The 124,893-nt window shown below is 40.1% G+C and overlaps 5 protein-coding genes across 11 annotated transcripts; 3 read left to right on the top strand and 2 right to left on the bottom strand.

Moving 5' to 3' along the window:
* Positions 1–4,350: 4,350 nt before the first annotated feature.
* smad5 (SMAD family member 5) lies at positions 4,351–74,855 on the top strand. Of its 3 annotated transcripts, none has more exons than XM_061901489.1 (8): positions 4,351–4,590; positions 34,291–35,080; positions 54,515–54,811; positions 57,058–57,165; positions 65,723–65,944; positions 66,025–66,281; positions 71,326–71,429; positions 73,981–74,012. In XM_061901489.1, exons 2-7 carry the CDS (start codon positions 34,678–34,680, stop codon positions 71,380–71,382), a joined length of 1,344 nt encoding a protein of 447 aa, XP_061757473.1. In that variant the 5' UTR covers positions 4,351–4,590; positions 34,291–34,677; the 3' UTR covers positions 71,383–71,429; positions 73,981–74,012. The 3 variants fall into 3 exon arrangements, with proteins under 3 accessions (XP_061757473.1, XP_061757472.1, XP_061757471.1); XM_061901488.1 differs by lacking the exon at positions 71,326–71,429 and adding an exon at positions 30,890–31,007 and having other exon boundaries at positions 4,370–4,590; positions 73,981–74,855; XM_061901487.1 differs by lacking the exon at positions 71,326–71,429 and having other exon boundaries at positions 4,370–4,590; positions 73,981–74,855.
* Positions 74,856–75,527: 672 nt separating this feature from the next.
* On the top strand, positions 75,528–91,492 carry syvn1 (synovial apoptosis inhibitor 1, synoviolin). 2 transcript variants are annotated; one of them, XM_061901477.1, is made up of 16 exons: positions 75,528–75,766; positions 76,317–76,468; positions 76,533–76,625; positions 76,714–76,866; positions 79,469–79,517; positions 80,747–80,850; positions 80,922–81,048; positions 81,119–81,218; positions 82,807–82,872; positions 85,611–85,727; positions 85,825–85,979; positions 86,434–86,568; positions 86,642–86,791; positions 90,412–90,595; positions 90,735–90,811; positions 90,885–91,492. In XM_061901477.1, exons 2-16 carry the CDS (start codon positions 76,337–76,339, stop codon positions 91,058–91,060), a joined length of 1,818 nt encoding a protein of 605 aa, XP_061757461.1. In that variant the 5' UTR covers positions 75,528–75,766; positions 76,317–76,336; the 3' UTR covers positions 91,061–91,492. The 2 variants fall into 2 exon arrangements, with proteins under 2 accessions (XP_061757461.1, XP_061757462.1); XM_061901478.1 differs by having other exon boundaries at positions 75,528–75,867.
* An 820-nt stretch (positions 91,493–92,312) lies between these two features.
* Positions 92,313–99,502, bottom strand: gpr137 (G protein-coupled receptor 137). 2 transcript variants are annotated; one of them, XM_061901480.1, is made up of 8 exons: positions 99,356–99,502; positions 96,905–97,353; positions 96,779–96,828; positions 95,709–95,949; positions 95,498–95,647; positions 95,311–95,436; positions 93,849–93,964; positions 92,313–93,780 (listed from the first exon to the last, which is right to left on the bottom strand). In XM_061901480.1, exons 2-8 carry the CDS (start codon positions 97,292–97,294, stop codon positions 93,684–93,686), a joined length of 1,170 nt encoding a protein of 389 aa, XP_061757464.1. In that variant the 5' UTR covers positions 97,295–97,353; positions 99,356–99,502; the 3' UTR covers positions 92,313–93,683. The 2 variants fall into 2 exon arrangements, with proteins under 2 accessions (XP_061757464.1, XP_061757465.1); XM_061901481.1 differs by having other exon boundaries at positions 99,281–99,378.
* On the top strand, positions 99,414–117,696 carry pld7 (phospholipase D family, member 7). Of its 2 annotated transcripts, XM_061901474.1 has the most exons (13): positions 99,414–99,534; positions 99,655–99,821; positions 100,199–100,303; positions 104,995–105,885; positions 105,963–106,165; positions 111,639–111,819; positions 111,894–112,008; positions 112,081–112,208; positions 116,117–116,308; positions 116,512–116,651; positions 116,759–116,924; positions 116,996–117,095; positions 117,173–117,696. In XM_061901474.1, exons 2-13 carry the CDS (start codon positions 99,678–99,680, stop codon positions 117,373–117,375), a joined length of 2,568 nt encoding a protein of 855 aa, XP_061757458.1. In that variant the 5' UTR covers positions 99,414–99,534; positions 99,655–99,677; the 3' UTR covers positions 117,376–117,696. The 2 variants fall into 2 exon arrangements, with proteins under 2 accessions (XP_061757458.1, XP_061757460.1); XM_061901476.1 differs by lacking the exons at positions 99,414–99,534; positions 99,655–99,821 and adding an exon at positions 99,878–100,079.
* Positions 117,697–119,192: 1,496 nt separating this feature from the next.
* On the bottom strand, positions 119,193–122,336 carry smim19 (small integral membrane protein 19). 2 transcript variants are annotated; one of them, XM_061901486.1, is made up of 3 exons: positions 122,069–122,336; positions 120,354–120,478; positions 119,193–120,286 (listed from the first exon to the last, which is right to left on the bottom strand). In XM_061901486.1, exons 1-3 carry the CDS (start codon positions 122,188–122,190, stop codon positions 120,231–120,233), a joined length of 303 nt encoding a protein of 100 aa, XP_061757470.1. In that variant the 5' UTR covers positions 122,191–122,336; the 3' UTR covers positions 119,193–120,230. The 2 variants fall into 2 exon arrangements, with proteins under 2 accessions (XP_061757470.1, XP_061757469.1); XM_061901485.1 differs by having other exon boundaries at positions 122,057–122,329.
* Between the last annotated feature and the right edge of the window lie 2,557 nt (positions 122,337–124,893).

Below are 124,893 nucleotides of genomic sequence, written 5' to 3'. Positions count from 1 at the left end.
TATTATGATTTGTCTATGGGTAAAAATAAAAATCAGTCTCTTCAAATTTCCTCAATTGACTGTCTTTTTACACGTGACTTTTTGCTACGTTTCTGCCGTTAAAGACTTGACTATGTATGTGTAAAGCAATCCGTGTCAAGAGTTGAGTGTGCGTAGGAAATTTGTCTGTAATCAGATTCGTGTGAAGCAGGAACCTTTATTGGCTTTTTATTTTATACATAACTTTTGCTACACTTCTGAGAGTTGTGGGTTCGTGCAATGATTCGAAATTTCCCTATGCTCACCATAAGTCTGCATCTTGCACCCACACTAGTGTTGGTATTGAAGCCAAGAACAATTATCATTGACTTTCCATCACTTTATGTAAATATAAGTTCACGTTGTAGCAGTAACTTAGTTGTCAGAAGTATTTTGTACTCAAATACGTTATCAGTAATGTTATGACTTTCAGGAACCAAAATTATTGAGTTTCCTCCGTCGGACGTGCTCTAACTACCTTTCCAGGAAGGCGTCTGGAGGCATCCGGACAAGATGCCCGAACCTTCTCATCTGGCTCCTCTCATTGTGGAGGAGCAGCTGCTTTACTCTCAACTCCTTCCGAATGACAGCAGACATCATGTAATCACCGGCCTATCTTTATCGAAGCCCCACCCCTCGACGGAGGAAACGCGATAACTTTGGTTACTATTAACTTATTTGAGTACAACATAATTATATCAGCAACTGCTAAAACATAAACTTTTAATCACATAAAGTGATGGAAAGTCCGTTACAATCGTTCTCACACAAGTGTGAGTGACGCTGACGAGTGGGGATCGTAGGGAAAGGCAAGGTGACGTTCAGACAACTATTTACCACAGCATTGTCAAACTCATTTTCATTGAGGGCCACATTGTAGTTATTGCTGCCCTCAGAGGGCCGCTTGTAACAACGAAGTATATATGAATTTTCCTATGCATTTGATTATTATATATATTTTTTAGGTACGCTAAAACAAATCTGTATTTTTTACAGTAAAAAAAATAGCAACTCAATCACCAGAATTTTACTATAAAATATAGTGTGGCAACATATTTTTTGCAACATTGTTTTTATTTTATTCTGACAACTTCGCTGCCAATTTTTTTGCTGTTAAAAAAACAGTGATACTGTTTTACCATTAACAATAAAAATAACAACTATAGATCTTACAGTAATAACACTGGCAGCCCAGTCGACAGAATTTCCCATATAAAGACAGTGGTAGAGTTTTTTCAATTTACAGTAATATGGAATAGGCTCCAGCAACCCTGTAAGGGACAATCGGTAGAAAATGGATGGATGGATACTGTAAAAAAAAAAATTTTTTTAATCGCAAATTTTCCAGAACAAATGTATCGTTGTTTTTACAGTGCACAATTTGATGGATACATTTCTCTAAAACCATAAGTCAAGCAAAAAATTAAGTATTTTAACTAAATAAAATGTTTGGAAGGTATGATAATATATGTTTTTCTATATTGGATGATATTAAACTTTAAAAGGTGTTAATGTATTCTACCAAAAATGCACTGGCAAAAATGCACAAATACGTGTGTGGCGCAGTTGGGAAAGTGGCAGTGTGTAACCCGAGGGTCCCTGGTTCAATCCCCACCTAGTACCAACCTCGTCACGTCCGTTGTGTCCTGACCAAGACACTTCACCCTTGCTCCTGATGGGTGCTGGTTAGCGCCTTGCATGGCAGCTCCCTCCATCAGTAGGTGAATGTATGTGTGAATGGGTGAATGTGGAAGTAGTGTCAAAGCGCTTTGAGTACCTTGAAGGTAGAAAAGCGCTATACAAGTACAACTCATTTACTATTTTACATTTAGTAAGAAAAGATAATACTAATAATGATAATGGATTAGATTTATATCGCGCTTTTCTATTGTTAGATACTCAAAGCGCTTACAGAGAAGTGGGAACCCATCATTCATTCACACCTGGTGGTGGTAAGCTACATCTGTAGCCACAGCTGCCCTGGGGTAGACTGACGGAAGCGTGGCTGCCAGTTTGCGCCTACGGCCCCTCCGACCACCACCAATCATTCATTCATCATTCATTCACCAGTGTGAGCGGCACCGGGGGCAAAGGGTGAAGTGTCCTGCCAAAGGACACAACGGCAGCAATTTGGATGTTAATAGGTGGGAAGCGAACCTGCAACCCTCAGGTTTCTGGCAGAGTCCCTCTACCCACTACGCCAAGCCGCCCCCAGATAAAGTACTTCTTTGGATGCATATTATTTCCGGGCGTTTGTGGGCCACGTAGAAAGATGTGGCGGGCCAGATCTGCCTTGAGTTTAACATCCCTCCTTTACAACATGGAATCCATCCATCCATCCATTTTCTACCGCTTATTCCCTTTTTCGGGGTCGCGGGGGGCGCTGGCGCCTATCTCAGCTACAATCGGGCGGAAGGCGGAGTACACCCTGGACAAGTCGCCACCTCACTCGCAAAAGTCAAATATAATCAGACAACCAAACCGGGTTCTTGCATTACACCAATCTAATTACAAAGTGACACATTTTCTTACGCACACACAACTCTTAGACACGGTTTGTGCTACACGTACACACATCTGCATACGGACGTCAGACACAACTCGTTTAGATTAGATTAGATTAGATAGTACTTTATTTATTCCCTCAGGAAAATTACAATTTTCAGCACAATCCCATTCAAGATCAGACAAACATTACAGGGAGACAGAACAAGATCGCTGACGGGTCTGCCGGCTTCCAGCGCCCCTTACAAAAAAGGTGAGATACAGGTAAATAAGGGGGTAGGGGGGAGAAAAAAATAGAAGATTAAAATAAAATTAAAATATCGGTTTAAAAATGGGCCCCTGGAGAGGGGGTGCAGACTGAGGCCAAGGGAAAAAAACAACTCAACTCATAGCCATAGTACACATCCCTCTCACGTGTGTAAGAGGGAAACATCAAAGAACACAGAGGACATTAAAGACATTAAAGCAGCAGATACAACCAGACACGTCTACATACAGCTATCAATAAAAAGTAAAAGAAACATATCCACTGTGGTGGCCTCTGCGGTGTTCCACGCCATCATCCGCTGGGGTGGAGGGAGCATGGGCAGAGACAGGAGCAGACCCAACAAAGCAACCAAGAGAGCCGACTCCACTCTCGGCCATTGTCCAGTCCGAATGGATGGGCGGGTATACGTCCAAAGAGACTGAGGTGTCCGACACCTGCTCACCCAGCCAAGACACCACAATCCTTTTTTTTACGGCAGAAAAGTAGCAAAAATGTAAAAAGACAGCCAATAAAGGAAATTCGGACAGACTGTTTTTTTTTACCCACTGACAAACCATAATATGGACGGACAATATAAAACACGCACACTCTGCTCTGATCACACACACAAACACATTGAGAAACAGACGCACAGATTGAGATACGCATTTGCCAATAGATTTGCTACAATAAGACTTTTACACAATATAGTTTGGTTGCAGAACGAGACAGAAGGAAGTCAACCATGAATTGACTAACGTTGACCCCGACTTAAACGAGTTGAAAAACGTATTCAGGTGTTACCATTTAGTGGTCAATTGTACAGAATATATACTGTACTGTGGAATCTACTAACAAAAATCTCAATCAACACTGCCATCAAGTGGCCAAAATGGCAAATAGGTTTGAACACTTCAATGTTCTCTTTTTTTTAAATACATTTTAACTTACACATGTATTTGCCTTTAGGTTCTGAGACTGCTTAATTTAGCAGGTTAGATATTTTAACAAAAAAAAAAAAAAAATCCATATTTGGATTTTAGACCTGTCATGTTGCCCTCTAGTGTCTCAATGTGAACACTGCTGAGCACATCCAGGAGCATCCAAAACTTGAAACAGTCGTGTCCGCAACTCACACTTGCTTCATCGGCGTGCAAGTGGAAGAGGGTGAGTGGACTGACGAATTAAGGTTCAACTAACAGCACGGACGCCATGGCGCTCGGAACAAAGGAGAACAATAAGCAACAAAGCAGAGAGGGCCAGACTCACTGGAGCCAGCAACTTATGAGGCGTCCCACAGCCGCAGCACCACCCGCGGAACAATTCACTCGTCATGCACGGAAACCCCTATAGTCGCCACTGTTACCGCCGTTTTATTATTACTTTGTTAAATGTATAAAATTTGCGTGTGACCCAAAAGTGTCAAATGTCGCTTATGACCTACATCTGTGTTAATATCGTCTAAAAAAATGCACAAGTAAAGCAACGCACCTCTAAGTGAAGAAGGTGTATTCATTGGGAAATATCCAATACATTTATTGGTAATTATGTGTCAGGGATAGGCTCCAAACCCCCGCAATCCCAAAAGGGACAAGCGGTAGAAAATGGATGAATGATGCAGCGCCACTGCAGGGACTAGTTCGTCAGCACAGCGGAGTGATTCGTACCCCACCTCTCTTCATGCGACTTGTCTTCGGGGTCTGGAAGGACATGGCATGGACGATCTGAGGGCGGAAAACTGCTGGAAATCTCTCAAGAAAGTTGGAAGTAACGCATGGACAAGTTCAGAAAACTAGCTGGCGGACACTTCGCTTTTAAAGGTAGGGGATTGGAGGATGTTTTGCTTGCTGAAGAAAGCAAAGTGATGTTAAATGATTTCATCTGAGATCACCACTTTTCCCTGCGGAGGGCTAGCGGCTAGCTAAGCTATCAGCTAGCGTAGCCCAACTTAAGTCGTGAAGTCCAACAAGTTTACGGAAGGCAATATCACTCGCTTGGGACATCTGTTTTTATATCAGGATTCGACGTGGGTGTTTTTTGTCTTAAATAATTAAAATACGATTCTGGGGGGTTATGAAAAGTTTGGGTAGGTTTGGCGTTTTTCTTGGCGAGTTTAGTTGAGGTTAGCAGCGCCATCAGCGTTAGCACGATCTCATGGTTAGCTTCGCCGTTGTAAATAAAGTTCATATTGTAACACGACGGGCGTGTTGTCCAACCTATCTCTATCTTTCGCCACTAATGAGATGTTTCACGGCTGCGTGGATTGTGTACGGCGAACTGCGTTTCTCAGAATCCGTTTTCTTGGGTGGGGGTGCTCACCAGTCACCTTATTTCATGAAAATAGTGCTAAACCTTACCCTTATGCTTACATCTTGTAGAGATAAACATTTTAAACATTATTTATAAGCGAGGCGAAAGTCTGAGGTTAACTAGTATATTTTTATTATTGAATCAAATCATGCTTGTTATTCATAGTTTTGTTAGAGTTGGTTTATCAAATGTTTTACACTAAAACAATAGACCCTTTCCCAATATGTGAGTTTTATGTACGCACAATGTTAAACGGGAACATTATCACAATTTCTCTGAGAGAAGCCGAAGAGCCCAGAACACAGCTGCCTTTTTGAGCTGCATGATGAGGTTGCGTAATCCACTCAAGTCTCCGGTAAGAGCCGGCTTAATATCACAATTTCCCCATCCAAAAACTTGCTGGTTGACGTAGAGAAACATGTCCGTTTGACCGCTGTGTGTTAAAGCTTCACAACAAACAGATGTTTCGGTGCTAAAGGCAGCTGCAATCCACCACTTTCCACCAACAGCATTCTTATTTCTCGTCTACATTATTAATTGAACAAATTGCAAAAGATTCAGCAACACAGACGTCCAAAATACTGTGTAATTGCGCGATGAAAAGAAACGACTTTTAGCTGTAAGTGGTACTGGACTAATATGTCCCCTCCAACCAATAACGTCACAAACACGCGTCATCATTTCGCGACGTTTTCAACAGGAAACTCTGCGGGAAAATTGGTTGAGTTGAGTTGCTTGAGTTATTTTTTTTATATGCTGAAGTTGGTTTGATTTTTCCATAAATGACTGAAGAAGGTAACAGGTTTGTTTTGTCACAGATGTTCAGACGCAAGTTTATTCCGATGTTTACAATATTCTGTAAGACATGTTTGTTTCTGCTTGCTTAATGTGACTGTTATTTATTTGCATATATTGTTACCAATATGGCTTTAAAGCCTGAGTTGTATACTAATTTCTTAATTACAATACTTTGCACATTTTGTTGGATTAAGCATTTATTTAATGTCAATATTTGCACATTGACCAGTATTTTCATAATGCTGACCTCGTTCTAAAGGTTAAAAGTTATATTTAAAATAAAAGTATTTAAATTCAGCCTTTTTTCTCCTGGTCTTTATTTGAAATAGTTTTTTTATATATTTTTTTTAAATCAATAATTATCGATATCAACTGATATGAAACACTTATATCGTGATACATTTTTTTGTCATATTGCCCAGCCTTACGGGAAATTTAAAATTGTAATTTAGTAAACTAAACCGGCAGTATTGGCATGTGTTGCAATGTTAAGATTTCATCATTGATATACAAACTATCAGACTGCGTGGTCGGTAGTAGTGGGTTTCAGTAGGCCTTTAAACGAATAATTATTCAGCCTAAGCCCCGTTTCACCCACACTAAACCAGCGTTTAAGGTCCCTCTCCTTGGACAAATTTTTACGCGGCTCAGTGCTCCGTGTATTTCTTGAATCACCGGCACTTACCTTTGTGTGGACTCATTGATCGTGTTCAAACTTTGAGTTTGGAGAGGAAGTTACGTCAGAAAGACCGCGCCCAAACAGGAAGTGATGCCAAAAAGACAGTGCCCCACACAGGAAGAGACATCAGAAAGAACTCCCCACAGCCAGCTTCTTAAGAAAGATGGTGGCGGATCATCTCCTTGTACATGTACAGGCGCTTTTGGAAATCACAAATCGATACCTTAAGAGAAGGCAATGGGCGACTGCAGCTATTTTTTGGTCCAGTCCATGCAAAGCTAAGAGCCGAAGATTCAAGAAATAAACGGTGCACTTACCCGTGTAAAAAAATATCCATGGAGGTTTAGCTTAATAGATGGTTTAGTGTGGCAGAAACGGGGCTTGGGCTAAATAACTATTCGTTTAAGGGGTTATCCGGCTTGGTGTAGACATAGCCTCAGACTTGGAGGTGTCTCAATGACTACGTTTACACTGCAGGCCAAAGCGGCCAAAATCAGATAATTTTTTTTTTTCATCTGATTTTCTCCAGTTGACTGTTAACTCTGCAGGTAAAATGTGATTTTTATCAGACTCCAGTGTAAACGCACACAGGCCATAGTGAGGCCTCGTTACATGCGAAATTCAAAAAAGTGAAAACAAAGGAAGTTGATTGTGAGGAAGTCGCTACCGATCCTTTAACGATCGCTATTTCTTCGGGACCAAAATATATAGTCAGAAATTACATATAGCGTATTATTTGCGCACTATTGACTTGTGATCCACCGAAAAGTTGGTTGTCTTAATTAAAAAACAAAACCGGATGTTGAGATGAAATATCTATTTCCGTTGGCGACTGCGTCTTTTCTGGTGCACACAAATGACATAGCTTGCCCAATGATGACGAAAAAAATCACAGTCAGGTCGCATTGCATTTAGACTGCAGTCACATTTTAAAGATCAGAAGTAAAATACAGCACTATGTCATCAGTTTCTGATTTATTAAATTGTATAACAGTGCAAGATATTGCTCATTTGTAGTGGTCTTTCTTGAACTATTTGGAAAAAAAAGATATAAAAATAACTAAAAAACTTGTTGAAAAATAAACTACTGATTCAATCATAAATAAAGATTTCTACACATAGAAGTGATCATCAACTTAAAGTACCCATTTTGGGGATTGTAATAGAGATCCATCTGGATTCATGAACTTAATTCTAAACATTTCTTCACAAAAAAAAAATATTTAACATCAATATTTATGGAACTTGTCCACAAAAAGTCTAGCTGTCAACACTGAATGTTGTATTGTTGTATTATTTTTCCACAGTTTATGAACTTACATTCATACTTGATGGAAGTATTATTCAATAAACATATGTATAAAGGAGTTATTAATTGCTGCTGTTTTTTATAATGTTTTTGATAAATCTCACTTGTCCCTTGGCATACCTTCAAGTAGGGCTGGGCGATATATCGATGTATACGATATATCGCAGGTTTGTCTCTGTGCGATATAAAAAATGACTCTATCGTAATATTCGATTACATGTTTTCACACCGTTGCTTTAAGCTGCGTGCATTACATTACTAGCGTGTCTCACTCCTTCTCGTCTGTCCTTCTCACAGAGACGTAAAATAAGCCCGCCTTCTTACATACGTCACATACTGTCGCGCATGTAGCGCCACACGCTCTTGCCGAAAGCTAACGTTAGCATGGCTAACGTTTTAGCTGCGTGCATCACACAACAGGCGTTTCTCAGTCCTCCTCGTCTCTCATTCTGACAGATACGGACAACAAGCCCGCCTTCTTACATACGTCACATACTCTCGCAAGTCTAGCTGCATAGCTCTCGCCGATCAGAGAGAGAGAGATGGTGCGAAACTTATCACAAATGGAGGAAGAACAATAAATGCCCAACATAAAGAGCAAGGGGTCCATCTTCTGGCGGTGGTTTGGCTTCAAGTGGGAAGATATTCAGCAGACAACAGCGATATGTATATACTATAATGATTAACCTGTGTGATGACTGTATTATGCTGATAATATATATTTGTACCATGAATTGATTAACGTGGACCACGACTTAAACAAGTTGAAAAACTTATTCGGGTGTTACCATTTAGTGGTCAATTGTACGGAATATGTACTGTACTGTGCAATCTACCAATAAAAGTTTCAATCAATCAATGCAAGGTATGCAGCAGAAGTGTTACTACAAAAAGGTAGCAACACTATTAATTTGTTCTTTCATTTAAAAAGTCACCCGTGAGAGAATTAAGAGTATTTAATTAATACAGGGGCTTCACGGTGGCAGAGGGGTTAGTGCGTCTGCCTCACAATACGAAGTTCCTGCAGTCCTGGGTTCAAATCCAGGCTTGGGATCTTTCTGTGTGGAGTTTGCATGTTCTCCCCGTGAATGCGTGGGTTCCCTCCGGGTACTCCGGCTTCCTCCCACTTCCAAAGACGTGCACCTGGGGATAGGTTGATTGGACACACTAAATTGGCCCTAGTGTGTGAATGTGAGTGTGAATGTTGTCTGTCTATCTGTGTTAGCCCTGCGATGAGGTGGCGACTTGTCCAGGGTGTACCCTGCCTTCCGCCCGATTGTAGCTGAGATAGGCGCCAGCGCCCCCCGCGACCCCGAAAGGGAATAAGCGGTAGAAAATGGATGGGATGGATGGATAATTAATACAGTTTTGGTCAATTGACTTAGTTGTGATTTCCCTCTCTGCATGAAAGTTTAAAAGTAGCATATATGAATGCAGTATGAAGAAGAATGTTTTAATGTAGACACATAGAATCATCATAATGCTGTGATTATATGCATCAAGTGTTCATTCAAGGCCAAGGAAAAATATCGTAATATATATCGTATATCGCAATATGGCATAAAAATATCGCGATATTAATAAAAGCCAATATCGCCCAGCCCTACCTTCAAGTACCTCCAGGGGTCGGTGCACCCCCAAGAGAAGATTACTGCTCCACTAGTATGTCATCGCGCACGCTTTTACATCACACAACCAATGTGCCGGCTCTGTATCATGTTGTGTGAGACTTGTGCAGAACAACGTCAGTGGCTGCAAGACATACTTGTTCAACAGCCATACAAGTCACACTGAGGGTGGCCGTATAAACAACTTTAACACTGTTACAAATTTGCGCCACACTGTGAACCCACACCAAACAAGAATGACAAACCCTTTTTGGGAGAATTTCCGCACTTTAACACAACTCAAACACAAGAGAACAAATACCCAGAATACCTCGCAGGGCTACAATATACAACACCTCAACCGACGCAAGTAGGGAGGGTAGAGGGTTGGTGGTAGAAGGAGAGTGTATATTGTAGCCCGGAAAAGTTAGGACTGCATGGGATTCTGGGTAATTGTTCTGGTGTGTTTATGTTGTATTATGGTGCGGATGTTCTCCCGAAATGTGTTTGTCATTCTTGTTTGGTGTGGGTTCACAGTCTGGCACATATTTGTAACAGTGTTAAAAGTTTTTTTTACGGCCACCCTTAGTGTGACGTGTGTAGATGTTGATCAAATATATCTTGCAATGACACACGTGCGTCTCACACGGCCAGATGCAACATACAACTGGGCTTGCACGCTTCCAGTTCAGGATGTAGAGGGCGCTAAAGGCAGTGCCCTAATGGCACTCCCTGAATATTGTTGATCTGGTAAAAATTGACAGGGGGTTTGAGAGAATTGGTGCCCTGAAGTTCAGGGGTCTCCCGGGAAAATTGGGGGTGTTGGCAAGCATGACCTATCAAGCGCCGTTCATATTAAACTCGCGTGCCGCACCAACATTGAATTATCATATCAAAGCACGGGCCGCATAATAACGTCTCGTGGGCCGCATGTTTGAGACCCCTGCACCAAATAGTCTGGTCTATCAAATAGTTTAGTTTTTTTGTATTTTAACCCCTATATGTGAAGTCCAAGTGTCCATGCACATTCTCTCATGTGACTATTGGTCGTACGCTGTGTGGCTGCCCTACACTAGGGGGACGCTAATTAATTGATGCATTGCTTTTCCGGTTGACCTATGGCATCACACCAAAACAAGGCATCTTTGGCTCCTTACAAGTCAACAGCCCAGTCCTTGTTGTAACTGATTTTCGCTTTAATATCGGCACATATTATAAATCATCTGTAATGGCTATGCTGATGTTACAGTAAATAGCAGATAGCATCAAAAAATATCTTTGATTCCCAGAGTCCCAGAGTTTATTCAAAAGGCTCTGGGGATTACACAAATGCACCGTGAAGATGTGTGTGTACGCTTTCTTCCCTGCCTAATATACCTGCTTCTCTTCCATCTCATTCATATTTCGTTTGAGACTCCAAATGGAGCCGGCATTCTCCATTCCCTCTGGTCCCTTCTTGAATAGATATGTTTCTCCCATCGGTGCACTTCAAAATTTTCAGTTCTTTTAATTTGTGAAGCAAATAAACATTCTCATATTTATTCCAGTTGTGGCCTCTGTTTTGAATAAATGCTACATGCTCCTGGGTTATATCCTGCTTGTTTAGACTGTCGCATGCGTGACATAAAGAATCCCTCACAGCAGCACACACCCACTTGACACATCTGTTTTTCAATTGCATGATCTAAATGTGTTCTTCCAACTTTTTGTAAGATGCTTATTTTGAGCCGAAGTAATTGAGAAATCCAACTAATTTAGTGCATGGAAACAGAGTCAATGTCCAAATCTTTGATGTTGTCGCTGGTATGTCTCATCTTTTGATGTTATTCATGCCAAAGTGTCACTAATGTGGAGATGAGGCTGGAGTTGATGATGAAATGCATCAAAAAGTTGTCCTGCCAAAAGTTGGTCAACTTGATTGTTGTAGTGAAAACAGTGCCAAGATTTTTGTTAGCATTGTCACGTTTAACCTGAAAACGGAAGACCTGCTTGGTGAATATCTTTTTCTAATTTTTCACAAAAAAATTGATTTACGATTCATTCCCCCCCACACTCCCGCAAAAAAACAAGAAAAAAGATTATATTGATAATTAAAAACAAGTGTTGCTTTTATTTTATCAAAACAATGGTTTGAAACAACACTGCATACATTTAGGCATTAGCAATATTCAAATGTGTATAATGTTATTTTTATATTAGACAAATTGGACCCGCCTTCCGCCCGAAAGCAGCTGAGATAGGCTCCAGCACCCCCCGCGACCCCTAACGGGACCAGCGGTGGTAAATGAATGGATGGATGGACTTTTTATGGAATAATTCCCAATAACTAAATGTAGAGCTTCCTCTAGAAGGCAACACTTATGTCTTGAATAAAATAGTTCTGTAAAAAATGGAGCATTGTAAATTGCATACAAATAAATTATAATCTAAAACATTGAGATGAATAAAGTGACAATTTAATACTTCTGTTTTGAGTAATATACTATATATTGCATATCGCTTGCAAATAAATAAAATCCAATTAATTAAGATACCAATAAATATAAATACAAATCAATCAGATCAATAAGTGCAAACTTAAAACTTCTGTCTTGAATAAAATGATTTAAATATACATTTAACATAATATTGAGATGACTATATAGTTTTAGTAAGACAATAAAGGTAGGCTTTTCCATGAAGTATCCTGGGCTCCTTGTTAGTGTTACTGATGTTAAAGATGATGTACACTTTGTTGCACATGCAATGTATCACTATATTGATGATTAAATGCGTCTTAATTCCACAAGTTTTGCAGCAGCCTACACGTACAAGAGCTGTTCGGTTTGGATGTGCAAAGCGACTGTTATAGTGATTGCTCTGCGCATTGTTTTTTCTCATTGTGTAAATTATGCCACCATAGTAAGCTGCTTTTAAAGGGGAACTGCACTTTTTCTGGAATTTTGTCTAGTGTTCAAAATCATTTTAAAAGACATGGCGATGGATGTATTTTTTGAAGCATTTTAAATAGTAAATGAATGTGATTAAAAGTCAGCTTACAATGGAACCTATAGTAGCCGCTCTATTCTGCCTCTAAAGCCCTCAAAACATCCAAACACCTCCATTAAAGTTTTGTACATTTGATGTAAGTACAGTATATATGTAATGTATTAATGGGCACATTTATGACATTTAATGTGTACGTATTTTGCTCATTTTAAGAATATCCATCCATTTTCTACCGCTTATTCCCTTTTGGGGTCACGGGTGGCGCTGGCGCCTATCTCAGCTACAATCGGGCGGAAGGCGGGGTACACCCTGGACAAGTCGCCACCTCATCGCAGGGCCAACACAGATAGACAGACAACATTCACACTAAAGGGCCAATTTAGTGTTGCCAATCAACCTATCCCCAGGTGCATGTCTTTGGAAGTGGGAGGAAGCCGGAGTACCCGGAGGGAACCCACGCATTCACGGGGAGGACATGCAAACTCCACACAGAAAGATCCCGAGCCTGGATTTGAACCCAGGACTGCAGGACCTTCGTATTGTGAGGCAGACGCACTAACCCCTCTGCCACCGTGAAGCTATTTGAAGAATATGTGAATTAAATTAAAAAACACATCACATTTGCTTCATTTTTTACTAAATCACTGATTACTATTCACTGCAGACTTCATGAGAACCAATAAACATAATAAAACATCACTTACTGTACAACGTCTGGTGTCATTAAGATGCACACTGCTAAGGCGGATCATACAAACCCTGTTTCCATATGAGTTGGAAAATCGTGTTAGATGTACATACAAACGGAATACAATGATTTGCAAATCCTTTTCAACTCATATTCAGTTGAATGCACTACAAAGACAAGATAGTTGATGTTCAATCTCATAAACTTTATTTTTTTTTTGCAAATAATAATTAACTTCGGATTTCATGGCTGCAACACGTGCTAAAGTAGTTGGGAAAGGGCATGATCACCACTGTGTTACATCACTTTCTCTTTTAACAGCACTCAATAAACGTTTGGGAACTTAGGAAACTAAATTGTTGAAGCTTTGAAAGTGGAATTCTTTCTCATTCTTGTTTTATGTAGAGCTTTAGTCGTTCAACAGTCCGGGGTCTCCGCTGTCGTATTTTACGCTTCATAATGCGCTACACATTTTCGATGTGAGACAGGTCTGGACTGCAGGCGGGCCAGGAAAGTACCCACACTCTTTTACTACGAAACCACGATGTTGTAACACTTATCTTGCTGAAATAAGCAGGGGCGTCCATGATAACATTGCTTGGATGACAACATATGTTGCTCCAAAACCTGTATGGACCATTCAGCATTAATGGTGCCTTCACAGATGTGTAAGTTACCCATGCCTTGGGCACTAACACACCACCATACCATCACGGATGCTGGCTTTTGAACTTTGCACCTATAACAATCCGGATGGTTATTTTCCTCTTTGTTCCGGAGGACACCACGTCCACGATATCCGAATATAATTATAAATGTGGACTCGTCAGACCACAGAACACTTTTCCACTTTGCATCAGTCCATCTTAGATGAGCTCGGGCTCAGCGAAGCCAGCGGCGTTCTTTGGTGTTGTTGATAAATGGGTTTTGCTTTGCATAGCAGAGTTTTAACTTGCACTTACAGATGTAGCAACCAACTATAGTTACTAGCAGTGGTTTTATGAAGTGTTCCTGAGCTATGTAGTGATATCCTTTACACACTGATGTCGTTTTTTTTATGCAGTAGCGCCTGAGGGATCAAAGGTCCGTAATATCATCGCTTCTGTGCTGTGATTTATCCAGATTCTTTGAACCTTTTGATGATTTTACGGACCGTATGGTAAAATCCCTAAATTCTTTGCAATGGCTTGTTTAGAAATGTTCTAAAACTGTTCAACAATTTGCTTACAAAGTGGGGAACCTGGCCCCATCCTTGTTTTGTGAATTACTTAGCATTTCATGGAAGTTGCTTTTATACCCAATCATGGCACCCACCTGTTCCCAATTAGCCTGCACACCGGTGGCATGTTCCAAATAAGTGTTTCCTGAGCATTCCTCAACTTTATCAGTATTTATTGCCACCTTTCCCAACTTTTTTGTCACATGTTGCTGGCATCGAATTCGAAAGTTAATGATTATTTGCAAACAAAAAATGTTTATCAGTTTGAACACCAAATATGTTGTCTGTGTAGCATATTCGACTGAATATGGGTTGAGAATGAATCGCAAATCGTTGTATTCCGTTTAAATTTACATCTAACACAATTTCCCAACTCATATGGAAACAGGGTTTGTATATATCCATTTAGATGGAAATTACTCATAATTCTCAAGAACAAACCGATGGTGGCACCAATCTTCTTTTTGTGTCGTTCTCGCCATTCCAGGGTCTAAATTGGCTGTTAAAGCATACCAACTTGTCGAAATATATTCTCATCCTTCTATTATCCAGGTGATAGGCATTAATTATGATCTCTAATAAAGTTTGACAATCAAGGAAACGAGGAAGCAGCTGGTCAGTCGAACATGTCAACATTGGCACACAAGCTTTTGATCACGGCGCCGCTATAAATAGTTTGTCTGCATTAGCGCTTACAGTATCAATATCACTAATACTTGGTTAATATTCAAGTCATAAAATGCAAATTGAGTATTGTTTGCACCTTTGGATGTTTTTTTATTGTATTTTATGGCCGTAATAGAGGACATCCCATAAGCTCCGTTGTAAACGGGCTTTTATTTACAAGTTGAATGCATCAAATAAATATACCTTTTCGTCATGTCTTTCATAATGATTGCGAACGATATGCAAAATTAAAAAAAAAGTGATATTCCCCTTTAAGCAGTAGTTGTTGTTTTTTGCGTAAATAGTTGTATTTGATTTCCCCCACTCGGCTCGATGTTACAGATGTGGGAATAAATTTGTTGGGTGCTACCTGTTTTAAAGAAACTTTTCAGCTTGCTGTCATTTGTTCCACAATGCAATTCTAAAGCACTGACAACACTTTTCTTTGGAACAAACATCTTGCTCTCGTGAGCATTAGCCATGTTTTGTCAGGAAGTAAGGGGGTGTCAAGGGCTACAGAAAGTCATGGGGGCAAAAACTACGCAAGAGGAAGAGGAGAAAAACCAAAAAATGTTATCGTCTGAAGCAAAAATGTCAAATGTATTGATAAAATTGATCTGGCATATGATTTTTCCATCCGTATTAGGAAATCCGTCTTATTTTTTTTTTTACTCTGTAAAAATATAAAATATTGTTTTTTCCTACCTACCATGTGTAAAAATCTTGATCCGTCTCTTTGCCCTACCTGCCAACATCTACAATTTTCCGTAATGAGTACTGTTTTTGATAATCCATTTTAAAAGTTTGGCTGCAATAGTAAAAAACTATGGTTTTCCATTAAAAAGTATTAACATAAAATCGAAGTTATTCAGTAGCTTCGCTATTTTTAAACAAGTAGCAATTTCCGTAACTTAGCTATTTTTAGACCCATGTTGCGGTTAGCTAAGCTACATGCTACAAAAGAAGAACGAGGACTAGTGCAACTCCAAGGGCAGGGGAGAAAATCAATGATGATTGGTTGGTTTACGTATAAGAACATCCATGATTAGTTGGTTGGTTTACTATGATGAGTCACGATTGGTTAAGATTAGGGCCAAACATTCTGGACAGGCCAATCAGAGGCAAGATCGGACGGGTCATCAAACCATGAAAGGAAATCACAACAGACGTGCACATCCCAAATGACGATGAGAGAGTCTGAGAAAAGAAGAGGGAATATTTGAGCGTGCGATTTATGTTTTAAAAAAAAAAAAAATTGTGGAACATGGCAGAGGGATTCTCCTCCTTAGATTTTTCTTTTAGCGATGTAGATGACATCCAGGAAACCCACAATTGCTACTTGGCCACATTTGGACAAATGTATGCGTTTGGATAAAAAAATGCGCAAAACATTAGTTTTAGTTGTTTACCATGTATGCCCAAATCAAAACTGCTCACAACATGGAAGATGTGGAATACACATTTAAAAACACACCTGATTGTGGCAGACGTGATGACTTTTGCTACAGTGTAGTCTAAATGCTACATTTCCTTTTTATTTGTGTTTTAAGAACAAGACAGTAGCTGACATGTTGTTCATTATTTCTACTGTTTATATTTTGACATTGAATTGGTAAATCATTTTTGAAACAAACATGACTGCAAGATATGTTATTTCATGATATAAATCACAAATGGCTGTTCAGATAAAGGAAAAATAATCATTGTGTGTACTCCTTTATGATTTTTGCACCTGGAGCAGATAGAAGTGGAGAAGGAGTTGAGGAGACAGAAATTGTCTATAAAATCCAAGGCAGAATCTACTAAAGCAGAAACTAAAATGAAAATGCAAGCTGCTCTGAAATTTGCCAGAAAGGCTCATGTCAGAGCCATCAAAACAAAAATGCCAAAGTATTGTGTGAATGAACCAAAGTGATGTGTAATTAACTTGATGAACCTTCTGTGGCTGTGAAGTGAACACTAATAAGGTTGTAAATACTATATAGAGTAGGCTAACCCATGTGGTTCCTGCTCGAACGTTAATGTCACAGCGCACAAAATAAACATTTAAAGCTCACTTTCAGAAGTTATTCTTCATTTATAAATCCCTCAAATTCTTCTTCTTCGGTGTCTGAATTAAAAAATTGGGCGAATACGGCATCCAAAATGGCGGGCTCCGTCAGTGTCGCTGTTGTTGTCCGGCAGTTCCATGAATCCTGCCTTCCTGGCGGGATCTTTTTTTCAGCTATCTTGTTTTTACAATATGCGCGGAAAGTAGCCAGCTTTTCTTGAAAGTCTTTTCGCAGTTGCTGTGAAATAATAGTCCGTGTGCGGATGGAGAGATTGCGTCTTTTCATGAACCGGAAACACCAAGAAGCACCACCTTTTAAAGTCATCCAGATGAAGTTCGCTTGCTAGCGCTGTTGCCTTCATTGGAATAGTGATGGTACTGACACTTCTGCTTACTGCTCTCTGCTCAACAACCCACTGTTTGAGTTTGTCCTCCAACTGTTGCCATCTTGCTTTGTTTCCTCGGAAACTCTGTGTTCTCTTCTTTACTTGGCGCAGGTCATCTTGTTGCTTCTTCCACCTACGCACCATTGATTCATTTATGTTCAATTTTCTTGCTGCTGCTCTATTTCAGTGTTCTTCTGCGTGACTTGTTGCCTTGAGTTTGAATTCTGCGTTGTACGCGTGTCTCTTAGTAGGAGCCAGTTTGTGGTCGTCTTTACAGAAACACACAAATGAAATTAATCGGATTAGCCACACGCTTCTTCTACGGGGGCGGGTGCTTACCTTGGCGGTTGCGTACCGTAGAAGAAGAAGCGCTTCCTCTTTCCAGGTGAGCGGGTGCTTACCTTGGCTGTTGCTTACCGTAGAAAAAGCGCTTCCTCTCCTACGGGGAAAAAAGATGGCGGCTGTTTACCGTAGTTGCGAGACCTAAACTCTATGAAAATAAATATTTATATTAATCCATATATAAGGCGCACCGGGCTATAAGCCGCACTGTCAGCTTTTGAGAAAATTTGCGTTTTTTAGGTGCGGTTTATAGCGCGGAAAATACGGTATTTATGCAAACTCTGTTGATAATTTTTTAATTCTTTAAACACTAAAACATCTTCAAATGGTGCTTATTTTAGCAAATTTTCGCATGTTCAATTGCTGAAGAACCAGGAGCTTCGGTGGGTGTCCCCCACTAGGACACCGCTGGGGACCTGCGGCCCCCCGGATACCCAGCTTATCGGTCTTTTTCATTAAGTTCAAATCACATGCCTGATTGATATATCGCCCAGGCCTACAATGTAGTAGTAAATTAGCATAATACTGGAGTTTGCATGTTTTCCCGTGACTGCGTGGGTTCCCTCCGGGTACTCAGACTTCCTCCCACCTCCAAAGACATGCACCTGGGGATAGGTTTTTTGGCCCTAGTGTATGAACGTGTCTGTGTTGGCCCTGTGATGAGGTGGCGACTTCTCCAGGGTGTACCTGTGCAACTGGAATAGGCTCCAGCACGACCCCAAAAAGGACAAGCAGTAGAAAATGGATGGATGGATACTGCACTATGAGTAGGGATGGGCGTTATAGCCTAAAATCTGAAGTCTCCTGTGGTTACAAAGGGTTCCAAATGCTCCTAATTTGGCTGCTGATGTATACGGTAGGGCTGCATAATCTTGAGGAAAAACTTAATTGTGATTTTTCTTCCCATAATTGCGATTCGGTTTGAAATTTTTGTTTTATACATAAAATGCATAAAACGAGTGATGGAAGATGTGTTACTTTAAGACGGTCCATCCATACATTCTTGTTTCAAGGTCCCACACAGAAAAATATGCAATAATTAAAGGCCTACTGAAATGAGATTTTCTTATTTAAACGGGAATAGCAGATCCATTCTATGTGTCATACTTGATCATTTCGCGATATTGCCATATTTTTGCTGAAAGGATTTAGTAGAGAAAATCGACGATAAAGTTCGCCACTTTTGGTACTTCCTGAAAAAGTTTCGCCTTTCCCGGAAGTCGCAGACGATGACGTTGCAAGTGTGGGGGCTCCTCACATATTCCCATTGATTTTAATGGGAGCCTCCAATAAAAACAGTTATTCGGACAGAGAAAACGACAATTTCCCCATTAATTTGAGCGAGGATGAAAGTTTCGTGTTTGAGGATATTGATAGCGATGGACTAGAAAGAAAAAAAAATGAGTTAAAAAAAAACGCGATAACATTGGGACGTATTCCAATGTTTTTAAACTAGGATAATTCTGGGAAATCCCTTATCTTTCTATTGTGTTGCTAGTGTTTTAGTGCGTTTAATATTACCTGATAGTCGGAGGGGTTTGTCCACGGGGGTCTTGACGCGCAGTGTTTCACGGGTGTCGACGGCAGCTGTACGGACCACACAAGCTCAGCTGAGTGGCGACTTTTTAACCACAATTTTCTCACCGAAACCTGCTGGTTGACATTCGGTCGGGATTCATGCTCGCTTGACTGCGCTCTGATCATCCATAGTAAAGTTTCAGCTTCGGGAATTTTAAACAAGGAATCCCCGTGTGTTTGTGTGGCTAAAGGCTAAAGCTTCCCAACTCCATCTTTCTACTTTGACTTCTCCAATATTAATTGAACAAATTGCAAAAGATTCAGCAACACGGATTTCCAAAATACTGTGTAATTATGCCGTTAAAGCAGGCGACATTTACCTGTGTGTGTGCATAGCGCTCATACTTCCTAAAAACTTGTGACGTCCTGCGTACACGTCATCATTACACGACGTTTCGAAGATGAAACTCCCGGGAAATTTAAAATTGTAATTTAATAAACTAAAAAAGCCGTATTGGCATGTGTTGCAATGTTAATATTTCATCATTTATGTCTAAACTATCAGACTGCGCGGTGGGTAGTAGTGGGTTTCAGTCGGCCTTTACCTTTAACAAATGTTTAGTTTTATTAGTGATTTAGGGCAGGAAAACTCACACCCAGTGGGACGTCGGTGACAATGATGACCCAGTGGGACGTCTGTGACAATGATGACTATGAGAACCTTGGAGAGGACGAAAGCAATGGATGTCGAGCGGGTCTAACATGATACTGTGAAAGTTCAATCCATAATGGATCCAACACAGCCGCGAGAGTCCAGTCCAAAGCGGATCCAACACAGCAGCGAGAGTCCCGTTCACAGCGGAGCCAGCAGGAAACCATCACAAGCGGAGGCGGATCAGCAGCGCAGGGATGTTCCATGCCGATACACAGGCAAGCGGTCCATCCTGGGTCCCGACTCTGGACGAGCGGTCCATCCTGGGTCCCGACTCTGGACAGCCAGTACGTCATCCATGGCCACCGGATCGGACCGGACCCCCTCCACAAGGGAGAGTGGGACATAGGAAAAAAAGAAAAGAAACTGCAGATCAACTGGTTTAAAAGGCTAGAGTATACAACTGAGTTCTAAGGTGACACTGAAATGCTTCTACTGACGTGGCATCTCGAACTGTTACCGGTAGGGCATTCCAGAGTACTGGAGCCCGAAATGAAAACACTCTATAGCCCGCAGACTTTTTTTGGGCTTTGGGAATCACTAATAAGCCGGAGTCCTTTGAACACAGATTTCTTGCCGGGACATATGGTACAATACAATCGGCAAGATAGGCTGGAGCTAGACCGTGTAGTATTTTATACGTAAGAAGTAAAACCTTAAAGTCCCATCTTAAGTGCACAGGAAGCCAGTGCAGGTGAGCCAGTATAGGCGTAATATGATCAACCTTTCTTGTTCTTGTCAAAAGTCTAGCAGCCGCATTTTGTACCAACTGTAATCTTTTAATGCTAGACATGGGGAGACCCGAAAATAATACGTTACAGTAATCGAGGCGAGACGTAACAAACGCATGGATAATGATCTCAGCGTCTTTAGTGGACAGAATGGAGCGAATTTTTGCGATATTACGGAGATGAAAGAAGGCCGTTTTAGTAACGCTTTTAATGTGTGGCTCAAAGGAGAGAGTTGGGTCGTAGATAATACCCAGATTCTTTACCGAGTCGCCTTGTTTAATTGTTTGGTTGTCAAATGTTAAAGTTGTATTATTAAATAGAGGTCGGTGTCTAGCAGGACCGATAATCAGCATTTCCGTTTTTTTGGCGTTGAGTTGCAAAAAGTAAGCGGACATCCATTGTTTAATTTCATTAAGACACGCCTCCAGCTGACTACAATCCGGCGTGTTGGTCAGCTTTAGGGGCATGTAGAGTTGGGCGTCATCAGCATAACAGTGAAAGCTAACACCGTATTTGCGTATGACGTCACCTAGCGGCAGAATGTATATGCTGAAGAGTGCAGGGCCAAGGACCGAACCCTGGGGAACTCCACGCGTTACCTTAACGTAGTCCGAGTTCACATTGTTATGCGAGACGCACTGCATCCTATCAGTAAGATACAAGTTAAACCAAGACGGGGCTAAGTCTGACATACCAATTCGTGTTTTGATACGTTCTAATAAAATATTATGATATGGGTTTATATCTGTGTTCAAAATGTATTGGAAATTATGGGTTTATGTTTGTGTTCAAAATGTATTGGAATTTAAACAAATAAAATTCCAAATCTACAAAGAAGATGGATGGATGGATGGAACAGTCACATTGGCATGAGCAGAGTCAAGGGGGAATGCATAGGGAGTGGGAGCAGAAATTACAGCTCCAATAAATAATCTGCTGACCTGCATTAAGTTTTATCTTTTTCTTGGGTGGCATTTTTGCGTTCTCCTTTTCCTGCTTATTTGAGAAAAAAGATGTCTCATTGTAAGTGAGATTATGTGAGGACGCTGTTTGGACATAACACAATGGCAGCTACCATTCAATGTAGTTTTAATAAACACCACCATATTATGTTTGGGGATAGGTTGATTGGCAACACTTAATTGGCCCTTGTGTGTGCATGTGAGTGTGAATGTTGTCCTGTCTATTTGTGTTGGCCATGCGATGTCTAGGGTGTACGCGGCCTTCCGCCCGTATGAAACTGAGAGAGGCTTCAGCAACCCCAAACGGGACAAGCGGTAGAAAATGGGTAGATGGATAGTTCAGTACAGCCCCCCTAAACTTAAAAACATAATCGCCATGAATGAGCATGGCATCAAGCAGTAAAAAAATTGGGTTTATTTACTATGAAGTTTGTATTTTTAATTGTTGAAGTGAAATCAGCGGTAACCAGCTAGTTATTTTTGTAGAGGCTAAATTAGCATGTTGCAAAACTTTGTACTGGGGATACCATCTGAAACAGGGCTTGGCAGAATAATGTTTATTCTGCCAGTTAGTGTGATTAAACAAGTTGTTTAATGTTCACAATTTATATTGTTTTTCATGGGAAAAATGAGGTGTATTTTTCATTAAGTTCAAGACCAAACTGGCGTGGGAGGAAGGAAAACTGTCAGCTTAACTAGTAACTTAAAAAACGTGTAATGTGCTTATGGTTGCCTAAGTGTTTTACGGCTAGATAACGAGTGTTGGGAATACTCAGATTATTTTTCTTGTAAGTAGTTTCGGAAAATGTTGTTTATTCTTATAATGTAATTAGTTAACTGTTACTATGTCAAAAGCAATTGTCGTTCATGTTGTTCATTATTGTTAGGTTTATATATTTATGCTTGTGCACGGGGATATATGGAGTTTCTACTAGCTCCCAGCAGTGAAAGCCGCTGGCTGTAAGGTTTATAACTACTTTTCAATCACCCAGCCGCTATACGACAGTAGTATAGTCAGCACAAGCTATGAGAAGAGGCACTTTTAAACAAAGTTGTAGCTAAACATTTGATACACGGCACGTACAGCAGAGAGGAGCTATCGTTAGTTTCTGTGCTAGGTCGCCAACCGAAGTGAACAACAAACAGATGAGCTTAGTGATATAGTCGCTACAAGGAACTAAATATGTTCTCAAGCAAATCGGTGTATGTTTAAAGGGGAACATTATCACAATTTCAAAAGGGTTAAAAACAATAAAAATCAGTTCCCAGTGTCTTGTTTTATTTTTCGAAGTTTTTTCCAAAATTTTACACCTCCCGGAATATCCCGAAAAACTGCTTCAAAGTGCCTGATTTTCACCACCGCTATATCCACCCGTCCATTTCCCTGTGACGTCATACAGGGCTACCAATACAAACAACATGGCGGTTACCACAGCAAGATAAAGCGACATTAGCTCGGATTCAGACTCGGATTTCAGCGGCTTAAGCGATTCAACAGATTACGCATGTATTGAAACAGATGGTCGGAGAATGGAGGCAGATAACGAAAACGAAATTGAAGCTATTGAGCGAATAGCTATTGACGCTATTCGGCCATAGTATGGGTGTACCTAATGAAGTGGCCCATAGCATGGCTGCCTTATTAGCATCGCCGGTAAAATGTGCGGACCAAACGATCAGGACTTTCGCATCTTGAGACACTGGAGCAACTTAAATCCGTCGATTGGTAAGTGTTTGTTTCGCATTAAATGTGGGTATCTAGTTTCAAATGTACATACATCTAGCGTAAATAGCATGTTAGCAACGATTAGCTGGCAGTCATGCCGTGACCAAATATGTCTGATTAGCACATAAGTCAACAACATCAACAAAACTCACCTTTGTGATTTCGTTGACTTAATCGTTGCAAATGCATCTGCAGGTTATCCATACATCTCCGTGCCATGTCTGTCTTAGCATCGCCGGCAGACACTCTGGCAAATTCAAAGGGGGTCTGGCGGCAGATTTCTTGCCAGTGGCGCAACTTGAATCCCTCCCTGTTGGTGTTGTTACACCCTCCGACAACACACCTACGAGGCATGATGTCTCCAAGGTTCCAAAAAATTGTCAAAAAAACGGAAAATAACAGAGCTGAGACCCGGTGTTTGTAATGTGAAAATGAAAATGGCGGCTGTATTACCTCGGTGACGTCACGTTCTGACGTCATCGCTAAAAGACCGATAAACAGAAAGGCGTTTAATTTGCCAAAATTCACCCATTTAGAGTTCGGAAATCGGTTAAAAAAATACATGTTCTTTTTTCTGCAACATCAAGGTATATATTGACGCTTGCATAGGTTTGGGGATAATGTCCCCTTTAAATAAAGCTATAGTCACTCACTAATAGCCAAATGCAGTTGCTGAAAAAAGCATTGCATCACTTGGGAGTCAAGAAGTTGCGCACCATTTTTTCTTTACAAAGTTTAATGTGCATCATGCTCTGCGTCAGAGAAGTGTCCGTAAACACGCAAGGGGTGGGGGTGAGCCAAAGGGAATGTCCTGTGCTTCGTCCCTCAGGCGCAAAGAAGAGCAAACAGCCGTAATAAAAGCACATCAAAAGATCCCGGTATGGCAGCATTGTTTAAATATACTGTGTACCACTTTCTAAATAATACCGAGATTAACTATAATATCAAGTAGAGGTGGGGGAAATAATAGATTTTTAGATGCATCACAATTCAAACATGAACGATTATAAAATTGATTAGTAATCGCGATAATCTATGTATTTATTGTAAATAATGTAATGCAAACAGTTTTAAAATTTGCCACCTCACCGAGAGATCCGACCAGCTCCTTTACTATCGGGCACATATGGTCCAGTTTGGCACACATTTTCATTAATTTAATACATTTGTAAATTAATTTAAGTGTTTCTTATTCTGAATGAATTTTTTTTTAAGTTCTAAGTGATGAACGTGTGTTTAGTAAAAGTAAAAGAAATGTAAAACTGCATCAATACTAGGGGTGTAACGGTACACAAAAATGTTGGTTCGGTACGTACCTCGGTTTAGAGGTCACGGTTCGGTTCATTTTCGGTACAGTAAGAAAACAACAAAATATAAATTTTTGGGTTATTTATTTACCAAATTTGTAAACAAGGGCTTTATCCTTTTAACATTGGGAACACTATAATAATTTTGCCCACGTTAATTCACATTAAGCTGCCTCAAGTTGTTAATTAGATTAAAGAAAATGACACAACTTTTCTTCTACATATAAAAAGTGCAACATTCAACAGTTTCAAGTCAACTCATCATGCTTAATTTATTACAGCATTTGGGAAGCCTGTAGTTGACTTTTATTATGTAAATGTTATATTTTTGTCAACATGTGATAGCAGGGACCCTGCCATTCAAAACTAGGCTGCTAAATTACTAATGATTAATGTAACTATTGCTGAAAAAATAGTACAATAGCAATAGGAGAGACTGTTCATCCCTGAACACCATGGAATTCAAGTGAAATAACAGACAGACAGGGCTTTGCTGCCCCTAACACACACAAACACAGCAAAATGAGCTAACGTTACGCTAAAAGCTAATCAGCCTTCACCTCAAGCCAGAACTGCGAGCGAGCTGAGCTGTAGTTTAAGTTTGTAGGAGGTCAACAGGCTCATCGTGACGTTAGTAGTAGTTGTGACTGGGAGGTGTTTTTTATAACTTAGGGAGAGTGCGCTGTCTTATGCTCACCTGCTAAACACTATTCTGCTCGACGCTGACGCATTGACTCCATGCGCTCTGAATACGCACTGCTGATTGGCTGTTACTGCTCTGAATACGCACTGCTGATTGGCTTTGTATGTAACCAATCAGATGGTTGTGTGGGTGGGACAATGCCGGGTGCTGAGACAGAAGCAGAAGAAGCAAAGCAACTTGTTAAGACTTTAGCTTAGAAACTCGTTTGCTACTCCCCTGTACCGAAACGGTTCAATACAAATACACGTACCGTTACACCCCTAATCAATACACATAAATTAAAGATGCATTAATAATCTATTTTTAATCGAATAGCAGCTTCTGAACCATAATCGAATCGCAAGGTGCCCAAAGATTCCCTCTTCTACAACCTAGTCCTAGCAATGATGCATATATTCTTTAAAAAGGCTAAAAAAAACGTTTCATGTATATTTAAAACCACATGTGTATTATTGGTTTATGATAACATTCTGTTTTTTATATTGTCAGAATCAGCTTGTTGGCAAAGTATGTTTATCACAGAGTGTGATTTGGTACACTGCTGTGCTCTCTTTGTTCAATGCAACTTAAGTTGTTGCTGCTTATTGTAAAAGGTAACACAGGCCACAATATATTCTGACCTACATTAATGTTGAGGAATTGATAAATTGATTGGTTATTTTTTTCAATTCAAACTCTAGGGATATTGTTATTGTAAGAGCAAACAATGATTAACTTTTTTTCTAGCGTACTAACACATCGGCGTGATACGGTATTAGCTGTAAGCTAGCTATGACAAAAGGTAAGGTAGCTTCTATGTCAGCAGCTGAATGGCTTTTGAGTTTTGTAATGCACAACATAATGTGATAGGACACCAATCTTTATTGACTGAAAAAATGAACAATATTACAAGTATGATTGTTAAGTATTGGCACACATTTCATGTTTTTTTATACACAGCTAGCTTGACAGTGTAGGTTCTGTGGTTGTACTAGCTCACATGATGTGCTCTACATATGATCAATATTAAAGTGACTTAAAAGATGGACAGTTGTTCGTTTAGTCCAGCTGGCCGGGGGACGTTTCCTGTTGATTTTGGGTAAGCACTCCATTAATGTCAAAATAGCTTGGCTCCAAGTTTCATATTTACAGCATCAAAATCACACCAACCTCACTTTCAACAGCTTTTGTCTGCTAAAACGGTTCACCCTTTTCTCGCTGCTCTCTTCTATGAGCCGCAGTTCAGCCTCCAAAAAGATAGATTTTTTTGTTCATACGGACAGTTATGCAAAGTACACAATGACGTCCCTACCTAAAGACCTTGGACCTGCGGCTGGAGACTCTGTGATAGGGTTACATCTGACTGACTGATTAGACATTGTGGAAACTGCAGTAACCGTTTGGTCCATGTCTGGACAAGTCATCTTCTTGGGCCAGTAATGTCTTGTGTACATGTCCATGTCCCTCTTTTTGGAGGTCGCCCAACATTTTTTGTGTGTGAATTTAGAACAATGAAGCGGGGAAGTGAGTGTAGTGCTGCTGGACAGCTGTTACAGAGGGATTGTAAGCATGGTTAGTCTGAGGCAGGAAGCAGCTTTCTGTAGTTGCATCCTTTTCTAACAGGCTTTCACAAGCCCCCAGACAGCTGCTGAAGGCTACAGATGTTGCATTGTCTCTCTCATGATTGTTTGCTCGGACCACATCACTTTTCAGCACTTCATGTATTGCCAATGCTTCGTAAGCAGGGTTTCCCCGAGATTGCAAGGATACCTGTGACAGTGGGGGCGTAGTCAATGTGATGTCATCATCCATCCATCCATTTTCTACCGCTTATTCCCTTTTGGGATCGCGGGGGGTGCTGGCGCCTATCTCAGCTACAATCGTCATCGCTTTTGCTATACTGCATATATTTTCTTTAAAAAAGCAAAAACAATGTATACATACATTTAAAACAAATATGTTAGTTATATAGTTAAAACTTTTCTTCTTACATAATATCCTTTTGATATATTTTTCAATTGTTGCTGCTGATTGTGTATTTTTTTCTAGAGATTTCTCCAATCCTTCCGGTCACATTTTCTGTATTAAAAATGACTGGCAACAAATCTGGCATCTATTGTTTGTGTGTACACACGGAGGAAATACTTGTTGGAATTGGGCTTGTTGTTGGCAATAAAAGAAAAAAAAGCGTCAGATGTTGTCTTCTTCTGAACACTAAAATACTTTATATTAAGTTGTTTTTTTATGTGAAAACAAAATTAACCGCACTTATATTGGAATTTTGCCTATTATTCACAATAATTATGAAACACAAGAAGAGAAGTTTTTTGGTTTTTTTTTGCATTCTAACATGTAAAAAATGGCTTGTTCTAAGTGGCTAGCAATGCAGCTAATGGTAGCAATCAATTCTCCCTCTAAATCACTAAAAATGTACTCAGAAACTGTCAACAATACTTCATTTATATTCCGTAACCTGTATAATAATCAAGCTGTAGCGACATTGTTATTATAAAAGCAGGTACTGCTATAAAAACAATGTTCGCTTTGCAAAATGAGCAAGGTAATCATGTTTTAGCAAGAATATGAGGAAATATCCTCAAAATTTACATGTTATCACTGGCATTGTTTTTCACATCCGCCGGGAAAAACACGAGTGATGACATCACGACTATTGTCGACAAATATAATTGTCAGCGGCAAATTTTATTTTCGACTTTTGCCGAAAACGACTAATCGTTGCAGCCCTCCTTCAAAAATAATTTACTTTTGTATAGTAAATTCCGCGATCGTGTGTGCATATTTTATATCTGCTGATGTACTTCTATCACAGTTGTTAAAAAAAACTAATATCGGTGTCTATAATTGGTCAATCTCTAAGCAAGAGATAAATGAAATCACTATTTTTGTCTCGTTTTAAATGTTAAAGGGGAACATTATCACAATTTCAAAAGGGTTAAAAACAATAAAAATCAGTTCCCAGTGGCTTGTTGTATTTTTTGAAATTTTTTTCAAAATTTTACCGGTCTTGGAATATCCCTAAATAAAGCTTTAAAGTGCCTTATTTTCGCTATCTTCGAAACCACTATCCATTTCCCTGTGACGTCACACAGTGCTGCCAATGTAAAAAAAACAATGGGAATACCACAGCAAGATGTAGTGACATTAGCTCGGATTCAGACTCGGATTTCAGCGACTTAAGCGATTCAACAGATTACGCATGTATTGAAACAGATGGTTGGAGTATGAAAGTATTGAAGAAGAAACTGAAACTATTGAGCGAATAGCTATTGACGCTATTCATGGACACAGCATGGCCGAATAGCTGCGTTAGCATCGCCGGTAAAATGTGCGGACCAAACAATCAGGACTTTTGCATCTCTTGACACAGGAGCAACTTAAATCCGTCGATTGGTAAGTGTTTTTTTTTCGCATTAAATGTGGGTGGAAGGACACGTAATATAGTTGCAAATGCATCTACAGGTTATCCATACATCTCTGTGCCATGTCTGCTTTAGCACCGCCGGTAAATAGCATGTTAGCATCGATTAGCGTAGCATGTTAGCATCGATTAGCTGGCAGTCAACATCAACAAAACTCACCTTTGTGATTTCGTTGACTATCGTCGCAAATGCATCTGCAGGTTATCCATACATCTCTGTGCCATGTCTGCCTTAGCATCGCCGGTAAAATGTGGAGACACTCTGGCCCATTCAATGGGGGTCTGGCGGCAGACACTTTCGCATCTTCGGGCCAGTGGTGCAACTTTAATCCCTCCCTGTTAGTGTTGTTACACCCTCCGACAACACACCGTCGAGGCATGATGTCTCCAAGGTTCCAAAAAATAGTCGAAAAAACGGAAAATAACAGAGCTGAGACCCAATGTTTACAATGTGTTGAAAATGAAAATGGCGGCTGTGTTACCTCGGCGACGTCACATTCTGACGTCATCGCCTCCAGCCCTATAAACAGAAAGGCGTTTAATTCGCCAAAATTCACCCATTTAGAGTTCGGAAATCGGTTGAAAATATATGGTCTTTTTTCTGCACCATCAAGGTATATATTGACGCTTACATAGGTCTGGTGATAATGTTCCCCTTTAATGTTTATACATTGCTAACAGGTGAGATGTGAACACCTCAGGTTATTTTTTTGGAAAAGTGTTAAGTTTTTGTCTGGGGTTGAACGTGACAGATATACTAAATAACATGATACACAGTTTCAGAAGACAGGCTCCATGTACAGTATTTTACTGTATAATATTTACACACACTGCCAATAATTTTTTACAAATATAACTTTGCTCACAGCTCTGTCTATATGTACGTTGTTGATGTTGTTATTATTATTATCATTAAAGCTATTGTGTGAGTTACATAACCACGAGGGGAAGACTCTAGCCTTAATGTTGGCTGCCTGTAGTGAGGGAAAATTAATCATATTTCGATTTTGGCTTCTCGCGCTCATGAAAATATTGAAAAAAGATTAAAGCACAACGCAACGTGCACACAAATTCCTGAGCTTGAAACTGGTCCGTGAGCGTGTGATTGAAAAAAAGAACACGTCTATTAGAATTACTCGATATATCAGAACAAACGAGGGTTTTCAAAAGTAACAATACTACAACACCAACACTTAAAATTACATTGATAGTATAATTTTTCAGTAGCTACAGTACCAAATACTGCACAACACTTTTTCAGGACCGGAGTCTGGGTCGAAGAAGAAACCAGCTGTCTTAAAATAAAAAAAATTGCCAATGTGTCCATACATTTTTTTATTCGTGTAAGCCTGTCATGAATGCAGATTTTGCGCTTCTGGTTCGCCCTCGCTCATAAGTGAATTACAGTGAAACACGCCTGCATTGCCAGAAAAAGACATAGCATTAGAGTTCTGTGTTGCCACTTTATCCAGCTGAACATTAAAAGTGAAACAAGAGAAAGTATTGACAAAGTGGAGTGTGTCTTGTGGCATGCCTTAATTTGCTAATCAAATTCAAGCGGTCAGGAATGTATTGTAATAAATAAAATGAACAGGAAATATGGAACAAAAAGGCGTAATGTAATGGGGATAAAGCTGAAATGTTGATACTAATAGATACAAACACAAAGAATGTTCTTTAAATACATGCTTTGGCTATTTGATTAGCCTATTTAAATACAAACTATATGATGCCACGCTACCACCATATTGAAAAAATATAATGTATGAATATATTTTTGAGCATATTCATAATCTCAGTATTGTTTGTTTTGATATACAGGGAGGTTACAGGCCACTGATGTTCTTTTAGAATTTACAGTTGCCTCTTGGCAGCTGACACTGCAATTTAAATTCCTTGCAAAACATGTTGAAGCACAGTGATGTTAAATACTTGATACTCTAAAACATTTTTATATAAAGTGGTGGATTTAATAGTACAGTTTTTTATTTTTATCTTAGTATCCTCCTGATTGTTGCTGAGATAAGCATCAGCGACCCCAAAAGGGACAAGCGGTAGAAAAGGGATGGATGGATGGATATCTGCTACTGAAAATCTGGTATCGTGACACGTCGACAGGTATTTTGGCCCACTCTTCAAAAGCATATTGTTAAAGCATCTTTTTTTGGGTTTATTTTGGGTCATTGTCCAGTTAGAGGACTAATGACCTGCAACTGAGACCAAGTTTCTGTCACAGAGGAACACCTTTCACTCCAGAATACCTTGATGATCTGGAGATTTCATTTTACCACACTCAGATTAAATAGATGCCGCCTTACAACATAACGTCCAGGGTTTCCCACACATTCATTTATTTGTGGCGGCCCGCCACAAAAGAATTACGGCCACCACAAAAAAAAAATAAAAAAAATATATATATATTTATATATATATATATATATATATATATATATATATATATATGTAATTTTATTTTTTTCCGCTTTTGACTCGCTCGACCGCTTATAAAAGCAATGGGACTCTGTCTGTGAATGGACAGAGTTACATATTATATAAATATGTAAATATTATATAAATACATACATAAAGTGTTGTAATTATATTCCAACTCCGCATTCTTCTTGGTCATCGCCGCCGCCGCTAAAACTAAGCATGCGGCTAATGTTGGTCGGCGTTTTCTTTTCTTCAACCAGGCATGTGAAAGTTTCCCCAAAATGCAAAAGTCTGTGTTTTCAAACATTTTCCCCTGTAAGTATTACTTCCGCATTTTTGTAATGAACTGTCAATAAAAATATGATCTAAATCAAATGTTGTGAACGCTCGCTTAGCTGCAGGTTCCTCTTGCTGTTTCTCTAGCCTAAATGCCACACTGAGTTGCAGGAAGGGGAAACGATCAGGAGTTCCGAAACAAGCTTTCAAGTTAGCTAGCCATTTAGCTTGCTTATTTGCTTACTTGACTTCTTGAAGCCACAACGTTGACGGTTGTCCACTTTGCTGCTAAACATATTTGGATGATTACAGTCCGAATACTTTTAGTTCCGAACTTGTTGTAGTTTGAGTATTTATTTGTAGCCAGCGAGAAGATGTATTTTTGACGTGACAGATTGTAAACAGAGGTCCAACATAAGTAGTAGTATATTACCCAAGGCGTAGGAGCTACAATATAGAGTTGCCAAATTGGAAACATTGTCTGAGGTCTCTGCATGCATTTTATAGAATTTTACATTACATTTTCAATGATAATGTTGTGTCAATGATTAAAAAAACAAAAAAATGTTTTTAAAATCACGATTATTAATCACAATTTGTTACTGTTAGTTGAAATGTGTTTATTTGCACTTTCTATTTTAAACAAACTTGTCTTTCATTTAAAAAATAAACTACAAAAATAATTAATAATAAAAACAAATGTACAAAAGACATGGCTAAATAATATAAATATGCCATTGCAGAGTGCGATCATAAAGTGAAAAGTGATCAAATTAAAATTATGCACATACCAAGGAACACATTCATTGTACTGCTCACAGGATACTGTATATAGGACATGTCTTTGGCCAAATAAAACATTACATCTGTTATTGTGGCGTGTCTTTGAAAGGTGGATGGATACGGGCTCCCTCTGTGCATGACTGATGTTATGGGCATCTGTGTTTTGGGCACCCTTGCTTTTGTAGCTATTTGTAGAGGCTTTGCGCCAGTTGCAGGCGGCCCGCTCCGTTAGCAACCAACTTTATAGCAGGGGAAAATTACTGGCTGATCTACCTTCAACCATTACCTGAAGGAATCAATAAAGTACTATCTATCTATTGTTAACACTCCCTCTTCCTTGCTATTACATGAGTCCACTGTCTGACTGTTGGTTGTGAACATACTTGGTTTGAAATGCAGCTGAACCAGTTTTTTTAAAAGTTAATATTGCCGAAGATCACTCTCATTTAATCGACGCTGCCAAAATTGTGATCACGATTATAATTCGATTAATTGTGCAGCCCTAGTGCATCGGTACCACGGGAAGTCAAAAGTCGAGGCTTTTTTGTATTGTTACAATGAAACTCCTCAGGTGGGAAAACACCAACTATATATGCAGAGTCTATTTGTCTAGTATGGAATAGTAAATAGAAAAAATAGAATGGATTTTGGTCCTGTGTGTAAATAGAATGTAAACACAATGAGAAGAAACCAAACCAAATAGGCCAATTCAGCACAGTTGTTAAAATGTTTAACTTGTACATAGATTTCAAGATGCATCTTAACTCATAATATTAAACATTTCTTGCATTGAACAAATAGAGCACAGTTTACCAAGTCAATTCCTTTTGCGTTTAATCTACTTAGCCTATAAATCTGATTCTGATTTCCGTTGTTTCTCATTACTTTCTGCATTTTTTGTTCAATGTTGAAATGTTTTGCTCTTTCTATGTTTATTTAATTTATTTATAATGTGCCACGGGCCCTTAAGAAAAAAAAGGTGCCACGTTCCACAAATGGCCTTTGGGCTGCACCTTCAACACTACTGATTTATGTAGTTTACCAAGAAAGCAAAGTTGTGGGTAAGTGTCTCTCTAAGCTTGCTCCAAGCAAATTTCACGTTGTTGAACATTTTGTGCATCATGGTGGTAATGCACATTACATATTCCCTGGACTTGTGAACGCTTGTAATTAATTACTGATTAAATGCACAACGCAAAATAAAACGCTGAATCCACTTTCTCTCTCCTCTGCGTAGGTGACAGAAGCGCATTGGACAACATTAAATGTTGTAGTGCTGTTATCTTTACCATTTAAATAAACGATTTCTCGAGGCAGAGAAAATGATTTAATTATTTTTAATCAAGTTACTGAAATTACTCGGTGTCGTTTTAATGAATTCTGCATTCTGAAAAATTAAAAGACTGTGGGAGGTTACTTTCATACATTGTGTACATTAAAAATTGTGAAACCAATGCAATGAATATACTCAACTATTTAGAAAAACATTTTATATTATATATTATAAATAGTTGTTAGTGTTGCATCTAAAATACCTCATTAATAATGAATTTGTTTAATTTTTAGAACATGTCAAGGGATTTAAAAAAAAAAAATTAACTCTGCGATGAAAATGGCCTAAGGGCTTCACTTTGGAGACATTTAATTTGCAGTTATTTTTACCAACATATTTTGTGACTAAAATGTCTGGTGATCAAATGCAAAAATGTTAACATTTTATTGTTACAATACATCATTGTATAATTTAGCAGTATTTCAGCGTATTTCAAGTCAAAGCATATGTTGTAACATAACGTACCAAATAATGTTTACAACATGTTGATGCTAAAAAGTACAGAAAAGGATGAATCAGTTATTTGTTGTTAGTAAACAATATGTTGCTAACTTGAGTTCATTGTGTGTTTTTCAGACATCTGATGGATTAAAAGTGAGTTCCCTTTTGTTGAGGATCAATCCCTTTTGGACAGCAGTGCTGATCATCACGCTTGCTCACCACACCCAGTCCCTCCATCGGTATTTGTGAACCCACTCCGGACAGCTTGCCGCAGGGTCTTTCCTGAGCAGCAGCAGCTGCGTCCTGATTGCTGACTCTTCTCCCTGCCCCACTTCCTGTGCTTGGTCAGAACAGGGTAGAGCCTCCCTTATTCTTCCCCACCTCATTTCAAACGCAGAATTATTTGTCCACATTAATTGCACACTCTGGACTACTGAAAGTAATCAAGGAGGGCCTCTTGATCCCTCAGCAGTGGGCAGTCTCCACTGACGTCCTCCCTGTCAACCTTCACTAGTCTCAAGCATGACTTCCATGTCCAGTCTATTTTCCTTCACAAGTCCAGCAGTCAAGCGCCTGCTTGGCTGGAAGCAGGGAGATGAAGAAGAAAAATGGGCAGAAAAGGCAGTGGACGCGCTTGTAAAAAAGCTAAAGAAGAAGAAAGGGGCAATGGAGGACCTGGAAAAAGCCCTGAGCTGCCCTGGACAGCCCAGCAAATGTGTTACCATTCCGAGATCACTGGACGGCCGGCTACAAGTTTCTCACCGCAAAGGTCTGCCACATGTCATCTATTGCCGGGTGTGGCGGTGGCCAGACCTCCAGTCTCACCATGAGCTCAAGCCCCTGGAGGTGTGCGAGTATCCATTTGGCTCCAAACAGAAAGAGGTCTGCATCAACCCGTATCACTACAAGCGAGTGGAGAGTCCTGGTAGGTACTTTCTTTCTCTTGTTTTTATACATCTGCTTTTTGCATTCAGAATATGGTTTCCCTTTTCACAGAACAATTTTAATAATTTATAGCGGGAATAAGAATTGTAACACACACTAGAGATCAACCAATTTAGTTTTTTCATGTCTGATAACGATTATTTGTAGTCAAGCAGGTGGATAACCGATATTTGGAGACAATATTAATTTTCACTAAATGTTAGCTAACATGACTAGTATATGTCAGTAAACAGCTGGACAAGGCAAGGCTTTAAGTTTTTTATTGACATTTTTTCAAAGAAACGTCTGACAAATAGCGACATGTTTTATGCGGCGCTAATGTGTTTCATTTATCACCAAACACTTTTATTACGTGTGTTTAATACAGCGGGTCAGAGGAGCATCAACATTTGCATTTCAAAATATGGAAAATCTATTGGGGACACCGCTCACAGCTCGAAGGTCTTTGGAACATTTCCCAAGCTTGGGATCTTTCTGCGTGGAGACTACTTGTTGAAATTGTCATTTGTTTGTGCTGGTTCGTCCCGTTGAAATGGTTGCTTGTGCTGTTTTCGTTTCTGAGTTATTAAATAATTATTTGTAGGCAGCCCTGCCCCAATATTCTAAATTAAGCCAAAATAGTTTTGTTTGTGATGCAAACATTTTTTGTCCAACAATTATAGTGGTGTCCCAATTACTCTTTGCATATAGGGGTAGTAGGCATTATAGGGGGTATGGGGTAAGAATTGAGCCCTTTAGAGCGAGGGATTTCAGGTGTTGACCTGCACAGGGAGGACCAGAGAGAATTACCTCATTTCTGCATAAGTTATGTAATATTATTACACTTTAGTTTTTAACGCTGGGCAGCTAACCACGCTAGCTAACAATAATTAAAATACTGACAAAAAGCTTGCAAATGTGAAAACTTTAACGTAACATAACTTAAAAAAACTCCTAAGCAAAAACAGTCGTAGATAGCGGCTTCTTTGTGTAATTATTTGTTTATTAATCAACCGAAGAATGATGAGTGATTAAAAAAACAATCTCAACCATTAATTTTGTTATAGTGGGACTATGGTTGTACGGTACACCGCTATTTATAAAGTACTGCAGTACTAATGAATTAAAAAAAGGTACTACTGCCTTTAAAAAAATACAGGTATTTTTTTTGTCTTACACAATTGCTGCCGTGCGGCGGCGACGTTGAGCGGTTGCATGTTGAGTGAGTCAGCACATACACACAGATGGTATACAAGCAGAAACAGTGTGGTGAGTAACACTGGCAATAAAGGGTACAAAAATATTGGTATCGGGACAACCCTTGTTTGGATGTATGTGGCAACGTAACGTAGTCGCTTACGTGCCCGAGCGTACACTATGCAGTAATGTAGGAAGTGGGGTCCCAACTCCTATGGCAGTTTACTAAGCTGTACCTCTTATTTCATTTCAATGGTGTAGTGGTTGTGAGTGAGGGTGAACATTGCAATTGGGCCTAAATTGTCCCTAATGTGTGAATGGTAGAGTGTCTATCCGTGTTGGCCTTGCGATGAAGTGCAAATTGTGCAGGGTTTACCTTGTCTTTCGCCCGAGTACTGCTGGGATTGGCTCCATAATTGACAATGACAATATTTTTTATTCTTTTTTTTTTAAAGGGCTCAAGCAAAAAGAGCTGGTGCTTAAGATTAGATAGTACTTTATTTATTCCGTCAGGAGAGTTCCTTCAGGAAAATTACAATTTTCAGCACAATCCCATTCAAGATCAGACAAACATTACAGGGAGACAGAACAGGATCGCTGACAGGTCTGCCGGCTTCCAGCGCCCCTTACAAAAAAGATGACATACAGGTAAACGGGGGGGGGGGGGGGGGGGGGGGGGGGGGGAATAGAAGATTAAAATAAAATTTAAAAAATCGGTCTTAGCCTGGGCCCTGGAGTGGGGGTGCAGACTGAGGCCAAGGGAACAAAACAACAACTCATAGCCATAGTACACATCCCTCTTACATGTGTGTAAGAGGGAAACATCAAACATCAAAGAACACAGAGGACATTAAAGACATTAAAGCAGCAGATACAACCAGACACTTCTACATACAGCTATGAATAAAAAGTAAAATAAACATATACACTGTGGTGGCCTCTGCCGTGTTCCACGCCATCGTCCGCTGGGGTGGAGGGAGCATGGCCAGAGACAGGAGCAGACCCAACAAAGCAACCAAGACAGCCGACTCCACTCTCGGCCAGTGTCCAGTCCGCATGGATGAGCGAGGATACGTCCAAGGTGACTGAGGTGTCCGACACCTGCTCACCCAGTCAAGACACCGCGAAGCCTCTCCGTCTCAGCGCTCAGTGCTAGCTCCGCGGCCCTGTCCCCCTCATCCACATCTCCTCCAGTCCCTCCAAACAGACTCTGGTGTGGCAGACACCCAGCAGCTGGTCTCCATGGCCAAAAGGCTCCCGGGAGGCAGATCCAGAAGTCCACAAAAAAAGCACAACAGAGGTCACGAAAGTGCCACCCCTTGTCACACAGTCCCAAAGGGTCCTGGACCAAAATGCAAAAAAATATAATAACACATGAAAACAAGAGGGAAACACAAAAGGATGACACAAGAGCACAGAGCTCCTGCCTACAGCAGCCACTACAGCAGCGCCATGTTGGAAAAAATTTGAAAAAAAAAAAAAATTGAAAAAAAGCAGTGGTTATTACTATCTACTTCACTAGTCAATTTCTAAAATACTAATAAATACTGGTATAATGTATGTTTATTATATCTGTAAAAAAGCCGATATGATATACGCCAATATACTAAATATCGGCCCCGATAATCAGTCGATCTCTAACACGCACCCACTATTTTTTTCCATTACTGCATAACAGTGAATCCTAACTTGATTAGAGCTATGCACATCCTGCAGCTGGCATCTAAATGCACACAAGCCACAAATCTGACTTGCATGGAAAATCAATATCACTTGCTCCTTTAGAGTCTGATTAGATTACGTGCCTGAGAGACTCCAAAAGGGTGTGGCATCAGAGAAGGACTTTATAAATGTATCAACCTCTCCGACTAAGTGCACAGCCCTTTCTCTCAATCTTCATCATTACTCATCATCTTTACTTGGATGATATCAATAATCAAATGTATGATCTGAATGCTCTTTCTTGCTGTCAGCCCTTGTGCTCAGTCAATGCCCTTACAGTGATGTTGCCAGTTATGCGCCCTTTGTTCCCGACTCATTCAAATCTGAATGGACACAGTAAATTCACTATACGCACAAAATTTTCCCATGAAAATCGATACATTTTGTACTACAACTTGTTTGTTCAAGAAAAATTGTAAATTAAAAAAAAATCATCAAATTTGTTGTTGCCAAATTAATTTGTCAATAATAGTCAGTGACTTTATCGCTTGTGTTTTTCTAGACTGAAACAAGTACGCGTGTGATAGCACAACCAGTAAGCAGAAAAAGAAAAATGTGAAAACAAAACACGTTAAAGACAGAAATACTGTGTCCAATTAGCGAAGCCGACCTTGCTTTTCATGGCAGTACGTTTTTTATGCGGCAGAATTTAAAGCAGAGACATGTCTGGAGGATGCGGTCGCGGACTCTCCTCTGTAAGAAATAGCTTGTTAGGTAACATAAGCGAGAAATACGTTTGTGTGGACTAGCTTAAACTATCCTTTAAGCCAAAGTCCACCAGCTAAACTTTTCCTACATGCTTGTTTGTGCAGTTTTCTAAACATCATCACGAAACGTTTTTTTTGGAGGAAGCTATTTTATTTTGACTGTCCTTATCTACTTTAAAAAAAAAAAGTTTTTGTTTTTATGGCTAAATTAGAGCCACTAAATATGTGTATTTTAAAATATCAGTTGACTAAAAATGTATATTGTCGATGACTAGTCAAATATCAAAATAGTTGTGTGTGTGTGTGTGTGTGTGTGTGTATGTATCCATCTATCCATTTTCTACCGCTTATTTCCCTTTGGGGTTGCGGGGGGCGCGAGCCTGCTCGTGTGTAGAAAACGACCAAGCAACTAAAAAAACAATGTAGCATCCTCCTTGTAGTGTGTACTGATGTTAAAGACAATATATACTTCATTACACATGTGTTATATCACTATATCGATAATTAAATTATTTATAATTCCATGTGCACTTTATATAGGCACTTAAACATGCAAAATGGTTTTCTTTGCTCGTTAATACGCGCTGATTTTAGAAATGTAGACTTCCCTGCACATGTACATCACCATGTTGCTGAACATGTAATTCTATGAGGGTTGGCTCTCCGCAGCAAAGGAGTGAATTCGCTCTTTAATAATGGTCCCAGGGCTCAGTGTACAAGCTGGCTAGTTTTAAAGGTAATGAACGTGTCATTGTACGTCTAAAGTATATCAAAACAAAAACAATAGGAAGTGTAATGCTGCACCAAGTCAGATATTGCTGCTTTTTTCCAGGCTTCTGATTGGACAAAATGTGCATGACAACATGTGTTTGTGTGTAGACGGACAAATTTGAAACTACACTTGTGTGGATGGAGATTTTTTTTAACCCCAAATATGTGTTTTTGAAATGCTCCGTGTTTGTGGGGACATGGCCTTAAAGGCATTACCTGTTCTATGTTTTATGTTTGATATAATGAAAACTCTTCTCATTGTTTTGTTTTTGATACTAGAATGTAGTTTTATTGTACCTTTCTCACGGAATATTAATTTTGAACTTAATTTTATATACCGTATATGTGATTTCATCTCAAACATGTTATGATGGCAAAATCAACATTGATTACTATTTTGCATGCAAAGAATGCAATGCATTCTTAAAATTTTAAACGGTTATCGTCATAAAGTGTTTTTTCTTTTTATATTGTTTTTGTATTGTTGGCAGGTTAAAAATAGCTCAGCGGATTTTCGCGGAGAAACAACCGTTTAAACAGCAACGTATAATAATCATCAAAAACGCATTAAAGACAAGAACTTTGTTTATGCGGTCATACCACACAGCACATAGGGCTTTGAGCACACCTGTCTTTATTAGTACACACAAATTAACACAATCAGCCACGGACGCATTTCAGCTGTGCGTGTCAACCTTCAATAATGAAAACAGGTGTTTGAGAAATAAAAGACAAATAGGCCAAACGCAATAATTGAGGGCACATCTTAACATGTATAATTAAACCTTAATCAAGCAAATATATTGCTTTGTCCGGCTGCACCAAATAATAATATAAATCCCACACTTCTCTTTTCTAAAGTAAATTCGTACAGCCAAAATGGGCATCTACATTAACAATATGATTTGCCTGAGAAGCTGGACAGGACAAAAAAATATATATATTTTTTTATTAAAGTAAAAATATGATTTATTCAATTAATCAATTGGGATATTCGATAGAATACTCAATTGCTAAAATATTTGATAGCTGCAACTCTAATAAATATATACATATAAAGAATTGTCAAGTGAGTATTCGTCGGTTCAGTCCACAAACGTATCAAACTATCGTGTGCTCCAGACATCATTCTACACGACAAAACAGATGGAAACTTGGAAAGCATGAAGGTCTACAACTTCTTTGTGTGTGGCTGGATAAAGGAATTTGGTATCAAAACTCTCCCAGATAAATATGCATCGTTTTTGCTTGAGTAAGGTTGCATTTCATAATTTAACTTCATTTTTTTTTGTAAATAATCATTAACTTAGAATGTAATGGCAGATACACATTGCAAAAAAGTTGGCAGAGGGGCATTTTCACCACTGTGTTACATGGCCTTTCCTTTTAACAACACTCAGTAAATGTTTGGGAACTGAGGATATCCATATTTGAAGCTTTCAGGTGGAATTATTTCCCATTCTTGCTTGTTGTACAGCTTAAGTTGTTCAACAGTCTGGGGTCTCTGTTGTCCTAAGTTAGGCTTCGTATTGCAACACACATTTTCAATTGGAGACAGGTCTGGACTACAGGCAGGCCACACAATCACCCGCACTCTTTTACTATGAAGCCACGCTGTTATAACACGTGTCTTGGCATTGTTTTGCTGAAATAAGCAGGGGTGTCCATGATAACGCTGCTTGGATGGCAACATATGTTGTTCCAAAACCTGTATGTACCTTTCAGCAGTAATGGTGCCTTAACAGATGTGTAAGTTACCCATGCCTTAGGCACTAATACACCCCTATACCATCACAGATGCTGGCTTTTGAACTTTGTCCCTATAACAATTAGGGATGTCCCGATCCGATATTGATATCGGAAATCAGTCCGATATTAGCCAAAAAAGTGAATATCGGATTTTATCGGACTGAATCTAAAAACTCCGATATACGCGCTCCGATATAAGCTGTCCATTTTCCGCTGCAGCACTTCTATAATAGGTGACTGGGTTGATCACACTCCAACACAGTAGGTGGCGGAAATGCCCCTTAATTAACGTTGGTGGCGGCCGCGGAAGAAGAGCGTCTCTGATCCAGCATGCACAGCCCACGTGATCACAACAACGACAACGCGTGTGCTCAGCAAAGTGTAGTGATGTCGGCTGTGTGGAAGTATTTTAACTCACAGCATGCCGAAATGCTTATCTTCTTAAAAAAAAATCTCCACATTATGCTCGGACTGCAGAAAGTGGAGAAGGAGGAGGAGGAGTAGTAAGGGTAGTCAGCACTGACTGATTATTTGTTTTATGCTCTTGTTATTAGAGTGATATGTTTATTGTGTTTACACTATTCTTCAGTGAAGACTAAGAGTAATTATTACATTGTTTTGGGCATAGTCGGCGTGGCGCAGTGGGAGAGTGGCCGTGCGCAACCCGAGGGTCCCTGGTTCAAATCCCACCTAGTACCAACATCGTCACGTCCGTTGTGTCCTGAGCAAGACACTTCACCCTTGCTCCTGATGGGTGCTGGTTGGCGCCTTGCATGGCAGCTCCCCCCATCGGTGTGTGAATGTGTGTGTGAATGGGTAAATGTGGAAGTAGTGTTAAAGCGCTTTGAGTACCTTGAAGGTAGAAAAGCGCTGTACAAGTACAACCCATTTACCCATTTATAGTCAGTCAGTGAAACTGGAGCTGTGAACTCTTAATTTAGAGCAGTTGGACAGTGGACAATATTGTGTTGTTTTTGTGTTTTTTGTCCCTGCCCACAGTTGTTTCCAACATATGCTGACAGTAAAAAATTAACTGAAGTGAACTTGAATTGTTTGCACTTTAAAACGTTTTTTGTTTTTTTTATTGGATTTATTTAGGTTATTTTTCAGGGTCTTCTAATTTATTTTTAATTTATTCTTTTCAATTGTATAATTATGTTGGTATTAGTGGTTATTTTGCACTTTAAATATAACATTTAGTTTTTATTGGATTTGTTGAGGTAATACTCTTATGTTGAAGGTTAAAATTTATGTAACCAATTGGTTAATAATAAATGGGTCAGTTTTTCCTATACCTACTCTTGCCTTTTCTAACATTCTACAAAACAAAATAAGGAATAAATATATGTATGATTCGTGCCTATATCGTATCGTATTGATATCGGTATCGGCAAATACTCAAGGCTACAATATCGGTATCGTATCGGAAGTGAAAAAGTTGTATCGGGACATCCCTAATAACAATCCGGATGGTTATTTTCCTCTTTGTTCCGGAGGACACAACGTCCACAGTTTCCATAAACAATTTGAAATGTGGACTCATCAGACCACAGAACACTTTTCCACTTTGCATCAGTCCATCTTAGATGAGCTCGGGCCCAAGGAAGCCGGCAGCTTTTCTGGGTGTTGTTGATAAATGGCTTTCGCTTTGCATAGTAGAGTTTTAATTTGCACTTACTGATGTGGCGACAAACTGTAGTTACTGACAGTAATTTTCTGAAGTGTTCCTGAGCCCTTGTGGTGATATCCTTTACACACTGATGATGCTTTTGGGTGCAGTATAGCCTGAGGGATCGAAGGTCCATAATATCATCGCTTACGTGCAGTGATATCTCCACATTATCTAAAACTTTTGATGATATTACGGTGAAATCCCTAAATTCCTTGCAATAGCTCGTTGAGAAATGTTTTTTTAAACTGTTCGACAATTTGCTCACGCGTTTGTTCACAAAGTTGTGACATTCGTCCCATCCTTGTTTGTGAATGATAGGACGAATGGAAGCTGCTTTTATACCCAATCATAACAACACTTGTTCCCAATTCGCCTGTTCACTTGTGGGACGTTCCAAATGTTTGATGAGCATTCCTCAACTTTCTCAGTCTTTTTTGCCACTTATGCCAACTTTTTTGAAACATGTTGCAGGCATCAAATTCCAAATGAGCTAATTTTTGCCAAAAAAAATAAGTTTTCTAGTCCGAACGTTAAGTATTTTCTCTTTGCAGTCTATTCAATGGAATATAGGTTGAAAAGGATTTGCAAATCACTGCATTCTGTTTTTATTTACAATTTACATAATGTGCCAACTTCACTGGTTTTTGGTTTTGTATTTTATTTCAATATACAAAATTTGAGTTTTAAATAGTCTGCAAAGTGGTTCACCGCTTGCTGTTTGCCAAACCACTGCTGAGAAGCACTGATGTAAACAATTCATTAAGAATAATTCATCATCTGAAAGTGTTGTTTAGCAAATGCCCATCCATCCATCCATTTCCTACCGCTTATTCCCTTTGGGGTCGCGGGGGGCGCTGGTGCCTATCTCAGCTACAATCAGACGGGAGGCGGGGTACCCCCTGGCCACCTAATCACAGGTTGTTTAGTAAATGTTTACTTCAAATAAAAACACTGTTAAGAAGCACTGATCTATATAAGTAATCAACTGATTACAAATCACCTACTCAGTGGCCTAGTGGTTAGAGTGTCCGCCCTGAGATCGGTTGGTTTTGAGTTCAAACCCCGGCTGAGTCATACCAAAGACTATAAAAAATGGGACCCATTGCCTCCCTGCTTGGCACTCAGCATCATGGGTTGGAATTGGGGGTTAAATCACCATATATGATTCCTGGGCGCAGCACGGCTGCTGCCCACTGCTCCCCTCACTTCCCAGGGGGTGAACAAGGGGATGGGTCAAATGCAGAGGACAAATATCACCACACCTAGTGTGTGTGTGACAATCATTGGTATTTTAACTTTAACTTTAAATAATTAAACATTTGAAAGTGATAGCAAGTAAATGTTAACCTGAAATACAAGTCTTATAAGAGTCACTACTCCAATTATACTTTATTTACTGCAGAATGTTTGTGATGACAAGCAAAAAAATGAAATAATTTTCGGAGGTTAAAAAAGTTGTTCTCTTTACCCCACAAAACGTACCTAAAAAGAAGCAAAACCATGTCCCTAAAACCAGGAATGGATCATAGCATGGGTTACCTGTACTCTTGCACCTTTAGTAAACACAATTATAGATCTGAACAAAATGACAGTTGTCAGCTGTTAGCATATATGACGTCACTCAAACATGGTGAAAATGTTTGTTACAAGATACTGCAGTAGTAAACGGTAGGGATGCGGTATGCTGTATACTGCACAGCACAATCAGCTTTAAAAAAAAAAAAGAAAAGGGGATATTTGTTATATATAATCGAGATCGGATGATATGAAAACATTTATCACTAAAAAAATTACTGTCATAAATGTAAATAATTACTAGGAATTGTAATTGAGTTACTTAGTAAAAATATACATATAATATATCTGGCCAATGCAATTGAGGGAAGTTTCATATTGGGGCAGAGTGTGCATGTGTGCCTTTTAAAAAGGGTGCCTGTTGCCATGTGACGTCAGCGCCCAGACAGAGCAGCAGCTCACTTGTCTGTGTTAGCTTAGCAGGGGCACTTTGCTGACTGCGCCCGCAGTGCAGCTCTTTTGAACCTTTTTACTGGAGTGTGTTACTTCTGGTTAATAAAGAGATTGAATGTGCTTCTATAGCTGTTATATCTTCTGGTCCACAAAGGTGGTATTGTTTGGATTGCGAGCTGAAGTTTCACTTCAATCATTGATTTGTTCCCTTATAGTTGTTAGTTGTGTGTGTGTGTGTGTGTGTGTGCGTGTGCGTGTGCGTGTGCGTGTGCGTGTGCGTGTGCGTGTGCGTGTGCGTGTGCGTGTGCGTGTGTGTGTGTGTGTGTGTGTGTGTGTGTGTGTGTGTGTGTGTGTGTGTGTGTGAGATGTTGCCTCATTGTATTTGATATCAAGTTAATGTTGGTGTTTAGTGCTCGTTGTTGCATTTATTAATAAAATAACTTGCTTTGCTTCTAACTAGGTCTGGGCGATATATCGAATATATTCTATATCAAGGGTTTGTGCGATATAGAAAATGACTATATCGTGAGTATTCGAGTATACGTTCTCACACAGTTGTTTTTAGCTGCGGGCATTACACTACAGACTTTCTTTCACTCTTTTTTTTGTCTCCTCACTGAAACATAAAACAAGGGCACCTACTTACATACGTAACATACTGTCAACCGTGCAATGTCATACGCCCTCGCGGAGCAGAGAGGTAGTAGAGAGAAATGTACCATAGATAACGTTTGCTGTGGCAACTAACTTCTGTGGCAGGTGCAAGCGGAGTGGTGCGAGTGGTAATACGAGAGAGAAGGTGCGAATCTGGTAAAAATTGGAGGGAAAATAATTCATTCCCAAGAAAAACAGCACAGGGTCCATCGTCCGGCGGTGGTTTGGCTTCATGCGGTAAGATGTTGAACAGACAACCATAATATGTCAAGTATGCGGCAAAAGCGTTGTTACAAAAAGTAGCAGCACTACTAATATGTAGCGTCATTTGAAAAGTCACCCGCTAGAGAGCAACCTGCACTGACCCAATTGAGTCCGGCGTCTTCCATTTCCAGATCCACACCGTATGAAGTTAAAAAAAAGTCAACAACAGGAGGCGATAACGCCCGCGGTAACCTACCACATAGCGAAGGACATACACTATTTGATTTCCTATTATGCAGCTCATTTTTATTTGACAGTTGTTGAAATATCTTGTGTGACATCATACACAAAAGTGCACTTTTTTTTGTTTTAAACTTTGGTAGTGGCGTTCTGTACACAACATTCACTTTGATTTAGTGTTGTTTTGGTATGTTAGTGACATCGTGCACAAAAGTGCACTAAAAGCAAGTTGTTGTTTTTTAAATGTCTGACAATCTTGCATTTTCTGTTTTGAAATTACATGGATTTTTGTGCCACTGCTTAATAACTGTTTAATAAATACAGTTTTGGTAAATTGACTTAGTTGTGATTTCCCTCTCTGCATGAACGTTTAAAATTAGCATGTATTAAAGGGTGTACCCTGCCTTCCGCCCGATTGTAGCTGAGATAGGCACCAGCGCCCCCTGCGGCCCCAAAGGGAATAAGCGGTAGGAAATGGATGGATGCAGTGTGAACAAGAATGTTTTAATGTAGACACATACTGGTGTAATTATATGCATCAAGTGTTCATTCAAGGCTAAGGCAAAATATCAAGATATACATTGTGTATCGTGACAAGGCCTGAAAATATTGATATATTAATAAAAGGCTATATCGCCCGGCCCTACTTCTAATGTTGTTTTATTGACATAAAACCACATCAAAAGTAGCATGCCACGTTGTCCTTCATACATACCTTGTGTAAATTATTTCTCCACGGACTTGTTCGCCTCGTTAATAGTTGTATTTCCCGCACTCGACTGGAAGCTTAGCTTTCAGATGCAGGAATAAGTATATTGTGCTGCTGTGTTTTTTAACCACTTTCCTGTGTGCAGTCATTTGTTCCACGCCTGTCGCTGCAAAACCATAGTACTGACAACTTTTTGGAACAAACGTCTCGCTCTCGTTAGCATTAGCCATGTTTTGCTAAGGTTGCGGCTAATAAAGGCAGAGGGACTACGAAAGATCCTTGGGGCAAAATAGGCCATAAGGTGAACCAGGAAAAAGTGGCTGGAAAGTGATTTTCGTTCCCACGTCTGGGCACTACTCTTTTTTTGCATTTTTGCATTGACAATGTCATTGTGGACCTTTTGGTTAAAAGTTATCCGCAAAATATCCTGGCAGTTTTTTTTAGAGCAATAAATGTTTAAATATAGGAATTACAAAAAAACGAAAATCTTATGCAGTTGTTTTTTCTTGTAAATGTATTTACATTCATTCTGAAAACAAAATCTCTCTAACAAAATGACATTAATACATATACCTAACATTTGAGACAAGTATTTTAGCATTGGTATACTTTAAATTGAATTTAAACCATGAAACATACAAAACAAATTTAAAAAAACGCTTCGAAGTAAGTGAATAGCAACCTGTACAATTGAACATAAACATGGTACATTTTGCTTAACAATAATGTCTTATACATTAAAAATTTCAGTAAATACCGTGTTATAAGAGGAAGTAAAAAATAAAATGAAATAAAGAACACTTTGGCCCAAAATGGCTGACAACAATCAAAATATTGAATAATGCCGAAAAATGGAATCTGTACACAATATGGTATAAAACAATATTTACATGAACAAAACAATGTGTTGATGTCACAGCAAGTCTTGGGTATTTTTTTTTTTGTTATTTTGTCTTAACTTAGCACGTTGTTAAAGCCATATCTCAATAATTCTTTGATAGATTTTCCTCAAATTTGGCAGAAACTCAAACCAGGAAAAAAAAGAAATCGTAAAATACTCTGAGGGATTTTTCTCAAATGTGGCAAAAACTCAAATTTTTATTAGAGAACTAACTGATTAAGTGTGACTTTGCGTATTCTGAACAAGGTATTGTTCATCTCTTAGCTATCACAATCATCTGAGCCATCTTCCCATGTGCTTTTATCCTCTGTTTCCATGGAAATATTGGCACAATTTTGGCACTGACACAAATCAGTACAGGACAGTCTTGCAGACATACAGGAACATCTTCCAGTCTCCCATTTGTTGTGCTTGCAGCTGGAGTGGACTACCTTAAACACACTATCAGGGGCAGGATTTGTAGTCATTCATGTAACTATTAACCATCCATCCTCAATTGCCATTGGGTGAAGGAGCAGACATTATACCTTTGAGATAATGTCATTATTGCAGCCTGGTAGTTTGCCCTTTTGCAGTGTTGGTGCAGGGTGTCACTTGTAGGGGACATTGAGAGTTCTGGCAAAGCTGATGATGCCGTGCAGAATGCTCTGTACCTTGCAGCCTTGACATTTTCTGCAGATGATTGGCCATACGGGTTTTACACATATTTCCTCAGCACATCAAATGTTGACTGGTCCAATTCAAAGCTGCTTCCCAGATGTGTAAATGCAGACAGGTATGCCATTGGTATGGTGAGTAGTTCCACGACCTGACAGTGTCTCCTCCCCAAAGTCAATATTGTCCCACACCAGTATTGTAGGAGTCTTCTTCGAGAATCCAACCGGGATTTTGGCTCTGCCCTCTAGTAGTTGTAGTTGGGCAAGGCTAGTGTCTAGACTGACAACTGTGTCCCTTGAAGAAAAACACCAGTTGGGGAAAGTCCAGAGTCAGTCTTCTCTTTAATTTATCCTGCCTGCAACATAAGAACACAGGGAAAGAGGAGCACAAGGGTGTAAATAAAGATATATTCATATTGAAAAGTATCAGTACTTTAAATATATTATCGAAGCCTTTTTTCAAATTATTTATTACTATTCTTTTGATATTTTCCACCATAAAAGTGTTTTACATCGCTGCCAAAAAAAGCTTCTGTTGTTACCTGTAGTTTGAAGCATCACAATCTTCATGTTTTTGCACTGTATTTAAAAACATTCGTCATAGCTGGTTCATTCTCAGCACCTCCTGATTAACAATTATCCTTTGACAGACGGTCCTCTCGCAGAAATGTGTTGTAGCTGGCATCAAAGGTTGGTTAACTTCTGAAAAGAAAAAGAAACACACGCACACATTTCATATGTGCCAAAAGGTATGCAGTCAAAATTGTAGCTACATACAAACAGCCTTTTCAAGTGCATCTAAAACAAATGTAATATCATGGAAAAGTCAATTCAAAAAGTGAAACTTTTATTTATTCTATATTCATTTCATAATTATTGACACTCTATCTGTCATGCATCTATAATCCATCCATCCATTTTCTACCGCTTGTCCCGTTCGGGGTCTCGGGGGGTGCTGGAGCCCATCTCAGCTGCATTACGAATTGTAATTTATAGAGTGTACTGTATATAATTGATAATGCATTTTAATAACTCACACTTCTTCATCTGCAATTCCAGTAACTGCTACATCAGACTTTGTCATGAACCTGGTGTACTGTCTGGAACAGGACTTGTGGTACCGCACTTCCATGGCCACGCAGTCTCTGTCTTTAATATGCAAGAGAATGCTACTGTCTTGCTTTATCCTTGCAGCGTCAATCAACTGGCCCAAAATTAGGATGATTAAATGGGCAGCAGGGAGGGGTTAGTACGTCTGCCTCACAATACGAAGATCCTGAGTAGATTAGATTAGATTAGATAGTACTTTATTTATTCCGTCAGGAGTTCCTTCAGGAAAATTAAAATTTTCAGCACAATCCCATTCAAGATCAGACAAACATTACAGGGAGACAGAACAGGATCGCTGACGGGTCTGCCGGCTTCCAGCGCCCCTTACAAAAAAGATGAGATACAGGTAAACAAGGGGGGGAATGGGAGAAAAAAATGGAAGATTAAAATAAAGTTTAAAAAAAAAAAAAAAAATTGGTCTTAGCCTGGGCCCCGGAGAGGGGGTGCAGACTGAGGCTAAGGGAAAAAAACATCTCATAGTCATAGTACACATCCCTCTTACATGTGTGTAAGAGCGAAACATCAAACATCAAAGAACACAGAGGACATTAAAGCAGCAGATAAAACCAGGCACTTCGACATACAGCTATGAATAAAAAGTAAAAGAAACATATCCACTGTGGTGGCCTCTGCGGTGTTCCACGTCATCGTCCACTGGGGTGGAGGGAGCATGGCCAGAGACAGGAGCAGACCCAACAAAGCAACCAAGGCAGCCGACTCCACTCTCGGCCAGTGTCCAGTCCGCATGGACGAGCGAGGATACGTCCAAGGTGACTGAGGTGTCCGACACCTGCTCACCCAGCCAAGACACCGCGAAGCCTCTCCGTCCCAGCGCTCAGTGCTAGCTCCGCAGCCCTGTCCCCTCATCCGCATCTCCTCCAGTCCGTCCAAACCGACTCCGGTGTGGCAGACATCCAGCAGCTGGTCTCCATGGCCAAAAGGCTCCCGGGAGGCAGATCCAGAAGTGCACAAAAAAAGCACAACAGAGGTCACGAAAGTGCCACCCCTTGTCACACAGTCCCAAAGGGTCCTGAACCAAAAGGCAAAAAAATATAATAACACATGAAAACAAGAGGGAAACACAAAAGGATGACACTAAAGCACAGAGCTCCTGCCAACAGCAGCCACTACAGTAGCGCCATCTTGGAAAAAAAAAATGTTCAATCCCGGGCTTGGGATCATTCTGTGTTGAGTTTGCATGTTCTCCCCGTGACTGTGTGAGTTCCCTCCGGGTACTCCGGCTTCCTCCCACCTCCAAAGACATGCACCTGGGGATAGGTTGATTGGCAGCACTAAATTGGCCGTGGTTTGTGAATGTGAGTGTGAATGTTGTCTGTCTATTTTTGTTGGCCCTGCGATGAGAAGGCGACTTGTCCAGGGTGTACACCGCCTTCCGCCCGATTGTAGCTGAGAGGCTCCAGCGACCCCGAAAGGAATAAGCGGTAGTAAATGGATAGATAAATTGTTTGTATGTGTGTAAGTGCTATGTGTAGAGCATGGGTCTCAAAATCAATTTACCTGAGGGCCACTGGATGCAGAAACTGCGAGATGCTGGGCCGCAAGAAAAGATTTCTTTAAAAATCTAACATGCACATTTTAATGAATTCACCTTCTATGAATGGCTTTCCCGCCCTAGCAAAAAACTTGCCAACCCTCACGATTTTTCCGGGAGACTCCTAAATTTCAATGCACCTCCCGACAATCTACCGGTGCAACCATTTTCCAGAATTTGTCCACATTTTCACCCGGCCGACATTATTAAGGGCTGCCGTGACTGCACTGCCTTAAACGTCCTCTACAACGGTGGTTCTCAACCTTTTTTCAGTGATGTACCCCCTGTGAAAATGTTTTTAATTCAAGTACCCCCTAATCAGAGCAAAGCATTTTGGTTGGAAAAAAAGAGATAAAGAAGTAAAATACAGCATTATATCATCAGTTTCTGATGTATTAAATTGTATAACAGTGCAAAATATTGTTCATTTGTAGTGGTCTTTCTTGAACTATTTGGAAAAAAAGATATAAAATAACTAAAACTTGTTGAAAAATAAACAAGTGATTCAATTATAAATTAAGATTTCTACACATAGAAGTAATCAACTTAAAGTGCTCTCCTTGGGGATTGTAATAGAGATCCATCTGAATTCATCAAGTTAATTCCAAACATTTCTTCACAAAAAAATAAATCTTTAACATCATTATTTATGGAACATGTCCATAAAAAGTCTAGCTGTCAACACTGAATGTTGGAGTGTTGTATTATTTTTTCACAGTTTATGAACTTACATTTTTTATTTCATTGAAGTATTATTCAATAATTTATTTATAAAGGATTTATGAATTGCTGCTATTTTTTCTAATAATTTTATAATAAATCCCACTTGCCCCTTAGCATACCTCCAAGTACCCCCAGGGGTTTGAGCATCCCCTAGAAGAGGACTACTGCTCTACTGCATGTCATCGCGCATGCTTCTACATCACACAACCAATGTGCCGGCTCTGTAACATGTTGTATGAGACTTTTGCAGAACTACGTCAGGGGCTGCAAGACGTAGTTGTTCAACAGCCATACGGGTCACACTGAGGGTGGCCGTATAAATAACTTTAAGAGTGTTATAAATATGCGCCACACTGTGAACCGACACCAAACAAGAATGACAAACCCTTTCCGCACCCTAACACAACTTAAACACAAGGGAACAAATACCCAGAACACTTTGCAGCCCTGACTCTCCCTGGCTACAATATACAACACCTCAACCGACGCAGGTAAGGAGGGTCTGGGGATGGAAGGTTGGTGGTAGCGGGGTTGTGTATATTGTAGCCCGGAAGAATCAGGGCTGCATGGGATTCTGGGTAATTGTTCTGTTGTGTTTATGTTGTGTTACGATGCGGATGTTCTCCCAAAATGTGTTTGTCATTCTTGTTTGATGTGGGTTCACAGTCTGGCACATAGTTGTAACAGTGTTAAAGTTTTTTTTATGGCCACCCTCAGTGTGACCTGTCTAGCAGTTGATCAATTATATCTTGCAATAACACAAGTGTGTCTTACATGGCCAGATGCAACATATAACTCGGCTTACACGCTGCCCGTTCAGAATGTAGGGGGCGCTGAAGTGCCATTATGGCTTTCCCTGAATATTGTTGATATGGTATAAATCGACAGGGGCTTCGAGTGAATTGGTGCCCTGAAATTTAGGGGTCTCTTGGGAAAATTGGGGACGTGGGCAAGTATGACACAGTTAAGCGCCGTTCATATTAAACCTCCGGGCCGCACCAACATTGAATTGTCATATCAAAGTGCGGGCTGCATAATTATGTCTCGCGGGCCGCAATTGGCCCGCGGGCCGCATGGTAGAGACCCCTGGTGTAGAGTGTCTGTTTACCTGCTGAAAGCGTTTCAGCCTGTGAAAGATGGTCCCGCTGGTTGCCTCACATGGTAATTTTCTTGTATGTTTTCTTGCAAATGATACAGATGGCAGGGAGCACAGGGCCAGCAGAACCGATAGGCAGGCCCGTCTTCGATCTTACTTTTTTCTCTTTGGAATGCCACTTGTCGAGCCTGAAGCGTTGTCCCATGTCACAAACTCATCCTGACCCACATCCAGCCGCTTGGCCAGTTTTTTGGCAGAATCCAAACGCTTCTTATCAATGAACCGCCGGTCTTTCCTTTTTTCGAAATTTTTTAAGGTGTTTTAGCTGTTTTAGAGTATTTTCCTCTTCATCGCTAGACGTTGCTGACATCGCCATCTTGAATCTGCGCGGCTACCCGATTGGTCGAATGTGAAGCACGTGACAAAAACGTCACCTCTTGATATGAAAATATTGTTACGCCAACCAAGAAATAGTCCCGACTTTAAACACTAATTTAAAAAAAATTGCCTACATGTCCAGTGAAGAACTTTTTTTTTCTCATTGAAAACAAAAATATCTTTTTTAAGAACCAATAATTATTCAGTGCCCAGACATGGGAACGAAATGAAACGAAAAACGGGTTCCCCTTACGGCCTATAAAGTATGGCAAACCAAAGGAGAAAAAAATAGATTTTTTATTTTTTAAATTGTCTGCAACCAAAAACTCTCATATATGGATGAAATCGATATATCGCCCCGGCCTGGTGTTAATAATAAACTGTGATAAAAACTCAAAGCAGTTAGTATGCCCATATTAAATTAAAATAATTGTGAAAACATGATTAATAACAGCAATTCAATAAATTCCCGGATCATTGATGTTCATTTCCTTAAGAAGCAAGCAAGCTCGCTAATTGCTAGCATGAATACAAAAGACATTGTCCAATCGAAACGACATACTCCAATCTAAACTTGTATAAAAACATTGCTATCTGAGCAACTAAGCTATTTCATTTTGTACATTGAGCCTACAAGCTGTGCTTTCTTTGGACACTTCACTCCAGAGAGATGTGAAGATCCATACATGGACATGTCTGCAAAAGGAAGAGGAGGTACCCAAAAAGTGGAAACACCTGCATTTATCCACTTACTAAACTATATAGAGTCTATAATGTTGGACTTTATTTATTTGTATGCAATGTGCAATGCAAATTTTGTATTAACAGAAGTGGGTTTTTTTCAAGATGGAGGTTATGCCTTCCAGAGGTCTTTATATTTTCGTTTTCAATACAAGGTGCTATTTATCTGTTTGAGAAAGAACAGCTTTAAAATTGTGTTCAGTATATTCATGTTGTGGTATTGTTTCCTTTCAAACTACTATTCTTTGATCAAATAAAAGCATTTGTGTTATCATATCTGTTCGGTTTCTTTAAGAAGTGAGGATTAATAATATTTTTTGGTGAGATTTTTAGATGCATTGTTTAATTTTGACACTCAATAGTTTTTTAGACTACATCAAGTGATACTACAATGAACTGGATGGACCATCACTGAGAACTTCACTAATGCTTTGTTCCTTTTAACAAACTTTCAAATTAACACTGAACTTGAACCATATACTTTCTCACTTTAAAAGATACTCTTATCTTTGATTCAACCATCTTTTATTGCAATTTAGCATTATATAATGAGTGGGTTTTGGAAATGTGCATGTGAATAAATCTTGTATTTGACATGTTGTTAACGGTAGCCTACAATCTGGTATTTTTTATCTTTATTGAATAATCCTTTTAAATGTTTCTTCCCATTTTTTGTTTGATCTAGTGCTCCCCCCCGTCTTGGTACCGCGACACAGCGAGTTCAATCCGCAGCACAGCTTGCTGGTACAGTTTCGCAACCTGACCCACAATGAGCCACACATGCCCCTGAACGCCACCTTTCCCGAGTCCTTCCAGCAGCCACACAGCGGGGGCAGCAGCACGGGTGGAAGTGGTGGTGGCGGTGGAGGAGGGTCTTTCCCAATTTCTCCCAACTCTCCTTATCCTCCTTCTCCAGCCAGCAGTGGTACTTACCCCAACTCTCCTGCCAGCTCGGGGCCCTCCAGTCCATTCCAGCTCCCAGGTAAATAAGCAATAAAATTGTTGACAAAAGTATTGTCAAATGTGACACGTTTTGTGGTTGCGTACGTGCATCAATTAACATTGTACAGAAGTATAAAGATAACTACAGTAGTTTACGTGGAATACATAGTTTTGTGTCGCTACACTGATTTTTATCGTTGATATTTTTTTTCTCTTTATGATGTCTCTTAATTGAGAGGCAGACTCTTCTGATGGCAATGGGTCAAAGGAAATTAAAGCAAAAAGAGAATTAAGGATGCACAATATTTTTAGCCCATACTCATACAGAGAACTTCCTGCTTCTCAAGACCGATAGCAGTAACTTATTTATATCCATTATTCTTTTCTTTTATTTAAAAATGCTCAGAAAGTGCAAAAATGCCAACCAACATTGGCTGCATGCTTGGTCTAAGCTGCCATCATGAGGGCTAAAGATGGAATGTTTGAACTCAGGTTGTTCCTATACCAATATTTTGGTAACGGTACTAAAATGTATGTTGATACTTTTTAAACAAGGGGACCACAAAAAAATTGCATTATTGGCTTCAGTTTAACAAAAAGTCTTAAGGTACATTGAGCAAGTTTCTTTTTGCAATCCAAGAACAATTTTGTCCTTAGATAAAGATAGTGAACATACTAGACAACATCTTCTAGTGGTAAGCAAACAAAAGCTCCTAAATTGTGTGCTGAAGTATTGTCATTTCCCATTCTGTTATTTTGTCAAAATGAAGGACAAGCGGTAAAAAAAAATGTTAGCAATTCCATGGATGCTTTTCATTCGTTTTGGATGATATTACAAATTTGATACCAAATAGTTACAAGATTATACATTGGTCATAATTTAAGTCTTTTTGTGTCCAGGGACATATTCCCTGAGTTTATAAACATAATGTAAATTACAAAAAAAAATACAAAAAATTGTGATGATAAATATTGATGTAATCATAGTAGTATTGACTAAATATGGTCTAGTACTTGGTATCATTACAGTGAATGTCAGGTGTAGATCCACCCAAGCCGTTTGTTTAGATAGTGAAGCGCCAGCTTGTTAGTGGTGATGCCGGTGAGCATAGCTATTCATCGTCCAGCACAGATGCTACTTGTGAGAAACTTACTTTAATTGTCGCCAAGGAAGCGAGGATTAGTGATTTAGAAGTAGCTAAAACACTGCCGACTGTGGGTGTATGTTAGCCGCTAGCTAGTTAGCCATGCTTCAAAGCACCTCTTACAGAGCGGCGTTGTAGTGTTATTATAGCTTTACCTTTAACGTTAGTTTTTAAGCCAAAATGCGTCCATTCTCCCTTTTCTGTCTACGCACTGGGTCTGTCTGTAAGTACTGTGTGATTGTGCATTGCCAAACATGCTCCAATGCTCGTAAAACCAGCAATGTCATGGGGTGACTACGGCGCCCGGTCAGGCCCGTTAAAATAAAAAAAGGACGCAGTATTCTTTAGAGGCAGTATAGTACTGTTTATGATTCATTAGTATTGTGGTACTTTAGTGAAGTGAATTACATTTATGTGGCGCTTTTATCAAGTGACTCATAAAGCGCTTTACATTGTGAAACCCAATATCTAAGTTACATCTTTAAACCAATGTGGGTGGTACTGGGAGCAGGTGGGTAAAGTGTCTTGTCCAAGGACACAACGGCAGTGACTAGGATGGCGGAAGCGGGGATCGAAACTGCTACCCAGAGGTTGCTGGCACGGCTGCTCTACCAACCAAGCTATGCCGCCCACTATTACCAGTATACCCTAGTTTGAACATGTGAAATAATCTCGTCCTCTGAAATGAGCATGTAAAATGTCCCCCCAAGCAGGTAATATGATTCTATTAACCTGATCCAACTGCTTTAATTACTAAGGCGTGACAGCCCCTGAGAATGTTAGTCTTTTTAAAATAATTTTTCTCTAACATGTTGGCAACTGTTTTATACATTGCTAATCTTTATGATGTAAGTTTTGCACTCTTATTACATTTTCTTGGGTAGCCTTAAAAGTGGAGATTAGCGTGAGTCAATATGGAGTCAAACAGCTCATATTGCATCTCTGTCGGGAATATTTGGCATGTGGCTGCTCGGCAAACCTCGGACTTGTGAAATCTGACACCATTCTGTTGGATTGATAGGGATGATTGTTCAGATCCGGTGTGCGTGAGTGCTTGTGCGTGCGTGCAACACACACTTTAAAAGATTTACCAGCAGCAACAACTGTCTCATCCTCACTAACCGCTCCCTTCTTGTCGCAGCTGACACCCCGCCGCCAGCATACATGCCTCCTGATGAGCAGCTGGGCCAGGAGAGCCAGTCCATGGAGACAAGCAGTAGCCAAGTGCCACAGAACCTGGTCAGGGGAGGTGAGCAAAACAGTAGTCTGGACCTGTAAATTACACAGACCAAGCATTGTACTCTAATATTAATAATGGAATTGATTTACCGTATTTTCCGCACTATAAGGCGCACCTAAAAACCTCAGATTTTCTCAAACGCTGACCGTCCGCTTTATAATCCAGTGCGCCTTATATATGAACCAATATTGAGCCACAACAGGTCTCCCAACTACGGTAAGCAGCCGCCGACTTCCTTTTCCCTCATGGAAGAAGTGCGCGGTGCATGCTGGGATATATAACTGCGGGAGGCGTGCCGTTTCTGTGTGTTTATGTAAAGACCCTAAAATGGCTCCTAATAAGAGACACGCTTACCACGCAGAGTTTAAACTCAAGTCGATCAGTCACACAGTAGAACACGGGAATAGAGCAGCAGCGAGAGAATTTACATTAACAGCAGCGTCACTGACTCGTTTAATGACGACTTCGACGAGACAGAGCCGGGCATGTTGGATGCCGTATTTGCCCAACTGTTTGATTCGAACACTGAAGAAGAAGAATTTGAGGGATTCGTGGATGAGGAATAACTTAATAAAGTGAGCTTTACATGTTTATTTTGTGTGTTGTGTTGTGTGACATTATCGTTTCAGCAACGTTGAGTTATTGATATAACTCAACATTGCTTTGCACTATTTCGAGTGTTACTATATTGTGATTGCACTAACGTTTGATTTACCGTAACAGTATCAGACTGTTTTTTACGTGTAAATTGAATCGGGGAATATAATAAAACAGCTGTTTATTCCTTTTGGGAGTGAACGGTGTTGTCAGAACGAACGCTGTTTTGTAATCTATTAATAAAGTTTGACTGACCTATCTGACTGTTTTGTTGACATTTCCTATAGCGCAGCTCCATCTAAAGCAGAGGTCCCCAACCACTGCTTTATCAACCCGGTACCAGGCCGCAGCTCGATTGGTACCGGGCCGCAGAAGAATATATATTTTTTTAATTGTATTAAATCAACATAAAAACACAAGACACACTTACAATTAGTGCACCAACACAAAAAACCTCCCTTTTTCATGACAAAAAAAAAAAATTCCCCTGCCGGGCCGCGGGACAAATTATCAAGCGTTGAACGTTCCGCAGCTAAAAAAGGTTGGGGACCACTGATCTACAGGATGCATAACGTAACCTCAGCCTCTAGTGTAGCATCTATTTTATGCGCCTTATAATGCGGTGCTCCTTATATATGAACAAAGTTTTAAAACAGGCCATTCATTGAAGGTGCGCCTTATAATCCGGTGCACCTTATAGTGCGGAAAATACGGTATATACCGTTTTTCAAGACATTCAAAGCACTTTGCAGCGAGAACATCATCATTCATTCACTCCACAGTCACATATTTTGGTGGTGGTAAGTTACTTCTGCAGCCACAGCTGCCCTAAGGTAGACTCATTAATGGTGGTGGTAAGCTACTTCTGTAGCACAGCTGCCCTGAGGTAGACTGACGGAAACGTGATGCCATTTTGCACCTACAGCCTCTCTGACCACCACCAAATATTGATTCACATTCATACACCAGTAGGGGTGTAACGGTACGTGTATTTGTATTGAACCGTTTCGGTACGGGGGTTTCGGTTCGGTTTGGAGGTGTACCGAACGACACGGGCATATTAAGTAGCGCACCGCACGTTGTGTGAACAATGCACACTGAGGCACCACGAATTGATTTACGTGGACTCCGACTTAAACAAGTTGAAAAACTTATTGGGGTGTTACCATTTAGTGGTCAACTGTACGGAATATGTACTGTACTGTGCAATCTACTAATAAAAGTTTCAATCAATCAAAAAAATAACAACACACGGCATGCTAGCAACGACTGGGCTATGATAGACTGACCACACCTCTTTTCACGGGATATTTCCTCTTTGCGGAGCTGTCTAGATGGAGTTTCTTAAATGCCTCGAATGTCCGGCATTTTAAGTTAGGGTTGCGTGTATTTTCAAAGTACGTTCAGGATTAAGAAGGGGTTAAAAACAAAAACAAAAAGTGATGCACGCAGCAACATTCGTGAGGGAGGGGCAGAGACAGAGAGAGCGAGAGAGTTATGATAAATGCGCATGCGTCGCCAGGCTCTGCTTTTTACCCATAGATTTATCAGATTAAATGTTTTATTATCTATAGCAGGGGTGTTAAAAGTGTACCCCGGAGGCCATTTGCGGCCCACAGCTAATTTAAAGGCCCGCGGCACATTCTAAAAATAAATACTATTAAAATTAAGGGTGGGCAAATTAGTGCGTTAATTATGCGTTAACTCATCAATCTATTAACGCCGACAATTATTTTATCGCACATTTGCGTATGTTGTTTACATGCTTTTATTTTGTTAACGCCTTTTCTTAACAAGATGGCATTTCCCGGATGTACTTCGGCGTCGAGGGGCTCTTGGTAAAGATGGAACATTTGGCAAAAATACCGGACAATTCTGCAAATTTCATGGCTGGTCACTTACGACCGCTAGACAATTCTGAATGTGGATAGATCGGGCCGTTTTGGACTGAATGACGCGTGCTTGCTAGACCGGCTAGCTAGCATGGGAATACTTTGCCGGCTACATCCAGCGGCCTGTGAAGCAGCGGAGTATATGTGTTGTCTGTCTATTTATCAATAATGCAGACGAGGAGTGTTGGCTGAGTTCTTAACGTTTGCTTTCAGAGCGTGCATATCACAACATACAAGATGCCGTCATGGCGACACAACCTATGGTGGGGCGGCATAGCTCGGTTGGTAGAGCGGCCGTGCCAGCAACTTGAGGGTTGCAGGTTCGATTCCCGCTTCCGCCATCCTAGTCACTGCCGTTGTGTCCTTGGGCAAGACACTTTACCCACCTGCTCCCAGTGCCACCCACACTGGTTTAAATGTAACTTAGATATTGGGTTTCACTATCTAAAGCGCTTTGAGTCACTAGAGAAAAGTGCTATATAAATATAATTCACAAATTCACTTCACAACCTATACCGTGCTACCGCGCATGCTCGTCACTCCTGTTGCATGCTGGGTAGGGTAGTTCTTTTTTTTCCCCGGCTCATAACGTCACAATATAGTACCATGTATATGATGCGTTCAGTTTATCAAAGCACCAAGCAAACAATCGGATATGGTCATAATTATTTTGAGTGCACTACGTAGAATAAACACAACATTATTAATATTGCTACTACGGATAATTTGATCAAAAATTCCCTAAAACAGCCCACTACCTATAATATAGGTTTTTTAAACATAAGATGCCTGATAAAAAAAATGTTTCTGCTGTTACCTCAGAAATTGCCTGTTCAGATGTTATGATTGTGGCTCAGAGATTTGTATGTAGATTATATTTATTTTCCATAACAAACAGGATAACTTTAAATACCCTGGCAGTGGCAATAAGCTTAAATGTTTGTATTTACATTTTTTGAGTTGATTTTCATAAAATATGCTATTTAACTGCTACTGTTTAACAAGGACTGATTTAAATTGTGTTTGCACAACAAATGTTTTGGCGCTTTTGTTCATGTGGGGGAATATTCCAATAAAGATGCACTACACACTACTTTTGAATTCATTATTGGGCTTTGCGTATACAATGCAGTTAATCGCGATTAATCAGAGAAATAGTGTGATTAACTTCGATTAAAATTTTTAATCGTTGCCCAGCCCTAATTAAAATAAACAAAAACATAAACAAAAGTGAAATAGAAAAAGCTTTAAGGCTAAATGTAGTTTAGAAAAACTTGCAACGTTGACTAATAAAACAAAGCTGTTTTTTTTTCTTTCAAACTGTCATTGCTCAAAACATAATATTGAATCAAAATCAATGTTATTATGAATTATTGACCTATCCAAGTTTCCGATTACTTCACATCAAATATTCCACTAAGAAAAAATTTTTGGGTGGAAGATTTAGCAAATAAATAAATAGCAAATAATCCAAAAATTTATATTTTGTTGTTTTCTTTCTGTACCGAAAATGAACCGAACCGTGACCTCTGAACCGAGGTACGTACAGAACCGAAATTTTTGTGTACCGTTACACCCCTCTATACACCAGTGTGTATGAGTAACACTGGGGGGAAAGGGCGGGTAGTGTCTTGCCCAAAGACACAACGGCAGTGACTTGGATGGCGGAGAATAGATTTATACTAGGAAACGCAAGTTTCTGGACAGATGCTCTACCATCTGAGCCACACTGTATTTTAAGATATGTATTGTTTTAAACATGACTTGCATGTACACACTTCATTTGGAGCATCTGGTCATTGTGAGTAGAAATGTCTCGATCCGGTATTAAAATCGGTCCAATGTCAGCAAAAAAGTAAGTATGGGATTATATGGACTTGCATGTAGAATTTCTGATGTAAATGCTGGAGTACAAGCTGTCCTTCAGCGCGTTTACTTGTTTACATCTAAATGTCCTCCAATAAGCACACATAGTTGGCCTTTTTTTGTACAAACCCCGTTACCATATGAGTTGGGAAATTGTGTTAGATGTAAATATAAACGGAATACAACGATTTGCAAATCATTTTCAACCCATCTTCAGATGAATATGCCACAAAGACAACATATTTGATGTTCAAACTGATAAACATTTTTTTTTTTGCAAATAATCATTAACTTTAGAATTTGATGCCAGCAACACGTGACAAAGAAGTTGGGAAAGGTGGCAAAAAATACTGATAAAGTTGAGGAATGCTCATCAAACACTTATATGGAACATCCCACAGGTGTGCAGGGTAATAGGGAACAGTTGAGTGCCATGATTGGGTATAAAAGCAGCTTCCATGAATTGCTAAATAATTAACAAACAAGGATGGGGTGAGGGTCACCACTTTGTCGAACAGTTTTAGAACAACGTTTCTCAATGAGTCATAGCAAGAAATTTAGGGATTTTACCATTTACGGTCCGTAAAATTATCAAAAAGTTCAGAGAATCTGGAGAAATCACTGCACGTAAGCGATGATATTACGTACTTTTGATCCCTCAGGCAGTACTGCATCAAAAACCGTCATCCGTGTGTAAAGGATATCACCACATGGGCTCAGGAACAATTTATAAAACCACTGTCAGTAACTATAGTTGGTCGCTACATCTGTAAGTGCAAGTTAAAACTCTATTTTGTAAAGCCAAACCCATTTATCAACAATATCCTGAAACGCCGCCGGCCTGGCTGGGCCCGAGCTCACCTAAGATTGACTGATGCAAAGTGGAAAGGTGTTCTGTGGTCTGACGAGTCCACATTTCAAAGTATATTTGGAAACAGAGGACGTGGTGTCCTCCAGAACAAAGAGGAAAATAACCATTCGGATTGTTATAGGCGCAAAGTTCAAAAGCCAGCATCTGTGATGGTATGGGGTTGTATTAGTGCCCAAGGCATCGGTAACTTACACATCTGTGAAGGCACCATTAATGCTGAAAGGTCCATACAGGTTTTGGGGTAACATATGTTTTCATCCAAGCAATGTTATCATGGACGCTCCTGCTTATTTCAGCAAGACAAGTGTTACAACAGCTTGGCTTTGTAAAAAAAGAGTGCGGGTACTTTCCTGGCCCGCCTGCAGTCCATACCTGTCCCCAATCGAAAATGTGTGGCGCATTATGAAGCGTAAAATACGACAGCAGAGACCCCCGGACTGTTGAACGACTAAAGCTCTACATAAAACAAGAACGGGAAGGAATTCCACTTTCAAAGCTTCAACAATTAGTTTCCTTAGTTCCCAAACGTTTATTGAGTGTTGTTAAAAGAAAAAGTGATGTAACACAGTGGTGAACATGCCCTTTCCCAACTACTTTGGCATGTGTTGCAGCCAGGAAATTCTAAGTTAATTTTTATTTGCAAAAAAAATCAAGTTTATGAGTTTGAACATCAAATATTTTGTCTTTGTAGTGCATTCACTTGAATATGGGTTGAAAAGGATTTGCAAATCATTGTATTCCGTTTATATTTACATCTAACACAATTTGCCAACTCGTGGAAGGGGGGTTTGTATTTTATTCAAATCATTCAGAATAGGTAAACATGGTATGGTAGGCTGTAAGCTACCACTAAGAGTTAGAAGCTAAACAACAGCTAAGCACACAAGGTAAACATAAGTGTTCTTAGTTAAAAAATTATGCAATATGGACAGGATACATAATCATACTTGCTTATTATCAGTCTCTCTGCAGGGCATTAAAGAGCATTGAGTCATTAAATGGATTTTGCAAAAATTAAGGCCTTAAATGGAATTAAAAAGCATTATTTACGATGCCCAGGCATTTTAAAATGTTTCAGTAAGTCAATCAATCAAACGGTAAATGAAAATGAACTCAATAACTTTGCTGTCAGTCAAACATTGTACTTCTGTGTATGTTTTCTTTTCTTCTGCTGCGGCTTTCAAATTGGACACAAGAGGTCTGGAAAGCTGTGGTTCGAAAGCGTGAAAAGCGCTGTCTTAATACGACAAAATTAAACTGCCGTGAGGCCCCAAATTTTGCCATTCTTTGGTGACTGTGGTCGTGTAGTTTTTAGCTCTTGTCATGTTAATGATGAAGCTTGTTTCATACACCACTCCTTTATTCACTCGTCTCCAGTTCAACACACAAGCTAACTTTGCTAACATTAGCAGCTCTCAGGACGCAGGCACCTCGTGTGACCTACGGAGGCCTACAAGACTATTCACACAGGACCACAACTCTTATTGTCTGCCTTTCCACAGTAAATAAGTTAGAGTTCCTTCAGCTGCCTGACATTTTGTGCGTAACTTGCTATCTCCTGTGCCCATTTTAAACAACTGAGAGGGGATAATTAAAGATGTTAAATTGAGTTGGATTTTTAACGCATCTACAGGATGCAAATATCGTTGTTTTTTCTAAAATGTTTAAAGTACTCATCCATTTCCCAACACATGTATCATTCTCATTCCTAATATGTTTATTTATTATTCCATTAAGCCTTAAAACAAATTTTAAAAATGTATCCTCCTGTTTGTTGCTATTATAAAGCATACTTTCAGAAGATGTGCATTTTACAGCATGTTTTTAAGAGAACATTTAAAAAATAACTTCTGTGTATATTATATTGATCAACTAATTATTGAGCTGGATTTGTAGGCATAAAAAATAAAAACATATGTTCTTGTTGTACCTAAGGATTGTGAATGATTTTCAAATAATTTTTTCTACATCATGTAACCGTACATACATGAATACGTGTCAGGAAAATGCGAATTTCAGCAAAAGTTAACTTTTCAAAACTTTGTTAAAGCATGTTGAGTGCAGAAAGACTCCAAACGTTCCTCGACAGGCATCAATGCAGTGGATTCACAGATGCTAATAGCTAATCACAAGTCAGCCATTAAAGTCAAATTTCTTTTGGCGTGACCAACAAAGCAACTTACGCTGTCACCGCCACAACTGTCACCTGCTGCTACTGCAAAAAAGTACATAAATACAAATACATTTTCAGATGAAACAGTCTTGTGAGCCAATTCTAATTGACTAGATAGTAAGAGGTTATGTAAACTGTTCACCTATTCAATATTATCATTGTCAAATGCTTATAATTTTGTCTCTATAGACAGTTGTAACCCTTTGACTGTATATCATAACTATCTACAGTGGGACATGGTAATATAATTTTTTACGTGACATTAAAAACGGTAATTTAAAGCATTAAATCCGATTTGCTGATACTTGAAGAAACCCTGTTTGAACATACAAAGTATCTAAGACAGAAGCATAATCGAAAGTATCCAGTAACAAGCGTGTCAGCATTATTCAACTTACTGTGTCATGAGTATAACTTAGTGAATTAATTTGGCCACTATGTGTTGCCAAAAAAAATGTCAGCTTAAAGACAGCATAAGTCCATTCCATACAGTAAATAATAAAAGGTTAGTGTTTTTCATGCCTGCCACCGTTCTGTTTGAATAATTTCACCTGATAAAACCCTAACATTCCACACTACAAAATAATAAGTATGTATGAGTAGTGGGGATGTTATATCGACCAATACTAAAGGCTCCAATACTGGTATAGTCAAAAAGTTGTGTTGGGACACTCCTAATTGTGAGATGCAATGACAAAGCTGGCGCAAAACTATTAAATTAATACTCATTCTTTATTGAAGATGCAAATTAGTCAGGTTATTTTAACAAGCTGCTGATAAGAAACAATGTCACTGTCAGAAGCTTAAAAAAGCTTGCTACATATCTCAACAGTAACATTAGCACAGGAGAAATGCCTGTGTTCACCACAGAGCTCTAAAGAAGATAACCCACTGTAATTTTTGCCATCAAAACAATGTAATTATTGTTAACAATTTAATGCTTTAAAGATGCTGCATTTGCACATTTGACTCCAAAGCACGAGGGATTGTTTTCCTGTATTTATTAATTTAAACAAATAAGTTAAATTACAATAAAGAGCAACCAAACTTTTTAAATGAGGAATAGAAAATAAACTATATATAGAAACTGCAGTGGAAACTCTAAAATCACTTTTTGACTGTTCATTCATTCTATTCCATCCTGTTCAACCTCCTGTATATTGCTAGATGTGCAGCCTGTGGAGTATGAGGAGCCTAGCCACTGGTGCTCCATCGTCTACTATGAACTCAACAATCGTGTAGGCGAGGCTTACCATGCTTCGTCAACCAGTGTGCTTGTCGATGGCTTCACTGATCCTTCAAACAACAAGAACCGATTCTGCCTTGGACTCTTGTCCAACGTCAACCGCAACTCCACAATTGAGAACACCCGTCGGCACATCGGCAAAGGTGCTGCTACAAATTGTCAACACGTTACCAGTCAAGAGCTCAAGTCTACGTTCTGTCTGTCATATCTGTCTGTCCACCAGGTGTTCACCTGTACTACGTAGGAGGCGAGGTGTATGCCGAGTGCCTCAGTGACACCAGCATTTTTGTCCAGAGCCGTAACTGCAACTACCACCATGGCTTCCATCCTACAACAGTCTGCAAGATCCCCAGTGGCTGCAGCCTGAAGATTTTCAACAACCAGGAGTTTGCACAACTCCTGGCACAGTCCGTCAACCATGGCTTTGAGGCCGTTTATGAGCTCACCAAAATGTGTACCATCCGTATGAGCTTTGTTAAGGTAAGATTGTTAGGACTAAAAGACAAACTTCTGTTTTCCCTGTTGAGAAGAAACCCTTAAAGGAGTCTTTATGTTTTTTTAATGCGTTTGAAACACTTCCTTGGGGTCTACATAACATGTAATGGTGGTTCTTTGGTTTCAAATGTTTTTTAGATGTTTACAGACCATCTTCAAGCCGTTTTCTGAGTCTCTTCAGGATGTGCTGATTTGTGTGTGGTTTTAAGTATATGCTTCAACTTCAACTGCATCTTCTCCTCGTCAGCCGTGTTGTAGTTTTTCGTGCATCCATGTGGAGTCTGACAGTTCATATAAGTTGGAACTATATGCTACTTTGTATTAGAAATGGCAATAACGGAAGATGCAAGTGCACGTATGAGCCAGTCTGTTACACAACAAGAGAATAGCGAAAAAGGTGGAGGTTATTGACTACAACTTTATACTACAATGACAGATTAGCGCAAAGCTAGGAAACAAGGAGAGAAGTTGTCATTTTACAATTTTCGTCTAGAAAGAGGTCACCAGATCATTGTGACAAGTGGTTTCATGCTGTCAAAAAACTGATAAGCACAGGATAATGTTGGAGCCCTGGGAAACATGCTGTGCAGTGCAGCAAGCATGTTGCTGTACAATATTGTAAATTGTAATGACTTACCGTTCGGGTTGGGTATCGAGTATCGAGTATCAATTGGAACCGGGACTAACTTTCCGATTCTCCCGGAATCGTTCAAAAGTTCAAATTTCGATTCCTAGTTTCGATACCCAGTCCGCCAACCGGAAAAAAATAATAAGTCCGCCGACCGGAAGAAGAAGCCGCTGAACACCAACGAGCATAGCCAAGTCTGTGTGCCGAGCGAGTCAGTCAAGCATGGATAGCGGGCATCGGCGGTCGAAAGTGTGGCTTTATTTTACTAAAAAAAAATGAAATATCGGCAAAATGTAACACGTGCGACAGGACTGTTTCGTGCTTAGGAGGGTGCACGTCGAACATTATGAAGCACCTCCGAGTTCATGGAGTACAAATAAATGCGTGTCCCGTCTTCGACGCGCTGTGCCGACCGTCCTCCGCTGCCTCATCCTCTGGCTCCGGCTCAGACGCCCAGCCTGACACCTCGGTGACTGCACTGCAGTCCGAATCCGGTAAGTAAAACAATATATATGCAATAAATAATGTGTTTTGCGCCAACGTTGAGGCAGCTAACAAATTAGCCCGCGTATTTTTTCATAGACAATTTACAACCTGCTAGCCAGGCTCCGCGATGTACTCAGCATACTCCGTTCACCGTAGCGGCAATGGGGAAGATGTCGATGCCACAGACGTAAGAGTCCCACAGAAAGGTCACTGCACACATAGTCAAAAGACTGCATCCCTTTTCAGAGGTGGAATCTCCAACATTTAGGTTAGTTAAGCAATAACGTTAGAGCTAAGCTAATTGATACTGGGCTAAACAGTAACAGCAACATTACATGTTTGATTATGTTTGCAGGGATATAGTGAAAACTCTCAACCCAAAATACATACAACCTTCCAGGGACTACCTGTCAAACACATTGATCCCGGCATGGTACAAGAAGAATCGGAATCGAGAATCGTCAGCAATCGGAATCGAAACAAAGAATCGGAATCGTTCGAATTCAAACGATACCCAACCCTACTTACCGTATTTCCTTGAATTACCGTCGGGGCGCTAATTAATTTAAAACCTCTTCTCACTCCAGCGTTTACCAAAGGCTTGCGGTAAAGGCAAGCATGTGCTAATTATTTTAAAACCTCTTCTCACTCCAGAGCTTACCAAAGGCATGCGGTAAATTTAGGCCGGCGCTTATAAATTTGAGTGTGATGTAAGGATACCATTATGAAAAGCACATTTAATTAAAAAAACATTATTATGGTATTACCTTTACTTATAAATTAAGTCCATGCGCCGCTCCTTCTGATCAAAAGCATCGATAACTTATTTATAGAAGTCTTCCTTATCTTTCTTCAGTTTTAAAAGTCTCTCAGTTTCAATGGAGATCTTCCTTTATTACCTCCTGCTTTGATTTAAAGTCCAGTTTAGAAAACTGTTTTATTTTAAGTATGTAATCCTCCATGTTAAAAGTGCAAACAAGAGGAAAAATTAAACGATCGCTGCTCACTCTTGCTGCTTGTTGTCACTTCTTCTGCAGCCGAGTAGTCTCAAGAAGGAACACTAGCGCCCTCTACCACCAGGAGGCGGGAGTCATTTAATGACTCATATTTGACACGCGCAGCTACGGTGTATTATAAAACATAGCTGCTTACTGTTCTTTTTAGCATATTCAATAGCTTGGACTTTAAAGCCTACTGAATAGCTCTTAATCTTCTTCCCTTTATGCGATTCAAAGTTATTGAAATCATCTTCTTCCTTTTTGAAAATGATGACAGGTGAAGTGTCACTCGTGACATGACGAGTTTGACCCGGCGGAAATTCTGGGTATATGCTAATTATTTTGCGAAATGAGTTTGACACGGCGGAAATTCTAGACATGCGTTGATAAAAATAATATTTTGCGAAAAGAGTTTGACCCGGCGTTAATCCTGAGCCGGCGGTAATGCCAAGCATGCGCTAATTATTTTGCGAAACGAGTTTGACCCGGCAGTAATTCTAGGCAGGCGCATACGATATACCCGGCAGCAATTCAAGGAAATACGTTAACTTCATGTAATATTTCTATTTCTAACTTTGATAACTTGGTTTAGGAAAAATTTTGATTGCTGAATTTCTTTATTTTTGTTGGATTAATTATTTATTTTATACAAGTTAATAATTAATCTGTGATCATTAAGCCCAAAGTCCTTACGGAGCAATTTTTTAAGTTTTTGAAATTAAAAGACCCAGTCTACATTTTTACAGCTCAATGTTACTTGTTAATCGGTAAAACTAATGCAGGTATCATATGACATTGATGTGGATATGTAAATGTAATTTTTAGATTAGATGAGAGGGACAAGCGGTAGAAAATGGATGGATATTATTTGATAATGGCTATAATTATGATACAGGAACGTGTGTGTGTGTGTGTGTGTGTGTGTGTGTGTGTGTGTGTGTGTGTGTGTGTGTGTGTGTGTGTGTGTGTGTGTGTGTGTGTGTGTGTGTGTGTGTGTGTGTGTGTGTGTGTGTGTGTGTGTGTGTGTGTGTGAGAGAGAGAAGGCCGACTGAACTATGCTTCATGACGCTGCATGGGGGCCCCCGGTCTGTACTTACCGTGCCTAATAGGACTGAGGTTGCGTGCCATTCCCCTTGATAAATTATAAATGTACATCAAACTATATTGTGTAGAATTGTTTTCCATAATGCAATGTCCTTGTTGAATAGTTCTGGTTTGACTGATAATCAAATTCATCAATCAAGCCACACATCAGCAGGATGCTTGTAAGGGCAATTTTCCAGCCCAACAGAGGCTAGTTTTGCTTCATATCGATGTTTGACATTAGCATCCAATTGGTCAAAAGACATGGTGACATAAAAATCAGGCAGACACTGCAGAAAATGTCACATTTTAAAGACAGTATCTCTGTTTACGTACGAAGCATTTGTTTTTACCGCGCCACGATGGCAGCAACCGTGGGAAATCGGAAGTAGCTCGAAACTGCTTGCGCCCATTGTTTAGGTTCTCGTTTGTATTCATAATTTATTTATACATAATTCCCTCACAAGTAATAACAGGAATTTAGGAAACCTAACTTGCAGTATCCAGTATGTATTTTCCATTCACCCGGATTTTTTTTTTTTTGCTATAAAGTTACTGATTCGATTTCAAATCACTGAATCGATTTCAAATCACTCAATTGTTTCGGACTAAGTCATTCTAAAACATGTAATTGTACCTGAAACGTAACAGCAACCACAATTGTCAAAACATTGTTAAAACCTATTGTTACTCTCTTAGCTACAATAAATAGAAAGGTGGAGGATGTGGAAGAGAGTCAAGAGTCTGGTAGTAACCATGAAGTATTTACAATGTTTAATCATATTGAAACAAGGTTGAACAAAGTGTTTTCTAGGCTTGATCAACAGTACAGGGACATCAGTGGCGACTGCTAGTCTTTCAAGTAGGGGAGGCTCATTTTCAGCTATTCCGTAAACACAAATACAGTCTCCAATAAAAGATTTAAAGGTGCTAGATTGTACAAAGAAAACGTCACATAGAGAATTTTAAAATGTTCGTATATAAACTCAGGACAACAAAATGAAACTTAAAAAATGTTTTGGCAGTGGTTTAAAATTCAAGAATGTTGATTTGCTCATATTGCTGTCAATTATAATGGGATTCAGCCGTAGACACATTCAATTATCATGCGAAAATCCAGCATCCAGGCGAGCTGAGACCAATGACACTTTCCATATGCTTCCAGAGACGATCGGCATCCAGTGGGAGGCACAGAGCAAAGTGTTTATCCAATAATTGTCCGGTTTGGCTGCAGTGGAACAACCCGCTTAATGCTCACCCATTGAAGTCCATGGACACTTAGCTTCAACACTGTTTAATGCATTGTGATGCTACCACAATAAATGAGAAAAAATTATAAGTAGCTGATTGTCAACAAAAGTTGAACACATTCTAGCGCATATGTAGTCAATGAAATGTAGACCCAAAAGTACAATTTGCACACTTATTTTATGTACTTATTTATTTTTGACATTACAGGGGAAGCTAGTCCTGCCTTCCAGTCTTAGAGCAATTGCTACTGGAGGAAATGTAACACAGGTCAAAACACATTAAAGAAGTGAGGAAAGGGTGATATTTCTGCAATAGTTTGTAAATTAATGGATAGACTGATAGAAAAAGTGATTGGACTAGAAGAGAAAGTGAAGGGTATAAAAAAGCAATTTGATGAGACGAATTATACCACAAATGACGTGTCAGATTCAGGAAGTACAAACCCTGTTTCCATATGAGTTGGGAAGTTGTGTTAGATGTAAATATAAACTTAATGCAATGATTTGCAAATCCTTTTCAACCCATATTCAGTTGAATATGCTACATATTTGATGTTCAAATTGATTAACTTTTTTTTTTTTAGAATTTGATGCCAGCAACACGTGACAAAGAAGTTGGGAAAGGTGGCAATCAATTCTGATAAAGTTCAGGAATGCTCATCAAACACTTATTTGGAACATCCCACAGGTATGCAGGCTAATTGGGAACAGGTGGGTGCCATGATTGGGTATAAAAACAGCTTTACAAAAAATGCTCAGTCTTTCACAAGAAAGGATGGGGCGAGGTACACCCTTTTGTCCACAACTGCGTAAGCAAATAGTCAGTTTAAGAACAACGTTTCTCAAAGTGCAATTGCAAGAAATTTAGGGATTTCAACATCTACGGTCCATAATATCATCAAAAGGTTCAGAGAATCTGGAGAAATCATACCACGTAAGCGGCAGGGCCGGAAACCAACATTGAATGACCGTGACCTCCGATCCCTCGGACGGCACTGTATCAAAAACCGACATCAATCTCTAAATGATATCACCACATGGGCTCAGGAACACTTCAGAAAACCACTGACACTAAATACAGTTTGTCGCTACATCTGTAAGTGCAAATTAAAGCTCTACTATGCAAAGCGAAAGCCATTTATCAACAATATCCAGAAACGCCGCCGGCTTCTCTGGGCCCGAGATCATCTAAGATGGACTGATGCCAAGTTGTAAAGTGTTCTGTGGGTCTGACGAGTCCACATTTCAAATTGTTTTTGGAAATATTCAACATCGTGTCATCCGGACCAAAGGGGAAGCGAACCATCCAGACAGTTATCGACGCAAAGTTAAAAAGCCAGCATCTGTGATGGTATGGGGGTGCATTAGTGCCCAAGGCATGGGTAACTTACACATCCGTGAAGCCACCATTAATCCTGAAAGGTACATACAGGCTTTGGAACAACATATGCTGCCATCTTATCGCCGTCTTTTTCATGGACGCCCCTGCTTATTCCAGCAAGACAATGCCAGGCCACATTCAGCACGTGTTACAACAGCGTGGCTTTGTAAAAAAAAAAAAGAGTGCGGGTACTTTCCTGACCCGCCTGCAGTCCATACCTGTCTCCCATCGAAAATGTGTGGCGCATTATAAAGCGTAAAATACGACAGTGGATGTTGTTGAACGACTGAAGCTCTACATGAAAGAAGAATGGGGGAAAATTCCACTTTCAAAGCTTCAACAATTAGTTTCCTCAGTTCCCAAACGTTTGAGTGTTGTTAAAAGAAATGGTGATGTAAGACAGTGGTGAACATGCCCTTTCCCAACTACTTTGGCACGTGTTGCAGCTATGAAATTCTAAGTTAATTATTATTTGCAAAAAAATAAAGTTTATGAGTTTGAACATCAAATATCTTGTTTTTGTAATAAATAAATGAAGTGCATTTAATTGAATATGGGTTGAAAAGGATTTGCAAATCATTGTATTCCGTTTATATTTACATCTAACACAATTTCCCAACTCATGGAAACGGGGTTTGTACAAGAGTCTGTCAGCATGAACAATGAATATTATGACAGGCCTTCAGATAACAAGCATGCCTTATGACAGAGCATTTGATAACCGAGTAGTGTTAAGTGGAGGTGAATAAACACAATGTTTATCCTCGTTCACAACGTTTAATCAACTTCTGCACAGAGAAAAAAACGTAAACACTCAATCTCCACTTCCCGCCCACAAACTGCGCATGCGTTAACCCAGTATATGGAGACTAATGTTAACAATCTCCCTATATTTTATTTAAAAAACTTAAATAGCACATGTTCCTTGAGAACAAACACGTGTCTTTTTGAACAACAGAAACAATAAAATCAGCTTAGGTAAGAACCCATTTTCCTTCACTCAATGCTTTCAAAAGCATGAAGGGTGATGCCCCCTTTTTCGTAAGACAGTCAGCCAGTTGAGCTTTTGTTGGTGATCAGAGCACTTTCTATATTTTTCTGTTGTAAATTAATTATTTGATGCCACTTGTATCTAACCGAAGCCTTTTCTTTTGAGGTCCTCTCCAAGGTTCTCATAGTCATCATTGTTACTGGCGTCCCACTGGGTGTGAATTCTCCTTGCCCACTGGGTGTGAGTTTTCCTTGCCCTTATGTGGGTTCTTCCGAGGATGTCGTAGTCGTAGTGGTTTGTACAGTCCTTTGAGACATTTGTGATTTAGGGCTATATAAATAAACATTGATTGATTGATTTTCTCTGTGACCTGTTTTGTTAATCAAAGAGCATCATAGAGGGAATGATTATTAGTCACACAAATTAACACCTGAGCATTTAGACCAGTAGTGAGCTCAGAATAAAAGGTGGTGAGAAACAGATTACAATATCTGATGGGAATTATTAAATTTGTCTGATTACACTAAAAACATGAAACATTTTCTGTTAATTGTATTGTACTGCATGGCGCAGCTCCTTTGCTCAAATCGTGACAAAGGTGGGGTGGTTTCCCAAACTTTATCACGGGTTAGTTTTTCATATAATGGCAGGGGACACACTACTTTAGATGTAAACGGGGCCCAAGCGTGGTACAATTGGCCTAAGTGTGACTACACTCAGTCAATCAAACTACATGTGTCAAGTACATCAACAAGCTGAATCAACACTCACTCTTAAAAAGAGAAGAACAGAAACCCATAATCATGACTCATCAAACACTGAAGTAAATGTATTCATTGTTTAATTTGTTCTCCTTGCCTGTTCAAGGGCTGGGGAGCGGAGTACCACAGACAGGACGTCACCAGCACCCCCTGTTGGATCGAAGTGCACCTGCATGGGCCGCTTCAGTGGTTGGACAAGGTCCTGACTCAGATGGGTTCCCCCCTCAACCCAATCTCCTCTGTGTCATAATATTTAGATTTTTTTTATTTTTTTGTCACTTTTTTCCCTCCATCAGTGATTTAATTTAATGTGGTCTTAAATGGCTAAACTGTTTACATCTACTGTGGGAGGGGCTTGTTGGACTAGAATGGCAGCAGCAGCCAGAATTTAGAATCATGTTTAATATCAGCGGGAGAAAGAAGAAAAGTAGTTGTGATGGCATGGACTGACTACTTTTCCACAACGACATTGCTGAAGCGTTGTTGAGCTTCCATAAATTGCATCAAATTGTATAGGTTACTCCAATTGTATTTCATTACTACGTATGTTTAGTTTTTGCCTTATTTTTTGACAATTCTGAATTCATGGAACATTTTTTTTATTTTGTTGTCTGTCTGATATTTTACATCTTAGGTTCAGATATCACAAATGCTTGCTCTTCTCATCTAATTGTTAAAATAAACACTGAGAAAGTAATGTTTGCTAAAGCTGTGGGAGACGGATCACTGAATCAAGTTCTTCGTGCCATAAGCCAACACTATTGTGAATGTTTTAACTAGTCACGAAAGATCCACTCTGACCATAAGACTTTTCTTGTTCCATCAGTAAGTGAGACATGCATTGTCTACACTCGATTAACAATTTTGTGCACTCAAGGATTATGTGGAGGCGTATATGAAATGTTGCCATGCGTTACAACTCGAAGTTGATGAATGACTTCATAAGCGCCATTTAATAAACTGGTTATTTGGTTAACATGACTGCTGTACTTGTATTTTTTCATCTCACAATTCAAATTTGGACTTGAAGATGTAGATCATAGAATGAAAGCTGTTTTTATATGTATACTAAAACAATGAACTTTTTTTTATTATTATTAATCACACACCTGGGCTTTTCTTATCAATTCATGTTTTTTGGTGGAAGGGTCCACACCCACAGTTGGGAGTGACACCTTGTGGACCAGTGATACATCTCTGTGCTCCACAACCCAGACGTATTACTTGCATTTGCAACTGTGCACTTCCTGTTGTTGTTAAGATTCTATTTTTCCTCTAGAATCACAATGTTGTTTTATTTTTAGATAGTTTTACTCAAGGCAGGGTAAAGAGTAAAAGTAAAAGTATATATATATATTTGGTTATTTCAAGCGCACTGCTTAAGGCATGTCTCATAATTTGATGTTTTAATATGCTACAAACTCAGTAATATTCAAAATGTAAATTTCCCCTCGGGGATTAATAAAGTATGTCTGATTCTGAATAACCAGTGGTACATTAATTCACTTACGTTACATAATGAAAGGCAATATTTTCCAAGTCACTTGCATTTTAACAGCTATTTCGTTACTCTTACGTCACACACTAACGCAGTCTGACAACTTCCGATTGGTCCACGTACCGTATTTCTCATGAAACGTCACTGACGTGTTGCAAACTTAATACGAGAGTCGGACACATGATCGGTATTGCCACAAACGTTTATAAAGAACTATTAGTCTATACGTACAGCGTAGATGCAGATATTAAATTGCCAGTCTGTAAAATTTTGAATATTTTAAATGTGGGTGCGTCAAATTACCGTAAGAGCCGGATGTGATGTGGCTGCCAGACAGCAAGCCAAAGATAAACACGTATACTGAAGAACAGGGGCGACAATTCTAAATATCACAGTAAGGCAACTTCAAATTCTCCAAATGAAGTGACTAACAGGGATATAGACGTCTTAAAAACTGAGGAAATATTTCTTTAACAAGCCTTCCTTATCGCCTTGGTGAGTCCAGAGAAGTTACAGCTGGTTAGCTACCGGCTAAGCTAGCTACCGTTAGCCAACATGAGCTTAACGTCTAATTAGCTATCTGTCCTTTTCATTTATGGGCTCAGCTCATCAAAATAAGTATTTAAACATGTCGCTTTTAGTTAGTGGTTAGTGTGCTCCGCAGCAAGGTTTCCAGGGCATTGTGCTCAACGTGACCAATATATTTTATTTGATGGTGGCTAAATCAACAGCGATTAAAGAGGATAAATTGTAACGATTAATAGTGTGAGCATGAATTGACTTGTAAGATATGGCCGATCATTGGGCAAAAAAACTATACAATCAAGCAATTAGTATGTTTTAAAAAAATGTATGTACTTATGTGCAAGCAAATGTAAGAGCTGTACGCTTCATTGCATGCTGCTTGCTTGCCAAGTGACGCCCTCCTGTTTCTCTTCTGACAGAAGCCACGCTGGAGTCCAACATGGTGCGGGCAGCATTGGTGACCGTCACCAGCCTGGCGTTGACCGCCGGTGTGGTGGCTCACGCCTACTTTCTCAAACACCAGTTTTACCCTACAGTAGTCTACCTTACCAAGAGTAGCCCCAGCATGGCGGTGAGACATATTTTATATGTGCTTCAGTGTGTCGTTATTTCACTGACATTTTGTATGCTTCCAGGTGCTGTACATTCAAGCCTTTGTATTGGTGTTTCTTTTGGGAAAGTTCATGAGGAAGGTGTTTTTTGGACAGCTGAGGGCTGCAGAAATGGAGGTACTTTGGAGTTACATTTAATCAACAAATACACTTGTCCATTGTGGACGTCGACTATACATCTAATGATGTCGCTCTTTTCTTTCAGCATGTCATTGAGCGTTCTTGGTACGCAGTGACTGAGACGTGTTTGGCTTTTACCGTATTCAGGGATGATTTTTCCCCTCGCTTTGTTGCCCTCTTCACACTCCTGCTCTTCCTTAAGTGCTTCCACTGGTTGGCCGAGGACCGGGTGGACTTCGTAAGTGACTTGTTTCTTCATCTGCAGAAAGTGTGACGGGTTTTTCCAATACCACAGCTGGCTTGGTCGCGCATTTTGATGTCTTTTTTTATGTCTCAATACTTTTGCGTTTTGTACACATAAAAGGCCATATTTTCCAATTTGTTTAAGTGGAAAAAAATGTGCCCAACTGCACGTATTCTGGTTGCACAGCATTCTCCCCCTCAACTGAAGTCTGTCATTGTGCACTTTCATCCAAGATGCACAATCTGGGCATTCCCTGTCAAATCTGGCCTTCGGTGTATTCTCCCAAAGATGAATTGCTTTTGCTTTTACCACCTCAGAGGCTGGAATAAGTCCAGCCCCCCTGGAAGGTAAAACATTTTATTGCACTTGAAGTTTAGATGCAGTGTACACCACTCGCAATAATGTAACAAAAGAAACGTAAAATCTTTTCAAATCTATTCCGATCACTTCAATTAAGACTCCTGGAAAAATTAATACAAACGCCCAAAAATTAGCAAATCTATTCTGATCACTTCAATTAAGATACATGGAAACATCCATTGAGAATGAGATGAGGATAAAAGAACCATAATGCCACTCTGTATTAAGGATCAAAAATTACTGTCTCGTGAGTGCAACCACAGCAGAAAGGGACCACACGTATATCTGCCAAGTTTAAACATCCTGGTACTGAACGATTTCATCTGGACAGTGATTGTTGAACTATGTGACTATTTCATAAAAAACATTACTACAAACATACGTAATGTAGCGGCTGTCAGCTGGTTAAACCGATTGACAAAGTTATTACAAAACTCATTCTCCCCCACAAAAGCACACACACACAGAGCCATCAAGCCCTTCTGACGTCTCATGGCTCCACAAACATTTTTACTTGACAGAACTCTTAACATCATTGTGGTTATGATAAAGTTAAAGTACCAAAGATTGTCACACACACACACTAGGTGTGGCAAAATTATTCTCTACATTTGAGCCGTCACCCATCAAGCCATTCTGACGTCTCATGGCTTCACAAATATTTTTACTTGACAGAACTCTTAACATCATTTTGGTTATAATAAAGTTAAAGTACCAATGATTGTCACGCACACACACTAGGAGTGGCGAAATTATTCTCTACATTTGACCCGTCACCCTTGATCACCCCCTGGGAGGTGAGGGTAGTAAAGGGCAGCAGTGGTGGCCGCGCCCGGGAATAATTTTTGGTGTTTTAACCCCCAATTCCAACCCTTGAAGCTGAGTGTCAAGCAGGGAGGTAATGGGTCCCATTTTTATAGTCTTTGGTATGACTCAGCCGGGGTTTGAACTCACAACCTACTGATATTAGGGCGGACACTCTAACCACTCGGCCACTGAGTACAGTAAGTGAAACAAAGGTTAATCTACAAAATATTATTTATATCCAGCTTGGAAGAAGCTATTGTAGTGTGCATACACACACTACATCAAAGGTTCTCAACCTTTTTTCAGTGATGTACCCCCTGTGAACATGTTTTTAATTCAAGTACCCCCTAATCAGAGCAAAATAATTTTGGTTGAAAAAAAGAGAAGTAAAATACAGCACTATGTCATCAGTTTCTGATTCATTAAATTGTATAACAGTGCAAAATATTGCTCATTTGTAGTGGTCTTTCTTGAACTATTTGGAAAAAAAGATATAAAAATAACTAAAAACTTGTTGAAAAATAAACAAGTGATTCAATCACAAATAAAGATTTCTACACAAAGTAATCATCAACTTAAAGTGCCCTCTTTAATGCTCAGATACAAGCAGTCCTGTAGTGTGTCTACTTACACAAAGCTGTTCGCCTGTTAACCTCTAAATCATTCATCGATCCATTTTTGACCGCTTGTCCTTGTCCTCCGAAAAAACACAATGTTGGTATTTTCTTGCATTTACAAAAGGTAAACGCGGCTATTTATAGGCTCCTAGAAGCTATCAGCTACACAACAGTTTAGCACACAATTATGCAATAAGTGTCCTTAACTGAACAATGTTGCAGTCTGAAACGGCACATTTGTCAATATAAACAAGTATCAAATAATAAGTCGCACATGACTTACGTAGTAGAAAGTATCCAGTGATAAACGTGTCCAAATCATTCATCTTACTGCATCATGAGTTTAACTAAATTAAATATTGTGGCCAATAGTGGTTACCAGAAAACCAATTATAACTCCACTTCAACTTAAAGCATAAATCCGATCTAGATGGTTAATGATAAATAGGTTAGTGTTTTTCATATCAACCATTGTTCTCTGTTTGACAAATTTTGCTTGAATAAACATTTTTTACATTTCACACGATGAAATAATAAAAGTATGTATGTTTAAACCAAGGGACACAACTAAAGTAAATAGTTTAGATACATTTTTTTAGGGCTTTCATAATTGACATTTAAATCTGGATATCATAATCATTATTAATATGATTTAAAATGTTATTGTTAGTAAATGAGATATTCATCAGATCTGCTTATTTTTTTTAGGAATAAGGAAAAATCACCCGGTTACTGCACATGAAATACTAAGTGTTTTAGTCACTGTTTCTTAAGTTGTGTCCGTATTTTTAATTCGTCTTTGTCTTTGTCAGATGGAACGCAGTCCAAACATATCTTGGGTTTTCCACTTCAGAGTCTTATGTAAGTACACACAATAATTGATCATATTTCAATGCTGCTCTGAAATGAAACTTCATGCACATCACTTAGTGTGTTTATGTGCTCCTCCAGTGAATCCACTCAGCATCATGCAGTATAAGCATTAATCCTGTTGCCATACATTTAATCACTCGGAATATTATGCAAAATGTATTTGATTTCAGGAGTGCAGTACAGACTTCGAGGCCAAATAAATAGTTGGGAAGTTTTTGCAGTTAATACAACAATTTGTATTATTTATTTTATTACATCTATGATAATTAGGAAATGTATTCTGACAATAATTAATTTATTCATTCTGTTAAACTGACATGAATTGACTTAACGGGGGGACGGCGTGGCGAAGTTGGTAGAGTGGCTGTGCCAGCAATTTGAGGGTTACTGGTTCGATCTCCACCTTCTACCATCCTAGTCACGTCCGTTGTGTCCTTGGGCAAGACACTTCATCCTTGCTCCTGATTGGTCCTGGTGAGTGCCTTGCATGGCAGCTCCCACCGTTGGTGTGTGAATGGGCGAATGTGGAAATACTGTCAAAGCTCGGGCTCCTTAAAAAGGGGTAGAAAAGCGCTATACAAGTGCAACCCGTTTAACAAAATCTTTTGCACTTTTAATTCATTACAAAAATTACTAGTTAAGTGCGCGCTGCAGTAAAATACGTTGGCCAAATAATGCAGAGCCGCACGTTGTTACACAAGTGTCACACATGACTTGTTTTTTGTTTGGATTTTTTTCCCTTAGGTCTCATAAGTGTGAGGCACATTTGTCTGGTAGCAGGGCATCAAAGAAAATGAAATTAGATGTAATAAAATGTGTAGAAATCAAAATGTTTTGCTTCATACATCCAATTGATCTAACGCCACCACCATAATGAAGATGTCAAAATATGCAGTCACACCTAAGTAGCCGAGAGATTATCACCTAAAACGTGATCAAGGCTGTGATACAGGATCACAGGAAACGTACTGCTCCCAGAAAGCCTCTTTCCATCCTTTACAACAACCACAGGAAGAAAAGAAAAACAGTTTTTTAATGAATCTTTTTATTACTGTATTTGACATGTATGTAAAACTCAACTGTTAATTTAGCAGAAGTTCCAACTTTCACTAAAACTTGACGTCGTAGGAACGCAAACTCAGTTTGAAGCCTCAGGCTCGCCCCCGCTCTGTATGCTTTATAAACTGTAATTTCAGTTTGATTCTTGTGTCCTGCAGCTCTGATAGGGCTGCTGGGAGTCTTGGACTTCCTCTTTGTTAACCACGCCTGTCAAAGCATCATCACCCGTGGAGCCTCAGTCCAGCTGGTTTTTGGCTTTGAGGTTTGTCTCTTTGGAATCCATCTGAATTACATTGAATATAATGTGGCATTTCAATATTTTCTGCACTTCAGTACGCCATCTTGTTGACCATGGTGTTGACAACGTTTATTAAGTACGGCCTGCACACTGCTGATCTGCAGAGTGAAAATCCCTGGGACAACAAAGCTGTGTATATGCTCTATACAGAGCTCTTTACAGGTATTGTTTGTGTATTTCATAGTTGTAATACTAGTAGAACTACTAGTAATCATGTCTATTGATTTTTCAGGTTTCATCAAAGTGCTCCTGTACATTGCATTTTTGACAATTATGATAAAAGTGCACACCTTCCCCCTTTTTGCCATACGGCCCATGTATCTGGCTATGAGGTGAGGCATCACACTAGAGTACACAATACTACTACTTTTATTTGACACTCTACACGTGATTGCCCTCTGTGTGTGCATGCCTTTTGGTTTGTGTCATAAAAAATGTGCGACGTCATGTTTTTAAAACCTTAATTCAAAACAGATCATGCTAGATAGACACGTGTGTGTTTTATTTTACACTTTTGCGTTTAAAAAAATAATGAATAGTGACAATGTGCATGTCATTATTCATCTAATATGTAGTAGTGCCTCAACTTACAGACTTAATTGGAAAAAAAATAATGGATAGTGACGACAATGTGCATGTCATTCATCTAATATGCAGTAGTGCCTCAACTTACAGACTTAATTGGTCCTGTAAAAGAGCTTGTAACTAAAAACATTATCTAAAACCAATGTCGCCCGTTGAAAAGAATTGAAATCAGTTTAATCGATGCATGGTCCCACTCCCAAAACAGCACAACTTTAACATGTAACATACATTTTAAAAAGAAAAAACAACTTTTAGATAGGAAATATTGCATAAAAAACAATACAATAATTAAATGTAGTACAAACACCTGGAGTAGTTTTAAAACATGATATAATGATAATGATGTACAGCATTTTCCTACAGTATCTCTTTGGAGCTGCTTCGCCGTCAGTCAAGCTGTCGGCAGTTTCTCCATATTTTCATAGATACATTTCAACCAACTAGATATTATTTTAACATCTGTGGCTGGTTTTAGACTCATTCTGCTTCAGTATGGTGAAGACTAGCAATGCTATGCTCCAACTGCCTTGGCAAGTCTACTACAAGGCCAGTCATGTTGTTGATGATTTTTTTCTTCAATTCAATTAATATCATTCACTTTTCCTTATCAGTACTATCCTTCACACTCACTTTCTTCTTTACAGTAGTTGAAAAACAGTGTATTGATGTCGAGCTTTAGGCTAATGCTAGCAAGTAGCAAGTAAGACTATGTCTTGGTAGGATCTGACATTCGCTACGCCAACTAACAGTGGGGAGGCTCGTAACTTAATTTTTGCTGACCTTCCGCCCGATTGTAGCTGAGATAGGCTCCAGCGACCCCAAAGTGGATGAATGGTTGGACGGAACCTAAAAACACAGCAATCAGTCAAGATATCTCGTTTCTAAAAACATGCAATTTAGGGCACTCGTACTAGATTGATAATAGGCGTTATAATGCCGCGAGTCTTGCTTTCATTTTGTGCATGTCTTATAACTCGCACAGCAAATTAAAAACAATAAGCTTCCTGCGCACCATGCGAGTGCACTGATTTTTGAGATAATGTACATGTCATTGTACTTGCACTCTAGTGTACCACAACACTAATAGAAGCCAGCAAGTCAGATGTGGTTGCTTCTCCCAGGGTTCTAATTGAACAAAGTGTGCATAACAACAGGAGATGTATGTAATTTTTCTTATAGAAAGAAACTGTTTTAAAACTAAATTTGTGTGAATGTAGATTGTTTTTACTCTAATGAAAATACTCTGTGTAGATGTGGCCTCACTAACATGTACCGACATATAGTAAGGTATAATGGACATGTTTTAAATTGTGTGTATTTTCTCCATCATTTCAGACAGTTTAAGAAAGCTGTAACAGACGCCATCATGTCTCGGAGAGCCATCCGTAACATGAACACCCTGTAAGTAATGCAATGATATTTAAAGGCCTACTGAAATGAGATGTTCTTATTTAAACGGGGATAGCAGGTCCATTCTATGTGTCATACTTGATCATTTCGCGATATTGCCATATTTTTTCTGAAAGGATTTAGTAGAGAACATCCACGATAAAGTTCGCAACTTTTGGTCGCTGATAAAAAAGCCTTGCCTGTACTGGAAGTCGCAGATGTTGTGCACGTGACATCACGGGTTGTGGAGCTCCTCAGAGCCTCGAATTGTTTACAATCATAGCCACCAGCAGTGAGAGTGATTCGGACCGAGAAAGCGACGATTTCCCCATTAATTTGAGCGAGGATGAAAGGTTCGTGGATGAGGATAGTGAGAGTGAAGGACTACAACAAAAAAAACAAAAAAAAAAGGGAGGGCTGTGAGAGCAATTCAGATGTTATTAGACACATTTACTAGGATAATTCTGGAAAATCCATTATCTGCTTATTGTGTTACTAGTGTTTTAGTGAGATTATATGGTACCCTAAAGTCGGAGGGATGTGGCCACGGGTGTGGTGACCGCCAGTGTCTCCGGTGGGAGGAGGTAATAGTTCGCAGCTGGAGGAGGACGCAAGCTCCGCTCATGTCTACGGTAAGAGCCGACTTATTAGCACAATTTTCTCACCGAAACCTGCCGGTTGACATTGTGGTCGGGAACCATGTTAGCTTGACCGCTCTGTTCCATAGTAAAGCTTCACCTTCAGGAATGTAAACAAGGAAACACCGGCTGTGTTTGTGTTGCGAAACACAGCTGCAATACACCGCTTCCCACCTACATCTTTCTTCTTTGACTTCTCCATTATTAATTGAAGAAATTGCAAAAGATTCAGCAACACAATTGTCCAGAATACTGTGTAATTATGCGATTAAAGCAGACTACTTATAGCTTGGATCTGGCTGGAAGAACATGTCCGCTACAACCGGTGACGTCACGCGCACGCGTCATCATTCCGCGACGTTTTCAACAGGATACTTAGCGGGAAATTTATAATTGCAATTTAGTTAACTAAACCGGCCGTATTGGCAATTGTTGCAATGTTAAGATTTCATCATTGATATATAAACTATCAGACTGCGTGGTCGGTAGTAGTGGGTTTCAGTAGGCCTTTAATAATATGATAATTTGTTTAACAGCCCATGGCATATATGCATGTAATTAAAGAAAGAAATCACATATATTTTAAGACAAATATTTAAATTTAGTGATTAGTATCAACTTTTCAGCTTTTATGTGTTAATAGTAGGTCTTTTTGCTCTATTTTTCCATTTCTACTGTTTTTTTTAGCTTAAGATTTAATTTCATGTATCACAAGACCATTAAAAATAAGTCTCGGTCCACAAATGACCCCAGGCCCCGCATTGGACATGCGTGGTTTATCTATTTAATTTTTTTTATTGTCTTATTACTACTACCGCTAGTCATTAATCCTGGTCAAACACCTCCTAACCTTTTACTGTGGTGGCAACGCACTCTTCTCTGGCTTGTAGAGGTGCCCTGTATGTCTTAATCGCAGCCTTTTGTGACCGCTTGTATTATATTACACTCCGTCTTTCACTCTGTACTGAAAAATCGGAAGCCGAATACAATTGCTATTACACCCTACACCCCTAGTATCTAGAGGTGTCTTGAGTACTCGCTAAATATTCTGAGGAAAACATCGATCCCTGCTACTATGTTTTCTTATTTTCAAAGTTAATGAGCAAGACGGCAACAAAGAAGAATTATACTTCCAATGAGTTGGAGGTTCTTCTTGCTGTATTGTGAAAATGTACTCTATTCTACTATTGCTTCAAATTTGTGTAGTAGTGCAAGCGCCGGAGAAAAGGTGTGGTTTAGTGTTTTGCACTTCACGCACAGGATTTTAACATGAGTTGAACCCGGCCACATCGCTACAATGTTGCGTCACTGCCTTTGCGCATCACATATGATCGGATCTGTACATTGATCAAATGAAAATGTTTCCTGTTGACATATTCATATTTGTCATATGATGACAAGCACCGTATGTGCAGTCAGTTGCTTTGATTACCGGGTACGTTAAGAAAACCGGGTGTTGCTTCAAATTGCGCTTTCATTGCGGCCTGTTCAAGCTGCTTTGTACGGTAATTTAATATACCTGGCTAACATGCTGATAATTTCATGGGTTTTTTGCACCACTTTCTCTAAACTATTTATATTCTTGTGTTGTTGCACACACTGGGGGTGTTAATTGTTCATAAATATTTGATGGTAATTTTTGGCCATTTAAAAAATTTAAACAGTTACCCACCATCTCCTCGGATTGTCGCCAAAATATCCACAGCATGTAATGTGTGAACGCCAACCATTAAGTTGGCGTGTAGCACCACACTCTTAATACATATTTAACTTTACCTTGAAAAGGGGCGTACGCCAGGTTTTTGTGCGTACAAACGCTTAATACATGATGTCGTGGGTGTGTACTCCCACCTAAAAGTACTGCCAAATGTATTTGAGGCATGCAGCCAAATTTTTAGGTTATGCTGATTACAAAAATGAATACTAATCAAATATAGTGCTAAAGAGAAGGGTATTTTAATGAAAAATGGACCAGTGCTGAGAAACTGATGTTTTTTGGTGGCCTTATGATTAGGAAAGACAGTCCTACAGTCCCCAAACCCCAGCTACACAATTGACAACTTTTGGCCTTTGACCTTCAAGCAAGATAATTAATTTGTGTTTGGTCATCAGCTACCCTGATGCTACTCCCGAAGACCTCCAGTCCTCTGACAACGTTTGCATCATTTGTCGGGAGGATATGGTCACAGGAGCTAAGAAGCTACCATGTAATCACATTTTCCACTCCAGGTAGGTTCTTGTCAGAAAGAACCTGACTTGGGTTTTGGAACAACATATGCGTAGATGATCAAGATAAGTTAAGCTTCTCTTTTTCTCTTTCACACAGCTGCTTGCGTTCCTGGTTCCAGAGACAGCAGACCTGTCCAACCTGTCGCATGGACGTTCTACGGGCCTCTATTAATAACCAGAATGCTGCCCCTGCCCAGGCTCCACCCCCTGCTCCGGTACCCAACGCTGCTGCCGCTGTCCCACCAGCTAATGGTGAGTGCAGCCAGTCTTTTTGGCCTTCTGGAATATGTGCCTTGCAATCTAAAATGCTCCCATAAAATAAAAATTAAATGACAAAAAAAATAAGATGTTCCGTAATTTGTTCATCCTGTCACCAAGAATTAAAATCTACCTGAAAGTGATGTTTCCACAGAGCATTCCAGTTGATTGCAGGATGTGTCAGCTGTGTAAATAGTGTGATATCACCTGTGCAACACAGTGTAACCTGCTGATGCATGTGCCACAGTCAACCAAGCAATATAGTATAGGAAATCTCATTGTGTCTTCCTTCCTCTTGGCTTGCGGCTGCTTGGACACAAATTTGGACAAGGCACATTGTTGCAATAAAGCGACAAATGACGTGTACTATTATTTTTGAAGTGACAGTCAACTAACATACTTGGAGGACTTGTTACATCAATACTTTTGTGTCTTGTTCCCTTTCCAGTTGCTCCCGGCATGTTGCCTGGCTTCCCTCCTGGCCTCTTCCCCTTCTGGGGTCCGTTCCCTCCAGTGCCTCCACCCGCAGCTCATGGTGCTGCAGACGCTCCACATAGCAGCGGCGAGAGGACACAGGGGGCTGGTACGTTGACTTAAAGAAGCGCAAGGAAATAAGACATGAGCATGTCCTGAGCTTGTATGCTTGCTTCCATTAGGTACCAGCCAGTCCACGTCATCTGGTGTGGACGCAGCTTCAACAGCTGCTGCTCCTCCGGGCTCCGCAATGCCAGGATTCCCCTTCTCCATTCCTCCGCCCTTCCCCAGTGCACCGTGGCTGCCCATGCCGCCACCCCCGCCTCCTTTTAGTAAGCTAAGCCGAGGTTTTGCTTTTTACTTCACAATTCCTTTTCAACTGAAATATGAAAACCATTTTGTTGTACACAAAACTTTTATTGTTGCTTTCCCATTGAAACCTTTTTTTTTACTTATGTCTTGCTTGTATTTTAGTATGTAGTCTGTTTTAACGAAGCACTGTAAGAAAATGTGTTATATGTGACCTTTTAAAACCATACTGAATCAATCCAAGACTTTAAAATGGTTACATAACTTACACAACTGAATTTGAGGATGTTTTTACTCAAAAATGTGTTTTTTAAAAGTGTTAACACTGAAAAGCAAAACTTCTACATCAGTCGTGCACCGATTTCAGTGTACGCTACACCGGCTTGCTCCTCCCACTGCAAACCCAAGAAAATCCTCAACACTCATTTACGTGACTGTAAAATCTGTGATTGTTCGGCTTGTAATTTTGCACCAACAATTGCTATCAAAATAAGTGTTGCAGCATACTGGTTAGTTCCAGCTGCAATAAAACATCCCGTTTTTCTTTCATTACTATCGTTCGTGTGTGACCAAGTAAGCTAACAAGCGAAATAGTTTACCAGTTGTGGTTGCCCACTGAGTTGACATCGCAAGCTCAACCCATTAGAAAAATGATAAAAGCCCTGCAGTCTAAACTGTGGCACGAGTGTCATTTGTAGCTTCTCTTTATTGGCCTGTGTAGCATTGTAAAAATAAAATTAAACAAAAAATAGAATAATACAAGAACTATAATGTAATGACAAAAGGCTTAAATGTTATTAAATAACTAAAACAAAACTTAGTCTTTAAATGATATTTAAATGGAATTATATTTTTTGCCTTATCACACCTTTGTCTTTTTGTGATGATTACAAAAATTAAATTTTCAATATCCGAGGGGAGTTCTAAAATATCTCAAAGATTGATGGGTCTGAAAGTGTCCCCAGGAGTTGATCAAACAGAGGGAATGAGGATACTTTTTAAAATGTTGTCGTATCTATAAGCATATTTCAAAAATCCAAGAACTGATAGCGTTATTTTTGCTAAACATAAACAACTTGGAGACCCGTGTTTCTTAACCATAGTGCCCCCGAGAGGGCGGCCAAAAATACCAATTTCTCAGCTGTGGTCCATATGGGAGGCCGCAGTACCACCACTTGTAGCAGTAATGACAGTCTCAAACAAACAAGTCTGGAGCTAAAGTCATAGAGAAGTTTCTTAAAGCGCAAAAAATGACTGAAGTGGTGAAGCTTTATTACATTTGCACTTCATTTTATTTACAGTTTATGTTGGTATCGATCCAAAACCAAGTAAATACAGGGCTATTATCACCGATATTGGTGCTTTTGATTTTAATCGTCTTATCGTCAAATAATTTTGTGAATTTGCCAACCGAGGCAAAGAAAATGTTTTTATAACTCAATGCAAAAATATTGCATATTGTATCATCAAATACTTGAACGCTAATATGCAGTAATCATCATATACTTCAACTTTTCATCTCAGTAATCTATCATACTTGAACACGTATATGCAGTAATCATTGAATAATTCAACACCTTTATACATTAATCATATACTTCAATTATCCAGAAATACTTAAAAATGTATATGCAGTTATCATCAAATACTTCAACACTTATATGCAGTGTAATCGTCAATTACTTCCACACTTGTATGCAGTAATCTTCAAATACTTAAAATCTTAATGCAGTAGTCATCATATACTTTGACACTTATATGCAGTAATCATCATATACTTTAATAATTACATACAGTAATCATCATATACATTGATATTTATATGCAGTAATCATCATATTTTGACACTTACATGCAGTAATCATCATACACTTCGACACTTACATGCAGTAATCATCATACTTGGACACTTACATGCAGTAATCATATATTTTGATACTTATATGGAGTAATCATCTTGTTCTATGACACTTACATGCAGTAATCATCATGTACTTTGATACTTATATGCAGTAATCATATAGTTTAATAATTACATACAGTAATCATCATATACATTGATACTTTTATTCAGTAATCATCATACATTGATTCGTGTATGCTGTAATCATCGTATACTTTGATACTTATATGCAGTAATCATCATATTTTGACACTTACATGAAGTAATCATCATACACTTCGACAATTACATGCAGTAATCATCATACACTTCGACACTTACATGCAGTAATCATCATATACTTCAACACTTACATGCAGTAATCATCATATACGTTGATAGTTATATGCAATAATCCTCATACAATGGCACGTACATGCAGTAATCATATATTTTGATTATTATATGGAGTAATCATCATGTTCTATGACACTTACATGCAGTAATCATCATGTACTTTGATATTTATATGCAGTAATTATCATATAGTGTAATAATTACATACAGTAATCATCATACATTGATACTTTTATTCAGTAATCATACACTGAAACAAATATGCTGTAATCATTGTACACTTTGATACTTATATGCAGTAATCATTATTTGACACTTATATGAAGTAATCATCATACACTTTGACACTTACATGTAGTAATCATCATACACTTCGACACTTACATGCAGTAATCATATACTTTGACACTTACATGCAGTAATCATCATACACTTCGACACTTACATGCAGTAATCATCATACACTTCGACACTTACATGCAGTAATCATCATACACTTTGACACTTACATGCAGTAATCATCATACTTTGACACTTACATGCAGTAATCATATATTTTGATAATTATATGGAGTAATCATCATGTTCTATGACACTTACATGCAGTAATCATCATTTACTTTGATACTTAAATGCAGTAATCATCATATAGTTTAATAATTACATACAGTAATCATCATACATTGATACTTTTATTTAGTAATCATACACTGAAACAAATATGCTGTAATCATTGTACACTTTGATACTTATATGCAGTAATCATATTTCGACACTTGCATGTAGTAATCATACACTTCCACACTTATATGCAGTAATCATCATATACTTTGATAACTATATGCAGTAATGATCATCTACTTCGACATTTACAATCAGTAATCATATATATTGATACGTATATGCAGTAATCGTCATATACTTTGACACTTACATGCAGGGGGACGGCGTGGTGAAGTTGGTAGAGTGGCTGTGCCAGCAATCTGAGGGTTACTGGTTCAATCCCCAATTTCTACCATCCTAGTCATGTCCCTTGTGTCCTTGGGCAAGACAATTCACCCTTGCTCCTGATGGGACCTGGTGAGCGCCTTGCATGGCAGCTCCCACCGTCAGTGTGTGAATGTGTGTGTGAATGGGCGAATGTGGAAATACTGTCAAAGTGCTTTGGGCTCCTTTAAAAAGGGGTAGAAAAGCGCTTTACAAGTACAATCCATTTACATGCAGTAATCATATACTTTGATACTTATATGCAGTAATCATCATATACTGCGACACAAGTTCCTGCTGTTATTCAACAGCATGAACAAAAGTACTGTGTATAAAACATGATCACATATCTATGTACCTGGGAGTTGTTGTTTTTTTTTTTTTTCAAAATCAACTAAGATTTGTGTTGTCTTTCAGTGTCATCAATGCCTCCTCCTCCTCCATCTTTAACACGCCTGTCGGAGGAAGAGCTGAGGGAGCTGGAGGCAGAGGGTCGACGGGGTCTGGAGGCCAGGATGCAGTGTCTGCAAAACATCCACACCCTGCTGGACGCCGCCATGCTAAACATCCACCATTACCTGAGCACTGTCGCCACTCTTACGTAAGTATACATCCTGCTGGCATTTCCGTAGTGTTAGTTACTGCGTCAAATACTCAACAAAAGCATAATTTTATTAACTGAGAAGGACAGTAGATGGCGCTGTTAAATTGATATGTATCAACGTTTGCTGTTTCTGCAGTCCTCCCAGGGCAGACAGCAGCGCCGCTGGTACCAGCACAGACCCAGCGAGCCAAGACGAGAGCTCCAACCCCAGCTGTAAGAACATCCAGGTTATAAACACATGACATCTAACATCACGTGATCTCATATTTCATTCTCGCTGCCTCAGTAAGCGCAGCCGCAGTCCAGACGGACGAGTCGGCGGCCGCCGTCGCCACTTCCGATGGAGACAAACCAGATAAAACTGACGAAAGATCAGAGGATGAAGATGGCGAACCTAACGCCGCTGAGCTGAGGCGCCGGCGTCTTCGGAAACTGGAAACGGCGTCGCCTGCAGACGATTGATGGAGTAGATGGAGAAAAATGCAATGACAGGAAGGAACTTTGAACACGGATGACTCGATGCTTTCTTCGCCCCTTTTTTTCCAAGCCGCTCACCTTCCCCTGGATTAATTTAGAGATCACGTCAAGTCAACAAGGATCTTTTTCGCTAATGTCTGACTTACTTTGTTGTCTTTGGCCACACAAACGAATCCTGCAGGTGTCCGAGAAGGATTAGCATAAAACTGTTTCATTCAGGTCATCATTTATTTTTAATCCGCCAGCTTGACTAAAACGCTGCACTCCTCTTCTCACTTCAACACAAATTTCACTTTTCATCCTGCTTTTTTCAACATTGCAAGTGCAACAACATACACATTTTTTTTCTGTGTACATACTGTATAGAGACTTTTAATAGGCTGGACTGTACATAAAAAGAATAAACTGTGTGAATGATGAGGCCTTCAAGCCTTTTTAATTCCAATTTGTACAGCAGCAAATTACAAAATATCTTTTGGTAGTTCAAGTTAAACTTTAATGATTATAGCTCATAAAATGTTAATAATTAAGGAGTTAAGAATTGTGGTTAGTGCTCTAATCCGGTGGACCCCAACCACCGACCGGGTCGCAGCTCGATTGGTACCGTGCCGCAGAATAATTTTTTTATATAATTTTTTTATTAAATCAACATAAAAAACACAAGATGCACTTACAATTAGTGCACCAACCCAAAAAAACCTCCCTTTTTCATGACAAAGAAAAAAAATAAAAATAATTTAGTCAACACAAACCACCCAATGCTGTCTACAATTTGGGAAGATGTCACAGCAGTCTATCAGATAAGCATTAGTTGTGTCATCTTATTGTACGACAAACTTTAGACAAGTTATGTTTTCATGTAGGGCAACACGGTGTAACAAGGGTTAGTGTGTGCCTCACAATACGAAAGTCCTGAATTCAATCTCGGGCTCGGGATCTTTCTGTGTGGGGTTTGCATGCTCAGCGTGACTCCGGCTTCCTCCCGCCTCCAAAGACATGCACTTGGGAATAGGTTGATTGGCAACACTAAATTGGCCCTATTGTGTGAATGAGTGCGAATGTTGTCTGTGTTGGCCCTGTGATAAGGTGGCGACTTGTCCAGGGTGTGCCTCGCCTTCCGCCCGAATGCAGCTAAGATAGGCTCCAGCCCCCCCCGCGACCCCGGAAGGGACAAGCGGTTGAAAATGGATGGGATGGATGTATTCATGTAGCATAAAAACATCACTTGGCAAGAGGCTGGAATATATTTTTTAATTGGTCGTTTACACAGTAAATGTGAAGTCAGAACCACATGGGAGTCACTTGCTACAAACTTATTAATACAACAAATAATTTAAAGGTCAAAGAAAAATACAAAAAACATCAAACTAAAGAATGGTTAAAATAAGACATTGGAATGCCTACATTAAATGTTGCCCTTATAGTGCATCCGGAAAGTATTCACAGCACTTCACTTTTTCCACATTTTACTAAATTAAAGCCTTATTCCAAAATGAAATAAATTCATTTTTATTCTTTAAATTCTACGCCCAATGAGTGTAAAACTTTGCATTTATTTACAAATGTAATAATAAAAATATCACGTGTACATAAGTATGCAAAGCCTTTGCTCAATACTTTGTTGAACCTTTGGCAAAAATTTCAGCCTCAAGTTGTTTTAATACGATAGCACAGCCTGGCACCAATTCCTCTGCAGCACCTCTCAAGCTCCATCAGATTGGCTTGGAAGCGTTTGTTTTCATCCAGGATGTCTCTGTACATTGCTGCATTCATCTTTCCTTCTATCCTTACTAGTCATCCATTTCCTGCCGCTTAAAGCATCCCTACATCATAATGCTGCCACCACCATGCTTCATTGTAGGGATGCCATTGGCCTGGTGACGAGCGGTGCCTGGTTTCCTCTAAACATGATGCCTGGCATTTACACCAAATAGTTCAATCTCTGTCTCATCAGACCAGAGAATTTGTCCTCATGGTCTGAGTCTCTCTCAGGGACATATTGGCAAACTTTTTTACTAAAAAATAGCTGTCTGGCCACTATCATACAGGCCTGATTGGTGGATAGCTGCAGAAATGCTTGTCCTTCTGGAAGGTTCTTCTCTCTCCACTGAGGAATACTGCAGCAGAGTGACCATCGGGTTCTTAGTCACCTACCTGACTAGACAAAGATGATTTCAAAATTTACACAAAAAAATATTTTCACATTGTCATTATTGGGTATTGTGAGTAAAATTCTGAAAATGATTGTATTTCATTTTGGAATAAGGCTACAACAAAAACAAAAATATGGAAAAAGTAAAGTGCTGTGAATACTTTTCAGATGCACTGTATGTTTTAAAGACTCTTGAAAAGGTAAGTTAAGGAGGAATTTCAAAGTGATAAACTGTGATTAACATAATTAACAACTCATAAAACAAGCAGTTAATGTCATCACCAAGTGCGACGTGTGGCAATTGATGTTGAGGTTCCCTTTTAGATTGTCCTCAGTGGCTAAAAACGCTACAATCTGCATTTTCCCTATTTGAGGACAATTCCTGAGCTTTTCAGTGCAAAGACACACACAGGAGGTTTTACTGGGTGCTAAACTGCTAGTCTGTGATGGTGGCGCTCAGTTCTGGGGGGTGGAATAGAAGGAGTGGTGCTGGTGGTTGTGTCCTGGAGGGTTGCTTGCAAACAGCAGCGGGGTGGTCTCTGATCCGTACCAGCTGGGAAAGGAGAAGAACAGGGAAAAAGGAAATCAGATATTCTATATCAACAAGTGTCTGTCACATACCTGGTGTGTGGGTGGTAGCTGCGAGTCCAAGGAACTGGAATGTCCTCATCGCCTTGAGGGTCATCAAAGAAATAGGGACGAGGTAGGACTCTGTTGTTGATAGCTAAGCTGCTGACCTGCCAAGACCACACCCAGACTCTTTATACCTCACACCTGACGACTAATCCAGTGTTTTTCAACCTTTTATGAGCCAAAGCACATTTTTTTCATTGAAAAAATTCTGAGGCACACCGCCAGCAAAAAACATGAAAAAAATTGAAACTCAGTAGCCGACATTGACAATAAAATGTCGTTCTCGCAATTGTTGGATATGAATTCAAACCATAACCAACCATGCATCACTATAGCTCTTGCCTCTAAGTACTTTCACGACCTGTCATATCACGCCGTGACTTATTTTGAGTTTTTTTGTTTTCCTGTGTGTAGTGTTTTAGTTATTGTCTTGCGCTCCTATTTTGGTTGCGTTTCCTCTATTGTTGGTATTTTTCTGTAACATTTTCATGTCTTCCTTGAACGCTATTCCCCGCACCTGCTTTGTTTTCGCAATCAAGAATATTTAAGTTGTGTGGACGCTATACTTTTTTGTGGGGACATTGTTGATTGTCATGTCATGTACAGATGTACTTTGTAGACGCCGTCTGCGCCACACGCTGTAAGTCTTTGCTGTCATCCAGCAATATCTTTTTGTTTACTTTGCTGCCAGTTCAGTTTTCATTTCATTTTGCATATCCATCCCTAAGCTTCAATGCCTTTTCTTAGCGGCACTGGCTTTTTGTTTATTTTTTTTGTTTAAGTGTTAGTTACCTTTTTACATACATACATATTGTGATCACGACAAACCATGTTCCCGACTTCTACAAAGCAAATTGATACCTGCTGCCACCTACTGATATGAAAGAATATTACACGGTTACTCTAGACATCAGACACTCAACGGCACATTTGCGGATTATAATTACTGGTTTGCAAAATATATTTTTAACTCAATTAGGTGAAATCACATAATCTCCCACGGCACACCAGACTGAATCTCACGGCACACAAGTGTGCTGCGGCATAGTGGTTGAAAAACACTGGCCTAAAAGACTTATTAGACATATCCTATATGGACAGATAGATTTTCAGCTACCCGTTTGCCCTCGCTCATAAACACATAATAATGGCACTCTAAATGTAGGTACAGTAGATGGCATTCTAACTTTTAACACAACTCATACACACCTTTTCTGCCAGAGAGTAAGAAGAGGCAACAGGAGCAGTGTTTTTAAAATGTGACAAATTTAGTAACGTTTTCTGGTCTTTCTGAAGCCTTTTGAAAATGCTCCTCTCAACAAGTAGCAGGTGCTGCTGTGGCTTGAGTTGAGTTAGCCTTTGCTTTTTCTTGGCAGCTCATCGGTGCATTACGTCTATATCACTAAAGACGGAGGGTTTCATTACTGAAGTGTACTGCTTGTGCAACTACCTCTTGGGTCGGTCTGCGAACTCTGAAGATAAGAATGAGCAAGCTGGTTGGCAGCAGCTCCCAGATGAAGAGGATGGCGCCAAACGCCAAGTAGCCCCTGTCGCCGAGTTCGTTGCGCAGGTCGGCCTGGAAGCGTGTTCATCGTTTTATTTTAACAACCACGCTCTGATCGGAAATATTTTCCTACCTGATCGGAGACGTTGTACCAGTCAAAGTCAAAGGACTCAACATGGTGGTTCTGGGACAGCACGAGCACGCTGAGGTTGTAGCAAGCTCTGCTAGCAAACAACAGGATGACTGCCGCGCCTAGCGCCGCTGTGCGACACATTGTGGTCCCCTGCACACAGCCAAGTAAGATCCCGCCATATTCATGTCGTTTCTTTGTTTTTTCTGCTTACCTTGCTGCTCAAATACGGGCCAGTGGAGCGGGAGTGCCGCGTCAACAGCAACAGCACCACGGCCAGCAAGACCGCCTCCAGAATGAAGAGTAGGTCGTTGACAAGAACCCGGATAAGAACCAAATTCCAGGTCCTTTGGCCTTCCGCCACGCCATTGCCCCGCTCCCCTAGAGCAGCGCAAGCCACGTTGACGCAGAGGAAGACGGCGTTCAGCAATCCGTACGCACAGCGGGCCACGCAGCTGAAACACAACAACTGAATGTATCACATTTGATACTTAATGTGCGGATGCTAAAATCAGGATAGCTGAACAAAAGTCCTGCTGCCACTTCGTCTTGTTCTCTAGCAGTGGTTCTCAAATGTGGGTACGCGTACCCCTTGGGGTACTTGAAGGGGTATGTGAGGTTTTTTTAAAATATTCTAAAAATAGCAACAATTCAAAAATCCTTTATATATTTATTGAAAAATACTTCAACAAAATATGAATGTAAGTTGATAAACTGTGAAAAGAAATGCAACACTGCAATATTCAGTGTTGAAAACTAGTTTTTTTGTGGACATGTTCCATAAATATTGATGTTAAGATTTCTTTTTTTGTGAAGAAATTTTTTGAATCAAGTTCATGAATCCAGATGGATCTCTATTACAATCCCCAAAGAGGGCAGTTTAAGTTGATGATTACGTCTACGTGCAGAAATAGTTATTTATAATTTAATCAATTGTTTATTTTTCAACAAGTTTTTTTGTTATTTTTATAGCTTTTTTTCCAAATAGTTCAAGAAAGACCACAACAAATGGGCAATATTTTGCACTGTTATACAATTTAATAAATCATAAACTGATGACTGAGTGCTGTATTTTACTTCTTTATCTCTTTTTTTCAACCAAAAATGCTTGGCTCTGATTAGGGGTACTTGAATTAAAAAATGTTCACAACTGAAAAAAGGTTGAGAACCACTGCTCTAGCAGACTATGTGTGTAATCTGTATATAAAATGGCTATTGTGATCGACAGCTTGAATGCCATTACCTCACGGTTAGCCACACGATGTAAAAATGTTTAGTACTCACAGTCGCTTGTCCACTTCTGCACTGTACGTCTCTATGGCTTTGAGTAACACCTGTGGTAGCAGAACTCACGTCAGAGATACTCTGTCCTGTTCTACGCTGCTCAGCACGAAAACGCCTTTCTCTCACCTGAGTGAAATACAGGTTGATGAGACTGAGAGTGAAGAACTGCAAGCAGACGGGGAAGCAGTAGAGAAGCCAGTAGACGACCACGGGGAGGTGGTTGGCCTCCAGCGCGTTGCAGAAGTAAAATGAAAACAAGGCGGTGCGCAGAGCGGCCCACAGCAGGCAGAGGAAGAGAAAGATACTCTGGTAGCTCCATCGTTTGTGTCGGTAGAGGTAAAGAAGCCAGAGCTGGGCATACACCACCAGGAAGAGGGCGCCGTACAGCGCCGTGTACAAGACGGTGAAGCCCAGCTGGACTGAGGGTGCCAGAGCCGGGCGCAGGGGAAGAGGGGATGGCACGGTGGAGGAATTGGGAGGAGGAGGCGGCGGCACAGCTGTGACTGGAGCTTCCATTGCCGTCTTAAGAAGATTAACAGTCCGTCATGACCACACACCGCTCTCAAAAGGCGGACCTGAGGACACAAACATGGACTCAAGCGTGTACAAACCTATATCAACATTCATGAAGTGATATTTGCATACATTAAAGCGAAACTTGTTAATAATTAATTTCAAGACATAGATACTGTAAGCAGGTTAGTTAAGCGGTTATCTGGTCTGGTCAATTTTAATTTCAAGACATAGCAACTGTAAGCAGGTTAGTTAAGTGGTTATCTGGTCTGGTCAATTTTACATACACCCATCCATCCGTTTTCTACTGCTTGTCCTTCTCTGGATTAACTGGAAATGTTAACTGCTGTTTATAAATCTTGTGACCAACATGGAATTGTTATTACTTTTTGTAATAACACCAGTCTGTTAATTATGTCCGGCACCAATTAATTTCAAGACATAGCTATTGTAAGTAGGTTAGTTAAGCCGTTATCTGGTCTGGTCAATTTTAATTTCAAGACATAGCTACTGTAAGCGGGTTAGTTAAGCGGTTATCTGGTCTGGTCAATTTTCATTTCAAGACATAGCTACTGTAAGCAGGTTAGTTAAGCGGTTATCTGGTCTGGTCAATTTTAATTTCAAGACAAAGCTACTGTAAGCAGGTTAGTTAAGCAGTTATCAGGTCTGGTCAATTTTAATTTCAAGACATAGCTACTGTACGCGGGTTAGTTAAGCGGTTATCTGGTCTGGTCAATTTTAATTTCAAGACATAGCTACTGTACGCGGGTTAGTTAAGCGGTTATCTGGTCTGGTCAATTTTAATTTCAAGACATAGCTACTGTAAGCAGGTTAGTTAAGCAGTTATCTGGTCGGGTTAATTTTAATTTCAAGACAAATTAACTGTAAGCAGGTTACTTAAACGGTTATCAGGTCTGGTCAATTTTAATTTCAAGACATAGCAACTGTAAGCAGGTTAGTTAAGCGGTTATCTGGTCTGGTCACTTTAACACATACCCATCCATCCGTTTTCTACCGCTTGTCCTTCTCGGGATTAACTGCAAATGTTAACTGCTGCTTATAAATCTTGTGACCAACATGGAATTGTTATTACTTTTTGTAATAACACCATTCTGTTAATTATGTCCGGCACCAATTAATTTCAAAACATAGCTACTGTAAGTAGGTTAGTTAAGCCGTTATCTGGTCTGGTCAATTTTAATTTCAAGACATAGCTACTGTAAGCAAGTTAGTTAAGCGGTTATCTGGTCTGGTCAATTTTAATTTCAAGACATAGCAACTGTAATCAGGTTAGTTAAGCGATTATCTGGTCTGGTCACTTTAACATATACCCATCCATCCGTTTTCTACCGCTTGTCCTTCTCGGGATTAACTGCAAATGTTAACTGCTGCTTATAAATCTTGTGACCAACATGGAATTGTTATTACTTTTTGTAATAACACCATTCTGTTATTGATGTCCGGGCACCAATTAATTTCAAGACATAGCTACTGTAAGTAGGTTAGTTAAGCCGTTATCTGGTCTGGTCAATTTTAATTTCAAGACATAGCTACTGTAAGCAGGTTAGTTAAGCGGTTATCAGGTCTGGTCAATTTTAATTTCAAGACATAGCTACTGTAAGCAGGTTAGTTAAGCGGTTATCTGGTGTGGTCAATTTTACATACACCCACCCATCCGTTTCCTACCGCTTGTCCGTCTCGGGATTAACTGGAAATGTTAACTGCTGCTTATAAATCTTGTGACCAACATGGAATTGTTATTACTTTTTGTAAAAACACCATTCTGTTAATGATGTCCGGCATCATGTAAAACTATTGTTGACAATGGACTTTAGAAGTGACCTGTCTGCAACTCAGGAGCGACCTTTGACCCCTCGCGAGACAGCAATGTCTTCAAAGGGATGTTTACGTCGCAAACAGCAAGCTAGCTTCCAAGGGCTAAGCTAACCGTCACTCTCTTTACTTCACAGCGCTTAAAGACGTGAATACCTCTTATTAGAAGTTATTGTCATGTGTGGCGACACAACCGTCGAATATGCCAAGTGGAATATAATATTTACACACCTATAATCCAATGAAAGCCGCAGTCCATCCAGTCAGGTGACGTCAGCGTCGTCACTTCCGTGTTACGTCACGTCTGATAGGCGGAGCCTCAGGGCTTTTGCATTCCAACCACCCAATCAGCGATGCGCAGGAAATCGCGGTTTCTTTCAGTTTATTGTTTACCCGCCTAATGAAGGAAGGTGAGTGGAAATAAAAGTGTCGGACACCAAGAGTTGTTTTTATTGAAAACGGGCAAGGTTTCAGTGTACATTTTACCCATCGTACACATATATCTCAATTACGCCCGTTTAATTCCCAAGGCGCTATATAAAGAGTGGAAAAAATGCCGGTGGTTTTGCGGTCCGGGAGGTCGATGCAAGGCAGTGATGACGACGAGGAGGAGAAGGACACAACAACAAGGAGAAGAAGAAGACTACGAAAAGCCAAGACGTCGTCCCGCCTGCAAGTGAGCCCCACGTACAAGATGGTGAGTAATATTACACTGCCATCCCGCCTCCTCTTCCTCTGCAAGCTTGACATTAGCCACGTAGTTCCTTGCTAGCTTTCACTCTAGCATCGTTAGCTAACGTCGACACTAGTATCGTCAGCCATCCTGACCGGAGAGTGGACAAAACGGGAAAATATCACATTTTTTGACGTGCGACAGCTATCGTCGCCGGACCGTCATTATCTTGTAATTGTTAACTAAAGTAACTGCATTAAACTCGCAATTTATTGCGTCATGGTGAGTCCTCATGCTGACATCATTTGCTGACTCATCGTTGGTCCTTTAATGTGTATCGCACACACAGCATGTTTGTTTCTACTCGCTGAGCAAGTTTTTTTTTTTTTTTTAATTGGTAGGAGTCGGAGACCTCGGACTCGGACTCGGATGCTGTACACGGCCAAGTGATGGAGAGACTGCACACTGATGAGGAAGAAGAGGAAACCGTGGAGGGGACAGAAACGGTATCGCTAGTGTACACATTATTTGTATACACACACACTGCATACATTCATTACCATGAATTGATTAACGTGGACCCCGACTTAAACAAGTTGAAAAATGTATTGGGGTTTTACTATTTAGTGGTCAATTGTACGGAATATGTACTGTACTGTGCAATCTACTAATACAGGTTTCAATCAATCAATCAATGTTACTTATAGCTCTTAACACATTCAACTCTACATAATCCATTATGATGGATGTGTACAGTTTCCATCTATAGCAGTGGTTCTTAACCTTGTTGGAGGTACCGAACCCCACCAGTTTCATATGCGCATACACTGAACCCTTGTTTGGTCAAAAATGTTTTTTTTGTTGTTTTTTTTTTTTCAAATTCAAGACAGTTATGTTTTTTTTTTTTACTGGTGCACAAAATGAACCGTGCGTGAACATCACCTTGTTCAATGAACAAATCCAACACAGTGCATGAACTCAACAATTTGCACACCTGCAAATCAGATGGAAAATGAGTTAGATTAAACTTCCTTCTATTGTCATTCAAATTTGAACTCTACAGTAAAGATAAAAACAAAATGTTGAATTAGGTCGTTGTAGTGTAAGATAAAAGAGCAATCAGGTGCAGATATAAATGAATAGATTACTGTACATATAAATATATTGCACTTTTGCATATGCATCCAGGTTTATGGATGTATGTTATATTCTATTTATATTCTAGCGAGTTAATCCGTTTTTGGGGGGAATTGAGGGGATTATTATGATGCGTTCAAGAGTTTTATGGCTTGAGGGAAGAAGCTGTTACAGAACCTGGAGGTTCTCCTACAGAGGCTGCGGAACCTCTTTCGAGAGTCCAGCAGTGAAAACAGTGCTTGGTAGGGGTGGGAGGAGTCTCTACAGATTTTCTGAGCCCTGGTCATGCAGCGGCTTTTTGCGATCTCCTGAAGGGAGAGGTGTCCTGATGATCTTTCCTGCCGTCCTCACTACTCTCTGCAGAGACTTCCAGTCTGAGGCATTGCAGGCTCCAGGTCAGATAGAGATGCAGTTGGTCAGTAGGCTTTCTATAGTGCCTCTGTAGAGTGGTGAGAGTGGGGAAGGGAGCTGTGCTCTTTTCATCCGACGCAAAGGTACATTGATTAGGGGTATTACGCAGATAGGGAGACGTTTTTATTTACACGATGAGTCGGGTGTGTCTTGACCTCCGCAGCGTAGGCTCTGGCTCTGCAGAACCCGAGGCCGACTCATCGAACCCAGGTTAAGAACCACTGATCTATAGTCTTATGCTTGTGTAACTGCACTGCTTAGTCATACTCATTCACACAATCTGCGTAAATGATAAGGAGGCAAATTTATTGGTTTATAACCTGCCTATGTAGGAGCTGGAAAAGTCAAGGAAAATAATTAAGGTAAAGAGTAGGAACTCTGTAACTGAGAGGTGGTTGTACTAAATAATTTAAGACATGTTAGCCTTTACTGACTGAGCTCAGCTATCATAGCCCAAGGTCCAAACCGAACAATAAAAAAAAACATAATTATGACATGCGCAATAAGCAGGATTCCACTATATTGTAATGTGCTTGTAAAATGAGGTCATTTTACTAGCACATAGCGTTCTATGACTGAGCTTGCAACTCAAAACATCCATCCATCCATTTTCGAACGCTTGTCCTTTTCGGGGTCGCCGGGTCGGGGGTGCTGGAGCCTGTCTCAGCTGCATTCGGGCGGAAGGTGGAGTACACCCTGGACAAGTCCCCACCTCATCACAGGGCCAACACAGACAGAAAACATTCATACTCATTGGGGCCAATTTAGTGTTGCCAATCAACCTATCTCCTGGTGCATGTCTTTGGAGGTGGGAAGACGCCGGAGTACCCGGAGGGAACCCACGCAGTCACGGGGAGAACATGCAAACTCCACACAGAAAGATCCCGAGCCTGGGATTGAACTCAGGACTACTCAGGACCTTTGTAATGTTGAGGCACATGCACCAACCCCTGTTCCACCGTGCAGTGGAAGCTCAAATCAGCCCCGCCTATTGAAATCAATTTAATCCAGGTTTGGCCCTCCCAACACCACCATTTTATAATAACACGTAGTACAATTAGCTACAGTAGTTTATGAAATAATGTTATTGTACCTTGGAGAGCAGACTTTTGTAGCCGTGTCCAAGGGGCTGATGTTCCGTCGTTTAACAATAGGATATAGGAAATCGTTGTTCAAGTTGCATACTGAAGTTTTTGAGTGACTGACTGGAGAATTCCGAGCTGACAACAAGCTGTGCCCGTGCACCAAAGGCAAAGCACGCCGCCAAGCCAAGAGACAGGACGCCTAACACCATTGTTTGGATGCCGTGCGATGTGGACTAACAGCCATAGAGTTTTCATGTCAGGTTTGGCAACCGCCAAGATCTGTTTTTAGTGGTTTATTTCCCAGATTTGGGCTTCCGTTTTTTTCTTCTTCACACTAACTTTCTCAGTTCCGGTGGTTGGAGGGCAGGATTGAGCTGTGGGTGTGGACCAATACTACTTCAAGTGGCAGGAAAATGCCCGTAACTCCAATTTGCCCGCAATTTCAGAGTATAAAAAAAAAGCAGAGACATAGCTCATATTTGAAAGTACTTCTAAGTTGAAGTACCACTGTACTTTATTTAGGAAGCTGTGACATTTTTGTGATGATCTTAATACATGGACTATTAATAAGCAAAAGCCTCATCTGTGTGTCACGGGCCAAGAATTAGAAAGTAGCCTGCTAAATAAATAGCAAGACACAAAACTTTGTATTTTCTAATTCAATTCTGTAGTCTCTTGATGTGTAATTTTCTTTTACTGGTTTTGGAAATGACAGTTTGGAGACGCACTTGGATGCGAAAACCACTCTCCCCAAGCTTGGAAAATTTGCTCCAGAGTAGAGGTGGGGTAAATAATCAATTTTTAGATGCATTGCAATTCTGAATTATTTCTATTATAGAATCGATTAGTAAACGTCAATCATTTTGTTTATTGTAAATAAAGTAATGCAGAATGTTCTAAAATTTGGCTGACTGCCGAGAGGGACAAGCGGTATAAAATGGATGGAATAATCAGCGGGCCACCTCACCGAAATAGATCCCACCAGCTACTTTTTTATTGGGCACTTATGGTCCAGTTTTGCACACATTTTCATAAATTTAATAAATGTGGGAATTAATTTAACTGTTTATTTTTCCAAATGAATCTTTTTTTTTAAGTTGCTAGTGATAAACGCTTATTTAGTGAAAAACATTTTTTTAGCTCCATCAATATACATAAATTGAAGATGCATCACTAATTGATTTTTGCTCTAATTGTAGCTTCTGAATTGTAATCAAATCAAGAGGTGCCCAAAGATTCCCACATCTACTCCAGAGTATAGGCGAGAGAGAAACAATGTCTGAATTCTTTGTCTTGAATGTTTGAGCAATTGACTATAAACAATCTATTAAATCTGGTTCAACAATGTGGCCTTAATGGACATATATGTTTGCGCTCTATGAAGTGACAGCCTAATTATTGTGGGTGTCAGGGGGGAAACATTATTCACACAACCAAATCGCCATTTTGATTCATAAAAAAATTGAAAAGATTCATAATTTTTTAAATAAGGTTATTTAGGCCTTGTGCGCAGTTAATTGCTGCATGTAGACATCATTCCAAAAACATTTATTCCGTAAACTTTTTGAATAGATTCTATTATAATTTATATACCAAATATATTGCAAGACGCAGTTTCACTCGAACTGTGTTGAATGGAAAATCGATTCTGAACACTCGTTTTTGCCTTGATCATTAAAGAACATTCCAAAAATTTTTCAAATTAAGATGGAAGAAGATTAACTAATTTAAACAATTACATGACAATGATATTGCCCTTAGGAAGCCAGAACAACATTGTTTCCTCTGCCAATAGAGTATGTGTGTCTACTGTCTAGTAATTGTATTTTATTTTATTTTTTTATAAAACTTTGATAAACGATTTGAATGTCAGTCAAAATTGAGCATTATGGAAAGGCAAGATTATCTCATTAGATTGTGCAGGTAATTAATTGTGTGACTGAAAAGAATATTGATTAAAAAAAAGGTAGAATTTAAAATATGATTGATTTTTTTTTCTATATTTAAAGGCATTGTGGTCTATGTAAAATGTAATGGTGGTTCATTGGTCCAAATTTTTGATAGATTTTGTTTACAATCCATCTTCAAGCTGCAATTCACCGTTTTGTGGTGGGTCTTATTTACATGCCAAAGCTCTCATCCAGGCCAACCCCATTCGACTGCGTCTCCATTCCATCAGCCATGTTTTAGTTTTATAGCGCTTCCATATCAAGTCTACTGACCGATAAAAGTCAGAATTAATTGCTACATTTTGTTAGCACCAGTGGAGGATTTAAGGATGCCTGTGCATGTACGAGCCAGTCTGCACAAAAATAAAAGGATAGAGAAAATGAAATAAGTTATCATTGAACTAAAACTGGAAAGATTGTCTTTATATAAATATGTCTGCCACTTGTATCCCATAAAACTCAAACAGGTACCAAGAGCTAAAGAAATGTTTTGAAAAATAAGGCACCTTTAAATAAACAGTATTTGATAGTTTTGTATATGAGTCAATGCTAGTAATGTTTCAAAGTGATTACCCAAAGTTCTCCCATTCTCACCAGTGTTTTGTGTTCTGACAGGAAGTGAAGCCCTGCAGTGTTGTGTTGGACCGCTTTCGGGTTACTGATAATGCTTCAAAGAGAGAACCCGAGGAAAGAGACGACATGAACCGCAGAAGTGCAAAGCCTGCTTCCCGCATCCCCACCTTCAATAAGCGGCCTGCCACTCTCAGCGCAGAGATGCCTTTGTACAAAAAAGATCTTCCTCTCCCAGTAGTTCAGCCTGCTGAGAAGCCTGCAAGTGTCCTAGTGGACACATCAAAGTGTGTGCAGGAAAAAAGCCTTTTATCATACCGCATCCCCAGAATTGGCGGTGAGGTACCCACCATCTTGAGCAACACAGAACAAACATCTGAAGGGTCCACACCTAGCGCATCCATGTTGTCTGAGGGAGTGCAGTATGGTCTTATGGCAAGCCCCAGGCCTGCACTCAGAGCAGAGGGACGCCTCCAAGAGCAACCCGAAGGCCAGTGCAGTGCAACCAGCGCGATTGACAGCTTCTCGCCGGAGATTCCATGCCTGGACTCCTTGAGTCAAGATAATCCTCAAGAAGATAAACCACCAAGGTCTTATGTTGTGACCAAGAGAAGCGTTTCAACAACCGTCACACAGTCCACAGAGCTGGACTGCATGCCCAATGTTAGCCAAACAGAAGCTATTGTGAACGAACAGCCTCCGTGGGAGAGAGAACATCCACACACACCCGAGTCACAAGACGTGAGGTCTTTGTCGGATGTCGACAGCGAGGCTGACTTTGTGATGGATGATTCTGGTGATGCAAAGGACCCCAATGAGCCGCAGATAATAATGAAGACTGATCAAGCTGTGGATGTCGGCAAGGAAAACAACAATGAGTCGGTCTGTCATGCAGCAGTAGAAAAGTCTGCCACAGCTCCATCCAAGTCGGCAAAGGTGAGTTTTCAATGGCGATAAAAAATAAACTGACATTTTTGGCGGACGTACGATAACGTGTCCCTATCTTGTTGTAGTCCAGGCCTCCTCTCTTTCTACAGGGTTCAGGCCGGCCTCTCTTCGCCTTCTGCTTCTTGCTGCCGGCTACTCTGCTGCTTCTCGGTATGCATGCTTGGCACTTTGGACTCCCCATGTCTGTCAGCCAGCTCGCTGCTCAGCTGCAGCTGCACTGGCTAGAGGGCGTCGGACTCATGGCTGAGTCATGTAGCAGAGATTGTCGGTAAGGAACTTTCATCGAGCGCGATAGCTCTGATCTAACCACATTGTTGTTTTTTTTTGTTCTGTTATATTACAGTCAAGTTGCAAGTATTCAAATTCCGTATCAACCGATTTTTGTGAAAAAACATTATCGTCATTGCAGAATAATGCTCAACACCAACGCCGATAACCTCCAGCTGACACTATATTTATTTCTAGTCCTCCAGTTAATTATCTTTCCATACAGTGTGGCGCGGCTCTTCTAAACTAATAATAGTCACCTCCATTACGGCAAATAAACAGCATCTTTAGCTTGTGCAGCCCTTTGAGACACTTGTGATTAATGGCTATATACACAAACTTTGATTGATTGACATTTCTTAGGTTATAACAGTGATCATTGTCAAGTAGCATTATTACTAGAGGTTGACAGTCAGTATACGACACATAAGAGGAGCATGGATCGATACATAAATTGGTGGTGTCGATACCAAGGGTAGTACAGTATGAGTAAATGATACTAGAGTGATCAGTTTGGTGTTTGTATTTCTTAAAATCTTTTTTTATTGTTTTTGCTAATTTGTAACCGTTAAGGGAATTATTTCTTGGAGACAGTAGGCAAAAACCATAGTATATAAATGAGTAGTAGATGGTAACTTTTGATTTAGTTCAGTTATTGTGCACTATTAATTAGGGCTGGACAATTGTGGAAAAAATAAAAATCACGATTACTTTGATTGCTATTGTAATAATGATTAATTACACAATTGTTTATTAATTTACAAACATTAGTATTGCACCTCCAAAAATCAACTTTAACTGTAGTTAAAAGAATAGATATAAATTAGTAACAAATAAACCACAGCAAGTAAAATAATAATAGTAATAACATCACATTTAAATAATATCAGTGTAAAAACATTAAAATTCATTTTTTTCGTTTTTTACTTTTACGCTTCAGTGTGTGTGCTTTTTGTGGCAAATACAATTTCATAAGATGTTTCTCAATAAACTGTGATGAGGTGGCGACTTGTCCAGGGTGTACGCCGCCTTCCGCCCAATTGTAGCTGAGATAGGCCCCAGCGCCCCTCGTGACCCCAAAAGGTTCCAGAAAACACAGAGTGAGATGTTCTAACTCTTGTGCGAAACACAAATGCAAAAAAATGACTTAACACATTAAAATGACTAGTAAAACATTTAAAAACAGAATGACCAACTTCTAAAACATTAAAAATTACTGTAAAACACATAAAAGGACTCCTAAGAGCTGCACAGTGACATCTAAAACATAAATTACTCCTAAAACATGTAATAAGACTCCTAAAACATGTAAAAAGACTCTTAAAATACGTAGAAGACTCCTAAAACAAACTAAAAACAGAATGAGGTGTTGGCATCCTTTGCGAGCACATACACTTGGTGGCCTTGTAGGAGAACAGTGAACGTGAATGAAAGACTTGAAGGATAAAATAATTTACGGGTGCACATCAGTAGTGTTCCTCTGGGTCATTGGGTGTTTCGGCCTTTAACACTATACGCCCTCTCCAGAAGCGGCCAGCTACAGGATGATCAGACCTGATCTTGCCACCCAAGCCCAATTAGCCATGAAAGTCACCTTGTTGGCATATCAGGAGACTTTGCATGGCAGGGGCGTCCGATTCCCTGGGTCAGATTTTGTTCTGCCTGACCGCATACCTCCTGATGCACTAGTTGGGGGCCCAATTGGGGTCATTCCTCTTCAGCCAGACCCACCGGCTGCTCTTTTCGGCTACTTCAGATGCAGCTTTGATTGCTGTACGCAGGCACTGGCCCCTGACTCCCAAGTCTCTCAGCCGTTTTGCGGTAGAGGTTCCCACAAAGCCTCTGCACACAACCTCCACAAGGCGGACTTCAGTATTCCAGCCACAATTTTGAGCTTCTGCGGCCAGCTCGGAAATCCTCAAATGTTTCGTCTCATATGCCTCCTCTATAGATTCCTCCCAGGGTACAGTGAGCTCAATAATGAAGGCCTTTTTGTGGGAAGGGGACCAGAGCACTAGGTCAGGCCTCAAAGTGGTAGTGGCGATCTCGGTGGGGAAAATCAGCTGTTTGCCAACATCTGCCAGCATCTTCCAGTCGTGTGCTGGACACAGCTGACTTCTCTCTGACGAGTTATTGTTGCGCCCGACAACTGTGACCCCATCACGGACAAAAGTAGTTCTCCTTGAGTTCTTTGATGTTGGTGGTGGTAGTGCATTGATGTTGGATCGTTTTACCTCCAGTGTGGAAGCAAGGCTCTTCAAAACTTGGTTGTGTCGCCAAGTGTATCGCCCCTGAGTGAGGCTGGTTTTGCAACCTGTGAGTATGTGTCGGAGGGAGGCTGGTTTAGCACAAAAGGCGCAGGATGGATCTTCGCCAAACCACTGCTGAAGATTGGTTGGGGTCAGAAGGACATCATAGGTAGCTCTAATGGCAAAGCTTAAGCTCCTTGCTTCCATGACCCATAAATCCCTCCAACTCAACTTATTTCTTTCAACGCCTTCCGAGGCCACCGACCCTGTTTGCCAAGGGTGACTGCTTTGGCCCATCTGAAGGCCTTCTCCTGACGCCGTACTTCCTCCACTACCATCTTCCTCCGTGTTGGCACAGTGGCACTTCTCCAGGCAGGGCGACTAGACGTAAGTCCAAGGCCTCCTACCTTGCTGAACAATCCCCACAATGTCAGCATGTCTGAGAGTTGCTGTTGCCTCTTCAGCTGCTCTTGCTGGTGTCCACTTGCGCCCTGAAACCAATGTTGATGCATTTTCCCTAACCGCTGGATCTTTGGATACCGCCAAGGTCAACTGCAGTCGTGTTTTGGCACACTTAAACTCCTCTGTAAGACTGGTAAGCGGCAACTTGAGGATACTGTCACCGTAAAGGCCTATGGTGGTGAGACCGCGTGGAACTCTAAGTCACATTTTTATCTAGACGGTGACTCTTCTCTCCAGGGAATAACCATTAGAAAATGGATGGATGGGTTTCTCAACAAATGCAAAAATCCTCGCATTTATTAGTGCAATACATATTTGAACAACTTTGACCAATACTTCAGGTCAAACCATAATTGCGTAAATGAATCAATGAGTGCATTATGCTTGTGTAAGGTACTTTTTTGAAATCTTTATTTTGTTAGTGCGTTCAGACCGGATGTGGCGCACTGCGCTATTATTGTGAAGGGGGAAGTGTGCTGTGCTGCTGTTCTAAGCATAAGGAGTAAAGAAAGACAGCGTTTGCGACTCTCAAGTTGCGGCATCTGTCATCCTGCTTGTATGTTTTATCGATGATGTCATTTACAACAACATGAGCAGATGAGATGTGTTGTGGGTGTACGGGTTGTTCTTGCTATTTACATTTGTAGTTTCGCCTCTGTTTCTAGTGACCGTCTTGGCTTTGTTTAGTTTAGGATGTGTTTCGGGGCTGAATGAGTGTTCGACACGTTATGTTCCCGTCTCACAATGACAACATTTCAGTCACATTTATGTAAATTTCCCTAATTATTTTGCGTTTACCAGCGGATTTTTATTCATTGGCCAATAATGTCACTCAGTCTGCGGTTACATGCGCTTTATTTATTCTCCATGGACCGCCACAGAACCGACGGTCAACTCCTCAACATCAACCGTTTCAGGGCTAAAGGTCAAACCACCACCATATCCATCATGGAGCTGCAGTATGCAGACGATAATGCCCTCGTAGCCCTCTTAGAAGAGGACCTACAGTGCACTCTGTCTGCTTTTGCGAAGGCATGCAAACAGTTTGGTCTTGCCAGCAATATAAAGAAAACCCAAATCCTCCACCAACCACCACCAAACAGTAGTGCGCCTGTCCTGCCCCCAAACCTCTCAATTGACAAAATCCGACTGGAATATGTGGACCACTTCCCATATCTCGGGAGCCTCCTGTCACCTAAAGCTGTCATTGACGATGAAATTCACCACCGCCTCAGCTGTGCCGGTGGGGCCTTCTCATTGCTGAGGAAGCGAGTCTTCGAGAACCCTGACAATCAAGCAAAGACCAAAATCCTGGTCTACAAAGCAGTCGTGCTCACCACCCTTCTGTATGGGTCAGAAGCCTGGACCACCTACAGCAGGCACTTAAAGGCACCCGAGACCTACCATCATAGATGTCTCAGAGAAATCCTCAGGATCAGCTGGGAGGACAGACGCACCAACACCAGCTTCCTAGAGGAGGCTGGCCTGCCCCCCATCACTGCCACAATTGCCCAAAACCAACTCAGATGGACTGGCCATGTAGTCCGCATGCCTGACTCTCGCCTCCCAAAGCAAGTCCTTTATTCCCAGCTTGTTGTAGGGAAACGGGCCTCGGGTGGTCAAAAGAAGAGATCGCATAGACCTTAAGTCTTGGGAAGTCATGGCAACAGACAGGGCAATGTGGAGAAACCTTGTCCGTGAGGGTGCTGCGCAATATAATGACGACATTCGCCATGCTGCACAAGACAAACGCAGACTAAGAAAGGAGAGAGCATCCACCAAACAGGTTACAACCCAAACCCACCACCACTACATTCCCTTGTCCACATTTCCCCAGAATCGGTCTCCACGCCCAACTGAAGACCCACAAGGACCAGGAAGGAGGACAGTCATACTCTACCACAAGTGACCGCCGATGATATGTGCTTTACTTTTTTGTTGAATTTAGAGATTATTCATTATCGCTGGGTCAAATAAATAGTAACCATGATGAGATCCCAAACTTCTAGTAGACATCTTTTTTCACTTCTCCGTTTCACTGTCAGAAGGTCCGTAATTTGCAATCATGTCGTGTGGCCCATTAATCTTTTTGTCTTTTATTATATTTTCATGATCGAAATCAAAATAAAAAATATATTAATTGTCCAGCCCTACTATTAATACTTTTGATCAAACAGTTGTGTGAAGTAAAATAACTCATTTAAATATTTTGTTTATATTATTACACTATCAATAGCCCTCACCGTAAATAAATTGAAAAATGTACTGGTAATGCATGTGATTGATATCTTATTTGTATCAGATGATCTCACTCATGAATGATCGGACTTGACAGCATAAAAACCCTGAAAAGGAACATCGCTAAAAATAAGGAAAAACAAGAAACTTATTGACCGCAAAGGCGGACTCGCTCAAAGCTTTTCAGGTAAATGTTTACTATACATGGAGATATCTTCTGACATCACATGTGGGAAAACATCACAGATTGGGCAAATTCCAAATGGTTCGTTTGGAGGAAGTATGAAGGAAAGCAAGATTGTTTTATAAATATCTCAGCAATGCCTCCATGTTTTAATTTCAAATTTTCGAGAATTGTACAAATCCTAAATACACAAAACCAGGTACCAATAGGTAAGAAGTTGGTTTTGTATAAAAGGTTACCTTTAAGATGGTGGAAATATCTATGCCGAATGTCTGCAACTTGTATATAGAACATAATGAAGTGTTTTTTTGAGCAAATAAAAATATATTGTCCATGCTCAGAGTTGAGCTGGTGGAGAGCATCCCAGTGGGTCTGTACCCATCGAGCCCATCAACACAGCAGAGTACAGCAGCCAGCTGGCTCAGGCTGCTGGGCAAGGCTAACAGCTCTGTCAGCATCGCCGCCTTCTACGTGTCACTGCGCAGCAACAATGAGGACTTTGCTCACTCATTGGACACTCAGGCAAGAATAAAGTATTTTCTTGACTTGACAGTTACCACTTAAAACCCCTCTGATGTTCCTCCACATGTCTGCAGGGCAGAAAGGTATTTGATCAGCTCAAGCAGCTGCTTTCCAAAGACGTGAAGCTCCAAATGGTGGTTAACAGCCCTCAGACCTCCACACAGGACACCGATGAACTTGCTGCAGCAGGTATGTCCATCAAGACTTTCTGCTTTGACCTTTTCTACTTGGAAACATGTTGATAAACATCTTGGTTTTTAGGTGCAAAGATCAAAGAAGTGGATCTGAAGTCCTTAACTGGCGGCATCGTTCACACTAAGTTGTTAGTGGTGGACCGGAAGCACTTCTACTTGGGTAGTGCCAACATGGACTGGCGCTCTTTAAGTCAGGTTTGATATCCAGTCTCTCCCTATTTACTGGAAGTCCGGTGTTCATTCTTACTAGAACTTAGATGTGTCCCTTCTTAATAGAACTCAGGTGTGTCTCCCTTCTTACTGTAACACAGGTGTGCCTCTTTTTTAGGCATGTGAAATGTCTGCAAAGATGCGTAAATCTGCATTTTTAAACCTTAATTTTCCACGTCAAAATATATTTTCCTGTGTTTTTTTATGAAATATTGTAGCGTGAAGTGAATTATATTTATATAGCGCTTTTCTCTAGTGACTCAAAGCGCTTTACATAGTGAAACCTAATATTTAAAGGCCTACTGAAACCCACTACTACTGACCACGCAGTCTGATAGTTTATATATCAATGATGAAATATTAACATTGCAACACATGCCAATACGGCCGGTTTAGTTTACTAAATTACAATTTTAAATTGCCCGGGAGTTTCGTCTTGAAAACGTTGTGTAATGATGACGTGTAAGCAAGACGTCACGCGTTTTTAGGAAGTATGAGCGCTACGCACACACACAGGTAAATGTCGTCTGCTTTAACGGCATAATAACACTGTATTTTGGAGATCTGTGTTGCTGAATATTTTGCAATTTGTTCAATTAATATTGGAGAAGTCACGGTAGAAAGATGGAGTTGGGAAGCTTTAGCCTTTAGCCACACAAACACACCGTGATTCCTTGTTTAAAATTCCCAGAGGTGAAAATTTACTATGGATCAGAGCGCGGTCAAGCGAACATGAATCCAGACCAAATGTCAACCAGCAGGTTTTGGTGGGAAAATTGTGGTTTAAAAAGTCGCTTCTTACCGGAGAAAAGCTGAGCTTGGGCCGTCCATGAAGCTGCCGTCGACTTCCCTGAGACACTGTGCGTCAACACACTCGTGGAGACACCCTTCCGACTATCAGGTACTGTTGAACTCACTAAAACACTAGCAACACAAGAAAAAGAAAAGGGATTTCCCAGAATTATCCTAGTAAATGTTTAAAAACACCAGAATCTGTCCCAATGCATTTGCGTTTTTTTTTTCTAGTCTTTCGCTATTAATATCCTCAAACACGAATCTTTCATCCTCGCTCAAATTAATGGGGAAATTGTCGTTTTCTCCATTCCGAATAGCACTTTTTGTTGGAGGCTCCCATTATAAACAATGTGAATATGTGAGGAGCCCCCACACTTGCGACGTCATCGTCTGCGACTTCCGGTAAAGGCAGGGCATTTCTCTTAACACCGACAGTTGCAAACTTTATCGTGGATGTTCTCTACTAAATCCTTTCAGCAAAAATATGGCAATATCGCGAAATGATCAAGTATGCCACATAGATTGGACCTGCTATCCCCGTTTAAATAAGAAAATCTCATTTCAGTAGGCCTTTAAATTACATTTAAACCAGTGTGGGTGGCACTGAGAGCAGGTGGGTAAAGTGTCTTGCCAAAGGACACAACGGCAGAACTGGGATCAAACCTGGAACTCTCAAGTTAATAGCACAGATGCTATATTAACTGCTCCTCCGTGTTAGGACGGGAGTCGAAGGAGTGTCGTCAAAAGATTGAGTTAAATTGTTTTAATGACATTCAGATTTTGTTTTCTTACCAGCAATTGAGCAATGTCTAATGCTGGCATTCAAACATGTGACATTTTCCCGGAAGTGAAAACCACTGTACAGCAAGCAGCGTGCAAACTATATGTCACTACCGATCTCAGACATCGAACTATTCTCCCGTCCAAAGGCAAAACCTAGTAACTCGCTTCTAGCTGATTTTGAGAAAACAAAGGAAAACCAATCTATCTTGATGCTGTCTTACAAAGATTTACAAAGTCATCAAACGTATAGATGTTTTCTTGAGCTTTCATTTTCTTGCCGATTAAGGCATGGATTGAATCTGCTCTCATGAACGTGTGCCCTTTCTCCAGATATTTTATCACAATCTCGGGTGGGCCCCATTCTGCGTTTGCACATTGGGCAAGAGCCGTGTACAGCGTCCAGTTTTTATTTTGACCTCCAGAGTTATCTGCTCAAAAGAGTATGCAAGGGGAAGAATCAAGAACAATACATTTAATGAAGGTGCTTGCAACGTCCTGGGCCAATCTTCCAAATATCCCCTCGTGCCATAATATCACATAATCAGGTTGACCGTCGGCCCCCATTCGTGCAAATGTCTCATTAAAGACAATAAGGCGACTGACAAAGAAGCTCCGATTGGTCCCTTGAGATACTAGGTTTTTCTGTTGTATCTACGCGGTTATGTGGTAGTTGCTAGGTCCTGCCATGCGCGTAACAGCTTACTCACGGAACAAATTACAATATCGCATACTAATGTAAAGCATATCACCTAGGAACTCCAAAATTATTAACAGCTCAGTTTTGAGCAAAATTGAGTTACTGGGTTTTGCCTTTCTACATGACAAAACAGATGAAAACTCGGAAAAACGTGGAGGTCTACAACTTCTTTGTGTGTGGCTGGGTGAAGGAAATTGGTATCAAGACTCCCCTAAATAAATACACATCACTCTAGTTGCATTTCATGATTTAACTTGGCGTCTACTGTCATGATTGTTGCTGTTTACGAGTAGCATTTTTTTCCCAGTCTTTATCAAAATATAACTATAGATGTTAACATTGAGTATGTGCTGAAAGCTTCACTTATGATTGGTACCTCTGGTAAAAGCTTACTTCTTTTAGGTTTTGCTCACATTTGCATTCTTTTATTTAGACTTGCCGATTTGGTGCTTTTCGAAACACTTGTAGCAAACGTATGTTTTTAAGAAATTTCTAGTAATATCAAGATAATACTTAAGTGGGACTGCTCTCTTGTACTGGAGTGTGAGCTGCATGGTTAACTCGGAATATCTTGCACTCTCCCTCCCTTTTTGATTACCGGTACCTTTGAAGAAATGTTTATCCTTCTCGCGAGTTGAACAATTTGTGCAGTCGAAAACAACACAAGCAGATGGCATTTTTGCTTCGAGAAAGGCTAAATTGCACCCATTAAAAACAGCTACCCTGACCACAACGCATATTTAATGGACGGGACGTGAGCCGGATGTGACGTCAGTAAAATCTAAGCAATACATCTGTGGCTTCTTAGCACCACGCAACACAGGAAATGTGTCCCATGAAACCCGTTCAACCGGAACTACCTAATAACAACAACAAAAGTTCTGGAGGTGGTTTATATAAACCCAATATAATATGGGTTTCCTTTTTTTAAGGAACTCAAAGCGCTTTGACACTATTTCCACATTCAGCCATTCACACACACACATATTCACACACTGATGGCGGGAGCTGCCATGCAAGGCGTTAACCAGGGCCAATCAGTAGCAAGGGTGAAGTTTCTTATAGAATTTTAGATTACATTTTCAGCTATAAGAATTTTAGTAAATGATGTACCTAAGAAACAATATCTGATACATTACAAGGGACATGTTAATGTCAAAAAGACAGCCAAAAGAGGTTGGTAGATGAGAATAAATCTAAAGGGAAAATATAATGTACAAATGCACTCAATTGCAGGAAATGTAGTCTGGATTTTCTGAATTCTCTTTTGAGGCTATCGTGGCAGCACTTCATGCCAATAGAAATGTTCGTCTTATTTTTTGTCCAATTTCTCACACACAGATTACAGGTGTCCCTCCTTACTGTAACTTAGATGTGTCCTCATTGTCTGCTTTTTTACTGTAATAGTCTGTCTCCCTCCTCACGGTTGCACAGGTTTGTCTACTGTCCGTCCGAGGGACTGTTTGTGGACATAGCGGGATAATAAAACCGATTGTGCTCCACATTAGAACTGTATGAATGACGATTAGACCACACTAATAAAATGGTAACCTGAAACAGTAGAGTATGAGGTATTACAGTAATAATACAGTAGAATCTTCTGGTGTTGTCCATGTAGGTGAGGGAGGTGGGCGTAATAGTGGAGGACTGCAGCTGCCTCGCCCAAGATGCCTCTCGTATCTTTGAGCTGTACAGGAGCCTGAATGGTTCTTTGCCACCATATTGGCCCGCTCGCTTCACCGCCCTGTCCAGCGCCCAGCATCCTTTGCGTGTCCACTTCAATGGAGTTGCTACACAAGTGTACTTATCTGTGAGTTCAAACACCGCATTGAAATACTGTCATGGCAAAAAAACATAGCATTTATGCTTAAAGCATGTTGACACTAAACACATAATAATTCACCAGCACCCTTTTGCCCTGCAGATATCGCCCACTTTCTATTTCAGTTACCATAAAGTAATAGGTTAATTGTACAAATGTTATCTCACAACTTTCATCAAACACTATTGCAGAGCTCCCCGCCGCAAATCGCAGCCCGCGGACGCTCTGATGATCTCACCACCATTTTGTCCATCGTCCATGACGCTCAGAAGTTCATTTTCATCTCTGTCATGGACTACCTTCCTCTGTCTGAGTTCACCAAACCACTAAGGTGATCATTTGCCACCTGGCAACCTCCATCGGATATCATCTGTTTGGACTAGACCAACACAACACCTTGTAGCACTTTGAAAGGTGTCCGTTGTGTTCCACTCTCAGGTTCTGGCCTGACATCGATTCTGCCGTGAGGGCAGCAGCTTGCACTCGGGGAGTAAAAGTGCGCCTCCTGGTGAGCTGCTGGGAGCACTCTCCTGCCGCCATGTTCCCCTTCCTACAGTCGCTGTTGGTGCTCAACAGGCCGCCACTGAAGTGTGACATAGAAGTGGTGCGTTTGGAGCGCTGAGTGGTTCCTTATTGTTTTGACAACAAAGTTAACACATTTTTGTTTGCACGCAGAAAATCTTCACAGTGCACTCTACAGCGGAGCAGATGAAGATCCCCTTTGCCCGAGTCAACCACGCCAAGTACATGGTGACGGACAGAGTCCTCTACATCGGTATGTTACTGTTTGCTACCACTGTGATGCCATCAACCCTGCCGATGTGTCTGACCTATAACTGCGTGTGTGGACAGGTACATCCAACTGGTCCGAGACGTACTTCTCCGAGACGGCCGGAGTGGGCTTGGTGGTGAACCAGACGGACTCTGTGGCGAAAAAAGGCCAGGGGACGGTGCGCAGCGGGGCAGAGGAGCTCTTTCTCAGAGACTGGAGGTCTCATTACGCCAGCTCGCTGTCAGCCGCCGACGTCAGGGTGTGTCCTCGCCGACCACATTGAATGATCGCAATCTTGCTCGCTGCCTGTGTTAAACCTCATCTTTGCAATCATCTCGCTGACTTTTATTTCTGAAAACTGATGTACATAATTGCTATTTTCAAAATCCTATTTTTATACAGTTTTCGTGTTATGTAATTTTTTTTTTTTTCCGTGCTTGCCTGGAGCAGTTTGTATATGTCATCACTTTACCCCAATGCTTCTTAAAAGGGAACCGCTCTTTTTTGGAATTTTTCACAATCCCTATGTAAGACAATAACAGATTTATTTATATTTTCTTTTTGCATTCTAAAGATATAAAAAACGCTTGTAAGAAGCAGCAAATGGGAGTCTTCTGTGTTACTTTCAAAACCCTGAAAACAACTTAAAAACCGTGTGAGTGTGAGTGTGAGTGTGAGTGTGAGTGTGAGTGTGAGTGTGAGTGTGAGTGTGAGTGTGTGTGTGTGTGTGTGTGTGTGTGTGTGTGTGTGTGTGTGTGCGTGCTAGGTAAGACTATTTACCGTATTTTGGTTATTTTAAGCATTACTGGAAATCACCTTCCTAGGCATATGGATTTTAGTGCTCAAAACCACGGATTTTCGACTTCCGGCAACAAATTTAAATGGTAAATAAATGATAAATCGGTTGTACTTGTATAGCCCTTTTCTACCTTCAAGGTACTCAAAGCGCTTTGACACTACTTCCACATTTACCCATTCACACACTGATGGAGGGAGCTGCCATGCAAGGCGCTAATCAGCACCCATCAGGAGCAAGGGTGAAGTGTCTTGCTCAGGACACAACGGACGTGACGAGGTTGGTATTAGGTGGGGATTGAACCAGGGACCCTTTGGTTGCGCACGGCCACTCTTCCACTGCGCCACGCCATCCCGATTTGTGTTTGCCAATCTTTTGAAAAAATGGGGATTCTTAATCTTATCTTTTTGAAGCTGAATATATCAATAATGAACCGCTGGTTAGAGAAGCTAAGCGAGCCTGAAACCTTGCAGCAGACGGGAGCGGGGAGGGTCAGGGCTGTCATTACTCAGTGGCGTAAATGTGAAGCTTGCTGAGGTAAAGTATGGCAACAGACATTTGCATCTGTTGGACTGAGAATCACTCAATGTTTTTTGTCGATGGAAGTTTCTTCTATTTTGCTAGGAATACACTGCATCACAACAAAAGACGAACTGTTGTGCTAACAAACCCTGCAGGGGTAGAAACTTTTTTCCACATACCCAAAATCAGCTGGCCAGCTTGACCAAATTGACAACTGTACAAGTAAGTCAGTATAATATTGATCATGATACATGCAGCACACCATCCTTGTTAGTACAACTACATATACTTTCCAGACAGCAGTCTCCCGTCCAAAGGCAAAACCCAGTAACTCAATTTTGGTCCAAACTGAGCTGATAATAATTTTGGAGTTCCTAGGTGATATGCTTTACATTAGTGTATGCGATATTGTAATTTGTTCTGTAAGTAAGCTGTTACGTGCATGGCAGGACCTAGCAACTACCACATAACCGCGTAGATACAACAGAAAAACCTAGTATCTCAAGGGACCAATCTGAGCTTCTTTGTCAGTCGCCTTATTGTCTTTAATGAGACATTTGCACGAATGGGGGCCGACGGTCAACCTGATTATGTGATATTATGGCACGAGGGGATATTTGGAAGATTGGCCCAGGACGTTGCAAGCACCTTCATTAAATGTATTGTTCTTGATTCTTCCCCTTGCATACTCTTTTGGGCAGATAACTGTGGAGGTCAAATGTGCAAACGCAGAATGGGGCCCACCCGAGATTGTGATAAAATATCTGGAGAAAGGGCACACGTTCATGAGAGCAGATTTAATCCATGGCTCAATCGGCAAAAAAATGAAAGCTCAAGAAAACATCTATATGTTTGATGACTTTGTAGATCTTTGTAAGACAGCATCAAGATAGGTTGGTTTTCCTTTGTTTTCTCAAAATCAGCTAGAAATGAGTTACTAGGTTTTGCCTTTGGACGAGAGCTGTATTCAAACAAATTATGAAATGTGGGTGTGGAGGGGGTGTGCCAGGACCGGCCTGCGTAGATAGCCCACATGTGCCTTGTTATCTAATCACCTGTCGCCCTGTACAAGCAGCAGCCGGAGGGGGAGCTGGCGTGAGAGCAAGACTGAAAGGGCAACATCCACAATTTGCCTTCCCGTGGGTCCTCCAGACCACCAAGCGCCGACAGAGCCAATTTCAAGGTTACAATACAGTTTTATTTTGACGTAAAGTCCTCAGTTTGCTTTCCAGCAATTGTCTTTTAGTCTTTTTCAGTCTCGCTCTCACGCCAGCTCAACCACCTCTCCTCCCCGGCTGCTGCTTATACAGGGCGACAGGTGATAAGATAATAAGACCCAGGTGGGCCATCTACGCACCTGTCGCTGACTTCGAGGCTGGTCCTGGCACACCTCGTTCCGCTGCAGGTCAGACCTGGGTCATGAGTTCAATGTGTGTGTAGAGCGGCAGCACAGTTTTGATGCTGCCGGTACAATAAATATACCGACAAGGCCAAAGGTAAAATGTGTCTCATGAGAGTTTGACTACATCTCCACCGCAACACACGATGCTCATCAGGTACACTATGAATACAACTTGGCTGATACCAGTGATCAGTAAGACCACCTTTTGAAACCACTTTACTAACCACACCCAATTAAATCTATACTTAAAACAATACAATCAATGTTACATATAAGGTGTTTTTCACTGCAGATGTGGGGGAAAAGTTTCTCTGACTGTAAGAGGCTTGCTAAGCATCTCAATAGATCCCAGCATGAAGCATCATGTCGTTGGCGTCCGTCCATTCATCCACAGAAAAGCTGCAGGATGAGGGCTTCCTCATTCCATGGAAAGCTGGACACTGTCGGTTTGTTGCTGCTGCTCAAACTTCCTGGCTAGAAGAGCAAACATAAGCCGAGCACAAGAAGTGGGGTGCGTTACTTAGACACAGGTGCCACTCACCCAAAGAGTACATCTCCAGCTGTTGTCGCAGGCGGACCTTCTGCAGGCTGTCATAGAAGTTGGGCTCTGTGCTGCTTTCCACGGTGGGGGGCAGGGTGAAGATGCGCATGATCTTCCTCTTGTTTCTGCATGACACGTTCAAATAGGGAATTGAACATGCTGATTAAAGCAGATGGTCACACAGATTATACTCATAGGCGCCATTTTTGTCAGCAAGGTACCGATGTAAGCACAATACCAATGGCACGCAATTTGCAAAATGCGCAACCCATCCATCCATCCATTATCTACCGCTTATTCCCTTTTGGGGTCACGAGGGGTGCTGGCGCCTATCAGCTACAATCGGTCAGAAGGCGGGGTACACCCTGGACAAGTCGCCACCTCATCGCAGGGCCAACACACAATGGCATTTTGCAAATGTAATGTCAAATCAAATCAAATTATTGGATTCATCACTATACAGCATGGGTGTCAAACTCTGGCCCGTGGGCCAAATTTGGCCCGCTGTGTAATTTAATTTGGCAATATCAAATTAACATTACAGCTGGCCCGCCGTTTACACAGCAGCAGTGCCGCTCTAACACCGCAATTTCTCACACTTGCCAATCCTCCCGAAGTTCAGTGCCCCTCCCGAAAATCTCTCGGGGCAAGCATTCTTCTGATTTCCACCCGGACAACAATATTGAGGGCGTGCCTTAAAGGCACTGCCTTTAGCATTCTCTACAACCTGTTGTCACGTCCGCATTTCCTCCATACAAACAGCGTGCAGGCCCACTCGCATAATATGCGTCTATTACACACACATAAGTGAATGCAAATCATACTTGGTCAGCAGCCATACAGGTCACACTGAGGATGGCCGTATAAACAACTTTAACACTGTTACAAATATGCGCCGCACTGTGAACTCACCAAACAAGAATGAAAAACACATTTCAGGAGAACATCTGCACTGTAACGTAACAAACACAACAGAACAAATACCCAGAACCCCTTGCAGCACAAACGCTTTCGGGACGTTTCAATATATTCTGATATTTACCTCAGAAGGCTGCAAATAGAAAAGAGGCATTAAATTTGTATTTAAATTGTATTTGCTTTGCCATTGACATTTTTTAATTATTATTATTTGAAACTCGATTTTGCATGTCACTATAAAGTTACTGTATATAAGCCTTGCTTGTTCAATGTAAAACTTGTTTGGGTCCCTAATAAAAGGGTAATTTGTTCAACCTTGGCCCGCGGCTTTGTTCAGTTTTAAATTTTGGCCCACTCTGTATTTGAGTTTGACACCCCTGCTATACAGTGTACATCCACGACAGAACTACTGACTAAACTACCACCACAACTTGGTTTACTAATTATAAAATGATAAAATAGGGTTACCTGGAACTTAAAATAGGCCACTCGGCCTGAATCCACACTTGGTGGTAGTTTAGTCAGTAGTTCGGTCGTGGATGTACACTGTATAGTGATGAATCCAATAAACATTTGATTTGATTTGACATTAAATTTGCAAAACGCGGTTGCGCATTTTGCAAATTGCGCACCATTGGTATTGTGCTTACAACACCGACTTTTAGCTGCGGCCAAGTAAACGGGAAATTTAACGTTTTTCGAGTTGATTTCAGTGATTTAATGGAACACCCAAGTAATGAAAAGAAACATGTTGGAACCAATGATGAATAAAGCGAGAGTCTCACTTTCTGGCGTACATCAACAGGCCGAAGCTAACTAGAATAACGAGCAGGTAGACGTTGGTGGCCTCGTTCCAGGCTTCGTGCACAGTATAATCGATAGACTCGGGCTCGTTGCCCAGAAGACCGTGTTCCCCCATGCAAACACCAAAACTATACAATCTTTATCTTATATGTTCATTTGCACGAACGATTAACTATCTTGTTGTGTTGGCGCTAGCAAAATGACGAAAGGTGTCAACACAATGACGTCAAATCGCGCCTTCTCCGTTAAATAGCAGTTGGTGAATGAGCTTGAAGGTTCACTACCGCCAACCGCTGGATTGGAGTGCTAAATTTACAGAGAACATTGGCAACCATTGGCGTTGTTAGGCTTATTTTAGGGGGGGCTCTAGCCCCCCTAAATAATTTGCTGTTAAAATAATAATAATATGTATATATATATATATATATTATTATTTTTTTTTTTTATTTTTTTTTTACAAATACATGCCGACATATTCATTATAAAGTGGCCCGAATATGAGTTTAAATAAATACTCAAAAAGCCGCAAAAAATGGATGGATGGATGGATAATATGTCATTATTCACTCAAAAACATCACTTCCTGTTAATGAGAAAGGACGCAAAAGAAAAAGTATCCGCTTCTGCTACTGGAGATTTGTTAAGTCTGGAGATTTTGACCACCGATTTTCGATCACAGCCACAGGAAAGTGGCCTGGCATCCACGACCTGACTTTGGTCAGTTGAAAGGCACTGATATGCTGAAATAAGGCAAGTTGGAAGAGCCGTTAGCCTTGTTGAGACGCATTTTTAGTGCCGTCTCACCCGGGCCGGGAGCAGGAAAACAATTCGAGGAGGCAGGAGTTGAGTCAAGTAGAAGTATTTTATTCAACGCAGTCTGCAGAGAGCGGAGATCGTTTAGTACACTTGAACAGTAGTACCAGGAAAACCCAAAGCGATCTGTCTGAGAGTTTGTTGTACAGCATCTATATACCCTGTGCCAGTAGTTATCTGATTGGTCAGTCTACTGACTGACGTCAGTTGCTATGTATCTCGTGTCTAGGAACCTCCCTTGGTCTACTGTTAAGTTGGTTGTTGCTCAAACATCTGTTTCCTGTTAGTGCAGTGTTTGGCACACTGAGTCAAATTGAGGTCAGGACGTTTGCTTTCTACACTCATTAGCCTCAAGCCATCCGCGCCTTACCGCAATTCAAAGCAATTGCCTATAGCAGTGGTTCTCAAATGGGGGTACGCGTACCCCTGGGGGTACTTGAAGGTATGCCAAGGGGTACGTGACATTTTTCAAAAATATTCTAAAAAGAGCAACAATTCAGAAATCCTTTATAAATATATTTATTGAATAATACTTAAACAAAACATGAATAGTAATAGTCTGTCTCCCTCCTCACGGTTGCACAGGTTTGTCTACTGTCCGTCCGAGGGACTGTTTGTGGACATAGCGGGATAATAAAACCGATTGTGCTCCACATTAGAACTGTATGAATGACGATTAGACCACACTAATAAAATGGTAACCTGAAACAGTAGAGTATGAGGTATTACAGTAATAATACAGTAGAACCTTCTGGTGTTGTCCATGTAGGTGAGGGAGGTGGGCGTAATAGTGGAGGACTGCAGCTGTTTATGTAAGTTCATAAACTGTGAAAAGAAATGCAACAATGCAATATTCAGTGTTGACAGCTAGATTTTTTGTGGACATGTTCCATAAATATTGAGATTAAAGATTTTTTTTTTTTTTTGTGAAGAAATGTTTAGAATTAAGTTCATGAATCCAGATGGATCTCTATTACAATCCCCAAAGAGGGCACTTTAAGTTGATTATTACTTCTATGTGTAGAAATCTTTTTTTATAACTGAATCACTTGTTTATTCTTCAACAAGTTTTTAGTTATTTTTACACCTTTTTCTTCCATATAGTTCAAGAAAAAACACCACAAATGAGCAATATTTTGCACTGTTATACAATTTGATAAATCAGAAACTGATGACATAGTGCTCTATTTTACTCCTTTATCTCTTTTTTTCAACCAAAAATGCTTTGCTCTGATTAGGCGGTACTTGAATTAAAAAAAAATGTTCACAGGAGGTACATCACTGAAAAAAAGTTGAGAACTACTGGCCTATAGCAACCAAAAGCTACGGTGAGTTTACAGCTGTTTTAAAGTGCTTCCAACGTCGCTCAGTGATACAAGTTGACTGGCTGATACCTCAAATTGATCTCTGAACGGCGCAAGGTACGAATTTGTTGAAACAAACAAGTTAAAAGTGCCGCAAGTCACTAAAGCAACTGCCGTTTAAGACATAAGACGCACTGACGTCATCGACCTGCCGCGATGCCAAAAGCTAAAGGAAAGACTGAAATCCCGAAACGTTCGGTGTCAGCTGACACAGGACACAACTGGGAACAAGATCAGTTAGAATAATACATAATGTTGGATAAAGAGAACATACAAACCCTTTATTTATTGAATCAAAGATACTGAAATTCCACGACATAGTGAATTTGCAAACAGCTAAAATTATACACACAGCGAACTATAACCTGATAACCAAGAATATATATATATATATATATATATATATATATATATATATATATATACATACAGTATATGTGTGTATATATATATACATATATATATATATATATATATATACGTATATATATATATATATATATATATATATATATATATATATATATATATATATATATATATATATATATATATATATATATATATATATATATATATTTGTTAGCCGTTTGTAAACTTTTGTGCTCGTTCGCAGTGCTCAGTTCGCTCACATCCTGTGC

This window comes from Nerophis ophidion, linkage group LG05 (genome assembly GCF_033978795.1).
Source record: "Nerophis ophidion isolate RoL-2023_Sa linkage group LG05, RoL_Noph_v1.0, whole genome shotgun sequence".
In the NCBI taxonomy this organism is placed as follows: Eukaryota; Metazoa; Chordata; class Actinopteri; order Syngnathiformes; family Syngnathidae; genus Nerophis; species Nerophis ophidion.
The sequence above is the reverse complement of the archived record's forward strand: the minus strand, read 5'-3'. Positions and strand labels throughout refer to the sequence as shown.

Bases quoted from the DNA above. Each gene is read 5' to 3' on its own strand.
- gpr137 (XM_061901480.1), bottom strand. From the start codon at position 97,294: ATGGAAGCTCCAGTCACAGCTGTGCCGCCGCCTCCTCCTCCCAATTCC. The intron at 95,950-96,778 runs GTGAGTACTAAA...GTTGTGTTTCAG, and splicing joins GCAGAAGTGGACAAGCGACT to CTGCGTGGCCCGCTGTGCGT. The intron at 93,781-93,848 runs GTATGTGACAGA...CTCCTTTCCCAG, and splicing joins AGCTACCACCCACACACCAG to CTGGTACGGATCAGAGACCA.
- smad5 (XM_061901487.1), top strand. From the start codon at position 34,678: ATGACTTCCATGTCCAGTCTATTTTCCTTCACAAGTCCAGCAGTCAAG. The intron at 54,812-57,057 runs GTAAATAAGCAA...TTCTTGTCGCAG, and splicing joins CAGTCCATTCCAGCTCCCAG to CTGACACCCCGCCGCCAGCA. The intron at 57,166-65,722 runs GTGAGCAAAACA...GTATATTGCTAG, and splicing joins ACAGAACCTGGTCAGGGGAG to ATGTGCAGCCTGTGGAGTAT.
- syvn1 (XM_061901477.1), top strand. From the start codon at position 76,337: ATGGTGCGGGCAGCATTGGTGACCGTCACCAGCCTGGCGTTGACCGCC. The intron at 76,469-76,532 runs GTGAGACATATT...GTATGCTTCCAG, and splicing joins AGAGTAGCCCCAGCATGGCG to GTGCTGTACATTCAAGCCTT. The intron at 86,569-86,641 runs GTACGTTGACTT...TGCTTCCATTAG, and splicing joins CGAGAGGACACAGGGGGCTG to GTACCAGCCAGTCCACGTCA.
- smim19 (XM_061901485.1), bottom strand. From the start codon at position 122,190: ATGGGGGAACACGGTCTTCTGGGCAACGAGCCCGAGTCTATCGATTAT. The intron at 120,479-122,056 runs GTGAGACTCTCG...CGTGTCATGCAG, and splicing joins CTGTTGATGTACGCCAGAAA to AAACAAGAGGAAGATCATGC. The intron at 120,287-120,353 runs GTGAGTGGCACC...TTGCTCTTCTAG, and splicing joins GCTGGAGATGTACTCTTTGG to CCAGGAAGTTTGAGCAGCAG.
- pld7 (XM_061901474.1), top strand. From the start codon at position 99,678: ATGCCGGTGGTTTTGCGGTCCGGGAGGTCGATGCAAGGCAGTGATGAC. The intron at 112,209-116,116 runs GTTTGATATCCA...TTGTCCATGTAG, and splicing joins ACTGGCGCTCTTTAAGTCAG to GTGAGGGAGGTGGGCGTAAT. The intron at 117,096-117,172 runs GTATGTTACTGT...GTGTGTGGACAG, and splicing joins GGACAGAGTCCTCTACATCG to GTACATCCAACTGGTCCGAG.